The following is a 104,594-nucleotide window of genomic DNA, read 5'->3' as shown; positions in this document are numbered from 1 at the left end:
TGACTTCTGGGGTGGCTGTGAACTGCCCTGAAGGTCCTCGAGGGCAGGAGTCAGCGGCACTCCACAGCCAGGGCTGCACAGCACCCAGAAGGGACCCGGGCACGTGAAGCATCTGAAGACCCAAAGCCACTTCAGGTCATTCAGGGAAACCCAATGCTCCGAAAGCCACTTCTCTGAAAATCAATTTGCCAGAAGACAAGTTCCACAAATGGTCATTTTGCTATTATTTCCCAATGATTCAAAAAACAAAAACGAAAATAACAACAGAAAAATCTCCCCCCGCAAAAACAAAACAAAACAAAACAAAAATACTACTGAAAGAACTTATTAAAGTTCCTATTGGAGGAGCCATTGAAATAATTTTTGAATATCTCTTTGAAGTTTCATTTATCCAATTTTAATTTTTTAGTTCACTGAATTTTACATGGAGGTTAGTAAATCATTTTAGTTGCAGTCAATTCACTTAATCATTGCTTCCCAACCTGATAGGGAGTGAGGTTCTTGTGTTTTGTTTTTGTGCTTTGGGTCTATGATTTTGGGGAAGGAGAACTTGTGGTTCATTTCAAGATTCAGCCTTCGTACATGTCTTCCAAGTCAAGGGTTTTATAAATTACAGATAAGACAGGCTTCTCTATCCTAACAGATTTTCAATAGAGTTGTTGCTTTTGTACTTCTCTTAATTCCCAGATGCATTAACTTTCTCAGTCAAATGAATATTTGGCATGTGTTTTAAGTACTTGGTAAGTGCTCCGTGTCTGAACCATGAATCACACACAAAACTGACATTTAACTGAGCAGAACTGAACAGACGAATCTTCCAGAACTGACGTGCGAAATAGCTTTGAGTAAACCAAAACTCATTCAATTCAAGCAAAATTTCCCCCAAACTTCCAGGAGGTTAATTAATAAACTGACTTTAGGTAAATCATCCTACATATTTCAAATTCGATATGTTGAATAATATAACCATCTTCATTGGATAGTCCCTGAAATTTTTAAATCCTCATTTATATTCGTTCCTGACAGGCCTGGTGACTCAGTCTGTCTTTTCAGGTCCATATCACCTGCTTCTTCCTGGCAGCCTTCCAGAGCAGCCCCGACACAGCAGACCCTCCGTGTGCCCTTTTCTAGTGAGCAGCGAAACGTGACCTTACTCTTTGCACAGTTCTTATCATAAGTGCCCCCTGCATCAGACTTCCTGGTGAACAAGGCGTACTTAGTCTTCTTCCTCAGAAGCCCAAATAAGGAAATAAAACTCATCAAGGCTTAGACCAGTGTTGTAGCTTGGATGTGAGGTGCTCCCCAAATCCTCCTGTACTGATGTAGGAATATTCAGAGGTAAATGATCAGATTATGAGAGCTGCAACCTAATCAGTCCATCCTAGCTTGAATAGACGGACTGGGAGTTAGCTATCAGATGGGGTACGGCTGAAGGAGATGGGTCACTGTGGTCCCTTCCCCGCTCTCTCCCTCTCTGTTTTCTGACCCCAGCATGAGCTGAGCAGCTTTCCTGAATCTCTGAAACTGTGAACCCCAAGTAAACTTTCCCTCCTCTAAATTGTTCTTGTCAGGTATTTTGGTCACAAAGCTGACTAAAACAACCAGATTACAAACTCCTCAAGCATGTTTACTTAGTACTAAACCCTCCAGCACGTGCACTGGGGCAGCAGGAGACCCAGGACTCCTTCAGCCACAGGAATTATCTCCAGCCCAGCAAAGATGACTTCCATGGTGTTTACAGGGTGAAAGGAATTTTCACACCAGTGTACTCATCAAGAAGAGGGAAAACCCCAGGTGAGACGGAAGAGGGCTTCTGTCTTATATCCTGTTGTCCAAGAACCAAGAAAACAGTCTTCTTATCATCCCAAAATTCCCAAACTTTATTTCCTTTTGGTAGAAAGGAGATTCTACAGCATGTAACCCAATGAGTCAGACAAAGATTTAGACATCACACTGTGTCTGTTTGAACCAGGTTACAAGATTTCAGACTAATGCTTCTCTCTCCACAAAAAAATTCATCAGGGGCAGATTCCTGCTAGGTATTCAGATTTTCAGGAATCACCTAGATAAAAATATTCATTTCCATTTTTCTCTGAAAACGAGTCCAGATTTTGAGTTTGGAGACCATAAACATGGCTTTCATACCCATAATGCACTGGACGGCACTCATTTGTCCTCTAGAGGGAGCAGATGTGGCCTTTCCCAGTCTGGGGTCTGAAATCAGGATGGGCCTTGAACCCACAGTCCTGGCCCAGCCCACAGGGGACCTCACCTCGCTCCTCCCTGGGCTTCTCTCTGGTTTGACGATAATCTGGAAAAGGGCCCAAGGCCTCCCTGGGCAAGCCCCTTCTTGCTTATCTGCAGCTACTCACTGTCTCCAGGGACGTGCACATCTCTGTCCCCACCTGAGGTGGCCCAGCCCCGGGGATGGGCGCCTGCCTCCCATCTCAGCTCCGCCTTTCCCTCTGGCTCCCGCCATTTCCCTGTAAGCTAGTGATTCCCAACACTGGCTGCGCATCGAAAACACCCAGGAGCTTTTGAAAAATGCCTCCTGTAGACCCACCCATGTCTGACCCCCTAGTGGGTCTGGGCCCAGGTGTGGCTGTCTTTTTTAAGTTTCCCAGGTGCTCCTGCAGCCAAGGTTGGAAAACCAAGCTTAAGAACTTCTGCTCCAACTTGTCCCTGGAAACTATGACAATACCAGGTGCTCCCCACACCCAACCGCTCCTCAGCACCCCTGGGCAGATTGGCACCGGGGAGGGGAAGAATCCAGTGATGAGCGTTCAGCTCACAGATCTCCACAGTGGGAAGCCTGTGTGTTGGGATCCTTGTGGGAGCAGGTGGTGCTATGTGGGTGGCCTGCCAGCCGATACCCCTTGTCACCTATAAATGCTTTGTGCAGGGTACTTCACCGATCCCAGAATTCTGACCTTACTGCCCAGTGAACTTTGTTTGCCATGGACATCAAATCTCTGCCCCGATGGCCATGCTTTCCTGCATGTGGGGCCCTGTGGTCGTGAGTGCATGGTGTCAGGGGTTTTACATCCAGTCGTTCCACAAGTGCTTTCTTGGGTGTCCCACCTTATTATATGTCCAAGAGGACTGGGAGATGCCACATCAGCCTCTGCCCTTTTATATATAAAAGACCAACTATGAAGACAGTGGACGGCAGGTGCCGCGTTCTAGAGTCCAGGGTTAGGAGAATGCTTAGTGAATGGTGGGGACTTAGAGGACATGGCACTGGAGCCAGCCACTGGAGGTAGGAAAACTTTCAACAGGTGACTGGACATTCTCGGTGAGGGAACTAATAAGTAAAGGCAAAGGCCTCTGGGGGAGCCCGCCCTGCAGGGAGATGAGGGAGAGGCTGGAACCCCAGCACTGGTGACCTCCAGGGTTGGGTGGAATTCTTAAATCCCAACAAAGCCATTTACTACCGTGTGACCTTGGACATGTCAGTGACACTCATGTGCCTCAGTTTCCTCAACTGTAGTTTTGTTTTTTGCAGTGCTGGGGATTGAACCCCGGGGCTGTGCTTGGGAGGCAAGCGCTCTACCAACTGAGCTATCTCCCCAGCCCCCTCCTCAACTGTAAAGTGGGAGATAAGAGCGATGTCCGTCTCAATGTTGAGAGGAAATGAGTGAGGTGGAGGGAGTGCGAGGGTGGTGTCTGTGGAGGAACAGAACGGTTTGGTCTGATTTGCCATTATTAGTACATTTTTTTTTTTTCCTCCAGAAAATCAAATAAGAAGGGTTTTAATGGGAGGGGGCATGTGGTCTAGTTTGTGCTTTGGGAAGATGACTTTGTCAGTGATTTGCAGGACCAAGTAGGGTAGGGAGATGGAGCGGGCCTGGGAGGGGAGCTGGATCACCAAGCCTGAGCTGATAAAGACCCCAAGGAGGGAAGGGAGGGTGGAGGCTGTGCAGAACAGAGAGGGGCCGGTGGGCTCTGAGGGGCCCTGCTGGCTAACGGCGGAGAGCTGAGAAGGGGAGGGGTTCTAGGGACAGGGCCTGATCTGTTATGCCCTGAGAGGGAGCCTCAGGGGCCTCGGGGAGGACACAGGAGGGCTGTCTTGGGGACACTCAGCCTCTGCCAGGTGAGCCATCCCTGTGCTGGTCCGTCCATCCCAGGTCAGGTCAGATGTGACTGCTGCCGGTTGTTGTTGGTGCCCTGGTGGGTGTGGAGGGCCAACATCAGGACATCTGGCCTCTTGCCTTGTCAGATGGTGAAAGCACTAGGATGTTCTCAGAATCCTGGAGCCACCGAGAGCCCCAGGGGCCTGTTGTCCAAGCACTCAACCTTTGATAGGAACAGGGCAGAGTGTGCTGCCCCTACCCCTGGGCCTCCCCAGGGGCCCTGTAGCCTGTCTCCAGAATTCGGAGAGAAGAAAAGCCTAAGACGTCCCTGAAGTCTGGACCATGCAGGCCTAGAGCCGGAGCGGGGGCGCGCTGGTTAATGGGGGAGGTGTGGTCAGCAGGCCAACCCACCTCCCCTCTCTCTGCAAGCCCAGGGCCTCCTGCCTTCCCAGCGCATCCTGCCCAAGACAGGGTCTGGAGTCCAGCCTGGCGCCTTGCCCCACTCCCAGCATCCTTAGCAGGGGAAAGGATAAGACAAGATAAGGAGGCTCCACATATGCAGACGGAAAAAAGATCCATCCCTGAGCTGAGCCTGCCAGGGAGTAGGGAGCTCATGGTCCTCCCCTCCACTCCTCCCACTCCTTCCTGTCTCTTTTCACCCCTCAGCCACTCTTTGCCAGGACGAGCACAGGCCCTGGAGACTCAGGAAGGTGCCAAACCCGAAAGAGTTCTGCATGGGGGAGCTGAGTCAAGCACCCGTGGCTGGATCAGGGAGGAGCCCGAGGGCTGGACCATGGAGCCAGAGGGCCAGAGGCTGCTGGCTACTTCAGGTGGGTCTTAGAGCATCCAACAGCTCTGGAGGCCAATTGGATATTGGGTATTATGGGCTCAGGGAAGAGTTTGGGGTACTCTGGAGATTTAGGGGCTGTGAAGCACCCCACTTCTGGATAAGTTCTCTGGAAAGCAAACTGGCGCCATTGAGAAGAGCACCCAGCACCTGCCGTTGGGGAGGGAGGCGGGATGTCCGTAAGGCTACCTAACCCCCTTTCTTCAATGCCACTGAAGTTCCATTCTGAACTTTCTATGTTTAAAGGTCTCCAAAGGGTCTGTAAAAGATGTGCCTCGTCCCCTGGGTGATTATCAGGGTGGGCCCACACCAGGCCTCCACCACACCCTGCTGGGTTGGTCCCGTGTGGGAGATGCCAAGGTCTAAGGGGGAGGCAGCCAGGCAGGAGAAGGGCTGTGAGCTGTGGGAGCAGGAAGGGGAGCGGCCCAGGCGACCCCTGCCGTCCTGGGCACTTTGCTGTAGCTGTTCTCTCTGCCTGGCTTTTTGTCACTCATATTTCAGCATAAATGGCGGTCCCTCAGGAGGTCGACCAGACCCGCTAAGAGGAGAGGTCCCCTTGCCACTCTCTGTCACAGGACCAACTTAACTCCTGAAGAGCACCTTCACTGGTATTTCTCTTGTTTCTCTCCATCTCCCTCACCTCCGCCAGAACGTGAGCCTCGTGGCCGCTGGTTGTTGTCTGTCCTGCTCACTCATTATCCCAGCACCAAAAATTCCTTTTCGTAGCATGAATGGACAACAGGCAGGGGACTTTTGTTTCCACTTCTGGGCATCTCACCTCTCCAGGAGCCTGTGCAAATGGGGGTGTCAGGAAGACCTGCGGTGTGTGGAGCCGCAGGTCCAGAGGGTGTTCAGCCAGGGCCCAGAAGACCAGCACAACAGCTGCTGAATGGCAGGGGAGTCGCTGGCTGGAAAAGGATTCCCTGGCTCCAACGGTCCCAAGGCTGAAATTAGGCCGAGTGGGAGCTGCTGGGTGCTAACTGGTCTCTAACTAGGGACAGTGCTCCTGAACTGCAGAACTCCCCAAGGATGCACCCTTACCTGGGGACTTGGGAGTCAGTGGAAGGGAGCAGCCAGAGGAGATTCGGGTCATCTCATGGGTGGCCGGGCTGGATGGACTTTGACATCACTTCCTCTTCTGATATTCAGTGGTTCTCTAATGTGGATGCTGTTTCCAAAGATGAGTCTAAAGATCCTCATTCCAGTGGAAATACTGAGTTTTATGTAGTTCTTAAGACCAAGTCAAGTTTATAGCAGTTTAATTCATAACAGCAAAATTATGGAACCAACCTAGGTGCCCTTCAACAGATGAAGGGATGAAGAAAATGTGGTGCATATACACAATGGAATATCGCTCAGCCTTAAAGAAGAAAGAAATAATGGCATTCATGCTAAGTGAAATAAGTCAATCCCAAAAAACCAAAGGCCGAATGTTTTCTCTGATAAGCGGATGCTGTAGTCGGGGAGGGTGGGGGGAGTAGGGAAGAATAAAGGAACTTTGGATTGTGCAGAGGGGAGTGAGGGGAGGGGTGGGGTGGGTGGGGAGGGGAAGGATGGTAGATTGTGAGACAGACATTATTGTCCTCTATACATGTATGAAAAGATTTTTTAAAAAAAATATGTATCGCTGTCAAAAAAAAGTTAATGAAAATAAATAAATTAATTAAAAAACAAAGAAAAAAAAACTTAAAAAAAAAAAGACCAAGCCAACTACCCATTTGCTGTCAGGACACTGTTCCCTAATATTTCCCTTTTACTTTGTGAAAGTAAAAGGTATCGGGCTTCGATGGCATTTTGTTTGCGTATAAACATATGAAAGTTTTCATGAATGTTTTTTGTTACAAAACAACATGTATTCTATTGCATTTTTTTCCTGAAGAACATAAATGTGTATATATACTTGAAATGCACAAAACACTGTACATTGAAATATAGACAATAGTTATTCGTAGGACATGAGATTATGAAGGATTTCCTTTGTTTATGTGTGTTGCTACTTCTTTTGTTAAAAAGCAATATGTACTTCTATTGTTAAAAAGCAACCAAAAAAACCTAAACCATGAATAACTTAGGTGCATTCATTTATATCCAGGAGTGTGTGCCAGAGCTGACTCTTCCTGCCACATGAGACTAATTACATGGGTCTTTTCCCAACTGTGATGAATGTCATCTTAAACCAAATGAATCACTGGCATATTGGTAGCATGGCATTGGCCATGGTGGGAATATCTACACCACAGAAATCAACAAATGCTGTAAATCAGGGCTTCCCCCCGCCCTTTCCCTGCTAAGAAAAATAGTAGGCCACTATTTATATCCTGTATCAGCCAATACAAAATATTCAGGTGGTAGATAGGAATGGGGTACAGTTTGCAAAAAATCTGTAAATATCCCATATAAACAAATTTTAAAGCTTTACATAACCACAGAGCTTTACAATTTATGGTTTTTTTCCCCTCCACATACATTATCTCACTTAATCCTTAGATCAACGCAGTAAGCAAAGTATTTATATTTTACAGATAAAATATTTCAGATTTTGTGCCAGGTAAATTAGGTACTCTTTCTAGTAGGATTGAAGTCCATACCAGCTTTAAGAAAATTCAGCTGCCCATAAAAGCCATTTAAAACTGGAATCCTCCTGCTCAGTTTCAAATTTGCAGGGGAACTTTATGAAGATTGCCTATTTGTAGAAGACGATTTTAATGGTCTCTCACGATGAATTGGTTGTTCGATTTTGACATTGCTTCACCTCTCCACCTGCACACCCCCTGCTTGCACCCCGCAGACGCGCCTCAGGACCTGTGGCATGGCCTCAGTTATTGCACCAAGACAGGAGGGCAGCAGAAGGGAGCAAGGCAGGAGGAAAGACTTGGACGGGGTTGGGATGTGATGAGGGACCGCAGGTGACTTCCAGCCAGGAGTCTTTGCTCAGGGCGTTCAGGTCCTGATGCAGGCCGAGTAAGTGTTTCTAATTCAAAGAGGTCCAACAGCAAACAACCCCAGTGACTGAGAGGAAAGCACTGGATTTGGCGTACTAGGTCACTGTATGCAATTTAGCACGAAAAGTTTGTGAAGAAACAAGCAAAAGGTCAGGGCATGTGTTCCTTAGTCACCGCTAGCGTCAGCACACCCATGTGACTGCTGGTTGCACCAAGTGGTCAGGTGGCTGTGACATTCCCACGGACTCCTTGTCCAGGTGAGGTAGATGATGCCAGTCCCTCCTCTGTGCCATGTCATTCCTGTGCTATTTACAGTGGGGGCAGGGATGCCAGGAGGGATGTTCATGTTGAGTACCTTTAAAAACAACTGTGCTATTTTTATGTCTCTGCTGGTTAGACTGCCATGGTTTGGATCTTAATGTCCCCCACATCTCATGGGTTGAAGGCGTGGTGCCCAGGGCAGCAATGTTTACAGATGGGGCCTTTGGAATGAATGGGTCATGAGGCCTCTGATCTCATGAGTGAATTGATCTGCTTACGGATCCTAGCTTTCTAGGCTATTGGGAGGTAGAGGATCTTTAGGAAGTGGGACCTAGTGGAGGAGGTAGGCCACTCACTGGGGGTGTGCCCTTGAAGGTAATGTTTTTATCCCTGGTCCCTTTCTGTCTTTTTGCTTCTTGGCTGCTATGAGGTAAGCTGCTTTCCTCTGCCATGTGCTTCTGTCACAACATTCTGACTCACGGCAGGCTCAGAAACAACTGAGACGAGTGATGACAGACTGAAACCTCTGAACCCATGAGCCTAAATAGATCTTTCCTCCTTCAAGTTAATTTTCTCAGGTATTTTGTCACAGTCATGGAAAGACAGCTAACATAGACTTCCAGAGAAACAGTATTGACCATAATTTAGAAAGTAAGTCCATTTAGTGTTGTTATAACAAAATACCTGAGACTGGGTACTTTATAAGGACAAGAGGTTTATTTTGGCTCATAGATTTGGAGGCTGTAATGTCCAAGCTCAGGAAGCCATATCTGGTGAGGCGTTATGCTATGTGATAACATGGCAGATGCATCACATAGGAAGAAACATGTTCAAGTGAGCAGTGCCTGTGGAAAAGCAAGGGGTGGACTCACTTTATGACAACCCACTCTCTTAGCAACTAATCTGATCCAAGAGGCCTAAGCTGCTTCCTTGAGAGGCCCATTAATCCCTTCTGAGGGCGGTTCCCTCATGACCCATCCCCTTACACTAGGCCCCACCGTTTACAGGTCCCGTCACCTCTCGATGCCATTACATTGTGGAACAATCTTCCCCAGCACAGGAGCTCCGAGGGACGGACCAGAGCCAAACCACAGCAAAAAGCAGAGAAGAAACTTCTCTTACCCAACCTGAAAAAAAGGTGAAACTTCTTTGCCTTTGGGTCGAATTCTTGAATTTACACACTCATTCAGTCTGTATTTTTGATTGACAATTGATGAGGAACGGAAGATAAAAGAATGAGCAAGACAGGTACCATCTGTGTCCATGGGGAAATTTACAGTTCACTGGTACTCTGGGCTGAAGGGTGTCCCCCAAAAGATACGTTGAGGCCCCAACTCCTAATACCCGTGAGTGTGATTTTACTTAGAGCAAGGCTCTTCTTAGATGTAATTAGGCTCAGGATCTTGAGAGGAGATCGTCCTGGATATAGGACAGGTCCTAAATCCAATGACTGTTGTCCTAGGAAGAGAAGACAGGAGAAGGGGAACAGACCCAGAGGCAGAGGGGAGAAGGCCATGAGAAGATGGGCGCAGGGACTGGACCGTGCTGCCACTAGCCTGCCAACCACCTGGAGCTGAGGCCGGGGCGGGGTGCATGGTGGATTCCAGACCTCTGGTCTGCAGAACCCCGCAAAGACAAAACCCTGTTATTTTAAGTCACTCAGTTTGTGGTAATTTGTTAGAGTCATAGGGAACCAGTGGGAGAGGATCAAAAAAAGAAACACTAATTACTTACCAATGAGAGTCTGAAGCAGGATGCACAGGAGCCTGTGGCATTGTTACCACAGGGAGGTCCTCAATGTCCTCTCCTGTCCTTCCTGACTTCGGATAAAGAAAACAAACAAATCGTCACACATCCTTGTGGTTTGTTTGGTAAAAAGACTTTCAGGGAATAAATGGGATCTTGGGTAGGGACACAGTTGGGGGCGGCTGGGGGAGAGCGGAGAGCGTCTTAAAGATCCCTCCTGCTATTAGGACAGAGATTTCTCAGGCCACAGAGGGGACTGAAAATGAGGCATGGCAGGAGCCAGGGGTTGTGTCTCACAGTGGGTTCGTCTTGAGCCTGGCTCCACTTACCACTTTGAAATCAGATAAGTCTTGAGGTTGGGCCTCCTGATTCCCATTCCGTCTCCCCGGAGGTCAACGAATGAACCAGAATTCCATGTGCTCCCGTCAGTCCCAGAGTCCTCAGGGCCTTGACTCATGATGGGCCTGCCCAAGGCAGAGGAGGACAGGGCAGGCACAGTGTCGCACTGGGTGTGACTCGGGGGGGTGTCCAGCTCTGTGCCTGGGCTCAGCTGTACTCCGGGGCTGTTGGAGAGGGCAAGGGCTGAAGCCACGGCTCTTCAGGGAGGGGAGACAGGACAGGGTGCAGCCACCCGGCCATCACAGACCAAGAGGTGTGGGATGAGCTGGGATCTTTAACACACCCAGACTCTCATCTTCTGCCAATTTTCGCTTCTCTTTCCCACGCTGAGAGCTCAGGTCAGCTTCATGAGCGGCCTTGGAGGGCTGAACTGGGTGAGTCCATGAAGGTACCAGGCAATACATTTGGGGGAGCCTCATGCAGACTGGCGAAGGGAGCAGAGGCTCCACTACAGGGGATCTTGACCTTGACCTTGGTGCCACCTCTGAAGAAGCCCAAAGGGAAAGAACACAATGGCAGAATTTGAGAGGAGGGGTCAAGGTGTTTTCATGAGGATTGAGAGAGCTCACCTGAGTTTGCTCTTGAGAAATCCTCTTGGCGGTGGCATCCTTGCTTGGGAAAGGGAGACCTCTTTCTCGAAGGCGACATGTTGAGTGGATGTGAGAGTCAAAAACCACCTTGGGCCTGGAGAACGCAGTGCGAATGCCAAGATGGGAGGTGGTTGTGTGTGTTTCTGCATGTGGGCTCAGTGTCCCTGTGAGTATGTGCGGCACTGGCCTCCGTGGGCTTCAGGACCTGGCCGGAGGTGGTGGCCTTGTTTCTCCTGTGTAACCTGGGTGGAGGCCCACCAGCTCCACGGGGGCTACGCTGCTGCTTCCTTCTCCGGGTTTTCCATGAGGCCTTGGATATTTCCTGTCCGGAACCACCATGGTAGCTGTGGGAGTCTGTGGGAGGGGATTTTGAAACACCCTTTATCTCTCCCCAAACACAATGCTGGCCCCTTGTTCTGTGGGCTGGTTGTGGAAAAAAAAAAAAAAAAGTTCTTTTTAAGAGTGCACTTTTAGACTAGAGAATTGTTTTGTGTATGTTATGATTATTGCAGGGAAGTGTATAGAGCAGCTGGGAAGGAGAGGGGAAAAGAAACAAAGAAAAATAACTAAAATGATGGCCCTGAAAAGGACCACAGAGAGCTTCAGATCCACAGTGTGCCAAGACTCACGGCACCTGAAATGATTTTAGGACTGGCCAACAGGAAAGTGGCGAGGAGACCTTCCTTTTAGAGGCAGAAATATCCAGGCAGAGCTTATGAACATTATTTTGTTTGCAATGGGTTTATTGCTTCCTTCTATTGTTAGCAAGGGAAACCAGTTTTACACTTAGATCAATTTCACTCATAACAACGAAACGAAGTGTCCATTTAACACACACTTAAGTTGGGAAGTCTAGATTAAAAATATCAAGGAGATGATACATTTGGAATGAAAAACCGTGATATGTGGTACTCAAATGAGTGACCTTTTAAAGACACGGATGTAGGATGTAACACAAACCTCTCCTCTACTGAGGAGGAGACTGAGGTCACAGAAGGAGTGGACTTGATCAGGGTCTTTCAAGAGAGAAGAAAACTGGTAGAGACAGGGGTGGGTGGACTAGAGAGAGCCGAGGCTCTGGAGCCTCCCACCTCCCGGACCCAGTCTGTCGCAGGCCCCTGTCTGGACACTCCTGTGGGTGAGGAGGCTCAACTGGGGACAGGGTACCACACCAGTTGCCTCTGATCCTTGCTCAGGACCAGTGGGGAGAACTTATGACCCACACCAGAGGCAAGAGTCTGGCCACAGCCACAGGAGGGACTTTCTGAAGATACAGTTCCAAATCTTGTGTTTCATTTCACCAAAGCGTTCCAAAAACTCCCTGAGATCTCAAAACTTGCTTTTGCTTATCATGAAAAGCAGTAAGGCTACTCTTTTGTCTGTGACCTATATAAATTTTTTTTCCATCCAGTTGGAGGCAGAGAAGCAAGGAGACTTTCAGAGGTTGGAACTGTTTGACCTGAAAGAGGAAAGAAAGAGGGAGAGTTCTTACTGTTCTTGAGGTCCAGGAAAGTGGACACTGGAGATCAACTTGAGCCCAAGCAAGATCATGGGCAAATGTCTAGGAAATCTCAGCAGCAGACAGGACATCTGGTAAACCTACACAAGCCCTAAAGCCAGGAGCTTGGACTAAGTGCCATCTGGAAGTCTCTCTAGAATGAAGCTTCTGGAGTGGGCGCATGAGGGTGAGGGATTTTTCACGGGGCCAGCCCTTCTCACTGTGCCGAATTCCCCTGGGGGGCTTCCCTTGCACACAGGACTGCAGAGCTCAAGGGCTGATGAAGACCAGGGGGCTGGAGCAGGAACCACTAATGGCATGAAAGACTGAGTGGCTGAGGTCCTGCAGCCTGGGGCAGGGTGGCGAGATGGGTCACTGAGTTTGGAGGTCCCTTGGGGACAACTGAATCACATCTGTGGATTACAGAGCCACTCAGGCTGTGAGTCTGACTCTGCTCTCTGAAACTCTGAGACTAAGTGAAGTACGAGGACTCCCAGAGGGACCTCAAACGAACGACAAATGAAGGAGCAATGACCATGCCGAGGGCTTGGGATCTTCAGGCGACACCAGACTCGGCTGGAGTCAGTGTTTCCCAAGCCCACTCTTAGGTGACGGTCTCTGAGGCTGGAGTGTCTTATGGCCAAGAAGGAGGGCGCTGACGCAAGGCTGAGCCAGGGGCGGGTGGTTCCGCCTGCCTGGGATGAGGCTGAGCGTGCCTTCTCGGAGGCCCCAGAGCAGTCAGTGTGCGGAAGGTTCTGAACTACACTACTCTCAGGTCTTAACTGAGTTTGTTGAAGCTGCTGTAAATTCCCTTAGTGGTGGTTAGACAACTCACCATTTCAGTAGATTTCGAACATTTTAGCAGGGTAACACTTTTCAAAAAGCAAAGTGTGTGCAGAAAGAGCCCAGAAAGTAGTTAGGGATTAGAATAAATATATTCATAATGTCAGATTTATAACACGAGCTTAGATGGAGCTCAGATGGAGCTTAGATGGCCTTTCCCAGGAAAACTGCTAAACAAAGTTAGATAAGTTCGTGCCCACAGCTTCTTACCCTGTGGACTGCAAGCACGAGCTGCCCACGGGAGGTGTGCTCAATTGAAGTCATTCTCAGTGGCCACGGGACACTGTGACTTCTGATTTGTGGCTAATATCTGAAGCCCCCATTTGTGATCTCTGTCCAGAGCATCTGGACGTGTAAGTTCTGTGAGACCCCAACGCAGTCCCATGGTGGGGCCATGCAGCTGCCAAGGGTCACTGTCAATCTCTCAGAGATGTCTGCTAAACACCCTCCAAGCTTCTCAAAATTGACTTTGAGATTACTTAGCCTGCAAGTTTAGATCATTCCAACTCTGACCTCGAAATTCAGTGAAAATATCTTTCTGCAAGAATTTTCTTGTGATGCAGTAATAGATGGAAACTTTGTTATGAACACAAGTTAATGAATGGAAGCAAGATGATGTTTTGGAGAATATGGGGAATTAAAATTGAAAATACTGCAGGATGATCACAGGTCCCCACCAGTCACTGTGTCCCAGACTTAGCTCCTATGACCCCTTGACTACAAGAAGAGGAGGTTGTCCTAGCAGGTGGGGGCTGTGACGTGGGACCCCCTGTGGAATGGGGGCTAGTTGTGTAAATTGTTTCTTGGGTCTCTGACGCTGCAGTCACCCACTCAGTTCCAGGCCTCCTAAGCCAAGGGCAGCACCAAGCACAGCCTTAGAAAAACCTGAGATGATGCTGTTGAGTCACTTCCAGGGAAAGCCACTTCTAACTTATAGACTGAACACTCAGCTGAAGCAGGAGGCAGTTTCTCCCTGGGCACTGGTGATTGGGACCCCATGACCAGCAGAGAAATGTCAAGGATGACTCTCTGAGAGAGATCCTGCTGCCTGCATGCTGAGCAAATCTTGCCTCCTTGCTGTGGTTGGAGGATTAGGATGATCAGGAACCTTCCCCTGTGTGCCCGTAATCCCAGCGACCTGGAGGCTGAGGCAGGAGGATAGCAACTTAGTGTGACCCTGTTTCAAAATTAAAAAAAAAAAAAAAAAGGAATTGGTTTGAAAAAATAAAAAGGACTGGGGATGTAGCTCAGTGGCATAGCAACCCTGGGTTCAATCCCCAGTCCTGCAAACAAGCATAAAAACAAACACTCTTCCAGTGTGGGAGAGTGATAGAGGGAGGAAGGAAGTCGAGAGGGAGAGAAAGAAACGGAGAGGAGGAGGCAGGGAGGAGAAAAAGCGAGGGAGGCTTCTCTGTTCATTTGCATGGGGCAGTACGGCAAGGAAAGAGAGGACGTGGGTTCTGGCCCCGTTGACTATGGACTCCCTCTGGGTCTGTGTCTCTGCTGTAAAGTGAAGAGAGATTGAGTAACACTGGAACATTCCAGGTCAGGTTATTTGCTCGTGTCCACTGGGACACAGGATTCTTGGGCAGAGGGCACAGGCCTCAGGCTTCAGACCACAGAAAGGTCTGGTGAATGTTTCTGTGGTCCTGGGTTTGGGGCCTCAGGAGACAAGGCCTTACTGTCTCACTGAAATTTACTTCTTGTTTGTTCCTTCGGTTTGGTCCAAGCGCCGGGGAACGGATGAGCCCTTGCTGACCTGGCTCTCCTGTGGTTCTGTTACCAGAGCTAGGGTGCCGCTCAGACTTTAGGACGTAGATTTGTCATCTGTTGCTGCATAATTACATAAAAACCTAATGGTTGACAACAACAGGAAACGTGTGTTCTCTCACAATCTCTGTGGGAAAGAGCGGAGTGGTCCTATCTCAGCATCCTTGAAGAGGGTGCAGTCAAGAAGCCAGTGGAGGACAGTGGCTGCATCATCCGAAGGCTCGACCTGGGGCCCCCCATGTGGTGAGCAGGTGGGTGCTGGCTGTCTGCAGGAGGCTCGAGTTCCTGAGCCCCTGGACCTCTCCAGGGGGCAGCTTGAGTGTCCTTGTGATGTCATGGCTTCCTTCAGAGTGTGGCAACACCCGTTATGATCTGGGCTCAGAAAGCACACTGGGTCACGTCCATCTTATTCTATGGTCTCATTTTAACACACCATCCTGAGACACTGTGGGAAGGGATGAGTCCCGGGAGGTGGGATCCTGGAGTCCATCTGGAAGGCCGGCTCCCATACAACCCTCTCAGGTCCAAAAGGCTCTGAGTGTCTGACTGACCTGTTCCTGGCGCCATGGATAATTGTTAATGGAGAACTAAAATTGTGCAGCTTTTATGGTTCATTCAGCAGATAAGTTTGAGCACATTCTCTGTGTCAGGAAAAAGGGTAGGTTTTGGGGGTGGGCACACGAAGACCAATAAACTTGTAGACTAGTAGCTGACACTCAACCTGGGAGGTGTTGACGATCACAGGGGCAGCAGTAGGGACTTGGGTGGAGGGATTGGGGACCAGTGGAGGGAGTGATGGGCTCTAGGAGGGACTCAAGGAAGGTGAGACCCAGCTGGGGTCACCAGGCAAGGGTGGAGGAGGGAGGGATGGCATTTCACACAGGGGAACAGTGAGCAGAGGCCCAGAGCAGTTGCTGGCCTGAGCGCTGCCACAGTTAGGTTGCCGTTTCTCCACGCGCCCCTGATTTTAGGATCATTTAAAATCAACAGCACATCACTCATTGTTTGAAAGAGTCCAGTCATGTCACAGCTGCTTTGTTTGTTCCTACAACCGAGAATCTCACTAGGAAGATCTGCAGCGATTGGGCTGCGGAGGACCTGGCTGTTAGAATAGCAGGAGGACAGAAATAGTTTCCATTTGTGGAAAGATTGTCTCATGTTCCTTCGCTGGAGGCAAACATGGTTTCGGGGCTCTGGGGCCTGTTCCCACTTGCTCTCCAGTGCTTGTTCTTGACTGTGTGTTCACAGGCCGATGTGTCCTTTTATTTTGTCTTGGAAGAGTGCTGTACCTGCTGGGATCAGCAGAAGTCCCAAGAGGACACCTGGGACTCCCACACCAGGGATCGTAAAGGCTCTATTTGAGTTTTCAGCCACAGCTGCCACCTCTACAATGCAAGCACAGCTTTGATGCGATGGAAGAATAACAAGCTGTCGACTTATTTAAACATGGAGTCTGTAGGACTGCTCAGGGTTCGCTGTGTGGTCTGCTCTGAGACTGCCTTAGACTGCATATTCCTTGCGGGCAGAGACTCTCTGCTAACCCGGTCCTTCCTGTCCCGGGCACAGAGAGGGTCTTGGCATGAGCGTTTGAGACTTGAGAGCCAGGAGGGGATGCAAAGCGCAGGCTGCAGTACACGCATCTACTTCCCCATCCAGAGTGGGTCTGGGGAGGCCTGGCCCGCTCTCCATCCTGCTCTCCCTCCCTCGCAGCCCCTCACGGCTAGTTTCCCTCCTTCCACGGCTTCATTCTCCCAGCCATGGCCGAAGCCGTGCATTTCTCTGGTCGGCGGGGTGGGGAGCCAAGGCTGAGCTCATACCTGGAAACCACCCAAGATGCAGAGAACTGCGCAGGCCCGAGCCTGCGGGGGGCCGGTGGGAGCGGCAAGGCTCGCCACGCTGCGAGGTCGGCAGAGGCAGGTGATGTCAGATAACAGATGTCTTCTTCTAGCCCTGCGGCGGTTTCCGGGCGTGGAGGGAGGCCTGATGCCAACCTCTCGAGTCTCCTTTCACTGAAGGGAGTTTGTAGTTTGAAGGGTGGAGAGAGGGACCTGCCGGGGAAGAGGCTCGAATCTTCCGAAGCCGCGAGGACCCGCAGCCTGATCCCTGGTGATCTCACCGCTCAGCCTCCGGGGGAGAAGGGCAGGCAGAGACTCTGGGCCCACTTCATGGAGGACAGAGAAGAGGCCTCTACAGGGAGCGGCCAACTATCCTCTCCCACCCCAAGGCTAGGAAGAAATGGGGGATGCTGAGGCATCTGTCCATCCCAGCTGAGCAGGAGACAGGGGCCAGTTACGGCTTCAGCCTTGGCTGGGGAGGACCAAGGGGTTAGGTGGCCCCTTCTCACCCAGATGGGGTGTCGCTGTGGAGACTGTGATTAGGAAACTGCCATTTCCTCCCCTGCCCAGGTCACTCTGCCCTGCTTGTGAAGGATGAGTCCACAGCTACATTCATTCACGCCCAGTGGAAGGTTTGCTCGGCTCCTGCATCTTGCTGAGTTGGAGGTTCAGGCTGCTCTCTGGGAAGCTGGGTGGTCCTGGGGTTAAGCCCAGAGGCTCCCAGTTCTCTGGCTGTGGAGGTCCCCCAGGCTGCTGTGGCCTGGGTGAGGGGCTGTGGCCCAGACATCAGGTGGACCGGCCCAGCTCACTCACTGAGCAGTTAAATTCAGTGTTTGTAGAATTTGTACAGTGTTATTTGGATGTGACTTGAAGGCAGTATACGGATGGCACATATCTTCCTGGGTTTGGTTAGTTTCCCTCTTTCTTTTAAAAAAGCTATATAATTTTTAAGAACAGTTTCACATTGATAGCTAAATGGAACTCTAGATGCAGAGAATTTCAATATTACTGCGCCCACACGGACATCATCTCCCCCACTATCAGTACCCTGCATCAGAGTGGTGCACTTGGTAAAGCTGATGTATTTTCATGAATGTGTCATTACCCAGAGCCCACAGTTTACCGCGAGGCTCACTCTTGGACATTTCAGGGGTTTCTGCAAATATGTAATCACACATATCTACCATTACATGATTCATGCAGAATTGTTCCACTGTTCTATAAATTCCCTGTGTTCTGACTATCCCCCTTCTCTCTCCCAACCCCTGATGGCCACTCATCTTCTTCTTGTCCCTGTAGTTTTGCATTTTCTGGTATGTTACCTAAGTGGGATCATACAGTAGGTAAAAATTTTCACATTGGCTTATGTCACTTAGTGACATTCACTCAACATTCCTTTGTGTCTTTTCATGGCTTGAGAGATCATTTCTTTTTAGTGCTGAGTAATATTTCATTGTCTGGATGTCCCATGGTTTATTTACCTATTTGCTTACTGTCTTAGTCCATTTGTGCTGCTGTAACAAAACACTGGAGGGAGACTAGGTAATCTGTAAGGAACAGAAATTTATTGCGTACAGTGCTGAAGATGGGGAAGCAAGCTCGAAGTTAAGATGCCAGTAGATTTCATGCCTGGGAGGGCTGCTCTGTTTCCAAGGTGGCACCTGGTTGCAGCATCCTCAGGAAGTGGGTGAACACTGTGTTACATGCTGATGGGACAGAGGTAACGAACTCACTTCTTCAAGCTCCAAGGACCTGCACCAACTTAGAAAGGCCCTACCTCTTAATATCGCTTTGGTCATTAAGTTGTAACATGATTTTTAGAGGACACCTTCAGAAGAAGAGCCAATGGGAGAGATTCTGGGGAGGTAGAACAAGGACAATGTGCTGGCAACTGAAGAAAAAGTGTTCTAAGAGAAAAGGAGGCAGATGCTGCTGGGAGGCTGGGTCTGATCCATTGCCCTGGGAAGGTGGAGGCCACAGGGGATGGGAAGAGCAGTGTGTTCAGTCGACATTTCTTAGAAGAAACTGGGGGTCCGGTGAGGAAGGAGTTGGGAGTCTGGACTGTGGAGCCTGGAAGTGCAGCAGCATAAGCTCAAGATGGCGGTGGGAAGGGCAGAGGAAGGGGAAGGTACTCAGGCCGAGGAAGCCGATCCCGGAGTGGTAGCATCTGGGGAGGAAGCCTGGGTGGGAATGATGAAGAGCTGGTCTGTGCCCTCGGCTGGGGCTCTGGAGCATCCCTGGTTGAGAACCTTGTATTTGGAGAGGATGGAGTACAGCAGAGACCCTGTAACAGGAGACTCCACACAGCAGGGTGGAAGGAGGGCAGGATGTGGAGACGAAGGGCACTAGGCTGCAGAATCATTAGACCTGAATCTCAAGGAGCAGAGTTTGGTCTGTCGGTGGTTTGTATGTCATGGGACTAGGGAGTCACATCACGCAGTGAATGACTTCAAGTACTAGCCAAATGTGAGGGTGTCATGTCTTCTGAAACCCAGTGAAGCCCAGTGTTTGAAGAGAAAAAAAGGGCAGGGGATAGAACTTTGGTACCTGCTGGGGGATTGTTCCAGGACTCCTGTGGATACCAAAATCCCCTGATGCTCAAATCCCTTACATAAAATGGCAAATTTTTGTATATAGCCTATGCAATCCTCCCACATGCTTTAAATCATGTCTAGATTACTCATAATATCTAATGCAACATAAACACTATGTAAATAGTTGTATTGTATTGTTTAAGGAATAATTACAAGAAAATAAAGTCTGTATTATCAGTACAGACACATTTTCCCCTCACATATTTTCAATTTGCAGTTGAACACAGAACCCATTGATACCGAGGCCCTGTTTTCACTTCCAAGGTCTGTTTGCATAAGTCAAGTATCAGGCAGATAAACTGCTGAGCCTTACAGTGTGCTGGTAGCACAGAGGTGATGTTTGGAGAGGAACCAACATTGGAGATTCGTTGAATCTCAGCTTTGTCACAGACCAGCTGTGTGGTCTTGGGTAAGTCGCTAGACATTTGTAGATTTCAGATTTCTCAACTAGTTGGTAAAGAGAGGAGCAGACTAAATGATCTATGTGGGTTTCCAGGTGTAGCTTGATAGATCTGTTCCTGCTTGTCAGTTCAGTAAAAGGGGGAAGTTAAAAACCTTTCCACCTGCCCCCAGGAGCAGCTGTTGAGAAATCGGAATTCTATGGGAGATTATCAGAACTCTTTGAATCTAGCTAATTTTGTCTTACTTTCAGATTTAAATAACAGCACAAATATTATCAGATATTGCAACACTATCTCCTTTCTTTAAAAATGGTAATACAATTAGCAAACTAGCTACTAGCGTTGGTAGGCATTCTTAGTCATGTTGAATGCAGTTGCTTCCCTGGAAGACCTGGAAACTGTATATAGTAGTCTCCTTTTATCAACAGGGGATGTTTCAAGATTCCCAGTAGATAGTACCGAATCCTGTTTTTTCCTATATGTCCAGTAGTGTTGCTAGAGTTAATGGGGCCTCCTTTATATCAATCACTACCCTTGTGTTTTGGGGTCATTAATAAATAAGGGTTATTTGAATACAAGTCCTGTTGATACTGTGACAGTCGATAGGATAACCAAGATGACGACTAAGTGGCTAATAGGCAGGTAGCATGGGTGCACTGGACACAGATGTGATTCATGTCCAAGGTAGACAGAGTGGGACAGCAGATGTATCATGCTATTCAGAACAGTGAGCAATTTTAAAACATATAAATTATTTCTGGAATTTTTCATTTAATGTATCTGGGCCACGGCTGACCGTGGAAAGAGAAACCACGGAGGGATTACCACAGTGCTTTTTCAGTGTCTTGGCGCATGTGGGTGTGTGTGGCACAGAAAAAGAAGTACAGGCAAAGGCAACAATACTGAGATCAGGGAAAAGAGGAGGACCACAGCCACACTGACTAAGCCAGAATCAGGCTGGTCTAATGCTACTTGCCAAGTTGTAATGGAGAGAGCAGCAAGTATGAGGTTCAGGTAAAAGATGCGAGTTTCTGGGAGATGGCAGACGGCAAATGCAGCCACATCACTGAATATTCTGCCTTTATTTTGGAAAGTAAAGGTTGGAAATTCTGGGGGAATTAAGAGGTTGAGGAGTTGGAAGCATATATGACAGTTGCAATTTCATGTTCTCTTTAACTTCATTTTTTAGTGAAGAATTTCAAACATACAAAGAAAATAGGTAAAGGACATAGCTTATGGCCAGTCTCATTTCATTTTTATTCTCAACCATTTTTCTGCCATTTATTTTGAAGGAAATCCCAGACATCATTTCCTTTTTTATTTTTGATGCTGGGAATTGAATGCAGGGCCTTATGCGTGCCAAGCAGATCCTCAATCATTGAGCTACACTAGCCCAAATTTCTTCATACGTAGTGTCTGTAAAATGACTTTCATCATGGTACCATTGTTAAAAGTAAAAATACAACAGTAACTACTTCAATACACACTTGATTCTGGGTAATTCCCTAATTACTTCATTCAAAAACTTTAGTTTAGATCTAAATCAGGTCCATGCAATGCAGTTGATATCTAAGGCAGATTCTGCAAGCTCCTTCATCTTTTATTTTTCTTTTTACTGTTTGTTTTGTTGAAGCAACTGTTGTCTTAATGGTTCAGACCTGACCTTGGCAGGATTGCTTAGGTGGTGTGTACTTCTCAGGAGGCAGCGGTGCCTGCCTGTGTTGTTCTTCATTCATTAGCCACATCTAGGTCCACGGTTCATGAGGGTCACATGTGGCGATATTCTACATTCCCTATCAGTTGGGCTTCTGCTATGGGGAGAATTTGACCTTTTCCCACTATTTGGTTAGCCTGAGGGTTAGTTGTAGAAGAAAAGGTAGGGTAAATGCTTGATTCTTTCATTTATCAGTTTGCTAAGCAATAAATTGATTCCCTGACATATTCCAAAGAGGATCAGAAGATTAACGTGTCCTTATGAAGCTATGGATTTCAATATATTTGCTATGTTTTAATCCATTATAGTTTTATTCTGATGTTCTGTCTCAAATACTTATAAAAATAATACATTGTTCACCATGAGACACCTGTGTACTGAGATACTGAACAGTCACCTCATTCTCAGAGAAGGAACTTGGTTTTATTCAAATTTACATTTACCTCCTCATGATTAGCCCATCTTCTGGGAAAGAAGAGGAATGTTTCTGGAGAGAACAAGGCTCAGAAAGGTAAAGAATTGTGAAGTTAGGATTGATAGCACCACTAAAGTATTTTTACAAAAAAACTTACTTGTATTTTTGCATCATCCTGAAGAAAATTATATCCAGAAGAGTCAAATGTATCACAAGTGTGGCTTTGAAGATCAGCTGGAAGGGTGGAAGAGGAGTTTTCATCTATTATTTAACATAGCAAGGGCAGGATCAATGTTTTTGGAACCTACAGGGAAAAAGCAAATTCTTTTTCTCCAGCAGGTTTTCTAAGAGTCCTGGTCAGGGTAGATTTGAGCAGATCCAAACTTGACCAGAGAGATTTGGAATCTCCCTGAACACAAGTTGTGTCGATGCATATACACATTTTCTTAGAAAAAGGGTCTGTAGTTTTTATCAGAGTGTCAAAATATGCAACAGAAGAGTTTGAGCACCACTGGATTTGAGTAACCATCTATATATGAGGTCTGTCTTGTGGTGGTTCTGAGGATCGCTCAGAGGTGCAGGAAAAAATAAAACTCCTCTGAACCCAAAAGTTCTAGGTCTAGGGAGATTATTTTACCAGAATGTTCCTCTCATGGGGACTAGGTTCCATGGACAAAGGGGTATTAACTCTTTGTAGGTGTCCTATCATGCCAATCTGACAGGCAGGTTTGTAGGTTTAGAGATTTGCTCTAAATTCTTAGGACATACTTATTACCAACCAGTTTCATCTCTAGGGACAGGCAGGAATTTCAAATGAGGGGTATGATAAAAATGAGGAGTATAATGAAGGTAGATGACCATTTTAGGTCTTTATGTCAGTCATCAAAATTTACAGATGTGAGCCTTAACTAGGCATTTTCTGATGCTTGCAAAATTATTAACATTATAGTTAGCCATACATCTTTGAAAAACAAAAAGTATCCGGCTGAATCTGCACATTCAGAAAAGCATTAAATACAAAGTAGAACTAACTAGCACACAAGTAGTTGAACTCCTATGGAGTCAGTAGAGGAGCTGTGTCTTAATACATCACAGGGTGATTTAGTGACACTGTCATCCCATTGATTGCTAATTAGAGGACTTGGTTTCCCTCATTACTTTGTGTGCATACATTCTGAGATGGAGCACTGAATTTAACAAGATCTCCTGGGTAGAAAACCATCCTTTGCTGTTGAAAAAAGTTAAAGAAATTAGATTCTCTTCAGATCCAAGTCTGAACAGGTTAAAGTAAACTGGAAGCACACACACACACACAAAAAAAAAAAAAAAAAACAAAAAAACTTAAGACTTCAGTGAAATGGTATAAATGTGTGTGGGGTTAGAGGAGGCCCAGGTACCTTTTAAAAGTATCCTTGGTGACTGATGCTCAAACATGTTTAAGAAATACTGGGCTAGATCATAAATATTCTAAAACATAAATGTCACTTCCGAGGAACATTCATTTCATGTATTTACTGTTTCCTATTTACTCCCTTGAGGGAACCAAAGGAAGATACAGTTTTAGATATAGAGTTTTTCCATTCATGACATTGAGCTACCTCTTGCTTCTATAATTTTGGAAGTTGATTAATAATTCTGGGAGGAACGGTATTCCACATAACATCTCCAGAAAGCAGCAGAAATCTTGATTCCCCTTGCTGCAGATCATAATCATTGGTGTAATGTACACTTCTGAATTTGAATTTCCTAAGGAAGGAACCTGGGGTACCTAAGTCAAGATAAAAAATAAAACAATGTAGAACGCTTTGCTCTTAAGTTTTACTATTTTATCTGTAAAGTGATCAGGTGTGCAGTTGTCTTCAGTATGATTGTTATTGCTGATTATACTTTGTAGGGTTCTTCGAAGTTTACACAAGATTCACAGACCTGACTTAAATCTCTTACTCATCAAGGAATTTCAAAGATTTAATTATTTATGATTTTTATAAATTTTCGTGAAAGCTGCCGATTATCTATTTCCTTTGCCATACCAACATGTTTCAGCAGATGCCCCAAAAAACATCCAGGCAGGAAACCTTCAGGGTGATTATGTGTGTGCTTTTTTTTAATTGTATAATTCATTTATACAGAGAAATCATTTGATTGATCTATTTACAATCTTTTCCAATTTTCACTTCTACTGGCAAATATATTTCACATGATGTCAACACTGACTTGAACTGATCATCATAAACCTTCAATGACACAGGGTTTTTAGCCTTTTCTCCCCGTCTCATTTTAACAAAAACATTTTGCAGTTAAGATTCAGGAGTCTTTTTTCCACTTTATGAATAAATCCACCAAAATTGACCTATATGGTCAAATTTTCAACACATTTCATTGTTTCTTTTCAAACTTATTATTTGCAGGTATCATAAACCAAGGCAAATAAAGTTCACATCCCCTCAAGCCTTCTACAACTTACTACACACCCTCGAATAGAGCTTTTCTATCTCCTTTCACCCTCTGGCACAACCAGACATTTTTACTTTAAGACAATACTACTCTCTTTCCCCCTCTGTTTTCTTTTACTTAGTACCAGTCGACTGCCTTCCCTCTTGCTTTACAGACAACACTAAAACTTTCAATGAATTCCTTGAAGTGGTTTTCTTTCAGTAGTCTAGAATGCATGGAGCCATTTTCATGTGTCTTCACCACCCTGAAATGTTGCATCGTAAAATTTTCAATTTCTTAATTGGCTCAAAAACAGTATGGCTTGGTTTCACTTGGTAAAGTTAATACAATTAAAAAACAAAAACAACCCCAAAATATATATTTATATCACACACACACACACACACACACACACACACACACACACCCCTACCTTTTTAATCAGGAAGAAAAATAAAGACATGCCAATCTGAAAAGGCATTAAAGTAAAAAAAATAAAAGCAAATGCTAAAACTACTTTACAATAAAAAATTAAATAACTGGCAGGATAAATGAATGAAAAATGAGGAATGTGCAGTGAAAAGCTAATATATAGCATTCCAGTTGATAAAATGGAAAACTTATTAAGTTTTGTGGTTTGTTTTCCCAGGAAGCTATTTCAACATAAATTTTGAGATACTTCAAATATAAAATCTCGGTGCCAATGTTAAAATTTCAAATTTTGCAAGCAAGGCTTAATAAAGAAAACTGGTAGAATTCCAGTATTTGAAAAATTCTGTTTTGGCTGACACTGTAAATATCACAATTGATTATTATTGGAAAGTTATAATGGGTTCAGAATTAGGGGAAAAGTCATTTCATAAATATTTCACTTGATTAAAAATACCAGGCTTGCATGTTCTGAATAATCTGAGAAAATATCTTTTTAAAAAAATGTTTGCAATTTAACAGTAATCTGCATATCTTTAGCTGCCATCAAAACAAAAACAAAAACAAAAACAAGACAGAAAAAAGAACCCAAAACCATGAAAATGTTACAACTGGTACAAAGTAACCCTACGATGCGCCCGTGCTCCCATTATAAGGAAAACAAAACTGTACACATTTATAAATAAACAATCTCTCCACCAGTTAATACGCAGATCTTCCTTTACACCAGAGTCTCCTTCCGTTTGCCACTGAGCAGGGCTTTGTCCCTGGCTCTTCGGAAGCCAGCCTGTGTCCGGTGTGCTTTTGCACTCTTGGTGTCTGTGGCCGCCTGCAAGCTGGAGCTAAATTCTGAGGAGTTTTCATCACCTTCTACCTGCATTGTGCTGGAAACCGTGGACGCCCTTCTCTGGGCTCTGAGGTTCCCAACAGAAGGGTTGTTCTCTTCACACTCTTCGTGAAGCTCTGGCAAACCCTGAAGCTCTGGTGGACTTATAGCCTGCTGGAAAGGGGCCATGGCGGTTCGGATACAGTTGAACCACTGCTGCTTATGGAACACGTCATTGGCTTGCAGAGTGTGAGACTGGCCTGGAGAGGGGTCTTGGAAGCGGACTCTGAAGATATTTTTAGCTGTAAAAATGAAAATTGAAAGAACAGAAAAGAGATCTAAGAAACTGTTTGAAGAAAGTGGTCTTAACATGGCTACTAGTATTTCTGTAACATGCACAGTTCAAGTGAGACATCACAGCCACGAAACACCTGAGAGCTTAATGTGTGTAACAAGTACAGGACAAGGGAACCTTTCATTTTAGAATTCTTAGAAAGGTTAAAACTAAATTTATTTAGGTTCTGAGCTTAAATTTCTTTAAACTATTTCAAAACTTGTATTTTACCTTTATCTGAGTTGCCAAAAGCCCCTCGAAAGGAGCCTCCCATGCGCACATCCCCATCCTGCAGGTCTTCGAGCACCAGCTCCTGGACTGGGATGGGCTGTCGGTAAACCTGGTAGGAGTGGCGCTCGTTTCGTGTAACAGGCCGAGTCAAAACCAAGATGTCTTGAAACAGGAATATGTAAAGTTTCTAGAGAAACGAGAAACAAGTGTTTTCTAAATATGGAACTTCACTGATTTTAAGTGACTGAAATATACTGTTAAAAACTTGATTTGACATTAATTTCATCACATTTATTTTCCTAAGATCTTTCTTTGACTTCATAAAAAAGTGATTTTAAGACTGTGCATGTTTTATTTGGAAAATTCAACCTCAGACTTTATAAAGCTTTTTTTATTGGTGTGTGCTACCAAGCAACAGTTGAGAGCACTATGCATTACAAAGACTTGACTATCAGCAGTCTCATGACTTGAAACACCACTACTGCATATCAGTTTTCTAAAAAGTAGGAATTAAAAAATGCAAGCCAGAAGAATGTTAATGGTTCCATTCTGTCCACACAAATTTAAGCCTTTGTAAAACAATTATGCTTTGTGATGGAAATTAGATGCCAGATTTCATCTTTTGAAAGGAGCCCCCAACTTACATACTGTGCTTTTAAAAAGCACATCATAAACCAAAAATATCATTCCATGGCTAAGCTTAGTTCTAGTAGGTACTTTTGTAACTAATATTTCAAAAATAAATTTGCTTTCATTCAGTCTGCTGCAGAAACTTGTTGAGTAGTGCTAAAAACTACTTCCATAACTACATTTTTCAAAAATTATTTGAAGGATTTTTTTTCTTTAAACATTATAGAACTTAGGAAAGAATCTTCAGCTAAACAAGTTGGTTTATGCTTTAAAACTGGGAAGTGCTATTAATTCTTTTTTGACACATTTAAGTCTATTATTCTGTAACTACAGTAAACAAATGTTTGCTTTATCAAAACTGATAACAAAATAAAAATTAGTAACTTTCTTTCATATGCTATGAATTTAGTTTCACAAACTTGCTTCATAATTTACACGTAAAAAGTTGAGCAGGGTGTGAAAAGGAAAGTAATAGCTTACTTCCTGTTAGTACTGAGATGTACTCACATGTCCATTTTTATTCTTCAGTTCCCCATGGCACAGAAGCACTTTACTTGCTTCAATTCTAGGGTCCTTCTGCTTCTCATCCAGATACTCTAGCTTGTCAATGTAATATTGGCACTCAGATTCGCCTTTCTTCAAGTTGATATCGGAGAGAACTTCTTGTATTATCACTACCTACAAATCATCAAGAAATGGAAGGATTAACTTTGGTATATAAATGTAACCTGCTTCCCTATAGAGTAATAAGGTCACACGAAATGACAGAATTAAAGACTTTAATTAATTCAGTCAGTCCCTTCATTATATAGATGAAGAAACAGTCTCAAACTGGGTAATTTGTCTGAAGTTAACAGCTAGTTAGTGGAAAAGACTAGATTAAAACCCAGTCCCTAGACTAAAATATGTATGTAAAATATAAGTAAAACACATGTGCATTTCCTTATTACTTAAGCATACAGTACACTAATCATTTGGTACTTAAAAACAACAAAACCCTTTGCTATGCTGATTCAATACATGTAAGATTTCAGAGTACCATTCTATACTTCTCTAAGGCATCTCAGTATATGAATGAAAAATAAAGGGTTCATCTAATGGACTACTACTTACTGCTTCCTCCAGAAGCTGAACATCAGGGTGGTCTTTTGGAGTGTGTTTAAGAATTTCTTTTAACAGTAAAGGGTATTTGACTAGGCGACTTCGAGGGATATCTAGGAAGCTCCAAAGATCTAGTTTTCGACTGAAGGGAGACTCAAGACATCGCTGAAGAAAGTCTTGGACTCTTGGATCTTGTTTCTTTTGATCAAGAAGAGCTTTGGCTGCCAGCTGGTTACTACAATAGCCTTTGTAGGCGTTCAAGCCTGGTAACTGAAGAGTAATAAAAACAAGTAAGATGAATTCCTGCTATGACTGAGTGCATCCATAAGCTTGTGAACATGAAATGCAAAATGACAGTATAGCTATGCTTGAGTTTTAACAAGCTGTGGACATTTTCTTAAAGATGACACTTTCTTAATGGGAGCAGAAAAGTATTCTGGACCAACATCACAACACTCTGATGAGTTCCTAAGCTGGCTGAATTCAACTGAAGACTCATGTCTTCTATTTCCCCCAATTTCACTTATATATGCCAATTGTTGAGTTCTAGACACCTGAAATCTTTAACCAATCTTCACTAATCCTGAGGCTGTTTATGAGTTCAACTCTTCCCTGACAAGGGTATAAATGCAGAAACTCTTTCATTACAGAATCCCCAGTATTCCTTCTTTGAACAGTGTCTAGCATCTTCAAGCAGGCACTTGAATTGTAAAGTGAAGGAATGCAACAGATAATCGACAGCATGTAATGTGGGAATTCTGTCCAAGTAGGAACATATTTGTAAATATATATGTAACATGATCAAACTATACCACTAATGAAAAAAAAAGGTAACATTCACCCCCATACAGCTGTTTAGTTTTAATGCCTTTTCTGTTTGCAGAATCTAGTTATGGAATCAAATTGTTTTGTTATCCATCACAAATTGTTATATGGCAAATATACAAGAAACTGATTGAGGTCAACAACTCAGTATGTACCCAGTTCACAAGAATGTGACCAATCTGCTCCACTGTTCCATCAGGCTTGGTAGCTTCTCCTAGTCTTGCCAACAAATCTGAAGTGCAAAAAAGCAGAAAGACCATGATTTTTAAAACAGGTGAGAACTATATCACTTGTTTAGATTTAAAATTACTTGTGTTACTGCTGTTTAGATACTTATGAAAATTAAGTAGCATATCTAACCTTCATGCAGAGGTATATAAGCATCCAAATCACCAAATATGTGTGTGAGTTCTTCTTCTGACATGATAGACAACTTTAACATGGGGTCATGGTAGGCCTAATCAGAGAGAAAAGTGTGTTATACAAAGATCAAGCAAAGCAAACATGATGAGCAATACACTTGAATGTGTATGAATACATAAAAAGCTAGTGTGGATTCTATTTGCTACACATAAGAGAAATTAAAGTATATCTCAATTCCCTAATACTCAATTCTAATACTCATATTTGAAGAGATATGTCTAAACCTCATCACGGAACTATCTTTACCAGTAGATATTTTCTCCTTTATTACTTCTAAAGGTTAAGAAACCTATTCAGAATTTTTGAAATGTAATTTTTAAAAACTTGGGCACCTGATAAAAAATGATCTACTAACCTTTCTTGCAAGCTTGAGATCCTCAATTAAATCCTGTTCACCTCGGGACATTTCATATATTGCCTAGAAAACATCCAGCAAACATCAGAGGTCATTCCTTCCTTTGAGAAAGGAAAATTATGTATAACTGATATTTACATTTAACTGATGCTTTGAACATGCCTTTTTTAAATGACTTAAGTCTGAAAACTATAATTCAGAATGGAATCTCAAATAAGAGGCTGTCATATTTTTAAAATTTTACCCATTAGAGTTGTTCAATTTGATGACTGCCACCCATCACAAAGAACTATTCACCATGAGTTATGAACTGCTGCTTAAATACAAAAAATGCAAGTTAATCTTGTCGTACTCATGACTATGCTGTTCTTCTGGCATAACATTTAAAAAGCAGGTCTTCTTTTCTTAGTATAAGCCAATAAAGATGCTCTTGGTGCTGAAAGCCAGCATACCTCCTGACGTTTGATTTCTCTGGTGGTCAAAGATTCCTTCATGCTGATATCTAACATCTCTGACCACAGCACACTGCTTCTTCTTTTGGCTGGTGTTGGGACTGTCGACCTACTAGATGACTTCTGGGCAGAGGCTGGGGATCTGTGGTCACCACGAAGGGTAAATGACTGAAAGAGGCAAATAAAAGAAAATGTGAGACATGGTGGCTACAATAATTATTCTGTTTTTTTTTTTTTTTTTTTTTTTAAAGTGAAGAAAGAACAAAACAAAGTTCTGAGAATTTCTCGATGCATAAATCAGTCATCTGCCCAAGTTTCAATCTATCATGTAAAACTATTTGTCAGCTCAAATTACTTTTTAGGGATAAAAAATAAGACTATCCTTTGATGCATATTACTTCAATAAAGGTTATACAAACATTGTTCTGTTAATACTATTACTTACCAGAAGATTCCAAAAAGAAAACTCATATGTTTGAATATTAATAGTACAAACATGTTTGTATAGCTCAAAGAAAGATATAAATTTCAGGCTTCTATAAAAGTCCACAGACTTCTATCATTTATCCTTCCGTGTACTTATTTATAAATATATATATGTTTTTACCTGTATTGTTTGACCAAAGCGTCTGACTGCTCCATTTCTTACAGGGGAAATTAAGTTTGCTAAGGATGTGACCCGAACAAGAGGTCGAACTCTTTTATTGCTTGGCTCCTGTGAAAACAAAACCAGACTACACTAAATGTGTGTTTAGGTGTAATGATTTCATACAAGCCTGGACAAAGTTAAGCCCTCTCACAGAACAGTATTTGTACATTGTAAGATGGAGAAACACAAACTCTGAAAATGAATGTGTTCTTCACTGTTAAAACAGACTACTATTGAATAACTTGCTAAAAATGAGTATTGAAAGAAAGGCCAAATATCTGAATGTCAGATTAAGAATGAAAAAACTAAGATTAAAACAAAGAAATTATATTTTAAAATTATATAGATTTTAGTTTAATGAGGAAAATAATTTAAAAAGACCTTATAAGAAATTTCAAACATACATGAAAGTGGAGAAAAGCATTATGGGTCACTCAACTTCAACAGTTTCTGGTATAACTATTTGTCTTATTTCTGCCCCTACTTGAATATTTTAAAGCAAAACCCAGACATTATAGAATTCCTTTCTAAAGTACTTCAATTAGAGAATAATTTATATAAACAAATCTGGTATTGGAACGAATCAAAAAAATATCTATGCCATGACAGGGGACTGATTACAAAGCTGCCAGACTCTAGGAGTCAGAATGTTTTGGCTCAAATTATGACTCTAGTACTTATTAAGGCATTTCCTGGATCTTAGTTCTCTCATCTGTAAAACAGGGCTAATAGTTATAACTTCTTAAACAATGTTGTTGTGAAGATTAAACAAGTAAACAGGGATCAGAACACTGCTTGGTACATACCAAGTTTTAGTTTTACTGCTAACATTCTTAAGGCATTTCCACCTACTACTTAAACATATGGGTTTATAAATAATTATGTCCTTTCTCACATAATTCATTTATTAACTTGAAGGAAAATATTCACAAATTCAGAAGAAATAGTTATTATTTGTTAGCAACATGGGGGCATATCACTAGGTGACTCACATGGTTATTCAAATAAAAATGGCAGGTCAGAAAACAGGAATGTCTATTCTTTACAATGTTCATGGGATATAATTTTTTGTATTTGGTGCCTTCAACAATTTTAAGATGATTTTGATGAAAATTCAGAAAGATATATAATAAAAAAATATTATTAAGATCACCATTTAAAATTGCAAATTGTCATTTAAAAAGATAATAAACTTTTTTTTTCCTAAAAATTCTTTGACACAACTAAATTCACATAAAAAGTAAGCGATGAGGAAACCAAATAAAAAAGTTAAAAACATTTGTAATGAAACTTCAGTGACTGAAATATCTACAGCAGCAATTACATTTACTGAAGCTCCTAAATGTGTGTGCGTCTCAGAAAGAAATGTGAACTGCTGAAAAGACTTTGTAGATAATTAGAGAATTCAGAACCTTAATTTTTGGGAGAGAGCGAGCGAGAGAATGAGAGAGAGATGTTAGGCCACTCCCCAATTTCCAAATAACTCACTGCAAAGTAAAACTCTATGAAACCCCTAGTGTGCAAAAGAAACCTTCAAGATATGCAGTAAGATGGCACACGCTGTGCAGCGGAAGATGTGTGAATGTTTTTACCACATACATCTGCGCAGACTGAGTGACACACGCGTGTGCAGAGGCCAGCGCGAGGCATTCCTTTCCATTTAGTAAAGACAGTACAAAGAGTCTAGTATTTGAATGAAGATAGAATTACCTCACAAAGTAAGATATGCCAACATTAACTAGAAACAAAGCATCAGAAAGTTCTGTTCTGCTTTTTTGGAAACAAAAGTTAACTCCTCTTCCTTATTGAAGGTTTAACAAATTTGACTTTTCAGTAAATCATAATATCCCTAATTCCAACTTAAAAGAAGTCTTTGGAAAGGTGCTCCTCCTGGTGAATTTGAAAAAAGCTAGTTTAGCTAGGAGGAAAGGAATTTTTGATATCTATTTTATTACATGAAATCAAATCAATGTTAAAATTTTTTATCTTTATAGAATTAGTGTACAACTATTAATTTCCTGGCAATAAAAAATTATGTAATATTAAAAAAACTACAGAATTTAGATTTAGATGTAAATATATCACAACATGTTTTTGACACAGAGACTTTGTTTACACAGTCTCCTTAGGGTGGTGGGATATCATGCCAAGCAGTATTTGGTGGTTAAGTTCCATGGTTCTTTAAAAACAACTATAATTTTATTTCTCCACAAAGGACAGGTTACTCTTCAGTTTATCAAGTCTAAAATGCATGGCAAGGAAGGATGACGCTAAGTCACAAAATATAAGAGGGGGAAGGGAAAGGAGGAGGACACCTCTGTACTCTTTGTATATGTTTTTGGGGACCCAATAAAACCTTCCTTCTTTAGTCAAAGAACATATAGGAAGAATGCTGGCCGATATAACACAGGGGTTTAGTATACATGTATTTCAAAAGAGAGAAATTTTAAGGAATAAAATAACTTTAAGTGTCTGATTATGAAATTTAACAGTGCAATACTGAAAATGGCCTACTGCCAAATTCAGAATTCATATGCTATTTGAAAAAAAAATGCAGAAATTTTTTTATGGAAAAGTAATATGGATAAGGCATTCATGGGTTACCTTAAAAGCAGGGACAAAAAACCTGTCCCTTGTGGAACATAGGTTATGACTAGGCCCATGTGATTTAGAAACCTATGTAGTAGTTCTAACCAAAAAAAGTAGTTTTTCTTTACAGGTCCATGTGACCAATTTCAATGATCTGAATTTTGTTATTAGAAACCTAAATATATGTCATTGTCACAAAACACTTCTAAGACAAGGTTTTTAGAGAAAACCTATTCACCTCTCCATACTGACAGGAAACAGGTAAGGTATTTGGAGGCAATGGGAAAAAAAAAAAGAGAGAGAGAGAGAGAGAGAGAGAGAGAGAGAGAGAGAGAGAGAGAGAGAGAAAGGAATATGCATAACTTCCCACCACCAAAAGTAAGGCTCAGATAATGGTGGTGGTGGTGGTGGTGGTGTATTTGTTTCGAAGTCCTGGAAGCATGTTACGGTGAATACAAGAAGCTTAGAAAAACAGATATGGATACTAAAACTATAACTCTCCTCAAAGACAACCTGAAAATCATGGGAATAAACAAAGAATACCAAAATAAGGTTTCCATGCTCAAAGAACTTTCTACTGTACACAATTTTTCACCAGAGATAAAGTTCACTTAGAAGGGGAAAAACCCAATGCTCTCAAAGTTTATGTTGTTTATTTTGGTTAATTTTTAATCAGACTATCGAGTTTAGATAGACAGTCCTATGTATTATTATAGGAAATCTGCCTTCACACTGGGCTTTTACTTACTTTTCATAATTCACTTATAGTCAGATTTTTATGCCCTAAAGTATTTTCTGGATGTCTATAAACAGAAAATTGTTAAGATTAATTTAGTCTTTTATCAGGATATATTTTACAGACAAATGCGACAACATGGAAAAATTCTGTTGTTAATTTAGCTTTCTGTCAAGAAGGTTTTTTCCTAACGATGCCATTTAGAGAGGATATTTTAGGATACTGACTTTTCTATAGTCAATCAAGTTAAGACAAAAATTGTTTGTGTCTGGCTTTATTTGTTCTGGTTTACTAGATTAATAATTCTTTCCTACCTGATGAGAACTTTAAAATCGGAAGAGTAAAAATAAAGTTATCTTCAAAAAACATAAAAATGAGAATTATGATCACATGGGATTTTTTCCCCCTTTCTACTTGGAAACAGAAATACTCAAATTATTAAAGCATGTTGCTAGTTCTAAAACAAGACATACCTGGTGTTCCTAATCTTCAAATAAAGGTATGCCAGAAACAAGGCCCATATCTGATACTAAATAAAAAAGTCTAGTTCTTGATGGGTCAAAAGATGATCAGTTTCAGTATTAATATTGATGACTATGTACGGGTAGTTTACTCACCGAAAACACATATATTTAAAGAACAATGAGGCACATAAGCAAAAACCAAAACCAAACAAAAATCCAAGGCAATCCACACCAAAAAAAGAGCATACCTCCTAAAAATGGTATCCATTTTTACTGCCAAAAGGTGTATATGTATGTATGAAAAATGGCTTTAATGAGGCATACAAAAAACTGCACATATGTAAAAATGTATAAGTTTTGACATATGTATATATTTTCAAACCAAAATTGAGAGATGTAGTTAGCTTAAATCAGGAACATTATTTCTATTACATATGTAATAATGTAGTATATACCAAGAGTACATACTTTGCAGTACATAGTACAAACAGAATACCACATAATACTATATTATGGCATATATAGTATTATATCAAGATTATATAAAATGTCATAAAATAATTTTATTCTGATAAATGTTCATAAAGACTTTAAAAAGCCAAAATGACTTCAGAAAATTAAGCAAGGAGAACTACTTAAGCAAGGAGAAAGAACTTAATGTTTCAGTGGCTTAAATATTCTTACACATTTTTTTCTTTCTTAAGAAAAAAGTGGCACACAATGAGCTTATTAGAGGTGGAAAGAAAAACAAAACACCCTCATCAGGTCAGACAGCACGTTTACTTGTACTTTGTTCACTAGAATTAACTTGTAAGGAAGAGAGTCTTATTTTTTCTTACTTCATTAAAGCAGTTCCTAAGACTTGGTAATATAAATTCAATTAAAAAAAAAAAAAAAAAAAGAAACAACCACATTATCATCAGAAGGAAATGTGACAAATTTAACCAGAGAAGTATATATATTGTAAGCTGTTACATATAAGCCTATTTTATTTTAATTTAGACCACAGCTCTTAAATTATTTCAAACTTGCTTATCAATCAGTCACATATTTTAAGATTTAATATGACCAAAAGTTTTATAGTTCATAAATTATTTTAAAAAAAAGTTCCATCGAGTTACAAAACATTCTTTGGCCAGTTTTCTTAAATTCTTACCTCTTGTTCTCGGAAGGACTGGTTATTAACATCTAGGACTCGGATAGTCCTTTTAATAGGTAGGAGACCTCCAATATCATCATGCGCCACCATGCTTTTATCGAGTATCCCTTCAAACCTCTTGAATTAATCCACATGCAAGTCAGCCCTGTAAGGAAGCACCTTGGAGGCGTACAGGCTTTTCTTCAGAGTGCTCAGCCTCCATTGGCAGCCATGTGCCCATGCCTCCTGCTAGTGGTGGTGCCGGCCGCGTCTGCAAACCGCAGGCAGCAAGCACGCAGACCTCAGGGCTCTAGGGGCGGGGCTGCAGCCAGCCAGGCTCCAGGGGCGGGGCCGGTGCCACGTGACTCTAGTTAACAGACAGCTGGGTACACCTAGGCTTCTTAGCTTGCACTGTGCAAGAGAAAGCCCTATCAAAAGGTATGGAACTTGTATACCAAGAGGGCAGGTGAGAAGGAAGCAGGGTTAAAGACAGGTAGAAATGGCTCTCCTTGATTTCAAATGTGTTCTCAAAGGAAAATGAAATGCTATCTAAATTATCTACTCTTTCACTTAGTCAAAGAAAAGGGCTCCTTTTTTTCTCTAACATTCTATTGCCTAGGAATAGAATCAACTTAAAGAAAACAGGAATTTAGGGTTAAATAACAATATACTCAAGAAAAGCCTAATTATCCAGAGAGCTTGCTTTTATTAAGTGCAAGCATATTTGCAATTTTAACATTATCTGAATCTTTTATAAGATGGTTTTTACCATTTTTTTTTTTTCCCCTGAAGACTAGCAGGGTAATACAGTAGGCACACTTCAGTTTATTACAGAAAAATATCTCCTACTGGATTAGGGGTAAAGTATAACTTTTGGGATCAGTATTACAACAGATATTTTTCCTGTACTGTTTAAAAAACTTAAAATCTGTATACCAAATGTTTTGTAACATAAAAACATAATAGGTGATGTTTGTTCTAAAAATGTACAATAGGGGCTTTCTCTAAAGTAAATGAACCGATCTTGATATAGTTCTAATACAGTCAGTCAAAAGAATGACTTAAAAAGTCTTGTGATATGCAAGTGAAGAAATAAGACTAATGAAGGTAAAGTGATCACCCTGAAGTCCTATCCTACACCAGTGACAGTTTTCTAAATTTCTAGTCTTAAAAAGTTTCCTCTATAGAACAACACTGTTGGCTTGTTAGGGCCTGCTATGAAGCATATTTTCTTTTTTAATACAAATACTGTATATTATTTAGATTGGTAGGATTATCTAAACTGGGTATGATATGATGCTAATAATTTGCGGGAACATTTTTATTCTTAGTATTTATTAGGATAAGAGAAATCTACTATGTACAAAGCATCATTCTAGATGCTTTCGTAATTAAAACAAAATTTCACACCTGCTCCTAAAGCACGAACAGACCATTGTGTAAGGTAGGCCACATGAAGTGATACTGATACAAGATGGCTTTTGCAAATTGCAAATAAGAGGTGTAACTAGTAAGTGCCCAGGAGTTCAGAAGGAGAAACCACTTCTGGCAGTCTTCGAAGTTAAGACATGGCTGGGAAAGACCCTAGGGAAAAGACCCTTGTAAGATGTTATTTCAGTAGGGCCTTGAATGCCATGTTATTTTTCATAGGTTTAAACAAGAGAAAAATGAAAATGGGATGAGGAGGTAAACTCGCACTGTAAGGTCATAGGCTGTGGGTAAAGACATAAGAGCAGATGGCCTTACAGAGCAGGTGAGAAAGACAATAAATCATGCTGTAATAAGAGATACGTAACTGGTGTTCAAGGTGGTTGAAAGATGACTGAAAAAAATAATGCAAAAATCACAAGGTGGTATCAAGAACTTTGCCTAAGGTAGGGGCATTGGGCAAGGAAAAGGATATATGCAAGAAGTCAAAGATGCCTAGATTTTAAGCACAGGACTATTAATGCAAATAAAGAAATTAGGAGTAAGTTTTTTTTAAAAAAAACTTTTATTTTGGACATACTGAAAAACATAAATGAAACTATTCAGTTGGTAGATGATGGATGAGGCCTTGGAGAAAAGGCTGGGGTGGATTTAATCTGGAGAGTCAGATACATAGAGATCAAAACTAAAGCCTTGGGAGTAAATGAGATACCTGAGAGGGAAAATCTGGACAAAAAGAACAGTGGTCCAACAATCCAACTTTGGAGGAATAGGGAAAGAGAATTCTGCAAAAGTCTGAAGGAAAGAAAGAAGTCAAGAAAATAAAAGGCATTAATTACAGCAAAGATATTAAGGAAGTTAAGATCCATGGACTTGGGGATTACACGTTTAATGAGGTTCTCAGGAGTGCTAGTTCAGTGGAATAAAGACAGGAGAATTAAAGGTGTTGAAGAGTGAATAGAGAAAAATAGTGGACAAGAATACTGCTAATAGCAAATAATCTATAAAATACAATTTATTAGGGTTTGTGGGATAGTGTTAGTTTCTGCAGGAAGGACCATCATTGCCCTTCTGTAGCTACCAACTTATTTTGTATATAAGATGATGCTAATGCTTCATTTTTCTGCTTTGAATTTTTTAAAGTGATTTTTAAAAAAAGATTGGTTATATTTTATCATCTATTCTCTATTATTTGGTCACATACTTGGGAACTAAGTGTGATTTGGTTGGCCTTAAGAGTGGAAAACTGTTTGTAGAAGATATTTCCATTGAGTTTTACAGTGGAAGCACCTCAAGAATGTGAACTCTACTTCCCTAATTTTACAGGTAAGAGGACTGATCTTCCCAAGTTCTCAGAGCTGTAAGAACAGCCTAGGCTAGAACCTCACAGTCTGGTTCAGTTAGCTTCATCAGTTAAAAAACAGTGTGAGTGAGGCCAATACTTTACGGTCACTCAGTGTCATGAGGGAACAAAGGATAATGTGCAGCAAGAGTTAGGAAAGAGGTAACTAGGGAGTTCTCGTGGGTCTCTTACCCAATGTCTTTCTCAAAATCATGTTTTTACATTTAGTTCTGTTTGAAGTTATTCCAAGTTAATGAGGGGAAGGGATTCTTTCATTTTCCTCTTAGCTGGGGACTCAAGAGGTAAAGGTGTAAGTCTTTATATGTACAAACAGAAAGCATACATGATACAAAAAGGATCTAGTGATAACAAAAAAAAATTCCTGGCTCATCAACGATGGAAATTTTAATTTCATTTAAAATGTGTAGGTTTGTAGTCTAATTATATGTGAATGTTCAATTATCACTCTAAGAGAATCCTTAAGTCTTTGGTAATGCTCCATAAAACCAAGGTGCAAGGTAGACAAAAAGATAATAATACAATTGTTGTTGTTTAATTAAACAGTTCAGGAGAGATCCTATTTCAATGAATCATAGTATTTTTTCGTGTTGTTAATAGCAATCATTTTCTACTTTCTACAAATGACATAGTGGAGGCAGATTGGTTAATTATCTTTGTGTAGAAAATCTAGAATTTATAAACCTAAAAACCAAACTGAGTTATATAAAAACAATAATGCAGTTTTGTAAAAGGGATCAAGTTTTTTTTTTTTTTTTTTTTTTTACTGGTTTCCAAAGACATGCTTAGTTATAGCCTGTTTTGTTTGTATGGAACCTTTAATGCTTTCTTCTAAAATATGAATAAGAGAAAGAGAATGTTGTTTCAAACTTCTCTATAGAAAAATGACTGCTATACGCTATACTACTTATTTTTCTCACTCTTTTAATGTGAAATATGATTTGAAATTTAGAAAAAATTAGAGCTTAAGAACATCTGAGCTGGGGATGTAGCTCAGTGATAGAGAGCTTGCCTAGCATGTGTGAAAGCCTGAGTTCAGTTCCCAGTACTGAGGAAAAAAAAAAAAAGAAGAAAAAGGATAATCTTTACCATTTTGGCCTAGGTACTGTTTTTACTTACTTATATCTGGAATAATAATAAACATTTAAAAATTAAGCTAGGAAAGCCATATTATGCGCAGAGAAAAACATCTAAGTTCTCTGCTGCCCTCTACAGGAGATATTGTGACTTACAATGCAACTGTTAACCTGTTTTTCAATTTTGTAATTGTTTGCAAGGACATTGGAAAGAAGACTATAACACGTCTTTGAATCTGTAGAAAAATATGAATATTTAAATATCATATTTAACATTTAAATATCATTTAAGTGTATTAAAACTCCACAGTTCACAAAAACCACACACACACACACACACACACACACACACACACACACACGGAAGTTACATTTGGACTAAATGAGTCTGAAAGAAACTAGTCATAAAATTATATGTGGTTTTGGGTTTTTAAGATCATTTGGATTAAAAATTTCAAAAATCTGGATTAAAAAATTATTAAGAATTTGGTTCAGGAAAAGGTCATCAATTTGGAATAATTAAATACTGTTAGAAAGAGGTATATATACAAAACAGTGTGGCAGGCTAAGAAGTATGGCAGTATCAAAGCAATGGTTCTTTTTGCAGTGATAATAGAAACAGTAAATAAAATAAGGAACACGTGTTTTTAGTGATGACTTTTTATCTCAAGTATAAAGGTTAGCAAATAATTTCCAGTATAATGTAAGATCACTTATGCTTATGTAATAGGATGTTGGGTGGGATTCCTCTCATTTTCCCTGAGCTTTATCTAAGATTCCACATTAAAGACAAAATACTATTGTGTCTTGGGCCCAGTTTCCTCTTTTTGCAGCCCACTCTTACTTCAGTCACTGCTGTAGCAACCAGCTTCCTTTCAGATGACTGCAGCTCCTGGCCTTAGCTGCACTGTGCATCCCCTGCCTTCCTTCTGTGCTTACTGGAGGCTGCTGTGTAAAATCTATTGCATAATGTAGTCTTGGAGGGTGAGGGATGGACACCACAATGCCACCAATGACTAGTGGAGCACAGGAGGACCTCTCTTCAGTCCCTTGAGAAACAATGCTGTGGTATATTTTATAATGGCTCTACAGAGGGCCCCAGTGCGACCAACTCCTGTTGCTTACAGTGGTGTCCAGCTTAACTATAGACACTGCATGAACGTCCTGTGTTTTACTTCCCCATCCTGCTCCCTGTGATCACACCTCAAGATCACTTGTCAAATAAGCTCTCATTTCAGGTCCTGATTTCTGGAAAGAATTTAGGCTAAGCCACTGACAATAAAACTGGTCCTAGCAATGAGACACACAGGATGGGATTCTGGAATAGGATTTCTCATTAGTAAAATGGTGACATGGTATGGATCAGGATGAGATACAGATGAAGCAGTAAAAGCAATGACTTATGTACTTGTGATAGCAAATGAATGAGAGAAGGGTCAGTGGTAATTTTAAGGACTGTAGAGTTGGGCTGACTTTTATTAATTAATTGCTTAAAAAGTCTTGCAAAAGCAGTTGGCAGATCCTTCATTATGTTCTTAGTTATTATAGTGGGAATAGTCAAGTAAGAGTCCCTGAAATTTCATTACCCCCAATTGGGTCAAAATAAATCAGAAGCAGTATTGCACACCAGGAGAAAATGTAGAGATTAGCCATTAGCTAAGGTCCAGAATATGGAAGTGTTGATCTCCACTATATGTTCATTCCATTTACCTGAGTGCTTCCTACAATGAGATGGACTGTGGCAAATGACAGTGGACCACTGCAAACTTAAGTACTTAAGTAGTTCTACTCTCAGCTATTGTATAAAATGTACAATCTTTATGGGAACAGATCAATGAATTCTCTAGCATTGGTATATGGCTACTAATCTGGCCTATGTTTTTTTTTTTTTTTTCCCAATTCCTATTAGTAAGGTTGATCAAAAGTAGTTTTATTTTCTGGACATATGACTATTGACCCAAACTTAGTACATTCTGAAAGACAGTACAAGCCTATTTGGAGCTAGCTGACAAGTATTCATATTATCTTTCCTAAAGATTATAGTAATTTAAAATAATATCAGTGTCAATAAATTCTGCTACAATTAGAAGAAACTGGAGGTTGCCTTCCACAATACGTATAATGCGAGGCAGGACTCTGGAACAAGGCTATGGCAGTGGCAGTTTTAGTCTCACTGAATCTGCCCATAAAAGCACTTGGAACAAAGACTGCAAAACCAAACCCCAAAGTCAGTATGTCTAGCACTAACTGACAATCCAAAATTACAAGTTCACATGGATAAATCGACTGCAAGACCTGTATAAGAGAAGAAAGCAGAGAAATATGAGGCATCTGCCAGATGTGAGTACAGAATTCCAAACTGTATTCAAAGCAGAGTGAGATAAGTCATTTTGGGAAAAGCAGCTGAAACTAGGAAGGACTTTTAAAATATACTCAAGGGTGATGGTTAATTGGTACATGGTTGGTACACTTGAACCTTAAAAAAAAAAAAAATTCACTTGCAGAACAAAGCTCTATACTATGGAGAAAATTTGGAGAGTAGAGTTCAAATCGAGTGGGACAGAGAAGATGGAAGCAAAGAAGAAGAAAAAGCTGGAGAGGCAACTTGGGAAGTAGGAATATATGTATTTATTTCTCAAAAAACAGAAGAGTAGAGAGCTTTAGTCAAGAAGCTAGAAAAGATCTCCTGAACTCATCCTTCCTTTTCAAAACTATTTTTCACATAAAATAAGCAATAGAAAAGAACTGTAGTCAATTCTCATAAAACTTTTTATAAGAAAAAATAACATCCCAACAATAGAAACATGGTAGAAAAGTATGTGCACAAACATTAAAAATTATAACAATATTTGAAAAATAAACCATGAGACAACATAAATAAGAATTTGAAAGATGATAAGAATTAAAGAGGGGGAATCCAAGATGGCAGAAAAGAGGGAGGCTGCATTCCTTGTTGCTCCGTAACTTGGGTTTCAAGCAGAAGAAAATCTGTTTCTCTGTGAGGCAGTCTTTGCTGCTCATCGATCCCCTGCTGTTTACCCCATTTGTCCAATGTGATCACCTGGCGTCTGCCAGCATATTACTAACTTTTTGAGTGTAGATTGCTCACTGATTGCCACCTATCATCCGCCATTTGCCTGTTTGCCTGCTGCTTGCCTGCCTATCGCCTGCCTTTCACCTACCCATCACTCACCACTGAGGTTCACCTGCTGATCGTCTACCGGTAGCCTGCAGACTGCCCAAAGACCACTAGCTGCTGCCCACTGTTGCCTGGAAGTCCACTGTCAAAGTACCTGCAGGTTTGGTTACACACGGCTACCACCATTTTGGGACAACAACCAGGACCTGTAGGACCCCTAACCTGACCAACCATGCCCCACTTCCAGGACCCCTTAGCCTGACTAACAAGCCCCACCTCCAGGAACCCCAACCTGATTGACTGCACACCACCTCCAGGACCCCCCGCCTGACCGGCTGCACCCCACGTGGACTTGGCACCTGTGCTCCATTTGCCAATGTGTTTGGAAGCCAGTGCAGCCAAACTTGGATTATCCTGGAAGCGGAAGCTGCCATCTTTAGGTGGAGCAAATTCCATCCTGAGACACCTGCTGGAGACTGGAAGCTCATTGTCAGGTACCTCTCCTGCATCAGGCTACTGAAGACTGGGAGGTTTGAATAGTAAATGACTGTTACAATGTAGATTTTTTTTTTTTCTTCCTTTTTAAAAAATTTTAAGTTTTTATTTTTCTAGCTCTATTTTCCTTTTGTTTACCTGTTTCCTCAGAGTTTGCTTCTCCCTTTTCTCATGCTAACAACCAACTTCTTTTGATTCTGCTTTCACTCTTCCTATGATCTAGTACTTCCTTCTATATACTCTTTTCTTATCCCATTAAACTGTTACGTCCTACACCCTCCCCATCCTCTTTGACCACCATTAGAAACTAAAGACCTCATTGCAAATCTATTGGTTATAATGTAGATAATAATCAAACTCATCCTCTCTGTTTATTATGACAATACTGTTAACATCTTAATAGGGGCTATTTGGTTGAAAGCTGCATATTGTCTGTATGGGGTGTTGCTAATATATATACATTTTTTTTCGTAGAATTATTTTTTATTGTAAACAAATGGGATACATATGGTTTCTCTGTTTGTACATGGCATAAAGGCATACCATTTGTGTAATCATAAATTTACATAGGGTAATGTTGTTTGATTCATTCTGTTATTTATCCTCTTCCTCCCACCCCTCCCACTCCTCTTTTCCCTCTATACAGTCCTTCCTTCCTCCATTCTTGCCCCCTCCCTAACCCTAACACTAACCCCTCCCACCCCCATTATGTGTCATCATCCACTTATCAGCGATATCATTCGTCCTTTGGTTTTTTGAGATTGGCTTATCTCACTTAGCATGATATTCTCCAGTTTAATCCATTTGCCTGCAAATGCCATAATTTTATCATTTTTTATGGCTGAGTAATATTCCATTGTATATACATATACCACAGTTTCTTTATCCATTCATCAATTGAAGGACATCTAGGTTGGTTCCACAATCTGGCTATGGTGAATTGAGCAGCTATGAACATTGATGTGGCTGTATCTCTGTAGTATGCTGATTTTAAGTCCTTTGGGTATAGGCCAAGGAATGGGATAGCTGGGTCAAATGGTGGTTTCATTCCAAGTTTTTTAAGGAATCTCCACACTGCTTTCCAGAGTGGCTGCACTAATTTGCAGCCCCACCAGCAATGTATGAGTGTACCTTTCTCCCCACATCCTTGCCAATACCTGTTGTTGCTTGTATTCTTGATAATCGCCATTCTAATTGGGGTGAGATGGAATCTTAGGGTGGTTTTGATTTGCATTTCTCTTATTACTAGAGATGTTGAACATTTTTCCATATGTTTGTTGATTGCTTGTAGATTTTCTTCTGTGAAGTGTCTATTCATTTCCTTAGCCCATTTGACGACTGGGTTATTTGCATTCTTGGTGTAGTTTTTTGAGTTCTTTATAGATTCTGGAGATTAGTGCTCTATCTGAAGTACGATTGGCAAAGATTTTCTCCCACTCTGTAGGCTCTTTCTTCACATTGCTGATAGTTTCCTTTGCTGAGAGAAAGCTTTTTAGTTTGAATCTATCCCAGTTATTGATTCTTGCTTTTATTTCTTGTGCTATGGAAGTCCTGTTGAGGAACTCTGGTCCTAAGCCGACATGGTGAAGCTCTGGACCTACTTTTTCTTCTATAATCTGCAGGGTCTCTGGTCTGATTCCGAGGTCCTTAATCCATTTTGAGTTTAGTTTCGTGCATGGTGAGAGATATGGGTTTAGTTTCATTCTGTTGCATATGGATTTCCAATTCTCCCAGCACCATTTGTTGAAGAGGCTATCTTTTCTCCATCGCATATTTTTGGTCCCTTTGTCTAGTATGAGAAAATTGTATTTATTTGGGTTTGTGTCCGTGTCCTCTATTCTGTACCATTGATCTACCTTTCTATTTTGGTACCAATACCATGCCGTTTTGTTACTATTGCTTTGTAGTAGAGTAGAAGATCTGGTATTGTGATACCCCCTGCTTCACTTTTTCTGCTAAGGATTGCTTTAGCTATTCTGGGTTTCTTATTCTTCCAGGTGAATTTCATAATTGCTTGCTCTATTTCTGTAAGATGGGTGTTGCTAATATTGATCTTCCCCTTAAAGAAAAGGTTTTGGAAACCTGCAGGGTCACTATAAGCCTATAGAGGGGAAACTGCAATACCCCAGATTCCCACTGCTATTACATGAACAACATGAAAATATATGAACAACATGAAAAAAACAAGGTAAGAAAGTGTTTTAAACAAACCAAGATTCTATATTAATAGAATCTAATGACAGCAAGGTAGAAGAAATGTCAGAAAAGGAGTTCAGATTATACATAATTAAAATGATTCACGAAGCACAGGATGAAATAAGAGAGCAAATGCAGGCAATGAATGATCACTCCAATAAACAGTTAAAAGAGCAACTTCAGCAAACAAACAATCATTTCAACAGAGATAGAGATTCTGAAAAACAACAACAACAAAAAACAAATAGAAATCCTTGAAATGAAAGAAACAATAAACCAAATTAAACACTCAATGGAAAGCATCACTGACAGACTAGATCACTTGCAAGACAGAACCTCAGACGATGAAGACAAAAATTTAATCTTGAAAATAAAGTTGACGAAACAAAGATGATGATAAGAAATCATAAACAGAAACTCCAAGAACTATGGGATATTATGAAAAGACCAAATTTAAGAATTATCGGGATTGAGGAGGGCACAGAGATACAAGCCAAAGGAATGAACAACCTATTCAATGAAATAATGTCAGAAAATTTCCCAAACCTGAAGAATGAAATGGAAAATCAACTATAAGAGGCGTACACAACACCAAATGTACAAAATTATAACAGATCCACACCAAGGCACATTAAATGAAAATGCCTAACATCCAAAATAAAGATAGCATTTTAAAGGCTGCAAGAGAAAAGCATCAGATTACCTATGAGGGAAACCAATATGGATATCAGCAGATTTCTTAGCCCAGACCCTAAAAGGTAGACGGGCCTAGAATAACATATTTCAAGCTCTAAAAGAACATGGTTGCCAAATGAGAATCTTATACCCAGCAAAAATAACCTTCAGATTTGAAGACGAAATAAAATCCTTCTATGATAAACAAAAGTTAAAAAATATTTACAAATAGCCTGTGCTACAGAACATTCTCAGCAAAATATTTCATGAGGAGGAAATGAAAAACAACAATGTAAATCAGCAAAGGGAGGAACTACCCTAATGGAAAAGCCAATCAAAGGGGAAACCAAGTCAAGTTAAAAACCAAATATAAGCCAAAATGACTGGGAATACAAATAACCCTCAATAATAACCCTGAATGTTAATGGCCTAAACTCATCAATCAAAAGACAGAGACTTGTGGATTGGATTAAAAAGAAAGATCCAACAATATGCTGCCTTTAAGAGAATCACCTCCTAGGAAAGGATATCCACAGACTAAAGGTGAAAGGATGGGGGAAAAAAAAAACATACCATGCACACGGACTCAGTAAAAAAGCAGGGGTTTCCATCCTTATATCAGAAAAAATGAACTTCAAGCCAAAGTTAGTCAGAAGGGATAAAGGACATTTCATTCTGCTTAAGGGAACCATAAATCAGGAAGACATAATGATTGTAAATATTTATACCCCAAACAATGGCACATTCATGTATGTCAAACAAATCCTTCTCAATTCCAGGAACCAAAAAGACAATACTTCTGGGTGACTTTAACACACCTCTCTCACCACTGGATAGATCTTCCAAACAAAACCTAAACAAAAATCCATAGAACTCAATAACACAACCAATAACTTAGATTTAACAAACATCTATAGAATATTTCATCCATCAACGAGCAAATACACTTTCTTCTCAGCAGCACGTGGATCCTTCCGTAAAATAGACCGTATGTTATGCCACAAAACAGTCCTTAGTAAATACAAAAAATTAGAGATACTACCTTGTATTCTATCAGATCATAATGGAATGAAATTAGAAATCAATGATAAAATAAAAAACAGAAACTACTCCAACACCTGGAGACTAAATAATATGCTACTGAATCAAGCATGGATAACAGAAAACAATAGGGAGGAATCAAAAAATTCTTAGAGGTAAATGAGAATGATGATACCACCTATCAAAATCTCTGGGTCACTCTGAAAGCAGTACTAAGAGGAAAGTTCATTGCATGGAGCAAATTCAAGAAAAGAATAAAAAGTCAACAATGAAATGACCTGACATTACATCTCAAAGCTCTAGAAAAAGAAGAACAGAACAACACCAAAAGTAGTTGAAGACAGGAAATAATTAAAATCAGAGCGAAATCAATGAAATTGAAACAAAAGAAATAATTAAAAAAATTGACAAAACAAAAAGTTGGTTCTTTGAAAAAGTAAACAAAATAAACCCACACTAACAAAGAAGAAAACTCAAATTACTAAAATTCGTGATGGAAAAAGAAATATCATGACAGACACCACTGAAATACATAATTAGAAGCTACTTTGAAAATCTATACTCCAACAAAATAGAAAATCTCGAAGACATCAACAAATTTCTAGAGATATATGACCCTCCAAAACTGAACCAGGAGGACATAAGCAATTTAAACAGATCAATTTTAAGCAATGAAATAGAAGTCATCAAAAGCCTACCAAAAAAGGAAAGCCTGACACCAGACAGATTCTCAGCTGAGTTCTACAAGATCTTCAAAGAACTAATACCAATACTCCTCAAAGTATTCCAGGAAATAGAAAAGGAGGGAACCCTTCCAAACTCATTCTATGAAGCTAGTATCACTCTGATACCAAAACCAGACAAAAATGCATCAAGGAAAGAAAACTTTAGACCAATATATCTAATGAACATAGACGCAAAAATCCTCAACAAAATTCTGGCAAATCGCATACAAAAACATATTAAGAAGATATTGCACCTTGATCAAGTAGGGTTCATCCCTGGGATGCAAGGTTGGTTCAACATCTGGAAATCAATAAATGTAATTCATCACATCAATAGACTTAAGGTTAAGAATAATATGATTATTTCAATAGATGCAGAGAAAGTTTTTGACAAAATACAACACCCTTTCATGCTCAAAATACTAGAAAAAATAGGATAGTAGGAATATACCTCAACATGTAAATGCTATTTATGCTAAGCCCATGGCCAACATCATTCTTAATGGAGAAAAACTGAAAATATTCCCTCTAAAAACTGGAACGAGGCAGGGATGCCCTCTTTCACCACTTCTATTCAACAGCATGCTTGAAATACTAGCCAGAGCAATCAGATCAGAAATTAAAGGGATATGAAGAGGAAAAGAAGAACTCAAGCTATCACTATTTGCTGATGACATGATTCTATATTTAGAGGATCCAGAAAACTCCATCAGAAAATTTCTAGAGCTAATAAATGAATTCAGCAAAACAGGATATAAAATCAACATACATAAATCTAATGCATTTTTACTCATAAGTGATGAATCTTCTGCAAGAGAAGTTAGGAAAATTACTCCATTTACAATAGCCTCAAAAATAATATAAAATACTTGGGAATCAATCTAACAAAAAGGCGAAAGACCTCTACAATGAAAACTACAGAACATTAAAGAAAGAAATTAAAGAAAACTTTAGAAGAAGGGAAGATCTCCCATGTTCTTGGATAGGCAGAATTAATATGATCAAAATGGCCATACTTCCAAAGGCACTATATAGATTTAATGCAATTCTAATTAAAATCCCAATGACATTCCTTCCTCAAAGAAAAAGAGAAAGCAATCATGAAATTCATCTGGAAGAACAAAAGACCCAGGATAGCCAAAGCAATCCTGGGCAGGAAGAGTGATGCAGGAGGTATCACAATGCCAGACCTTAAACTCTACTATAGAGCAACAGTAACAAAAACAGCATGGTATTGGCACCAAAACAGACAGGTAGACCAATGGTACAGAATGGAAGACACAGAGACAAACCCACACAAGTACAGTTACTTCATACTAGACAAAGGTGCCAAAAACATACAATGGAGAAAAGATAGCCTGTTCAACAAATGGTGCTATCAAAACTAGAAATTAAACTGTTATCCCTCACCCTGTACAAAACTCAACTCAACATGGATCAAGGATCGACGAATTAGACCTGCGACCCTTCACCAAACAGAAGAAAAAGTAGGCCTGAATCTTCATCATGTTTGCTTAGGACAAGACTTCCTTAACAAGACCCCCAGAATGCAAGAAATAAAAGCAAAAATCATTAAATGGAATGGATTCAAACTAAAAAGCTTTTTCTCAGCAAAGGAAAAATCAATAATGTGAAAAGAGAGCCTACTGAGTGGGAGAAAATCTTTTCCACACACACTTTGGACAGAGCACTAATTTCCAAAATTTATAAAGAACTTAAAAAACTTTACACCCAAAATACAAAGAACCCAATCAACAAATGGGCTAAAGAACTGGGCAGACACTTCACAGAAGATATACAGGTGATCAACAAATATATGAAAAGTGTTCATCATCTCTGGTAATTAGAGAAATGCAAATTGAAACCACCTTTAGATTTCATCTAACTCCAATTAGAATGGCGATTATCAAGAACACAAGCAATAAGAAGTGTTGGCGTGGATGTGGTGAAAAAGGCACACTCATAAATTGCTGGTGGAGTTGCAAATTGGTGCAGCCACTCTGGAAAGCAGTATGGAGATTCATCAGAAATCTTGGAATGGACCCAACATTTGACCCAGCTATCCCACTCCTCAGTTTATACCCAAAGGACTTAAAATCAGCATACTATAGTAGCCACATCAATGTTCATAGCTGCTCAATCAGCTAGATTGTGGAACCAACTGAGATGCCCTTCAACAGATGACTAGATAAAGAAACTGTAGCATATACACACAATGGAATATTACTTAGCCATAAAGAAGAATAAAATTATGGCATTTGCTGGTAAATTGATGGAGCTGGAGAATATCATGCTAAGTGAAATAAGCCAAGACCAAAAAACCAAAGGCTGAATGTTTTCTCTAATAAGTGGATGATGATACATAACAGTGGGCAGGCCGGTGGGAGGTAAGAGAAGAATGAAGGAACTTTGGATTGTGTAGAGGGAAATGAGGGGAAGGGAGGAGAAAGGAGGGGAGGGGGCAGAGGAAGGAAAGATAGTGGAATGAGACAGACATCATTACCCTATGTACATGTACGATTACACGAATGGTGTGAATGTACATTGTGTACAACCACAGAAATTAAAAGCTGTACCCCATTTGTGTATAATGAATCAAAATGCAATCTGTAAAAAAAAAAAATTAAGGAAAGAATTAGAAATAAAAGAAAACACACATCAGATGAAAAAGACTAACCTAGAAAAAACACAAAAGCAAAGAAAAATAATATCTTTACCTTCAGTACACTAGGAAAACCAATCATCACTCTATCATCTGGATGTAAAGGACTTTAAATGTTTTTAATATTTTTAACATCTGAAGTCATTTTACAAAGTGTATATAAGAAGTAATAGTGAAAACAGATTCATCGGTAATTTTAATAATTTAAACATAGCAAATTTCTTTATATCAAATAAATCATGGTGTTCAAACACTGCAAACATCACATTTGGCATATAAACAATACACAACTTTTTAGTGAAACAAAATAGTCCAGATTTTTAAAATCCTTTACCATAATATTTTATTGGGATCTTTACTCAAATTAATCAAGTCCTCCTCCCTAATAAAACTTCATTTTTAAACCAGATTTGAAAATTCATATTATCTTGTCTTTGCTTTCCCCCCTTCTAAACCATTAATAAGATTGTTGAGGTTAATCACTGCTCTCCCTTATTGCAGTTTAGAATAAAGTCACTTTTTCTTACCAACAAGTTGTTTTGATAATATTTTCAGAGAACCAGAATTCAGTCAGGTTATAAAGCATAGAAATAGCACTGCTGTCTGTTAATATGCACTCATTGTCTAATAATTAGGAAAACAACTCCCTCTGTCAATTTCCTTCTCTTTGTTGTTATAGTAAGAAAAGGTAAAATTCTGATTGAATGAAAGCTAAAAGCGACTGTAGAGATATTTTCTCCAGTCTTCTGGCACACTGAAAGATAATTCAATGTCATCCTCCCTTATTTGCAGTTTCACTTTATTGGTAGTACTGGAGATTGAACCAGGGGTACTCTATCACTGAGTGTTATGGTTTGGATTTAAGGTGTCTCCCAAAAGCTCACATGTGAGACAATGCAAGAAGGTTGGAGGAAAAATGATTGGATTATAACCTTAACCTAATCAGTGAATTAATCCCTGGTGGTATTAACTGAGTGGTTACTGGAGGCAGGGGGGGAGTGGCTATGGGGTATGTATTTGATCTGGCAAGTGGTGTCTTTCTCTGCTTCCTGATCTTATGTGAGCTGCTTCCCTCTGTCACGAACTCCATCAAGATGCTCAGCCTCATCTCATGCCCCAAGAAATGGAGCTGGCTTTCTAAGGACTAAGACCTCTGAAACTGTGACCTTCAAATAAACTTTTCCTCCTTTAAAATTGTTGAGGTTAGGTCTTTTAGTCACAGCAGTGAAAAAGCTGACCAAAACACTGAGCTATATCCCTAGCCCTTTTAATTTTATTTTTAAGACAGGGTCACACTAAGCTGCCAAGGCTGGTCTAGAATTTGTGATCCTTCTGCTTCAGTCTCTCAAGTTCCTGGCATTACAGGCATGTGCCATTGTGTCCAGTGGTTTCACTTTTTACAGCTTTAGTAACCTGCTGGTCAAAGTGGTCCAAAAAATATTACATGGAGAATTCCAGAAATAATTCATTGGTTTTAAATTGTGCACCACTCTGAGTAGCATGATGAAATCTCATGCCTTCCTTCTCCATCCTACCTAGGACATGAATCACTTTTGTTTAGCACACATACACTGAACAGGCTACCCACCCACCCATTAGTCATTTAGTAGTTGTTTTGGTTATCAGATCGACTGTTGTGGTATGATGGCTTTTATGTAGGGTTTGGTACTATCTGAGGTTTCAGGTGTCCATAGGGGATCTTGGAATGTAACTCCTGCAGATATTGGGGTATTTCACTAACACACTATAAAGCCAAATCATAAAATTTATTTCATTATTGCAGCATTTTTCTAGGTAATTTTATCATTGTTCATTTTTATTTTAGTCTTTTTTGTTAGCACACATGAGAATAACCTATGTATAATGAAGTAATAATTTCCAGAATGAGGAAAGAGCAAAATATTTCAAGATAAGAAAAACTATGATCTCTAAGATTTCATGATGGATCTTATATTTATAAAAGAAACCAACGGACCCAATATTACAATTTTAAGATTGAATGAATTTTAATCCAAAACAAAACAAAACAAAACAAAAATACTCAAACTGGATCCAAGGGACCCCAATTAAGTTCTAAGGGTTAAGAGCTTCCAGATGGCTTAACTTCTGCCGATCATACTATAAGGGGGCTGTCTATGTTAACAACTGCTGAACCTATATTTGTACTCACGAGTAACTTCTGGAGAGTATTTATGATAATAAAAAAAGGGCAGATCAGACAAAAAAGGATGCCTGAATGCTTTCAGTGTTTACCTTATTTTTTAAGGCCCATGTACCTTTTGTTTGAAAATACTATTTGATTAGGTTTTCTTTACTTTTTCTTCTTCTTCTTTTTTTTTTTTTTTTAAACAACTCTGCAAAGGTACAAGTTAACTATAGAAAACTGAGAGAAATGCAAGTAAGTTTTTTACGTAGAGATGTAGATGAACATATTTACCTGTTTTGTATCTAATTTAGCAATGTTATTCTCTATTCTTCCTTTTGATGATCAGAATACTTTAGAGTTTCCTAGTCCTTTGAACAACTCTACTATTCTATTGCCTCATTCAGCAGTAAGTTAATTAAATCTTTGAGGGGAATCTTTACTTTTTAAGGAGAAGAGATAGAGCAATTAGTGTAGCAAAAGACACCCACCCCCAATGAATCTTCGACAAAAAGAAGAAACGAAGATTCCCCCCAAACCTCAATCAGGCAGTCATGATAACCTCATGGTACCAGCACTGGTACACAGAAAAGGAGAAGGAAGACCACTGTGCTTCTCTGGGCTTCCAACAGAACTTCAAAGACATGCCAGTCTGAGAAGAACAGCTTCAACTGGAAAGGGCCCTGTAGGATTCAATTCTTAGGCAAAGGGCAAGAAAAATGCTAAGTGAAAAGGTGCTGAAATTACCTGGGATATATAAACTCTCAAAACTAATACTACTCTGAGAAAAATGTGGTGTAGAATCCAAATTGAGACAAACAGGACAATAGAAGCAATGACAAAAAAAAGTCCAGATAAAAGAAAGAGGGAGTGAAAAGAAAGATCTCAGAAGGCATGAGGTCATGCCTTCAAAAATCACCTTATTCACTTCGCCTAAAGAAACCAGGGTTCTCTTAGAAATGACTGATTTCAGGAATAGAGCAGAAAAAGAAAATGTACAAGTAGGCCTGGAATAAGTGAACTTGTTATCCTGGAAGACAAGGTAATAACCCTCTAGATAAGAGAAAACGTCACGTCAAAAGGACACAGGAACCATCCTGAAGGGTATCCAATGGCCAAATATGGACAAGTTAAGCATCAGTAAGTGAGTGTAATAGCTGAAATGATCAAAGCAAAATTAATGTGTTTATATCCATGAGTTCATAAGAATATTAGCAAAAATCATCATTTTCTTTTAGAGAATGCTAGTGAATACAATTATTTTTTAAAAAAGGATAAAGAAAAAGAATCAAGCACTTATCCTACATTTATTATAAATCAATACTTCAGAGTAACTAAATGGTTGGTGAGGGGAATTTATCTTTTACAGAAGTAATCCAGCTAATAAACAGAGGTCTGATAAAGGCATAATATTTTCACTTTGTAACTTCCTGTGAAAATACAGATCTGGGCAATAATTACCAATTTTGAGAACATCACAAAAAGATAATATATACCTTCTGAAGGAAGTACATAGTCCCAAACATACAATTTGTTCAGGCCTCTAGATCTACCTACCAACTTATCAAAAATGTAGGGAATACCACAACATGGTAAATGATAGCATGGGGATGCAGAAAGCTCTAAAGGAAAAATGACAGTTTCTTCAGTAACAATAACAAAAAACTGTGAGAAAACAAATAGCTACAGGGAACCTATGAATCAAAAAATACTTCAATATAATTAATCGTAGATAGTCAAGTATGAACTGCATCTGATCCTATGAAGGGATTTTTGCTACTTCTTAAGGGGATAGAGCACTGCCGTGCTGCCCTCTTCAGGAGGGCCTGGTGCTCTCCTCTTCACCAGACTCTTCTGCCTCCTTGCAGGTCATGGCCTGTCTCCTTAGGCACTTATGGATGTGATCACCAGCTACATAACTGTTCTGAGTGTGGTTCCCCCTTATTTTTAACTAAGTAGAACAGCAAAAAAGAGGGTATCTGTGAACCAATAGTATTCAGTTTTGCACTTAAATTTGCCACAAACCTCCTTTCCCCTTAAAAACCTAACATTCATTTGTATTATAGCACAGAAATAAAAGGGTATCTGCAAATTTTAAAGTGCTTTTCTTTAAGAGGACAACAAGGCTTACCTTTAGATCAAGGCTGCTAAGGCTTACAACATCATCATCTTTTTCTCTTCGTTTTCTTTTCTATAAGGAAAAACAGTAGATTTCATCCTTATGTAGAAGTGCATGTTACCCCATTAAACAGATTCATACAAATAGAAAAATCACTTATAAATTGTTAAGTTTTGGGCTATTTGCACAAGAAAGTTATTTTGATAAGTGACATTTGGAAATTGTCTCTGGCATATATACTATCAAAATAGCACCCCCCCCCCAATTAAGTGATCTCTTGCTGTGAAGTGATTCCACCATATTAAAAAACATATTTATGTAAAGATCTTCAGAATAGCACTCATATTGGTCTTGGGCTGTCTGTACTTGTTAGAGGAAAAAGTAAGATAGATTTTATACAGAAAGGCAACGCTTTTTTTTTTTTTTTTTAAAGGAACACTTACTGTTTATCCTGGAGGCAGAGGAGGAAGTCTTCACTAGGGGAAAATAAAAAAAGTCCTTTTCTTTTTCTTAGCCCAAAGTAAAGTAATTGAGATCTGTTGCCTAAAGCAGGATTTAGCAACTGAAAGATGAAACCCATGTCCCTGGATTTACTTTCCGGTATCATACAGCTCTATTGGTGCTTAGTAGCAGCAAAACTGTGTAGCTATCATTTATGGTTCAAAATCAGTATCGAATAACGAACACTTCATCATTACCTCATGTACTGTTCATAATCAATACTGAATAAGTACCCTCAAGTAACATTTCATCTCAAAATAACTTTTTATAGTACTTGCAACCAGTTTAGCTCTTGTGAACTCTTAAAACTGATCAACCAGGGCTCCCTTAGAGTTCCTGGCCCCACACAGAAGGGAAACTACTGGGAGTCTAAACAGAGTTGATAGCAGAGAGTCACTAGAGAAAAGGGAAAAGGAAAGACAAAGTACAGAGGGACATGGGGGAAATAATGGAGGCAGGAGGTCTAAGAAAGCAAGCCACCATGAAAACAGGGAGCTCTGGGAAGTTAAGAAAGCTGTCCAAACCCAGACTCCTTGTAAAAGTGGAGAAGAATGAAATTCAAATTAAGATGAACAAAAATTCTCAAAGTCAAATCCTATACAAAACCATTCTAAGAAAAAAAAGAGAATAAGGGGAGGAATACTATCCTTTTAAGGAATGAAGGCACACCAGAGGGAAATGATCAAAGGGGCAGACAAAACTATAATATGCTATTTCAAATTGAACTAAAAGACATTATGAAAATGATTAAAGAAATGAAAGAACAATATAAATCAGAACTGGAAAAAATTCAAATATAAGGTGACAACTTGAAAAATATAAGATTATATCCAGATGACATAGAAAAGTACAAATATTTTGATCATGATTTTGAAAAGTCAATTAACCAAATATCCTGCATATGTGTATCCAACTGTAAGTCCATGCCTATATTAGTTAATAATAATATGAGCAAAATATAGAGGCATACAAATGGTGTTATTGTCATGGGTGAGTAGAGGCTGGGGATGGAAGGAAGGACTTAGATGGGGAAGGGAAAGTAACTGCCTAGCAAAAAAAGATCACAATGGGAGAAAATAACATGTAAATGTCACATGAAATTGCACATGTTGAGTACATGCATGAGAACTTCACCAGGCTTTCAGTCTACTGTGATTTCTTTAAACTATCTTGAACTTTCACTTTTTTAACCCATCTGGAATGTACTTCTGTATGTATGTAACATGAAGCAGGACACTCAATTGCTCCCCATCCCTCCCGGCATTATTTGTTGAGAGCCCCATTCCTTCATCATGCCTGTGATACAGTAAGTTCTAGCATCACGTAGGTAAGCATCTGGTTCTTTATTTTGTTTGTTGGTCTATTTATCAGTTACTGTGCCCATATCATCCTGTTTTAATAACTAACACAATAAAGTAATTCCCATTTTGTATACTGTTTTTTTCTGGATCCTCTACTCTTCCACATGACTTCTAGAATAAGATCTATTAAATGCTAATAGGATTTCTATTAAAACTGCACTGAATATGGAGTAATTTGCAGAGAACTGACATTTTTATGATAAGAGTCCTTGCATGAGTATGGTACATTTCTTTATTTAATTAGGTCTTTTATATTCTTTTATTTAATGCTTTCCAATTTTCACCATAAAGTTCTCACACGTTCTTTCATGGATTTATTCCTAGTGTTAAAAAATTGTTCCTATATTCATATAGGTCTTTAAAAGTTACATTTGATATTTTTATTGCTAGTGTATATACATTCTACTGATTTTTAAATTCTTGCTTCAATTTTTATTAGCTCAGTAGCTGCTACTAATGTTCTATGCAGACAATCATACTGTATATAATCAAATCACATTGTCTCTTCCTTTCTAATTTGTACTCAACTTATTTTTCTTGTCTTACAGAGCTGGCTTACTGTGTAGCTGAACACACATAGTGACAGCAGGCTTTTTTCTAAATTCAAAGGGAATGTTTCTACCATTGTATCATTACATATGGTGTTTGTAGTAGGTCTCACGCTAAGGAAATTCTTTCTAATCCTGGTTTGCCAAGAATTTCATCATTACTGAGGAGTGTTGACTTAATTTTTTTCCCCAATTTTATCATTCCCTCTATTTTCGTTGGTTTACTCTGATTTAGATGCTTAATTTATGTTCTTTTTCTCTCTCAAACTACATATTTAGCAGTTATAAATCTTCCTCTTAGTATTCCTTAACCATACTCTAGAAGTTTTAATGCATAAACAAAAAGATAATAATCTTTTGTCATAGGAGACCTCTACCAAAGTATTTTCCCTGGTGGGATAGACCCATCCCAGAGGGTATGCAGGAATTACCTTTGGAGTCCAGAGGGGAAATGTTGGAACTTCTCTTTTTAATGCATTTTAAATCCTTAAAAAGTAAGTTTTACTAATAATCAATATACAATGATGAATTCATCATCACTTATATTGTAAGGCTAAAAATAATGGTGATATAATCACACCCAATAAGGAGTCATCACCTAAATGAAACTGTCCGGTTATTTGGAAAATAGATTTATGCCCACTATCATTAACCTTATTCAAAGTGAATACTGTGCTTTGAGATAGCACATCATATTAGTACATAAAAAAATTAGTACACTAGGAGTACATAACATATTTTTGTTGATAGGTTTGCAGAAACATGAGACCCTTTTTTACTGAATTTTAACTTGAGGTTAGGCTCATCAACCCACGTGGAAAAGGGGCCAAGATAGGGAGACATTTCAAAGGAAAATATAGAATTGCACTAGAATCAGGAGACTCTTGCTATGAATGCTTTAGTGGCTACATGACACATGTAATGGGAATAAAAGCACAGAAATATTCAACAGGAATGCCAAACAGAAATATATATTATATAGAAAAGAACAGAATACAAATTAATTCTGTATTGCCTAATTCATCAGAACATTTTCAAAAGATACACACAAGTAACATCTGGCAAACTACAAACAGTCATTTTTGCTATCTTCCCCAAATATAAAAGCATAAAAATTATGATCTATTTGTATGCTTTATTTATATATGTACTATATTGCAATCAGTTTTCTAATGTCGCATCACATAAAATTAAATGCCTTTGTAAAGTAATGTAGCAGTTTTATTCTGAGATGATCAATAGCAAAAATGATTCATATTATATATGTATATTTATATCTAATGACTTATTTACATTAAATATGTATATATACATACTTTGATATATGTATAATCAAACATCTTATATTTTAATGAATATTTCATAATATATGCTTTTAAATTTAACATTGGTAGGAAGTGAGAAAGAACTGTATAGAACTAAAGATTAATATATATATGAGTGCTTTGCAAAATATGTTTTACTGACTTGAAATAAAGAAATTCTTCCAGCTTGTTAGCAGAAAAGGACTAAATTAGGCTGCAAAAGATGGCTGTAGAAATTCGGTTCAAGATATTCAGAAGTAAAGACAAGTGAGCTATAACAACAAACTGAAAGACAACCCAGGAACTAATTCTATCTAATGCTTTGAAACAAATATCTACTTACCAAAGTGAAGTCCCAGTGGGGGCCAGGTGTTAAAAATGTGAAGGAGCTACCTCTCCGAAGGGAATATCTATGAAGAGAAAATTCAAACAATAAATAGAGAGAATGTAGTTTTAAAACTATTTAAAATTGCATGATTAGTCATTAAATATTGGATATAAGAGGGACGGGACACAAAATAAAACAGGGCACAGATCCTGGTCATAGTCAGAATTTTTACAGTGAAATATCCTATATGAAATTAGTGAACAGATTATTAAAAAAAATAGTTCACTGTGGGGAGCCATCCTTATCTAGCAGAATCAGATGAGGTTGAGTCATGGGATACAGAGGCCTGACTTCTAGGAACTGGCTACCCTGGAGGACTGTCCCAGATTGCTGGGAAGTATGTGGCACTGTGTGGGATTGATTCCCTGTCTAGCTCTATGCTAGAACGAAATGGCTCTCCTAACTCCACCCCATCCTGTTCATCACAGAAGAAGCCCCTCCCAGCCTGGGCCTTTTTAACCTGTGTGACTATAAATAAAAGGAGATGGATTACTCCACGTTGTTAGAAGCCAGATCTGGTATGGCCTGGCCTGTCACGCGCCTTCTCATTTAAAAAGAGTATGAGCTCTTGTGTGTTTATTGATTAGATAAGTTTATGGGTAATTGATTTATATAGCCAACATCATCCTCTGGCAGTTAACCTTTTTTTCAACCATGCGAAATGTGGCAGAAACCTCCAGAGTTCACCAAACCAAGTAAAGTTTATTTTAGGAACACAGAGTTCAATAATACCGGATTTATTAATATAATATATTCACTAATAGGTTAAATAAAAACCAGCAAATTGAACTTTCTTAGATTAAACAAGACAAAATTCATTCATGCCTACTATTTAAACAAATAAAAACAGAAGAATATTCTTAAGAAAAACCTAGCTGGGTGTGATAGTGCACACCTGTAATCCCAGCAACTCAGGAGGCTGAGTCAGGAGAATTGCAAATTCCTGGACAGCACAGACAACTTGATGAGACCCTGTCTCAAAATAAAAAAAATAAAAAGGGTTGGGAATGTAGCTCAGTGGTACAGCACCCCTGGGTTCCACCCCAGTACCACCACACCCCCCAACACATACAAAATTTAAATCCATGTTATTTACATTGGTATTAGAAATCCATCCTGACGTTTAAAAAATTACAATTTAATAAACCAAACAAAAAGTTTTGAAATATACATTTGAGACAATGGCCTCAAGTAAGATTAAAATTTGGCTAGAATTTTGTTCTTTAAGGATTTTCTTTTTTTCTTTCCATTCACTGTACAGAAATAAAGCAAGATAAAAACCTGTCTTTACCTTTCTAAAATACAAACTTCTCTCTATATAAACTTGTTTATAAAATATGTAGCAAAGCAAATATACCTAGCATAGGGGATAAAGGCAGTTTATAAAATATATTTATTGTTAAATTAATTCAGATATAGAGAAAAGAAAAGCAGAGATATGTCTCTGTCCTCACCGCCACGGAAATATATGAAGAGCAACCACATGGGAAAAGTAGAGAGTACTGAGTTTACTATAGCAAGGGAGTCAGCTATCATCATTTGCATTTTGACAGATAAAGGAACGTGTAGACAGTATAAAAACAGGCGAGGTTCAAGTATGACCTGAATGGAGACTGTCACTGAAGGGAAGCTGTAGGAAACTGCAACTAACCTAAAGTGTGTGTGTGTGGTGTATTGTGATTGGATAAGGTACATATCTGGCTTACTTTAGTTGGTCCTAAGTAGAATTAGGACAAAAGTTAGGAAGTTGACAGTTACTAATGAAGTCCTGGCTATTTTAGGCTAACTTTTATAGAAGTTACTATTTATTTAGCTTCTTGGATTGTCAGGTTATAGTCCATTTATGAATCTGGTCTTTTGCCTTGACCCTCATGATCACTGTTCATCATAAATTTACAACACCACAGATGGCTGTCATTCCTGCAGAAATTTACAAGTTTAAATTTGCACGTTTAAATCAATTCAAGGGTTTCTGTAGTTTTCTAAGTTCAATAAAGCAGACGTTTATATTTTGACAGGGAACACAAGGGAAAATATCTGTAAGTAGAAAAAGGTTAGGAAAGTTTCACAGAAGAATTAATACTTAACTAAAACTAAGCTCAGCCAGAAAGAGAAATAGCAGTTACTGAAGCGTTAAGGTGAACTTTTCAAATAGCTTCTCACGTTTCAGTACCAAACAACGAAGAACTAGATCATGATGAAAGGTTTCACATACTACACTTGGAGAGTAGGGTCTTGATCTAGTTCTTGCACTCTAAGTAATACGAAGGATAGAATGGGAGAAGGCAAGTCTGGTCAGAAGACCAGTTAGGAGGAAGCTCCAACACTGGTTAGCAAGATTAAAAAGAGGTTGATTAATTACAAAGTTCAATAACAAAACCACCAAGATTCCTGATACGGGGAAATATGATGCCATTAATAGAAGTTAGGAATAAATGAAGAAAGACACGTAAAACAAACATTCCCTAGGTATTTATTTGGGAAAGATCAAAACATGGTAAGATTCATTACTCATGGGAACTCATTTTTTTTTTTTTGAGGGTCTCTTTAATGGGAAAAAAAAACTTAAGGAGCTGATTATCCTATCTTTCCTTGCCACCACAGAAGTCAAGAACAGCAAAATTTTTTGATGAAACACTGAAATAAGGCATTTAATAAAAAAAAAAAAAAGGTCACCTGAAATGAATTCATGTCACTTAATAAGACATAGGTATAATAGTAAAAGCAAAAGGTAAAAGATTATGGGATGACAGACCTTCTCTACCATGTAAGCGTACAGATTAGACTTTTTAAACACTTGCTCTAGAAAAGTGCTAATGTGTAACTACACGGAGAGCCCTTCATAGGAATTGGGTTGAGAAGCAGCAATTACTAATCTCAAAAGATTATTTTTAATCTAATACAAATAAATATTACAAAGTAGTATTCACAGTGGCACTTAAAAATATTTAGTAAACAACTCCTTTCAGGTATAGCATAAGTATTAAGATGAATTAGAAATCTAAAGCTATTAATACTTTTTATTGCACAGAAATAACTACTGACCTCAGAAAGTTGTTTTTTTTTTTTTTTTTTTGCTATAGGGCATTTAACCCCAGGGGCATTTAACTACTGAGCCACATGTCCAGTACTGTTTATATTTTATTTTGAGATAGGGTCTTGCTAAACTGGTGAGGCTGGCTTTGAACTTGTGATCCTTCTGTTTCAGCCTCCTGAGCTGCTGGGATTAAAGGTGCACCACCACGTCTGGCTCAGAAAGAATTTGATGTTTAAAAGTTGGAAAGAAAAATAGCTCTTGAAGATGGCGGACTAGAGGGCGGCTGCATTTCACGTTGCTCCAGGACGCAAGATTCAAAAGAGGAGATAGTGAGAGACTTGGGACCAACTCAAAGCCGCCAGGTGAGTCTCTCCTGTTGGGGAGGCGTCCCGGATGGGGCGGTAGCCCCGGAACGCAGGGAATTTGTGAAGTAGAGTTGCTCGGCGAGACGCCCCTCCACCCGCTGGAGCGGTAAACACGGACAACTGGGATCATCGTAGAGGAGGCGGCTCAGCACAGCGCTTGGACTCGGAGCAACCACTGGGGCTCCGGGCAGCTGCCTGAGGAGGACCTGTGTGGCGAGCTGTTTAGACCCAGAACGACTGCTTCTGAACACCGGGGGGTTGCCCGGAGGAAAAGGAGAAGCCCGGCGGGTCGCTTGGTCTAGGAGTGACTGCATCTGAGCCACAGGCGGTTGCCAGAGGAGGAGCTGCGTGGTGAGCTGTTTGAACTCAGAGCGAGCGCTCCTGAACACCGGGGGACTGCCCAGAGGAAGAGGAGGAGCGCGGCGGGTTGCTTGACCTAGGAGTGATTGCATCAGAGCCACAGGCAGTTGCCAGAGGAGGAGCTGCGTGGCGAGCTGTTTGAACTCAGAACAACTGCTCCAGAACACTGGTGGCCTGCCTGGAGGAGGAGAGTGGTGGGACGCTTGGTCTAGGAGTGACTGCATCAGAACCACAGGTGGTTGCCAGAGGAGGAGGCGAGTGGTGAGTTGATTGGACTAAAAGCGACCGCTCCTGAACACCGGTGGCCTGCCTGGAGGAGGAGCACGGTGGGTCACTTGGTCTCGGAGCCACCGCTCCTGAACACCCGGGGGGCTACCCCGAGGAAGAGGAGGAGGAACAGGGCGGGTCACTTGGACTTGGAGTGACTGCCTAGGGCTACGGGTGGTTAGCGGGAGGGGGAGACCCGAAGTGAGTTGTTTGGACTCCTAGTGACTGTGTAGGAAACCGGGCGGCTGTCCGGACAAGGAGGTGTGTGGCGGGTCTCTGGGTCTCGGAGCTACTGTACGGGGCTCCAGGTGGTGGCTCAGAGGAGGGGCCGCATAGCCAGGCGATTAGGTGCAGAGCAGGGTCCCAGGAGCTAGGTGGCTTCTTGCTGGAAGAGCTGCACAGAGACACGCCTAGGGGCGAATCGAAGTTTCCAGGGCGGCGGGCAGATTCTCTGGGAGAGGCAGCCTAAGGAGACTCGTCTGCGAAGGGTGAGGCTCCCAGGTCCAGGACGTAGGTCCGGGCCCCTGGGATCGTTGCAGAGGAAGACAGCCCAGCCCAGGTGGTAGTTGTAGATTGCGGGGAACCTCTAGGAGGGCAACTGACCAGCGAGACGTCCCCATCGAGTGACTCTTCCCGGCCGGGGGAGGTTTTCCCACAGGGACGGTAAAACCAGAGACATAGGCACAAACAGGTCATGCCTCAGCCCGCAGTCTAGTTCCCCATTGGATGACCATTGGTCAACAAGTGGAGGCACCTCTGCCCTCTATCAGGGAATATACCCCACCTGAGGGTCACCACCCCTAGAGAGGCAGCTTCTTCGTGGAGCTCTGCATTATCAACCTCCTCCAAGACTTCAGGCTACTGAAGGATAAGAGGGGATATACTAGCAATCTTCAGGGACATTATAAGTTGATAGAGGAAATCTGCAATATCTTAATGACCCACTGATTCCTGAACAATATGAGAAAACAAGGGAAGAAAATGCCCCAAACAAATCTAGATGTTACATCAATAAAATCCAACGACAGCATGGCAGAAGAAATGACAGAAAGGGAGTTCAGAATGTACATAATTAAAATGATTAGGGAAGCAAACGATGAGATGAAAGAGCAAATGCAGGCATTGAACGATCGCACCAATCGACAGTTAACAGAGCAAATTCAGGAAGCAAAAGATCATTTCAATAAAGAGTTAGAGATATTGAAAAAAAAAACAAACAGAAATCCTTGAAATGAAGGAAACAATAAACCAAATTAAGAACTCCATAGAAAGCATAACCAATAGGATAGAACAGCTGGAAGACAGAACTTCAGATATTGAAGACAAAATATTTAACCTCGAAAACAAAGTTGAACAAACAGAGAAGATGGTGAGAAATCATGAACAGAATCTCCAAGAACTATGGGATATCATGAAAAGGCCAAATTTGAGAATTATTGGGATTGAGGAAGGCTTAGAGAAACAAACCAAAGGAATGAACAACCGATTTGAAGAAATAATATCAGAAAATTTCCCAAATCTGAAGAATGAAATGGAAAATCAAGTCCAAGAGGCTTATAGGACTCCAAATACACAAAATTACAACAGACCCACACCAAGGCACATTATAATGAAAATACCTAACATACAAAATAAAGACAGAATTTTAAAGGCTGTGAGAGAAAACAACCAGATTACATTCAGGGGGAAGCCAATACAGATATCAGCAGATTTTTCAATCCAGACCCTAAAAGCTAGAAGGGCCTGGAACAACATTTTTCAAGCTCTGAAAGAGAATGGATGCCAATCAAGAATCTTATACCCAGCAAAACTTACCTTCAAATTTGACAATGAAATAAGATCATTCCATGATAAACAAAAGCTAAAAGAATTTACAAAAAGAAAGCCAGCATTACAGAACATTCTCAGCAAAATATTTCATGAGGAAGAGATAAAAAACAAAGAAGCAAATCAGCAAAGGGAGGAATTATCCTAAAGGAATTGTCAAATAAAGGAGGAACCAAGATGTGTCAAAAATTTTAAATATGAACCAAATGACTGGGAATACAAATCATATCTCAATAATAACCCTGAATGTTAATGGCCTGAATTCATCAATCAAAAGACATAAACTGGCAGATTGTATTAAAAAGAAAGATCCAACAATATGTTGCCTGCAAGAGACTCACCTCATAGAAAGAGATACCCATAGACTAAAGGTGAAAGGATGGGGAAAAACATACCATGCACATGGACTCAGCAAAAAAGCTGGAGTATCCATCCTCATTTCAGATAATGTGGACTTCAAGCCAATGTTAGTCAGAAGGGATAAAGAAGGACATTTCATACTGCTTAAGGGAAGCATAAATCAGCAAGATATAACAATCATAAACATCTATGCCCCAAACAGTGGCTCATCCATGTATGTTAAACAAATCCTTCTCAATTTTAGAAACCAAATAGACCATAACACAATAATACTAGGTGATTTTAACACGCCTCTTTCACCACTGGACAGATCTTCCAAACAAAAATTGAACAAAGAAACCATAGATCTCAATAACACAATCAATAATTTAGACTTAACAGACATTTATAGAATATACCATCCAACCAAGAGCAAATACACTTTCTGCTCAGCAGCACATGGATCCTTTTCTAAAATAGACCATATATTATGCCACAAAGCTAATGTCAGCAAATACAAGAAGATAGAGACACTACCTTGTATTCTATCAGATCATAATGGATTGAAGTTACAAATTAATGAAAGAGTAAAAAACAGAAACTACTCCAAAACCTGGAGATTAAACAATATGCTACTATATGATGAATGGATAACAGAAGATATTAGGAAGGAAATTAAAAAATTCTTAGAGGTAAATGAGAACAAAGAAACATCATATCAAAATCTCTGGGACACTAAGAAAGCAGTACTTAGAGGAAGATTCATTTCATGGAGCGCATTTAATAAAAGAAGTAAAACTCAAAAAATAAATGACCTAACACTACAGCTCAAAGCCCTAGAAAAAGAAGAACAGACCAACACCAAAAGTAGTAGAAGACAGGAAATAGTTAAACTGAGAGCTGAAATCAACGAAATTGAAACGAAAGAAACAATACAAAAAATTGACAAAATAAATAGTTGGTTCTTCGAAAAAATAAACAAAATTGATAAACCCTTAGCCACACTAACAAAGAGAAGACGAGAGAAAACCCAAATCACTAAAATTCGGAATGAACAAGGAAATATCACAACAGACACGACTGAAATACAAAACATAATAAGAAGCTATTTTGAAAATCTATACTCCAACAAAATAGAAAATTTCGAAGACATCAACAGGTTTCTAGAGACATATGAATTGCCTAAACTGAACGAGGAGGACATACACAATTTAAATAGACCAATTTCAAGTAATGAAATAGAAGAAGTCATCAAAAGCCTACCAACAAAGAAAAGTCCAGGACCAGATGGGTTCTCAGCCGAGTTCTACAAAACTTTTAAAGAAGAGCTCATTCCAATACTTCTCAAAGTATTCCAGAAAATAGAAGAGGAGGGAACTCTCCCAAACTCATTCTATGAAGCCAATATTACCCTGATTCCTAAACCAGACAGAGACACATCAAGGAAAGAAAATTTCAGACCAATATCCTTAATGAACATCGACGCAAAAATTTTCAACAAAATTTTAGCAAATCGCATACAAAAACATATTAAAAAGATAGTGCACCATGATCAAGTGGGTTTCATCCCAGGGATGCAAGGTTGGTTCAACATCAGGAAATCAATAAATGTCATTCACCATATCAATAGACTTAAAGTCAAGAATCACATGATTATTTCAATAGATGCAGAAAAAGCATTTGATAAAATACAGCACCCCTTCATGCTCAAAACACTAGAAAAAATAGGGATAGTGGGAACATTCCTTAACATTGTAAAGGCCATCTACGCTAAACCCATGGCTAATATCATTCTAAATGGTGAAAAACTGAAAGCATTCCCTCTAAAAACTGGAACAAGGCAGGGATGCCCTCTTTCACCACTTCTATTCAATATCGTCCTTGAAACTCTAGCCAGAGCAATTAGATAGACCAAAGAAATTAAAGGGATACGAATAGGAAAAGAAGAACTCAAACTATCCCTATTTGCTGATGATATGATGGTATACTTAGAGGAACCAGGAAATTCCACCAGAAAACTTTTAGATCTTATAAGTGAATTCAGTAAAGTAGCGGGATATAAGATCAATGCACATAAATCTAAGGCATTTTTATACATAAGTGATGAATCTTCAGAAAGAGAAATTAGGAAAACTACCCCATTCACAATAGCTTTGAAAAAAATAAAGTATTTGGGAATCAATCTCACAAAAGAGGTGAAAGACCTCTACAATGAGAACTACAGAACACTAAAGAAAGAAATTCAAGAAAACCTTAGAAGATGGAAAGATCTCCCAAGTTCTTGGATAGGAAGAATTAATATTGTCAAAATGGCCATACTATCAAAAGTGCTATACAGATTCAATGCAATTCCAATTAAAATCCCAATGATGTACCTTACAGAAATAGAGCAAGCAATTATGAAATTCATCTGGAAGAATAAAAAACCCAGAATAGCTAAAGCAATCCTTGGCAGAAAGAGTGAAGCAGGGGGTATCGCAATAACAGATCTTCAACTCTACTACAAAGCAATAGTAACAAAAACGGCATGGTATTGGTACCAAAATAGAAAGGTGGATCAATGGTACAGAATAGAGGACACGGACACAAACCCAAATAAATACAATTTTCTCATACTAGACAAAGGGACCAAAAATATGCAATGGAGAAAAGATAGCCTCTTCAACAAATGGTGCTGGGAGAATTGGAAATCCATATGCAACAGAATGAAACTAAACCCATATCTCTCACCATGCACGAAACTAAACTCAAAATGGATTAAGGATCTCGGAATCAGACCAGAGACCTTGCATCTTATAGAAGAAAAAGTAGGTCCAGAGCTTCAACATGTCGGCTTAGGACCAGACTTCCTCAACAGGACTCCCATAGCACAAGAAATAAAAGCAAGAATTAATAACTGGGATAGATTCAAACTAAAAAGCTTTCTCTCAGCAAAGGAAACTATCAGCAATGCAAAGAAAGAGCCTACAGAGTGGGAGAAAATCTTTGCCAATCATACTTCAGATAGAGCACTAATCTCCAGAATCTATAAAGAACTCAAAAAACTCTACACCAAGAATGTAAATAATCCAACTGACAAATGGGCTAAAGAAATGAATAGACACTTCACAGAAGAAGATATACAAGCAATCAACAAACATATGGAAAAATGTTCAACATCTCTAGTAATAAGAGAAATGCAAATCAAAACCACCCTAAGATTCCATCTCACCCCAATTAGAATGGCGATTATCAAGAATACAAGCAACAACAGGTGTTGGCAAGGATGTGGGGAGAAAGGTACACTCATACATTGCTGGTGGGGCTGCAAATTAGTGCAGCCACTCTGGAAAGCAGTGTGGAGATTCCTTAGAAAACTTGGAATGGAACCACCATTTGACCCAGCTATCCCACTCCTTGGCCTATACCCAAAGGACTTAAAATCAGCATATTACAGAGATACAGCCACATCAATGTTCATAGCTGCTCAGTTCACAATAGCCAGATTGTGGAACCAACCTAGATGTCCTTCAATTGATGAATGGATAAAGAAATTGTGGTATATATATATATATACAATGGAATATTACTCAGCCATAAAGAATGATAAAATTATGGCATTTGCAGGCAAATGGATGAAACTGGAGAATATCATGCTAAGTGAGATAAGCCAATCTCAAAAAACCAAAGGAAGATTGATATCGCTAATAAGTGGATGATGACACATAATGGGGGGTGGGAAGGGTTAGTGTTGGGTTTGGAGTTGGGTTTAGGGAGGGGGGCAGGAATGGAGGAAGGAAGGACTGTATAGATGGAGGGGAGGGGTGGGAGGGGAGGGGGGAAGGGAAAAAATGGCAGAATGAATCAAACAACATTACCCTATGTAAATTTATGATTACACAAATGGTATGCCTTTATGCCATGTACAGAGAAACAACATGTATCCCATTTGTTTACAATAAAAAAAAAAAGAAAAATAGTTCTTAAGAATTTTTAAGATGTTAACGAATTGGAAAAATATTTCCAAATCAATGGTAAGATTCTTTCCAGCATTATTTGTAACCAGCTTTACAGTAATGCTATTTCCCCCATTTTAATAACAAGTATCTATTTATTTTGAATTCCTATGGCAAAAAGAAACCTAAAAAACAAATTATGTCCAGAAAGTATGTGTGACAGTGCCATACTTCCAAAACTCTTGGAAGTCAGAGTCAAAATGTATCTATTTTAAATTCTTCTGGGAAAATTTTTTGAATTTCATAAAACATTAAGATTACAAGTGGCCTTTTCAGAGGCCCCATAGGACAACCCACTTGAAATGGGGGCTAAAAGACTGAAATGTAAGATAGAAGTGGTAGGCCTTCATCTTTCTGAGAATTTCTGTCCATACATCCAAATATTTTTGGCCACATTAAATACATTTTTTTCATAGACCCAAATAATAAAATTGAAGTCATGAAATAACTAAAACATTAAGGAACTAGTGTGGTTCATTATATTTTTTAAGAATTTAATGCCACTGTGATTTTCCTTGACTCCAACACACTTTCTTATATACAGTTTGGTGTGTTTCTGAATAGTGTAAATTACTTTTTCATTAAACTAGTTTTAATACAAATGAAGCATAATTAGAATGGCAAGGTTGCTGTCTGAAAAAAGAATCATTCTGTTCATTCTTAAGCCAAATTGTACCTTCAGAGATTTTGATGTGTCACTGCTGCTTCTACAATGGCAGATATGAACTGAAGTAGAATTATAAATGGTAGAAAGGTATTAATCTATTTAATGGCATTTTCAAAAAAATGTATCAAATGGCATGATTGCCAACAGGAAGAAAAAGTACATTCTTAAAAACAGAATTGTTTTCAAGGTGTTTCATTATAAAGAATGTAGAATGGAATGATATAATAAAGTTAAAAAAAAATGGTTAAAAAAAGCAATAGCTAGTTATCATTTATTGAGTGCCTACTATGGAATAAGCACTGTGTGTATGTGTTTTTCCAATTAAAAATAAAACTATAAAACTATAAAGATACTAGCTTATCATAAAGTACATACTTATGGGTTTACAATGAAAACAATCAGAATGAGTTAGCAAAGTAACCGTCTAAAAAAATCAAGTGTAATGGAAGGACTAATGATAGGACGATGGCAGACTCAGTCATCAACAGTAGCAAGAAAGGAGACTTCAGGCATAAAGACACTCAGAATAAGACAATGCATAATGGGAACTAGGATGACTCTGGAGCTTTTAAGAAAAATTTCTTTCTACATGAAAACAAGAAAATAGGGCAGTGCTGAAATTAGTTGCTCTCGCATACCAGCAACAGGACTCAAATAAATGCCTCAGCCTAATTACTAACTACAGATGCACTTCAACTTACAATGAGATTCCATCTTGATAAACCCACTGTAAATTCAAAATATTTTAAGTTGGAGATGAAACTAAAACTAAAAAAATAGAGAAAATCAATGTAGCCAAAAACTGATTCTTTGGAAAGATCAAGACTGACAGATGTTTAGCTAAATTGACCAAGACAAAGAGAAAAGACTAAATTACTGAAGTCAGAAATAAAAGAGGGGATATTCTTATTGACATTACAAAAATAAAAAGAATAAAGGAATACGGTGAACGACTGCGTAGTGACAAAAATTCTTAAGACACAAACTACTAAAAATGACTCAAGAAGAAATAGACTATCTGAAGACACTGAATAATAAAGAACTACCTCACATTATATACAAAAAATAACTTAAAATAGACTAAAGATCTAAATGAAAGGGCTGAAATTAAAACTCTAAGATGGAAACATAGGGTAAAACCTTCATGACGCTGAATTTGGCACCGATCTATTGTATATGACCCAAAAGCATAGGCAACAACAAAAATAAATAAATCAAGCCAAAAAACTTTTGTACCTCAAAGGACATCACAAAAGTGAAAAGACAACAAATTATCTAATAAGGAGTTTGTATCCAGAATAAACAACTTGCACAGTTTAACAATAAAAAGACTACCCAGTAAACAATCAGCCAAGAAAGGATGGCTTACCAAAAATGACCACACATTACATTATATGATTTCATTCATATGAAATGTCCACAACAGTTGAGTGGATTAGTGGTTGAGGAAAAAGGGGTGGGGGCCAGGAGAGAAACAACAGCTAAAGGTACAGGTTTTCTTTTTAAGCTGATGAAAATGTTCTAAATTAACTGTGGTGATGGTTGCGTATGTATGTGAATATACAAAACCCGCTGAAATGTACTTGTTATGCTTTAGAGATGAAGTATCCTTCAAAAGCTCGTCTGTGAGAGTCAATGCAAGAAAGTTTAGAGGTAAAATGATTGGGTTATGAAAGCCTTGACCTAATCAGTGCAGTGCATTAATTCTGATAGGTAGGGATTGTAGGCAGGTAGGATGTGGCTGGAGGAGGTGGGTCGCTGGGTTGTGCCTTTGGGGGTATGTATTTTGTCTCTGGAGAGTAAAGCTTAGTTTCTCTCTGCTTCCTGATTGTCATGACCTTCTGCCCTGATGTTCTGCCTCACCCTGCACACAGGGCAATCGAGTCGGTCATCTATAGACTGAGATCTCTGAAACTGTGAGTGCCAAATAAAACTTTTCCTCCTCTAAAATTGTTCCTTTCAGGTCTTTTGGCTGCAGCAAAAAATCCCCCCAAAAAACAAAAATAAAAAATAAACAAAAAACTGAACTAAAACAGGATTCTTTAAATGTGTAAACTATAGTATAAGCCAGTTTTTTAAAGACAATTATACTTTCATTTTCTTGAATGTTGTCTTTCAAATTAGTTTATAGTGAGTTTTGCCTGCAATTTTTTTTCAATATATACATATTTATCTGATATCACGATGCTTAAATAGTTGTTTCTTGCCTCTTTGTTGATACTATCTTCTACTTTATGTATTCTTATAGATGACCTTGTGTCTTTTCTGGAACATGGAATATAGATTAAGTGTTCCATTCCCCATTTTCCATGGTTCTTCTAACTTCATCACTCACCTCATGTTGCCTATGCCACCACTGTCTTTTTCTTAGCACCATATCTTGTATCACACACACACACACACCAAACCCTTAAAGTCTGATAGGAAAAGTCCTTAAGTTCCAGGTCACAACTAACCCTGTTCCCCAAACTTACCTATAACTATACCACCCACAGCCCCTTACGAGGCTAAATTCTGTACTTTTCATTTGGATTTTATCTACTCCTTCCCTCTCAGATCCTTGTTGAATCATTTCTCTTCTCTCCTGTCTTTTCAACTTTTCTACTTGCTTATTCCTCTTAGCATACCAAACTTTTCCCTGATTAAGTCTATGCCCCAAACTTGTGCACCCTTCCTCTATTATTCTTTCTTGACTCCCGATTGCAGTGATACTTTTTGAAAGTGTAACCTCCACTCAGCGATTCTGTTCTCCCACCCAGCTATCAAACACTCATCATTTTTCATATATACTACTGAAGACTGTCTTCATCATCTACACTTTGAGATTTTTAATTTGATATACACAGTTGGGCTCCAGGGGTCCACCAATTTCCTGAAACTTTATATAATATGTTTTTGGGGAGTTTTCATAAGATTTAAAGAGTGTCATGACTTCAAAATGTTACTTATTTTTATCATGCATGACGGAGTAACCTTTTAAAATATAAATACGATCATGCCATTGGCTTGTTCAGTCTCTTAGTATTTCCTCTTCATCTATCATGGCACATGAGGCCCCTTTATAACACGGCTCTTACTTCTCAGCATAATCTTTCATCACCACCTCTTCCATATTCCTGTCTTTTACTTCTCCCTGATACAACTAAGTGTTTAGCCACAGGGAAGTAGTTAGGATACCCAGAACTAATTGTGCCCATTTATTTTAGGGACTTTTTGCCTATTTTCACCCCTACAAAACCACCCATTTATAACTGCTCTCTAAACTGGTTGTCTAAAACTCAGGGATTATAATAGGGAATTATTTCATATTCTTTCCAGTCAGGATTCAGTGTTCCTTTTATTTGCAACCAGGACATTGTGTGTACCACCATAGCAACTTTTATCAAACACTATTATAATTCATTTGCTTATCTCTCTTCCCTACTAGATTATAAGTATTTAGACAATATTCCCCATCTCCACATTCCTGGTGTCAGGTACTCACATATTTCCTGAACAAATCATACCACATTTTAAGTTCAATACAGATGCTCCTCAAGTTAAGATGGGGTTGTGTCCCAATAAATCCTTGTTTCAAAGGGTTGAAAATATCACAAGGCAAAAAGACATCTGATGTATGTAACTACTGCACAGCATAGCTTGGCCTAATTTAACCTGCTAAGAACGAATGTTGGATAAAATTATCTAAATCAAAGTGTTGAATATCTCATGTAATTCACTGAATACCTGTAACAACCACAAAGCTAGCAACACAGAACACTAAAATGTCAGTTGTTTACTCTTATAATCATATTGTAGACTGAAGGATAGGGCTTGTTATTACTGCCTATCACTGCAAGTATCACACCTCATTATCACTTATCTGGGAAAAGATCAGAATTCATAATTTGAAGTATGGTTTCTGTTGAATGCACGTTGTTTTCATTCCATCAGAAAGTTGAAAAATGGTAAGTTGAGCCATCATACATTGGGGGCCATCTATTTTTTAACTATTCTGTGTCTCATTAGCAAATTTAACGGTTTTTCATTCCTCATCTTGCTTCAACTTTTCCATCCTTACTTTATTTTACTGATAAGTAGCATCTGACATGGCTTACCATGTCCTCTTTCTTGCCACCTTGCCAGCTGTTCCTCCTGAGCTTTCTCATTACCCTGACTTTAAAGGTGTGAAGTGCTTTAGGGTTTAGTCCTCAAACTTTTTACTCATACAATCTAAATGACTTCCTAATACCATGATTTCAAGTCTATTTGTTGGTAATTCCCAAACATATCTGATTACACAAGTGAGTTCACTTTGAGAAATTTCACTGACCTAAACACTTAAGGTTCATGCACTCTCTCGTTTGTATATTTCAATTAAAGATGAAAAAAAATTACTGTGATGACCTCTTTAATAGTTGTCTCATAACATAACCCTAAACAAACTTCTCTCCAGAGTCTTTCTTTTCTCATAACAGGGAACCCAGTTCTTGTAGTACTCAGTCCCCCAAAATGGACCCATCTTTCATTCCTGTTTCTTTTAACTCCATATTGAATGCATTTGCATATTCTGACAGCTCTACCTTCAAAATACACCCCAAACATAAACATATATCACCACCTTTCATGCTAACATGGTGTATCAATTGTAATAATCTAATTGGTTATTTAAAAATATAGATCACATTGTTTCCTCTCATTTCCCAATTCACTAACTCAAATTTAGCAATGGTCTACCAGTTACTACATGATCTAGCCCTAGTCATCTTTCTGACCTCATCGTAAGGTAACTTGCCTCTAGTTACCTTATACTTTGGATGTGGGGTGTGCCCCAAAAGCTCACGTGTGAGACAGTGCAAGATTTAGAGGAGAAATTATCTGGCAAAAAGCTTTAATCCAATCAGTGAATTATTCACCATGATGGGATTAACTGAGTGGAAACTGAAGAGGAGTAGGGTATACCTGGAGGAGGTGATTCCTTAGGGGCATGCCTTTGGGGTATATATTGTATATCTAGCCAGTGGAGTCTTCTCGGCTTCCTGATCTTCATGTGAGTTACTTCCCTCTACCATACTCTTCCACAATGATGTTCAGACTCACCTCAAGCCCTGAGGAATGGAGCTGACTGTGGACTGAGACCTCTGAAACCATAAGCCCTCAAAGAACCTTTCCTTCTCTAATTGTTCTGGTTGGGTCTTTTAGTTGTAGCATGGAAAAAGCTAATTAAAACACCTTGTCTTACTTCACAGAAGATCTACAAGCAATCAGCAAACATATGAAAAAATGTTCAACATCTCTAGTAATAAGAGAAATGCAAATCAAAACTACCCTAAGATTCCATCTCACCCCAATTAGAATGGCGATTATCAAGAATACAAGCAACAATAGGTGTTGGAGAGGATGTGGGGAAAAAGGTACATTCATACATTGCTGGTGGGGCTGCAAATTAGTGCAGCCACTCTGGAAAGCAGTGTGGAGATTCCTCAGAAAACTTGGAATGGAACCACCATTTGACCCAGCTATCCCACTCCTCGGCCTATACCCAAAGGACTTAAAATCAGCATACTACAGAGATACAGCCACAACAATGTTCATAGCTGCTCAATTCACCATAGCCAGATTGTGGAACCAACCTAGATGTCCTTCAGTTGATGAATGGATAAAGAAACTGTGGTATATATATACAATGGAATATTACTCAGCTATAAAGAATAATAAAATCATGGCATTTGCAGGCAAATAGATGAAATTGGAGAATATCATGCTAAGTGAGATAAGCCAATCTCAAAAAACCAAAGGATGAATGATCTCACTGATAAGCAGATGATGACACATATGGGGGTGCGAAGGGGGCAAGAATGGAGAAAGGAGAGCCTGTATAGAGGGATAAAGGTGGGGGAGAAAAAAAATAAAAGAATGAATCAAAAACTATTACCCTAGGTAAATGTATGATTACACAAATGGTATGCCTCTACTTCATGTACAAACAGAGAAACAAGATGTATCCCATTTGTTTACAATAAAAATGAATTAAAAAAACAAAACAAAACACCCTGTCTTCTTTGAAGTTACCTGAACACACCCAAAAGATTTCTATAGTCTGCACTTGCTGTTCCTCTCTGTCTAGAATATTCTTCTCCCAAATATTGCATGGCCTAGGTCCTCCCTTCAGGTATCTGCTCCAATTTTGTTATTATCATCAGAGACTTTCCTTGTGATCTCTTAAAAATAAGAAACTACCCTCTCTTCAACTCTATTCTCTCTATCATGCCTAATTCACTTTATATGACCACCTGATATTTTATATATTTATTTGATTACTGTTTTGTCCCCCAACCAGCCTGCACAAAAGAAAGGACTTCTTCTGTTTTTGTTCACTATAAGTCCCGAATGTACACAAAAAGCGGTCAATAAATGTTAACTTACTTGTCATGTTAACTGTTAACTCTCAGGTTTTTATCTATAAGAATAGTAATTCCTGTTTACTCCATCTTTTCAGAAGTCCTTTCTGATACTAGAAGTATCAGAATGTCTGATAGCAGGGCAGGTGTTCTGCAGTATTACTGAATGAATGTAGAATGAATTTAACTCTGCCTCCATTTGATCTTTTCGAAATTCTACTTCCCCTGAACTAGTCTTTCCTGGTTTTCCTGTTTCTTGGTTTCAGAGATGGTAACTTCTACTCTCTGTTCTTTCACTACCTCTTAATGATAGGGTATAACTGATATAGAGAAGGTTTCAGAAAGGTATATTCAGATAAGGATTATCCTAAACTTCAAGTAAAAATTAGCTTGAGGCAAGATGATCACAAGTTCAAAGCCAGCCTATGCAACTGAGGGAGACCCTGTCTTAAAATAAAAAGGACTGGGGATGTGGCTCAGTGGTGAAGTACCCTTGAGTTCAGTGTCTAATATCAATAAAATAAATAAAACTATCAGCTTGAGTGAAGAAGTCTAGCGTTTTGCAGAGTAACTTACAGTGGGCTTATAACCACCTTGTTAATGAAACTAAGGTATTTTCCTATTTCTCAAAAAGGGACTGGCATATCCAAGCATGACTGGAATGTAAGTTATGTAAAGGACTGTAGTTTATCTAAAGTAATGTTCACTGGATAAAAGGGACTTCTGAAAAGATGGAGTAAACAGGAATTACTATAAAAGGTTTTTATCTCAGGATAAAAACCTGAGAGTTGACAGTTAACATGACAAGTAAGTTAACATTTATCGACCGCTTTTTGTGTACAGGCACATGCTAAACACTTTACATTCATTATGTCATTGAATTTCAAAATGCCCTTGGGTACTATTATATTGCACAGTAGAGATATTAAGAGATAGTAAGCAACTTAACCAAGGTCATTCAACTTGTAATTAGAACCAACTGCATTACAATGGAACGCAGGGTCTTCTGCATTTTTTACATGAATCTTCTTCCAGACACAGCTTTCTGAAGCCCTAGTTTAGTGTCCACCCTTTCCAGACTCAAAGAGTAAATAAATATACGATGCAGATTGTGAAATGTGTTAATAATTGAAACGCCAGTGTCATGTCCTCTGGTCTCTTCACACTGGCAGTGTGGAGCCTTGAGTCGGTCTGTGTTCATCGACCTGCCCAGTTCTTGCAAAGAAGGATCCTGGCTTACGAAAAACATTTTATTTCAAAACTCGCTTTTAGGTGCAAAGTTTGATGCTCGCTCCCTGACAGTTTTATTCTGAGCATCTGCAGTCCACAGCCAGTCGGCGGTGGGGCACAAACCCGCGCGGCTTTCCCTAAGCCCTCGGGAAGGGCCGGAGGAGGGTGTCAACAAGCCGCCCCTCCTCGCGCGGCTGGGCAGCTGCAGTCCGGGGCCTCGCCGGGCGTCAGCTCCAGGCCGAGCCCTCGGTCGCTCGGGCTGCCCACGGCACTCGGACGCCGGGAACCCACGCCCTGCCCGTCTTTACTCCGACCCCCGCGTTCCCGGCCCCCGGCCTTGGCCCGCACCCTCTTCGGGACCCCGCACTCACCTCCCGTCCAGCTCCGGCCGGGGGGTGTCGCCCGAAGGACCCGCGGCGCCATCCCCGCTGAGTACGGAGGCCCGGCGGCTTCTCCTCCGCGGCCGGGGCTGCTTCTGAGCCACCAGCTCTGGCTCCATGTCGTGGAAGAGGGGGTGGAGCGGTGGCCGGGTGCCCGGGAGACCGACAGGGACGGGCACAGTGCCCGCCGCTTCTGTAAGGCAGCAAGTGCCTGTTAGAGAGCCGCCACCACCACCATCATCCGGGGATTTGAAAATGGCGGCTGCGCAGCGATCACCCAATCAGAGGCAGGCGGCGGTTGCTAGGAGATATGGAGTCCCGCCCCCTCCTCTGCTAGACCTGAAGGCGCCCAGGGAAAGGGAGGGAAGGGAGAGAGGGAGGGAATTGGGAAAGCTTGGGTTTCATTCTGACTGTATTTTTCAAACCCCAAGGCCCAGTACTTCTTTCACAGTTTATTAGGACTTTCACTGCAGTCCAAGGCAATTGAACTGGAAGCATTTCAGGTCACTTTTTCAGCTTTTAGGGAGGAGAGAGAATGAAAGTAATGACCTACCCTGAACCTTGATTATTGACTATGCACACACTAAATTATTCTGGTGAGATAGATTCCCAATTACCAAAGATCATGGAACTGTCTTTGAAAACCCGGATTGTCTCTAGGAAACAAGTTGAAATCTAGTTATGAGCTCTATGCTAGGAGGCAGTGCTTGCTTCTAAGAAGGCAGTTAAAGGCACTAGTGAATGAAGAACCTTCTCAAGCAGACGAATGTGAAACAAATGAACACGTTCTTTGATTTTAAATATTGTACTGCCTGCGTTAAAGGCTTTAAAAATGGTCTCTCATTTGGCCCTATAATTCCATTTCTTGGAATTTATCTTAACAAATAAAATTATCTGTTCTTGAAGATATTAATGACACTGTTGTTACAATAGAAAATTTAAAGACAACCAAAGCAAACAGGAAAATGGCTAATTCTAGTTTATCTAGTGGAAATAGTATTTTCAGCCAATAAAATATTGGCACATGTAATAGAATCAAACATTGTAATTTTCAATGAAAACATGGAACATAAAGGCATATTCAGTATATTCAGTCATGAATTATATATTATATAATTATATTGTGGGAGATATAGATATATAGCGGGATAAGATGGGTGCAATGTATTAAGATGTCTGGAGATAGACTTTTGGGCATTTAAAACATTTTTAATTTTACTTTCTTATGTCAAATACTTTTTTAAAAAGAGTGAGATACTGAACTTGTATTACCTTTACAACACAAGGAGAAAATGCTTTAGTTTTAAAAAGGATAAGAAGTTAGGGAGTAGGATACCCTTCATTAACAAACACCTTTACTCCACCTATTCTTCCCTCAAAATTAAAGAAGAAAGTACTGCTTTAGTATAGTTATAGTATAATAATACAGACTGTCATCCCAGGTAGAGCTTTATAGGATGCAGATATTTGGACAAAACCACTTTTTTACTCACAGGAACAGGTAAGATCCTTGGAATTCAGATTTTGTCCTCAGTTCTGCAGGTCCTGAAACTGTTTTCTTTTTCTTTCTTTCTTTTTTTTTTTTTTTTTTTTTTTAGTGTCAGGAGCTGTGGCCCATCCTTTTGGAACTTGTAACAATTACTGTCAAAGTGATAGATACTCCAGGATGTCCATGTCGATGTGGGAATTTAGCAGGAGGGACTTTCCAATGATCAGAATACTGTTTTAGGTGGGGCAACTCTTTCCAATTGTTATTCATTTGGGAATTTATTATTTTGTTCAACTATTCACAATTGTTTATTGAATTCCTGCAGTAGTGTTACAAATACTGGGCCAGATAGTAATACAGGAAGTCAAGAATAGAAGATAAGTTTTGAATGGAAAATTGCTGGGCACCCTAGAAACAGAACAAAGGAAAGTGGACTATACTTAGAATTGGTCAGCAAAAACCTAGGAAAGGCTGGTAAAGACTCCTGGTCCTAGAAGAGAACACCTTTCTGGTGTCTGAATACCTGCTTCCAAATTCGGTGTCCTACTCTGCCTAGGAAAGTACTGAATACATGACAGATGTTCTCTGAATCCTTGTTGTCTCAGCTCCATGCAAATCATCCCTTTCCCTTAACATACCCTTCAGGTCAGGGTTTGAGGAAATTAATTAGATTTCAGTTTTCGTATATGTGTATAAAATCTGTCCAGATCTCCCTCCTTGAGAAAATCTAACTCAACTTTATCAGACCCAGATTTCTTTACGTGTTGATTAATGACCATAGATTTAGAAATATTCTCTTGGAGGATTTCCAAAACTTTTAACCATATGCATATGATAGCAATCATTATGCAAATTAATTTTAAATGTATTCAACAACTAGCACACTACTATAAATTAATATGTAAATAAACAATGATAAAATCTATTCCGTAGTTAAATTAAGCACTATTTTTACAAAACTGCTGATCAGGTAATATATATAATAAATATAATAGTGCAAAGCATTTATCAAATCAAGCCTAATAATTTTCTAATTATTGATTTTGGGGTAATGTTTTGTTTGCCACTATTATCACTAGCTAAATAAAATCACATAGAGAAATGCAATAAATTTATGAATAAAGACTTTCCTATGAGGGAACTAGGAGTCTTAATAATCAGGACAACCAGTTCCCTAATTTCTCTTTATCTCAATAATTTTTTTCCTTTTGTTTTGAATTCTCTCTTTTGATAAATTCACAGCAATTACATTCAGGAGAATGTTTTTGTATGTGTCTGTGTATGAATACATATGATGTCATAATTTAAAAAATAAAAACACATTTAGTATCTCTATTATTGTCATAAAAATGTTTATTAGACTATAATTTTTAGTTTGTGTCAAATTTAATTGCTCTGCCAATGGAAGACAGTGAAGTCCAAAAGTTAAGTAGGTGGCTTCTTTTTTTGCCAGGAAGTGGTGATTCAAGTCCAGGCTTACCTACCCCAGGTTGAAGTAACTTTCTTGCCTGTCAGTGTCCTTGTAAAATGTTCATGGTGGTGGGGCGGGGTGGTCATGATAACTATACTTAGAGTACCCCAGTGAGGTAATATGCCTTTAGAAGAATCATTGGCATAGTCAGAACTATACTGCCTTAGCTTTCATTGCCATGATCAAAATTCAAGTTGTTACAAGTGAAGGGTGGCTATTAAAAAATTCATCCATAAAGTGGGAGGTGGAATTCAATGCCTATAGTGAGTTACAGTTCCTGCACAAAACCACACGACTGTGTCATGAGATGCTGCTCGCAGAGTTAGATGGCTCTTGATCTGGGCGGTCAGAACCTGGTATTTGCCACTGAGCTGCCAGAGCCCGCAGTGCTGGGAAGATACACAAGGGTGGGAGTTAATGTGCATAGGCCGGAGGACCTGGCTGGTGAGCTCAGTGGTACCTCCGGGACTGCCTAAGATTGGGGTGAGCATTCTCCACCATCTGGGATTCCTAGGGGAAGCTGTTGAGGGCCCAGGAGGCTGGACTTTTAGGATAACACTGAGCCAGATATTGAGCCAGGCACCTTTAATTTCTGGATTGTGGGGCAGGGGAGGCCCTAGCTGATGAGGTAGGACTGGGGCAGTGGGGAAGAACTTAGGGGCACAGAAAAGTAGTTATCAACTAGTTTCAAAAGTGCTTTATTTCTTTCTAACAAGCTTATACTTAGTCTGTTCCAGCTGTATATAACTTGGGCTTCATAGGGGAAATACTGGAAATGCCCATTTCCTCCTTTTTCTTCTGCCATCCCAATGATCTGATTTGCTACTCTGCATCTTAGATACTTCAGTTCTTTCATCAAATCTTCAGATTCATATTTGCAGAAAAATCAGAATTAGAAGAAGGCTTTAAAGGTATTGGACCTATGATTTTTCTTATGCTACCAATGGGAAGGTCACCTTTGTGGTGGTTATCTTACAAGGAAAAATTTCAATTATCTCTGAGAAGCAGAAGCATATGTATGGGCACAATAAGGCAGTATATTTGAAATTGGGTTTGTTATATTTTTAATCTATCACATGTGACTAAGGAGGTTTTTTTTTTTTTTTTTTAAACATCTATCTCTATTTATTTCTGTTGCCTGCTATAGTTTGAATCTTAAGTATCCCCCAAGGGTCCAGTGATAAAGATCTGATCCCCATCCAGGAGCTATTGGAAGATGGTGGAACCTTGAAGAGATGGAGTCTTCAGGTCAGGAGTGGCTCGTCCTTGAAGGGCATAGTGGACACTCGCTCCTTTCTCTTCCTCCTCTTTCGCTTCCCGGCTATGAGCAGGTTTGGTCTGCTGTGCACCCCTGCTGTAATGTGCTGCCACAAGCTGAAAGTAAGGGGGCCAATTGATCAAGGACTCAAACTTCTAAAATTGTAAGCCAAAATAAACCTTTTCTCTTTACAAGTTCATTATCTTAGGTATTTGCTACAGTAATGAAAAACTATCTTATCTATCTATGTACGTATTGATCATTTATTTTCCGTATTGGTCTGCTTTCAGATATTTCAATGAGGAAAACTAAAATTCCAAAGATGGGGTGTTAGCTGTTGATCTGAGAGAAGGTGAGTGAAAGTTAACCATACACATGTGTGACCAGAGAAGGCCCTATTGATCAGACGTACACTGAAATTATTTTTTTGTGCTTACACAATCTTATTAAGAGATCATGGAATGTTTAAAAGGCTGAATTGTGCTCCTAGTGGGAAAGAAGGATGGAGGAGGAAAAGGGAAGGATTTGGCTTAATGGGGAGGGAATAAGAGTAGACAGTGATTTTAGTGGCTTCCAGGGTAGCCAACAGAGAATTTTCAAAGAGAACTTTAGAAACCTCGGAATATCAATTTAAAAAAAAGTTTAAAACAAAAATTCCTTGCTTACGAGGTTTTCTTTCTTAGCCAGTGATTCGGCAAGTGGATTGATGGACCCATTTACTGAGTAACACTTTAGGAAGGAACTTTGAAAAGAAAGGAAACCCTAATTGTAAATGCCACATTTTTCTCACGTGGAAATTTTTTCACTCTTTCAAGACCCAAGGACAGCCACCAAGTGTGGCTGAACCAGTAGTGTGGATGTATATATATGAGTTATTTCAAGGAATTGGTTTCCATGCTTTTGGAGGCTGTAGGTCTAGAGAGTCTGAGATCCCAAAGGCAGGCTGGCAGGCTGAAGATTCTTGAGTAGAGTTTTTGCTGAAACAGAAGCTGCCATCCCTAGCAGAAATTTCTTCTCCCTCAAGGAGACTTCAATCTTTTCTCTTAAAGCTGTTCAACTAGTTGCAAGAGGCACGCACACATTATTGAGTACAAAAAGAAGAGAAAGTATGTTTGAATACTATCCAAAAATTCTACTTACATACTAATATTAACATTTTATTATAGAGATTTTACAGCAAAAATCATTAGTATCAGTATTGATTTGAAATGATGCTTCAATTCCACAGAAAATATTAATTTAAAATCTATATGCTCTTGATGACATAGTCTCAAAATGCATCCAGCAAAATTTGACAGAAAAATAGTAAATGAATCCATAACCATAGTAAAATTTTTGACACATCTTTGAAAATAATTGATACTCAAAATTTGGACTTCACAGTAAATCAGTGTGACTTAATAGATCTATTTATCTATCTTAACCTACCTAAAACGCTATATCAAACAACTGCAGAATACGTATTCTTTTCAGGCATTCATGGAACCTTTTCAAAAATTGGCCATATGGCAGAATATAAAGGAAATTTTAACAAATATATAGAGATATCCCTTAAAATGTTTTCTGATATTAATGCAATTAATAAAACCTCATATATATATATATATATTATAGAGTAATTTAAAATAAAGTAGGTAACCTAGAAGATTCCCATATGTTTAGCAGTGGTAGTGGATGATCTGCATGGGTGGGAGGTGGACAGTTTTGGTTTGCTCTATGTATTTGGGATCATTTGACTCTTGTTTAAAGATATCCAAAAAGTGTTAATAAAAGCTGACTTGCTATCACAGCAGATTTGCTATATTCTTTCCTTTTCCCTATTAATGGTTAATGAATTCTTAATACAAGAGGAGAATTTTTAAAATGCTTGTTAATTTCAACAGAGGTGTGTGATGGAAGCAGATTTGGATAAGCTGTCTTTAATTCATCTGCAATTGGCACAAACTTTATCACCAATTGTTCAAACCTAACATAGCTAATTTGAGACCAGGGAACCGAAAAACTAAAAGGAGACTGTACAACTTTAAGTGAAGAAAACTTTTCAGCCCTCAGGTAGAGTCATTTCCGGGCCCTGTGATAAGGCTTAGCTAGAAATGATTGCTCCTCATTCATTACCACCGGGCAGTAGGGGCAAGTGCAGATCAGCATGGTAAGTGGCTTGGTACTTGCACATTGGTGACAGTGCTGATTTGGTGCTGAGGCAAATTTTACTCATCATATTTAGCTCTTTTCCTCCACCAAAGTTTCTTGGTAAGTTCTTAATACAAAAGAAGAACTTTTGAAATAGACATTTGTTTCTTTCAGTATCCATTAGATGTTGGAAGCAGATTTGGATAGGTTCTAATCTATTTGCCTGTACCTTTGCTTCTCTCAAGGTGAAGGTAGGTTGGTTTGCAGTCCTTCACTGCCATACTAAAATACTGAAGCAAGAACCTCTCCTTCCTTTGGTTTTTACATTTGTTTTTGAACGGCTGTGCTGATTTTTCTGTAGAAATCATTTACTTAACTTTCATTTATGCTTTGGAGTTTCTGGGGACTTCAGACCCAGGCTACTATTGCTAGGATCATAAATGCGTGGCAGGGTAAAGTGCACAGACACATTCTTTGCGCTCTATTTCTTTGAGAGTAATAATGAATATTGTTACTTACAATAAATTTGTTTTGAGACCATCATTTAAAAAACTTTGACTTGTTCTTCTTGGTGATACATGGCAGTAGAGTGTGTTTTGACATATTTATACAAACATGGAGTATATCTTATTCTAATTAGGATCCCAGTCTTGTACCTGATGAGATTCACTGTGGTATATTCATATATGTACATAGAAAGTTATGTCAGATTCATTCCACTTTCTTTCCTGTTTGGGGACCATCTTTCAAGGCCCACTTCACCTTTAATCTCTTCTGCAAGAGTCAGTAATTTTCAGTGTCTTAGAATTTTTTACTCCTCAATGGAAGCAATCTTTAAAACTGATTTCATCTCTAATTATCTTGTCCTGTTGTATTCTCTCTCCCCAGCATTTTAAGGATTATGAAATTGTTTTCTTTCTTTTAAGAATTATGCCTTCCACAAATATCATTACCCTAGGTACATATGAATGGTTACACAAATGGTATGAATCTTCAGTGTGTACAACCATAGAAATGAAAAGTCGTACCCCATTTGTGTACAGTGAATCAAAATGCATTCTGTAAAAATTAAAAAAAAAACGTAAAAAAAGAATTGTGCCTGCCAACATGAGGAATACTTCTAGTAATGGAATGTTCTGCATCTTGACTATAAATGCCATTATTCTGGGGTGATGTTGTACTACAGTCTTGCAAGAAATTTCCACAGAGGGCAGATGACTAAGAGGTACATGAATCTTTTTGTATCATTTCTTAGAACTGCATATCAATCAACAGTGATCTCAGTATTAAATTTTTAATTAAAAATTATGCTTTCCTAGTAATTCAAGTAAACTGGGTAGCAGCATTCATTAATGTGCTGTGACTTGTCAATGTTGAGATTTTGTGGACATTTTACACTTATGCTGTTTCATTCTATGACTAATATTTTAGCAGAGAGTTTGGAAAAGAGGGGGAGGCTAAGAGAAGAGTAAGGTGAACTTGGTTCTTCTACATCCCTAGATCCAGTTATGTAATAAACCCAGCTTCTTCTAAAGCCAAGCGGGGGGCTTGTTGAACCAAGTGATTCCTGTTGAGTTGAAAAAGAACAGTTTTACTCTGTTTGAACCACATGAAGAGCAGTGATGTGTTTTTTGTTAGTGATGATTTTTACTGTGACTCCTGTGAGCCAAAAACACATTTCAGTGGAGTAAGGACAGGGCGATGGACAACTGGGGAAGATGAGTGAGAGAAATCTGTATGTAAACTTTACAGATTAAGAGGTTCTAATGATGGGGAAATGATGAACACCCTCCTCCCCTTTCTCAATTTTAACTTAAATATGGGGAATAAAGCTTTGATCTGATTATAGTAGCTAATGTATTTATAACATTTCAAGTCTGCCAGGTGGAAAGAGGAATGAAAACTCTTTGCAGATAAAGGCATTTGAAGATATTTGCAATGGAATGTGTTGTTTTGATTTTTATCTATTACATAGAGGTAGGAATATTAGTTCTAAGGAACGTGTCTGCGAAGTTAAGTTCACAGCCTTTGTCATGAGACTGAGAGTGACACAGAGAAGAAAGAAGGAGGAAGTTCTAGTAAGCACTGAGCTTGAACTTCTCATGAAGCCAGGAAGGCTGCATTATGCCTCCTGAATCAAAGAGACAAAGTACAAGGGTTTGAGGCTGCTGAGCGTGAACAGAGTCCAAGTCAGATTACAAGGGTGTGGTTGGTCAGAACTTGTTCTCTCCCACTGAGAAGTGGTCTGTGTAGACCAAGGCCAGTGATGGATGGGAGGTTGAGGTCTTTCTGCAGTGGAATCTGACTTTGAGACAGTGCAGTTATGGAGCAGTGCAGGGTTGCCCCTCGACTGACCAGGTCCAACATTTTGAAGGGACTGATGATTTGGAAGACAGGCTCCCTCTTGTCTCTCCCATGTGGACTTGTTCTAGGACCACTGGCAATTAAAATGTAGCAATATTAAAATCAGCAATTGCTATTACTTTCGATTTCTGGGATTTAACCTTTTCTTTCCATCTCATGAAAAGTAGATAATTGTGTCTGCTTAAATTACTAAAAAAGTTGTTTGATTAAAAAAAATGGGAATAATGATTTAAAAGTGGGATGGAAGCTGTTGTGGGCAGAAGGAAATAGTAAACTTAGATGAGAAAGAAATTATTTACTATCCAGATGTAACTAGGGTTAATATCTTGATGTATTGGTTTTATTTTAAATGGTTTTCTCGTGCCTTTTGAAAAATGTACAGAACATCATACTCTGCATACAATAATGTGTCTCACATTCTTTTTACTTAATTTTTTATCTTAAGCTCTTCCCACATCATACATTTTTTTAAGGTAAACATTTAAGGATTATATAATGTGCCCTTGGATTAAAGTACAATTCTTTAGATAAATGTCTAACAAGAGATGAATGGTTAAGTTGATTGGTTTTTGGTGCTTAGCATTATAAATTATAATATTATGAATGATATTGTGCCAAAATCTTTGTATTTCTGGTTCTCTCTTTTGTCATTCATTTGTTTATGTCACTTACTTATTTATCTAGTGTATGTCTCAAGAGTTTTAGAAAACATCAGGGTATATACAAATAATTTAAGTATAGTCCTTTATGTAATGCTTTTTATATATATCAATTTGTTATGGAATAGAAGTATTACATTTTGGGGTTGTTAAAGCTATCATATTTTGTCCTTTGCAAATTTTCTACTACTTTTAGGTTAGTAGAATTTTCTGCTACTCTCTTATGTAGAGCACACATGAGTGGTAAGTGTTAAATTTCAAGGTCTGAGAAGATAACCTCTTTTATTTATCTGTGATGACTGATAATACCTGACAAGATTGTGCATTGATTTTGGTTTTATTCCTTTCAATAACTAGCTAAATTTTTTCTGGGTGAGTTGTCATGACACTAACACCCATATAGCACACACACACACACACACACACACACACACACACACACCCACGCATGCTCACACATGTACATACACATATGCATAGATTATATATATTCTTAACTCAGTTTTAGCCCAGTGCACAGGAGGGACTTAATTTATGCTGTTGAAAGAAACTTTCTAATGGTTTTTGAGCCATTGGTTTAGTTGTCCCCAAAGTTTAGTTGTTTGAACCCCGGTTTTTGGTTTTCGCCGACACTTTTGATGATCATCATAAAAAATTTCTCTTGTGGGCTTAAGCTTGGTTCATCTGTGTCATGTGTAGCTAGAAGTGCTGAGTGGCGTTGCTTAGGGTCTGGGTGCCCGTCCAGTTCTAACTCACTGTGGCTTATTTCAGAGGGAGTGCCTTTCCATTCACATCGGTCAAGCCGGCATCCAGATTGGGGATGCTTGTTGGGAACTCTATTGCCTGGAACATGGAATCCAGCCAGATGGCTTCATTCTTGACAGTAAACAGGATCAGCTGGAAAATTCTAAAGTGAAGCATATGAATGCATCTTTTGATACCTTCTTTCATGAGACAAGGACTGGGAAGCATGTACCCAGAGCACTCTTCATGGACTTGGAACCAACTGTTATAGGTAACATAAGGTTTAGGTTCTAGTGTACTTCACCAGGTCCACAATCAAACAAATCAAATAGGCAGAGGATGAGATTTTACTCAGATATCATCTGAACAGGATCATATGGACCTTTTCCAAATGTAGATCTCATTTAATGGCCATTTAGGGTGATAAGCATGACAAACGTACCCAAAGAGAAGACTAGGTCTTTTTTGTGTGATAAAACTAATTAAAATTTTGTTAATTTGTCTATGTATCATAACAGAACACTGAATTTTTTTCCTGGGTTTGTGAGCCTGCTGCCAGCATTATTGGCAAAGAATTAAAAAGTTTGTCATTATTTGCTTATCTAGAGTAGAATATTTGAAAATAATTTCAAAGTATCAAGGAACCAAATAAATCTTCAAATTGTGGGGAAAATCAATACCATTTTATGTTTAGTAATTGTAGACTTTGTTGTATCTTGGGCAAACATTCTTGAAATGGAGCTAGAGAAATACTGGAGTGAGAAGGAGTTTGTACTGACATAGAAAAGAGCCAGAGGGTGGCGGGTTGGAGATTGAGTGTCAGTTATCAGTTCCTACGTAATAAACTACCCTCATACTCAGTGGCTTAGGGTAATAGTGGTCACTGTTTTGTTCATGAATCTGCAACTTGGTGGGGCTCAAGAAGAGAGCTCCTCTTTGTTCCACTGGGTACCATCCAAGGAGGTTCAGATGGGAGCTTTGAAACAGGAGGTCTACTTTGAAAGAGGCTCACTCCCATGGTGGGCAGGTTGGTGCTGGTTGTTGACTGGGGCCTTGGTTACTCATTGAGACGTAGGCTTTCTGTGGGCTGCTTTGACTTCCTCACAGCATGGTGACTGGGTTCTGAGTGCAGGCATCCCATGAGAATAAGAGAGAAGACAGACCATGGCACTTCTATAACCTGGTCCAGGAAGTCATATAGTGTCACGTTAGCCATTCTCCATGGGGTGAGGGAGTTAACAAAGATCCACAAAGGGGGAGGGGCATATGAATGAACCCTACCTGAATGTAAGAATAGTGAGGTTCTAGAAACACATGTGCAAAGAGAAATATTTTTGAAGCTATCTTTGGAAAATACAATCTCTTTGTACTGGAAAGATATAGGCTATCCACACTAGATTGGAGTTGATTCCCTTGTTAGAACAGAGCCCAAACCAGTGACAAACGGATGGGGGAAAGGTGAATGATGTCACTGTGAATGAAAAGACAGAATGTTTTAAGAGGATTGAGTTAGAAATGCTGAGGCCAAGATACCCATGTACAAATTCAGTATTACTCTATAGATGCTGTGAAAGAATAAAACATAGGGAATTACTGATGACTTTAAGAACAGATGAGTTGGGCACAATGGTGCATGTCTGCAATCCCAGAGACTTAGGAGGCTGAGACAGGAGGATTACAAGTTCAAAGTCAGGCTCAACAACTTAGCGAGACCCTAAGCAACTTAGCAAGATCTGTCTCAAAATAAAAAAAATAAAAAGGGCTGGAAATGTGACTCAGTGGTTAAGTGCCCTTGGGTTAAATTCTCAGTACCAAAAAAAAAAAAAAAAAAAAAAAACCAACAAAAAAACCCAACAAACAAACAAACAAACAAAAACCAAATTAAAAAACCTCCCAAACCAAAACCAAAACCAAAACCAAACAAAAAACCCCACTCTAAACAACAGCAACCAAAACCCCCCAAACCAGAAAACAAACAAACAAACCTCACAACCCCTCCCCCTGAAAAAACAAAACCCAAAATAAAAAGAGAATCACCAGATGAGACTGGTGCAGAGGTTAAGATAAACAATTATGCGACGGTCTGATTCAAGTTATAAGTGCCTGAAGAGAATATATGAATTTTTATGCCAGACCAATGAGAGTTTGTAACGGTGAGCCTCAGCTGGAGTCTGGCTTTTCAGCAGCCTAGGCAAAGTGGAATATGTGTTTCCAGCAGATTTTTTGGTCAACATAGTTGAAGGAGCAACATGAGAGTCCCAATCCAGCATCATGGACATTATAGCAGGTATTTTAGCTTGTGCTAATCCAAAGATGCCAGGCAAGCAGAAATATTAAGGTCCAGGATCAGAAGCTGAGAAAGTCAAAAGAGAGGAAGGTAGCCCAACGACTGGAAGAAATTCCCTGATCTTCCAGGACACAGCCTACAGGGCGCATGATTTTGAGGGTCCTGAGTCAGTTCAGACAAAGAGACGTAAGATGTTTTCCTTGTTTTATTCAACAAATAAAAGTGCCTCAGATATTCTAGGCACTGTTCCTAACATTGGATATATGAGTGATATATGAGTGTGTGCGGGTATCTTGGTCTCCCAGGAGACAACATTCAAGTGAGTTGCAGACCAAGAAATATCCAATAGTGTGTCCGATGACGATTAGTGGTCTGGAGAAAAATAAAGCAGGAAGATGAGGAGGGGGATATTGTGTGTGTGTGTGTGTGTGTAAGGAAAGCCTTAATTAGAAGGAAACGAGGTCATAAACCTTATCTTTCTGGATGAGATTAGAAAAGACTTAATGGACAATGTGATAGTCCACCTGAGTTCTGAAGACTGGGTGGGGGAATTTTAATAATTCTTGGGTGAGAGTATAGAAATCATGTCCACAGACACATTCAGATGCATAGGAGTATTGTTTTGGCTTGAACATGAGGAGGACATTCCTATTTAGGAGTCATTGGAAGTGTAAACTGGAATTTTTCTTTTATAGCAGAGAAGTGTCATAATCCATTGGTGAAGAAATTGTAAATAGTTGTGACAACTGAAATCTTAGAAGGCAGACCATGGAATCTCCATGAATAAGATGTTCAATTTGCATTTGATAGGAAATAGAGGCCAGTGAATATTTTAGATTTGGGGGAAAGGCAGATTTAGAACTATACTTTAGTTAAAGATTAATCACACATTTATTCATTAGTATATTTGGCACCAGCTGTGGGCAAGATAAGAATACAAAGAGCATGGATTGAAGAAAATTATAGGATTGTTGTAAGGGTTTGAAGTTATTTGAACTATTTAGATGTGAGGTGTCCCTCAAAAGCTCATGTGTGAAACAATGCAAAAAAGTTTAGAAGCCTAATGACTGGATTGTAAGAGTCTTAACCGAATCAGTGCATTAATCCTCTTGAATGGATCAGCTGGGTAGTGACTGTAGGCAGGCAGAGTGTGGCTGGAGGAGGTGATCTCTAGGGGCATGTCTTGGGAGTCTGTATTTTGTTCCTGGTGAGCGAGAGCTCCCTCTGCTTCCTGGTGCAGTGTCCCTGCTTTCCTCTGCCACACCCTTCTGCCCTGATGTTCTTCCTTACCCCAGTCTCAGAGCATAGAGTCAGCCATCTACAAGCTAAGACCTTGAAACCATGAACCCCCAATAAACTTTTCCTTCTCTGAAATTGTCTTTTCAGTTCTTTTGGTCACAGTGGTGAACAAGCTGACTGAAACAGAAATGTCTTTTAATGTTGGCCTTACTGAATTCCAGACCAACCTAGTACCTGATCCAAGAATACATTCTTACTTCGTAGAATTTTCTGTTAGTAGATTGGATATGCAGATAAATTCATGGAGGGTAGTGGAAGGTAGTGAACGATATTTTTGGCTTTCATAAACTGTCTTGTGTATTTATGCTTCCTGCATTTGAATCACAGGGACATTTGAGTTTGTCATGAGCTTTTGTTGTTGTTGTTAAAATCTCCTATAAATCATACTGATTATAGTTTAAATCAGTATGCTTTTCATGCTATTCCAGCACATAGTTGGCTATTTTTAGAGAGGAATACTTGTCTCAAATACTAAAGCATCATGGGTATTTTGTGGGTTGAATAGTGTCTCCTCTAAACTTTTAATCACCTGGAACCCCAGAATGTGACCATATGTGTAAATGGAGTCTTTGCAGATGTAGTTAGTTAAGATGAGGTCATGTTGGATCAGGGTAGGCCCTAAAGTCAAGAATTGTGTCTTCCAAAGAAAAAGAGAGAGCTCACTGACACAGAGGGCATGTACAACAGAGGCAGCTACCGGCTAAGGAATTGACAGATTGTTAACAGTCACTTGAAGCTGGGGGAGAGAGAGAGAGAGAGAGAGTGAGTGGATTCTCCCTAGAACTTCCTGAAGGAACTAACCTTGCCTAAAACTTGATTTTATAAACTTTTGGCCTCTTGAACTGTTAGAAAATAAATTTTTGTTGTTTTAAGACACATTTTTTTGTAATTTGTTATGGCAGCCTTAAGAAACTAACACAGGGTGTATGGTGGAAAATATACTTACAACTTGTATGTAAAGGATTCTACCTTAATGTAGATTAAGAAAGGCTAATTCTGCAGTATACATTCTGTTCTTTTACCACAACACTGGGGGAAAGGGTGGACTGGAGTATGGAGCCCTGTGAGGATCAGCAAAGGGCTGACCGTTGAACCGCATGTGTGCACTGACTACCTTTCCCCCTGCAGATGGGACCCGTACAGGGAAGTTCCGTTCACTCTTCCACCCAGAGCAGCTTGTTAGCGGAAAGGAGGATGCTGCAAACAACTATGCACGAGGTCGCTACTCTGTGGGCTCCAAGATCATCAGCCTTGTGCTCGAGAGGATCAGAAAGCTGGCAAGTCATCCCGCTTCTCCTCTGATCAGGCCATGCCTGAGTACTGGTGATCGGTAGTAAGATGCACCAACATTATTTACTGGCACCACCACAGCCCCCCAATCCTTTCATCTGGGTGTCTTTGTGGATGCTCAGAGCTGGGAAAGGGTCCCAGCGCCAGCTTTGATTATACCTTGTTACATAAAAAGGGTGACAGAAGCCTTTTATTTACCATGTGGTCCCATTTACCTTTGCTTCTGCTAATGCAGGGTTTATCTCACTATCAGAGACTTTCGTAGCACTCTGACGCACATCATTTTCCAAGTCACCACTGCTTGTGAACTTTATAGAACACACATCCTACCTGAAAATTAGTTACCTTATTTACTGACAGTTAATTCTTCCATAAGGACCTGAGTCTGGAGTAGGTAGTTTGGCATAATAATTAGGTAGCATGTTGCCTGTGACATTAGCACCTCAGATGGAATGTATAGAAGTGATAGGTACTTCATCTACTATGGGGGCAACATTATTTCACTTCAATATTTTGCTCATCACTTTCTTTGTTACTGATAAAGGCCTTGCTTTACATCATATACCAATACACTCATGGAGGCTAGTGAAAGATAATTGAGTATCTGTGCTTTGCTTACACAGGTTGAATATCCCTTATCTGAAATGCTTGGGACCAGAAGTATTCTGGATATTTTTCAGATTTTAGAGTGTTTGTATATGTATCATGAGATATACCAGGGATGGGGCCCAAGTCTAAACACAAAATTCATTCATGTTTCATATACTTCTTATACACATAGGCTGAGGGTAATTTTATACAATATTTTCAGTGTCCCTATGTTTTGACTACAATCTGTCACCATGAGGTCAGGTATGGAATTTTCCTCCTAGTTCTTCATGTTAGCACTCAAAAAGTTTGGGATTTTTGGGCTAGGGATGCTCGTCCTGTAGTAAAACTTTAAATAAAGAGCTTTTCCTACTCCAGAAGTACCACTCAGGTATATTTCAAAGTAACTATGTTTGTTGCGGAGTTAAAACATAAAGCAGTCCTTTCTGGAACTTGTTGACTTGGTTGTGGGGAACTTGCTGTGTCCTACCGTTATCATCCAGTTTACTGGTTCTGGATTTGTTTGGCTGATTACATTGCATGCATTTTCCCCAGGCAGAACAGTGCAGCGGACTTCAGGGATTTTTGATTTTCCGAAGCTTTGGAGGAGGAACTGGATCGGGATTTACATCTCTCCTGATGGAGCAGCTCTCTGTAGAGTACAGCAGGAAGACTAAACTGGAGTTCTCTGTCTATCCAGCCCCTAGAATCTCCACTGCTGTAGTAGAACCTTACAACTCCATCCTCACCACCCATTCAACCATAGAGCACTCAGACTGTACCTTCATGGTGGATAACGAGGCCATCTATGACATCTGCCATCGTAAACTTGGTGTTGAACGCCCCTCCTATGCAAGCATCAATAGGCTGCTCAGTCTGGTGGTATCTTCCATCACTGCTTCCCTTCGGTTTGAAGGACCCTTGAATGTAGACCTTATTGAATTCCAGACCAACCTAGTCCCCTACCCAAGAGTACGTTTCCCCGTGACAACCTTTGCCCCCATCATCTCTGCTGACAAAGCCTACCATGAGCATCCTTCAGTGCTCGACATCACTGCTGCTTGCTTTGAGCTGTCCAACCAGATGGTCAAGTGCGATCCTCAGCTTGGGAAGTACATGGCCTGCTGCTTACTATACCGAGGAGATGTGGTCCCTAAAGATGTGAATGCAGCTATCGCAGCCATGAAGTCGAGGACCTCGGTTCAGTTTGTAGATTGGTGTCCGACTGGTTTTAAAGTGGGGATCAACCATCAGCCACCTGCTGTGATGCCTGGAGGGGATCTGGCCCGGGTCCAGCAAGCTGTCTGTATGCTGAGCAACACCACAGCAATTGCAGAGGCGTGGGCCCGCCTAGCCCACAAGTTTGACCTCATGTACGCCAAGAAGGCTTTTCTACACTGGTACATCACAGAAGGCATGGAACAAGGGGAATTCTCAGAAGCCAGGGAAGATCTGGCAGCTCTGGAAAAGGATTACGAGGAAGTGGGGCTAAGTTTCTGATGCAAATAGAACTGGTGGGAATGAATGTTAAGTTAAAATGTCAAGCCTTCTTTTCAAGCCATTTATAGGCTTACTGGGCACAGTTCCCCTAACTAAAAGAAAAACGAAATCAAAATCAGGCAAGAACCTAAATTCCACACTAACTTAAATGGTTATCTGTCAATAATGCACTTATATTTCCTTGTCTATAGTATAATTCAGCTCTGCTGACTGGGAGCCTTCTGGGGAGTCCTTTGAACTACGGGGGTCACGTCTTGGTGGTTTTGTTTTTTAATTTTAGTTTTTATGTCAGAATGGAAACTAGGCTTTCTTCTATGCTTTCTTAACTAAGAGATTATGAAACACTAAAGTTTATGCTTTTCCTTTTCTGTACCTGAAATGGAAAATGCACATATTGATTATGAATGTTATTTTTTGATCTCTATTTTATATATAGATTAAATAACGCATATTTTCAGTCTGTTTCTTTTCCTTCCTTCCAATGTGGACTTTAAGGTCTCAGTTTGCTTTTCATGCAGATAAACCAGAATACTCTTGGGCCTTTATAAAATTTGGTTTAGTTAAAATGCCAATGCTGAGCTTCACTGCAGACTTGTTAAAGGAGAACTCTGGGGCAGGGAGGGGTGTAATCTGGGGATCCGACATTTAAAAAACACTTAATGAAATTAATTCTTGGTACTAAACAGTCTCACTTTCAACAACAAAAATAGCTATTGTGCTCTATAGACACAATAGCTATAAATGCACTGAAACTGTGAGGGAGATTTTTACAACATGATATTTGTTCTGACTACTATTGGGAATTAAGGTGAATTAGATATTGCAAAGGTGCATTCTTGGGCTTAGGTGATTATGGCAGATTATCAGGAGCCTCATTCATCTGTGCTGTTTAGCTTGCAGTCTTAGCCCTCCAGTTCTTCACTCTTGACCTCAACATACTACGTTCTCTGCCCAAGTAGACATCTGAAGGTAGTAAGCACTCAAGTCACAGTTGGAAGCATGCAGTTGTTTTGTGAGACTTACCAAACCAGAAGGCTGCTACCCTCTTCTTGCTCATACCCCTTGGACCCAGGAAAAAACCCTCTATTATTTGTAGAAGGGACTTTAAGTTTTAGAATAGTTTTAGATTCACAGCAAAATTGAGGGGAAGGGAGGAAGGAGAAGTTGTGCTCCATTTGTGTCAAAACGCAATCTACTGTCACGTTTAACTAATTAGTACAAATTAAAAAAAAAAAAAAACTCGAACAGATGCTTCAGCAGAGATACAGATGACATATAAGCACATAAGAAGCTCATCACTGGGTTCCTCGTTCCTGCCGTAAAGTCTGAAATGAAGAAGACCACGATATCACCTGCAGGTGCTGGGTGCCTGGAACTCCCAGACACTGAGACACTGGTGGGGGCTCAGCTCCTTTGGAAAGCAGTTTGGTATTTTCTTATGAAATTATGTGTGTGTGTATGTGTGTGTGTGTGTGTGTGTGTGTGTGTGTGTGTGCAGTCCACTTCCAGCCATTTGCTTTTGAGAAATGAAAACGTGTTCACATACAGACCTGAACGTGGATGTTCATAGCAGCATCAGCCATAATGTCCCTCAATTGGAACTAATGCGAGGTGGCTTCAGCTGGCGAGTGTGGAACATCTAGTAATGGAATACAACAGTGTAACAAGGAACAACTGACAAACACAGAAAAACGGGCATCTAAGAACGTCAAGCCACGTGAAAGGAGCCAGACACAAAAGCCATGTGCTGTGGGTGCCCTTCCCAGGACACTGGAACCAGAGCCACAGGGACACAGTAGTGGGGGGTGAGGGATGGCTACAGGGGGTTTGAGGGAAGCCTTGTGGGGTAAGGAGATGGTTCCTGGTCCTGATAGTGGTGGAGCTTGTGGGAGGGACCTTGTGGGTTTCTCAAAACTCAATGAATCACATACTTCACACGGGGGAGTTTTATCGTATATAAATTATTCTTCAATATACCTTTATAAAACATTCCCTAAGTTTTGAAGAAAAAAAATGAGTGAGAAGTATGACCCTCCATTTGTAACAGTTGCCCGGGAGATTTTTCATGTTCTAAAATCACTTTTCTAGACGTGGCCTTCAAGAATGCCACTCCGACAATATATCCTACTGCATGCTTTCAACTGAAATCTTTTTCCCTCTGAGGCCAGTGACCGCGGGTACAAGTGACATCTAGAAACCCTTGAATGCCTGCGAAGGTGAGCTGGATTTCTGATCAGGTCTCAAGTTTCTAAATCCTGGCTGGATCTCCTGGGACTCTACTTCTAAACCCCTCTGCCAAGGACTTTTTTAGTGCTGACATTAGATCAGCCTCATTCCATTTGGAACCTAGGCCCTGTTAATTCTGAGATGTACCAGGATTTCAGGAAGGTCGCAGGGGAAGGAGCGCTCTTAATTTCTCTAATTTGCTGTGATCAAATATTTGGGAGAAAATTAATTTTTTTCCTCCTAAACCAAAGAAACAATTTGGTAATCTTTCTCACATTTGACAAAGATCAATAGTGGACTGTCTGGCTCTTTATTTAAGTGTGGAAGAAAACCTTCAATTGCAAGAATGTGTTGTATTGTTTACATTACTGGGATGTGGGGGGGTCCACTTTTCTCAATTTACCTATGTCTTTCTTGTTTGCATTTAAAAATATAATTTATCTTAGTGGCAAATAAAGTTATTTGATGACTTAAATACTATAGACTTTTCACATACTTGAGTTTCCTAGAGAGTGGTCCTTAAGACTCAAGTACTTTTCTTTAGGTATTCTCTTTGCATTAAGTTTATTGTTTAATGAACAATAGGAAAGGAACATTAGGAAGAGTGGGTACAAATCATGGCACTGTTGCAATTATGTGACCTTGAAATGGATGCTTAACTTCTCTATGCATGAAAACCCTCATTGTGGACAAGGTTTTTTTCCCAAAGACTTTCCAGTTCCAGGATTCTGTTGAGTCTAAGAAATTAGTCAACTTGTAATGCCAGTTGACGCTACATGCCTTACAGAAATATTGTATTTAGGTATTTATCAACTTTCTTCTTTATCTTTCATGTTTCTTCTTTATTAGCTTGTGAAATATTCTTTCTAAAGATTCCTTTTGTGGATACCCAGGGACTACAACATTCAAACTCAACATTAACATCTATCATGCAATAGCACTTTTACTGCTCGCCGGACAATGAACCCTGAAACTTCTTTCTCCTCCTGTCTTTTGTGTATTGTTACCTTACATTTTAATACTATGTATATTCTGAATTGCATGAGATATTATTACCATTGTTTAAACAGTGGGTGTTTGCTTAGCTTTGTCCTCATATTTAAACTCTCTGATGTTCTTCATTCCTCCTATACTTCCATTGGGGTAATTTTCCTTCTGACATTCAACAAAGACAAAACCACCAACCCTCCCAGAAACTAGAAAATAAAAACACCCTTCAACGTTCTTTTATATGGATCTGCTGTCAGAAAATCATTTTAATATTTATTTTCCTTTAAACATCTTATGTTAACCTTGGAAAGATATTTTCTCTGGTATAGGATTCCAGGCTGACAGTTATTTTGTTTTAGCATTTGAAAATATGTCATTTTGTCATCGTCTGCTTCCACCACTTCCACTGAGAAGTCAGTTGTCAGTCTTGTTGCCCTTTTGAAAGCAAGACCTTTTATTTCTTTGGCATTTAGGCGGTGGGATGTGCTCAGGTGTGATTTTTGTTGTATTCATCCTACCTGAACTTTGTAGAACTTTTAGAATTTATGGCTTGATGTCTCCTATCAGCTTTGGAAATTTGTGGCCAATAGTCCTTTCCATGTTGTTTTTAACCAAGTTCTTTCTCCTGTCTTCATGTGATTACACGTATGTTAAATATTTTTACTTTGTCCCATGTAAATGTTCTTCCTGAAATCATTACTTATTTTTCCCTTCCTCTTCTGGTCTCCCATCTTGTAGCAAACCTTGCTCTTCCATCTCTTTTGTACGTCCCTTCTCTTTTTCCCCATCGACTTATTTGCTTTTCCTTATTTTTTTGTCCAGGTTCCCCCATTCAAAAAATCAACATAGTCTTTTTTTCCTCTGAATTCCTCTGTCCCTTGATGTACTGTTTTATCTATTCACTCTGTCAAATTTCCAAAAGAATACATGTTTGCTGTCTTTGTCTTCTGCTGGTGGGCCACCCATTGTAACTGGGGGTCTCCTCCCTACCCTGCCATCTTACTGAAATGATTGTCTTGAAGATCACTGATTGGACCATATGTTTCAAGCAATGATCTTTTTGGCCTTGAGGTTTCCTGACCTTAGATTTTGGTGATTTTGGTGAAGCCTTTGACGCCTCTGGCACAGCTGCGTGCGCTCTCTGCATTTGGCATCTCCCAGACTCCTCTTCTGCATTATCTTCCCTTAGTGGAGAGATTCTTGGTCCTCCTATGCCCTTACTCATCAGACTCACAGCCACATTATCACAATTGAGAGACTGTTACAGTTCTAAGTTTTCTTTCTCTCTTAAGTCTTGTCCTGGAAATTCTACCTACTTGCTGGGCCTGTCTTCCCAGATGTTTTACCTATATTTAAAATTCTGTTTCTTCCTGGAAAAAACATTATTTTCATCAAAAGAAATCCATATTCCTTATAGTGTTCTCTATCTCATTTGCTTATGTCAACATCTTTTCCCCAAAGCAGGTTCTCAACAACACTGCCATTTTTGACTGACCCCTCATTTCTTGCTCTCTGCATAGAATTAAGTCCTATGGATTCCACTTCTGTAATGCTTCCAGGTTCCATTCCCTTCCTTTGCTTCAGGTCATCAATCCTCTCGACACAACTAGCACTAGTATCTAAATGCTTTTCTGCCTTTCGGTTTTCTGCCTTTCCTAACCCATCCTGCCCACTACTCCATGGATGAACATTCCAAAGCACAACTCAGACCATTTTCTCCCTTACCCAATGACTTAATGATTCCCTATTGCTGAAGCATAAGTTGTAAGCTCTGCATGTGTTGGTTGAAGTCTGTTCCAACCGTTCCAACTCAAATTTCCAATCACGCCCTTCACTTTATCTTGGGAACTCCTAGAAACCTATCTGCCCCCCATTTCCCAGCACATATTTTTCTCTCTCGCCTCTGCTCTTGCACCTCCTTTCCCTATGACCATGTGATGCAATTCCTCCTTCAAGGCACAGTTCGAATGTCACCTGCTCCATGAAGCCTCTTGGGACTCTTCTTCCTTTGTGTTGTTTTTTTAAAACTTATTTAATAGATTTTATTTTTTAGAGTAGTTTTAGGTTTACAGCAATATTGAACAGAAAGTAAAGAGAGCTCCCATGAATACCCTCCCTGCCCACATACACAACATCCAACATCATATTGTCCCACCAAATTATGCATTGGAAGAATTGATGAACTTACATTGACATATCGTTATTCAAAGTCCACAGTTCACATTATGTTTCATTCTGAGTGTTGTGCAGTCTATGGGTTTGACAAGTGTATAATGACATCTATTCAGTATTACAGCCTTGTGTCCTCTTTTTAGTAAGCAGAGCAGTCTAGAACATCTATGCACTGGCTGCCAGGACTTCTGGACAGTTGAGATACACTCTGGAATCTTTCAGTGTATTGAAAATATTGTAGTAAGTACTCATTGATTTTTTTTTAAACTTGTATGCCTTATTCAGTGATGCATAGTTTTATTTTTTACTTTTTTTTATTATTATAAACAAATGGGATACATGTTGTTTCTCTATTTGTACATGGAGTCAAGGCATACCATTTGTGTAATCATAAATTTACATAGGGCAATGTTGTTTGATTCATTCAGTTATTTTTTTCCCTTCCCCCCACCCCTCCCACCCCTCCCATCCCTCTTTTCCCTCTATACAGTCGTTCCTTCCTCCATTCTTACTACCCTCCTTATCCTAACCCTAGCCCTAACGCTAACCCCTCCCATGCCCCATTATATGTCCTTATCCGCTTATCAGTGAGATCATTCGTCCTTTAGTTTTTTGAGATTTACTTATCTCACTTAGCATGATATTCTCCAATTTCATCCATTTGCCTGCAAATGCCATAATTTTATCATTCTTCATGGTGAAGTAATATTCCATTGTATATATATGCCACAGTTTCTTTAACCATCATCAACTGAAGGGCATCTAGGTTGGTTCCACAATCTGGTTATGGTGAATTGAGCAGCAATGAACGTTGATGTGGCTGTATCTCTGTAGTATGCTGATTTTAAGTCCTTTGGGTATAGGCCAAGGAGTGGGATAGCTGGGTCAAATGGTGGTTCCATTCCAAGCTTTCTGAGGAATCTCCATACTGCTTTCCAGAGTGGCTGCACTAATTTGCAACCCCATCAGCAATGTATGAGTGTACCTTTTTCCCCACATCCTCACCAACACCTATTGTTGCTTGTGTTCTTGATCATCACCATTCTAATTGGGGTGAGATGGAATCTTAGGGTAGTTTTGATTTGCATTTCTCTTATTACTAGAGATGTTGAACATTTTTTCATATATCTGTTGATTGCTTGTATATCTTCTTCTGTGAAGTGTCTGTTCATTTCCTTAGCCCATTTGTTGATTGGATTATTTGTATTTTTGGTGTAGAGTTTTTTGAGTTCTTTATAGATTCTGTAAATTAGTGCTCTATCTGAAGTATGAGTGGCGAAGATATTCTCCCACTCTGTAGGCTCTCTCTTCACATTACTGATAGTTTCCTTTGCTGAGAGAAAGCTTTTTAGTTTGAATCTATCCCAGTTGTTGATTCTTGCTTTTATTTCTTGTGCTATGGGAATCCTGTTAAGGAAGTCTGATCCTAAGCCAACAAGTTGAAGATTTGGACCTACTTTTTCTTCTATAAGATGCACGGTCTCTGGTCTGATTCCGGGGTCCTTGATACATTCTGAGTTGAGTTTTGTGCAGGGTGAGAGATAGGGGTTTAATTTCATTCTGTTGCATATGGTTTTCGAGTTTTCCCAGCACCATTTGTTGAAGAGGCTCTCATTTCTCCATTGCATATTTTTGGAACCTTTGTCTAGTATGAGAAAATTGTATTTATTTGGGTTTGTGTACCATTGGTCTACCTGTCTATTTCGGTACCAATACCATGCTGTTTTTGTTACTATTGCTATGTAGTAGAGTTGAAGATCTGGTATTGCGATACCCCCTGCTTCGCTCTTGCTACTGAGGATTGCTTTAGCTATTCTAGGTTTTTTATTCTTCCAGATGAATTTCATAATTGCTTGCTCTATTTCTGTATGGTACATCATTGGGATTTTAATTGGAATTGCATTGAATCTGTATAGCACTTTAGGTAGTATGGCCATTTTGACAATATTAATTCTGCCTATCCAAGAACATGGGAGATCTTTCCATCTTCTAAGGTTTTCTTTAATTTCTTTCTTTAGTATTCTGTAGTTCTCATTGTAGAAGTCTTTCACCCCTTTTGTGAGATTGATTCCCAAGTATTTTATTTTTTTCGATGCTATTGTGAATGGGGTAGTTTTCCTAATTTCTCTTTCTGTAGATTCATCACTTATGTATAAAAATGCATTGGATTTATGAGCATTGATCTTGTAACCTGCTACTTTACTGAATTCACTTATGAGTTCTAAAAGTTTTCTGGTGGAATTTCCAGGTTCCTCTAAATATATAATCATGTCATCAGCGAACAGGGATAGTTTGAGTTCTTCTTTTCCTATTCATATCCCTTTAATTTCTTTGGTCTGTCTAATTGCTCTGGCTAGAGTCTGAAGGACGATGTTGAATAGAAGTGGTGAAAGAGGGCATCCCTGTCTTGTTCCAGTTTTTAGGGGGAATGCTTTCAGTTTTTCACCATTTAGAATGATATTGGCCATGGGCTTAGTGTAGATGGCCTTTATAATGTTAAGGAATGTTCCCACTACCCCAGTTTTTTCTAGTGTTTTGAGCATGAAGGGATGCTGTATTTTATCAAATGCTTTTTCTGCATCTATTGAAATAATCATGTGATTCTTAACTTTAAGTCTGTTGATATGGTGAATGACATTTATTGATTTCCAGATGTTGAACCAACCTTGCATCCCTGGGATAAAACCCACTTGATCGTGGTACACTATCTTTTTAATATATTTTTGTATGTAATTTGCTAAAATTTTGTTGAGAATTTTTGCGTTGATGTTCATTAAGGATATAGGTCTGAAATTTTCTTTCCTCGATGTGTCTCTGTCTGGTTTAGGTATCAGGGTGATATTGGCTTCATAGAACGAGTTTGGGAGGGTTCCCTCCTCTTGTATTTTATGGAATACTTTGAGGAGTATTGGAATGAGCTCTTCTTTAAAGGTTTTGTAGAACTCGGCTGAGAACCCATCTGGTCCTGGACTTTTCTTTGTTGGTAGGCTTTTGATGACCTCTTCTATTTCATTGATTGAAATTGATTTATTTAAGTTGTGTATGTCCTCCTGGTTCAGTTTAGGTAATTCACATGCCTCTAGAAACTTGTTGATGTCTTCAAGGTTTTCTGTTTTGTTGGAGTATAGATTTTCAAAATAGCTTCTAATTATGTTTTGTATTTCACTCGTGTCTGTTGTGATATTTCCTTTTCATTCCGAATTTTAGTAATTTGAATTTTCTCCCTCTCTCTCTTTGTTAGTGTGGCTAAGGGTTTATCAATTTTGTTTATTTTTTCAAAGAACCAACTATTTATTTTGTTAATTTTTCTGATTGTTTCTTTTGTTTCAATTTCGTTGATTTCGGCTCTGATTTTAACTATTTCCTGTCTTCTACTACTTTTGGTGTTGCTCTGCTCTTCTTTTTCTAGGGCTTTGAGCTGTAGTGGTAAGTCGTGTATTTGTTGATTTCTACTTCTTTTGTTGAATGTGCCCCATGAAATAAATCTTCCTCTAAGTACTGCTTTCATAGTGTCCCAGAGATTTTGATATGATGTGTCTTTGTTCTCGTTTACTTCTAAGAATTTTTAAATTTCCCTCCTGATGTCTTCTGTTATCCATTCATCATATAATAGTGTATTATTTAATCTCCAGGTATTGGAGAAGTTTCTGTTTTTTATTCTGTCATTTATTTCTAATTTCAATCCATTATGATCTGATAGAGTACAAGGTAGTATCTCTATCTTCTTGTATTTGCTAACAGTAGCTTTGTGGCATAAAATATGGTCTATTTTAGAGAAGGATCCATGTGCTGCTGAGAAGAAAGTGTATTCATCTTTGTTGGATGGTATATTCTATATATGTCGGTTAAGTCTAAATTGTTGATTGTGTTATTGAGATCCATGGTTTCTTTATTCAATTTTTGTTTAGAAGATCTATCCAGTGGTGAGAGAGGCGTGTTAAAATCGCCTAGTATTATTGTGTGTGGTCTATTTGATTTTTGGAATTGAGAAGGATTCCTTTGATGTACGTGGATGAGCCAATGTTCGGGGCATAGATATTTATGATTGTTATGTCTTGCTGATTTATGCTTCCCTTGAGCAGCATGTAATGTCCTTCTTTATCCCTTCTGACTAGTTTTGGCTTGAAGTTCACATTATCTGAAATGAGGATGGATACTCCAGCCTTTTTGTTGTGTCCGTGTGCATGGTATGTTTTTTCCCATCCTTTCACCTTTAGTCTATGGGTCTCTCTTTCTATGAGGTGAGTCTCTTGCAGCAGCATATGGTTGGATTTTTCTTTTTAATCCAATCTGCCAGTCTATGTCTTTTGATTGATGAGTTCAGGCCATTAAAATTCAGGGTTATTATTGTGATATGATTTGTATTCCCAGTCATTTGACTCATTTTTGTTTTTTGACATGATTTGGTTTCTCCTTTATTTGGCTATTCCTTTAGGCTAGTTCCTCCCGTTGCTGATTTGCATCATTGTTTTTCATCTCTTCCTCATGGAATATTTTGCTGAGAATGTTCTGTAGTGCCGGCTTTCTTTTGTAAATTTCTTTAGCTTTTTTTTTTTTATCATGGAAGGATCTTATT

At 39.5% G+C, this 104,594-nt stretch overlaps 2 protein-coding genes across 3 annotated transcripts; one reads left to right on the top strand and one right to left on the bottom strand.

Moving 5' to 3' along the window:
- Window positions 1-24,004: 24,004 nt before the first annotated feature.
- Net1 (neuroepithelial cell transforming 1) lies at window positions 24,005-77,743 on the bottom strand. Of its 2 annotated transcripts, XM_047520996.1 has the most exons (12): window positions 77,543-77,743; window positions 58,660-58,726; window positions 54,615-54,674; window positions 30,575-30,682; window positions 29,968-30,135; window positions 29,516-29,578; window positions 29,098-29,194; window positions 28,893-28,969; window positions 27,925-28,182; window positions 27,319-27,489; window positions 26,182-26,368; window positions 24,005-25,918 (listed from the first exon to the last, which is right to left on the bottom strand). In XM_047520996.1, the coding sequence occupies exons 1-12, from the start codon at window positions 77,668-77,670 to the stop codon at window positions 25,512-25,514; spliced, it is 1,791 nt and encodes a 596-aa protein (XP_047376952.1). In that variant the 5' UTR covers window positions 77,671-77,743; the 3' UTR covers window positions 24,005-25,511. The 2 variants fall into 2 exon arrangements, with proteins under 2 accessions (XP_047376952.1, XP_047376951.1); XM_047520995.1 differs by lacking the exons at window positions 54,615-54,674; window positions 58,660-58,726; window positions 77,543-77,743 and adding an exon at window positions 35,562-35,826.
- Tubal3 (tubulin alpha like 3) lies at window positions 77,669-94,630 on the top strand. Its single transcript, XM_047521009.1, has 4 exons — window positions 77,669-77,896; window positions 87,694-87,937; window positions 92,381-92,533; window positions 93,690-94,630. The coding sequence occupies exons 1-4, from the start codon at window positions 77,669-77,671 to the stop codon at window positions 94,628-94,630; spliced, it is 1,566 nt and encodes a 521-aa protein (XP_047376965.1).
- Window positions 94,631-104,594: the final 9,964 nt, after the last annotated feature.

The sequence above is a fragment of the Sciurus carolinensis genome, chromosome 12, assembly GCF_902686445.1.
Source record: "Sciurus carolinensis chromosome 12, mSciCar1.2, whole genome shotgun sequence".
In the NCBI taxonomy this organism is placed as follows: domain Eukaryota; kingdom Metazoa; phylum Chordata; class Mammalia; order Rodentia; family Sciuridae; genus Sciurus; species Sciurus carolinensis.
This window is presented reverse-complemented; position numbering and strand designations above follow the sequence as displayed.

Bases quoted from the DNA above. Each gene is read 5' to 3' on its own strand.
- Net1 (XM_047520996.1), bottom strand. From the start codon at position 77,670: ATGGAGCCAGAGCTGGTGGCTCAGAAGCAGCCCCGGCCGCGGAGGAGA. The intron at 29,579-29,967 runs GTATGCTGGCTT...GATGTTTTCTAG, and splicing joins GAGAAATCAAACGTCAGGAG to GCAATATATGAAATGTCCCG. The intron at 26,369-27,318 runs GTGAGTACATCT...TCGTTTCTCTAG, and splicing joins TGAAGAATAAAAATGGACAT to AAACTTTACATATTCCTGTT.
- Tubal3 (XM_047521009.1), top strand. From the start codon at position 77,669: ATGTCGTGGAAGAGGGGGTGGAGCGGTGGCCGGGTGCCCGGGAGACCG. The intron at 87,938-92,380 runs GTAACATAAGGT...TTCCCCCTGCAG, and splicing joins CTTGGAACCAACTGTTATAG to ATGGGACCCGTACAGGGAAG. The intron at 92,534-93,689 runs GTCATCCCGCTT...TTCCCCAGGCAG, and splicing joins GAGGATCAGAAAGCTGGCAA to AACAGTGCAGCGGACTTCAG.